The sequence below is a fragment of the Pelmatolapia mariae genome, linkage group LG15 (genome assembly GCF_036321145.2).
Source record: "Pelmatolapia mariae isolate MD_Pm_ZW linkage group LG15, Pm_UMD_F_2, whole genome shotgun sequence".
Classification (NCBI taxonomy): domain Eukaryota; kingdom Metazoa; phylum Chordata; class Actinopteri; order Cichliformes; family Cichlidae; genus Pelmatolapia; species Pelmatolapia mariae.
The window spans coordinates 1,178,226-1,320,000 of NC_086240.1; the positions used below are offsets into that span (position 1 = coordinate 1,178,226).

Consider the following 141,775-nt stretch of genomic DNA (forward strand, 5'->3'; position numbering starts at 1 on the left):
AAACCCAGACTCGGTGGAGCGTTACTGACTGATTGCAGTTCAGGAGGTGGAGTGGATTCTCAATCTTACTTTTTTCCTCTCGAGAGAAAAGTGATCAGACGACGCCCGAGGAAGAACAAACATCACACTTCACGATCAGAAGGAGTGTCATTATTTACACGGGCTAAATCACTGCCCTTCTCCTCCCACTCAGGTTTGTCCAGTTCACTGTGACTCATCAAAACATCAAACTGACGCAGATAGGAGAGAAATGTTTGACAGACTAAAATGCCACTTCCCTGGCGCTAAGCCACGACATTCATCATGCGTCATAGAGGGAAAAAGCTACAAATGGGATATTGGAAAGTGTATTTATTTCTTTTAAAAACAGCCAGTTTAGAAAAGCCAGCAGTAACACAGGATCTATGGTCTCGCACTGATGCCCATTTGTGTGGCTCTATGAAAAGGTCGGATTGTAGGAACTCAGACGGTACACAGACACATGGTACAGAGGAGTTTGTAAGTTTGCTCACTTCCATTTTCCCCAATGGTGGCGAAACCCTTTGTAAGCACAACTGTAAGACGTTTCCTGTAGTTGGTCACCAGCTTTGCACACATCTCAGGAGGGACTTTGGCCACGCCTCTTAGCAGAAACTCTCTAAACCCTTTAGGTTTCTTGGTTTCCCATTCAGCTTCAGCTCCCGCAATAGATTTTCCATAGGACTGAGTTGTGGAGACGTGTTCACAGTCACAAACCAGCTTCCACTGGTTGTTTCACTGGAAAACAGCTGCTGTGTCAAAATGTAATATACAGTCGGCTGTGAATAAATGTATAACTGAGAAAATACAAAAATGTCAATGCTTGAAAATCCCTGATTTTCCAAACATCATCATCCTGCACTGAGTGCTGTACTGCAGCTGCAGAGAAAGTCCATCATGTGATCAACAGTGTTGCGCTGAGACGGATCCACGACTTCTGTACATTTACATTGATCCTCTACTATAACCACGGAGCATGTGGTTCCTCAAAAAGCACAGATAAGTACAAAAGCCCACACAGATCATAAATATAGTCAAACTGCACATTTGTAAATGGTTTCTGCCTTCACTGTGCATCCTTAACAGCCTCAGGAATAAATTAACTGTCAGCCATCCAAGATGAATGGCTGCGTTGCCCAGATGGGCTGTGGGATCCATGGCAACCGCTCCACCGCTTTTTAAAACGTTGCTGTGTTTTGTTGCGGTATGATTTACTCATCTGGGCTCCGTCTTTCTGCTGTTATGTTCTAATCAAGCTTAAACAAAATGTATTGAAATGTATTCTGTCCAGCCACACGGCTGCCAAAGGGCCTGCCAGGTTCCCGACCTTGGATTCACACAGATTTAAATGGTTGAGTGTGAATATAACTCCAAACAATTATTCCAAAGAAAAGCGTTATTCCTTTTCCTGGAAAAATACAAAGATGGTTACAGTGTTACTGTCACCATCCTGGGTCGTTTGACTCAACGCCTTTCAGCATTTTTATATATTTTGATGTTTTTGTTTAAGTTCTTTGGGTTACCTAAGTTCATTTCTAGGTTGCTGTTCTAGTTCATTGTTTCTTAGATGCCCCTTGTATCTTCACCCCTGTGTTTATGTCTCCCTCACCCTTCATGTGTTGTCATGTTCGCGTCTCATTATGGTTCCTGTTTTATTTTGAAGAGGTCTGGTGTTCATTGTTCATCGTTACGTTCATTCTAATCAGCTGTTCCCCCCGATCACCTCCTGTGTGTATTTAGTCTGTGTTTTCATTCATTCCTCGTCCGGTCGTCTGCTACGTTCACGTCATGTTTCTAGGTTTGACATGTATCCATGTCAGGGCTACATGTTCACGTTCAGGGTTTTTTCATGTTTTAATCTTCACCCTGTGGAAGTTTTTGTTTAGTTTTGCCTTTACGCTCTTAATTTTCTCCTGTTTAACCAGCCTTAAATAAACAGCTCGTCCTTTTTTAAATCAAAGTTTTGTTTTGCGTGTTTCCTCACTCCACACAGTCAGCTTCAGCCACACTGTGACTGTTACAAAGGGACTACTTTTACCTCTTTATGTACTGCTATACTTCATGTTACCTCATATTCTAGAAAGTAAAGGCTGTTCCTGTCGTGGTTATCAGGACAGTATTTGCTCCAAAGACATGTAAAGACTAAAGTAGTCACTGCAGTCGAGCTGGATCTTTGCTCTGTATATGTGCAGTGTCAAGTCTTGGATTTGTCCAGTGTAAACAAAACTTCAGCTTTCATTTCTAAAAATGTCTCCATCCACATTATAACCATAAGCATATAGAGATGTCAGCCAATCAGAAGCCTGCAAACAACCACATGGTGCAGAGTCTGACTACAAAATGGGTGAAAGGGTCACTCTTCTCAGAGTTTTGTTTTTAGTGACTTAAAGTGCATTTCTGTGTGGACTGACAGAAAAATGACCAAAATACGTGTGCACACGTGCACACAGGCAACATTTCTGATTTGGTGAAATGTTCTCAGTGTTTCTGAACTTGGATTCAAATAACAGTCAAAAGGTCTGATTTTATTTTGTCTTTTAATGTAGTGGATACAGCAATGCATTATTTAGGCTTACTGTATGTGAAAGCCATAGGCATGTATTATCAATTAAATATACATATGAACTGATTTGATGCGCGTTCATATTTTCCACTGGCATCATATATACAGATTTAAAGTACGGGTCTCAGGATGGAAGGCACATCACAGGTGACCTCAATTTTAGATGACACCAACTCACCCAGGGACACCGCAGAGTTTCATCCTGTCAGAGATGATTTCAGTCCATTTAAAACTGAACCTGATAAGCTGCGAAGGGTCTGGAGCCAAATCAGAACGATACTGTGATTGAAAGAAGCACTTAAGTACAAAAAGACCAAATAAACTGTTTTCTTAATGCTAAGAATGCTTAAGCTTTCAAATGAATAGAACCAAAAACATTGCTATGTGATAAGGGTTTGATAGAAAGGAGCCACGAAACAAGTTACCTCTGACTCTTTCGCCTCGACTTCTGGCCGAAGATCAAACCCTAAAGATTCCAGGCGATTGTGTTTCTTTAGGATTGGCTCTGAGCTGACTGACAAGTCTTTTGAGGTCCAAAGGGGTTGATGGGAGAGAGTGAGGAGGAGAGAGGAAGCAGCAGAGGGACAGATCAATGGTTAGTCGACCCTGACAAAAAGATCAAGGGCTGACCTCTGAGTACAAGACGGCAGAACAAGAGTGAAGCAAGGGTGAGAGGGAAAAGGCTGACAAAGCCCTGTAGACACTGCAGTCTTCCCAGTGGTGCCTTGGGCTAAAGGTGAAACACTTCTATGTTCTAGATCCTTTTATAATGATTTCATTAAATGCCAGCAATATGATGAAAGAAGACCGTCACAGCGCAGTCAGTATGTCTCCTAAACGTTTCAAAAGATCACATTGCCTGGAAGTTTTCCAATTTTCCACCTGTTTGATTAACAAGTGATGGGGTTTAAATTTAAAGTACTTGATCAGGACCTGTTTATCAGACTCTTTGCTCTTTTTAGCAATTTAAATTAATATGTAAGTTCTCTGTGTAAAATCTGTGCTCTAACCTTTCATATCATAGAAACATGCAAAATAATCTAAGCAAAAACTGATAGGGATATGAAAGGTAGTGAAGCAATATATTTAATTTAAACCATTATAGAATATTTTCAACTTTTTTTTTTTTAGGTGGGTTAGCACTGTCACTCTCCTGGGTTTCAATCCCCAAACCAGCTATAATCCAAAGACCTACATCTCAGGTTAATTAGTATTTACAGTGGCTTGCAAAAGTATTGGTCCCCCTTGAACTTTTCCACATTTTGTCACATTACAGCCACAAACATGAATCAATTTTATTGGAATTCCACGTGAAAGACCAATACAAAGTGGTGTACACGTGAGAAGTGGAACGAAAATCAGACATTATTCCAAACATTTTTTACAAATAAATAACTGCAAAGTGGGGTGTGCGTAATTATTCAGCCCCCTGAGTCAATACTTTGTAGAACCACCTTTTGCTGCAACTACAGCTGCCAGTCTTTTAGGGTATGTCTCTACCAGCTTTGCACATCTACAGACTGAAATCTTTGCCCATTCTTCTTTGCAAAACAGCTCCAGCTCAGTCAGATTAGATGGACAGCGTTTGTGAACAGCAGTTTTCAGATCTTGCCACAGATTCTGGATTGGATTTAGATCTGGACTTTGACTGGGCCATTCTAACACATGGATATGTTTTGTTTTAAACCATTCCATTGTTGCCCTGGCTTTATGTTTAGGGTCGTTGTCCTGCTGGAAGGTGAACCTCCGCCCCAGTCTCAAGTCTTTTGCAGACTCCAAGAGGTTTTCTTCCAAGATTGCCCTGTATTTGGCTCCATCCATCTTCCCATCAACTCTGACCAGCTTCCCTGTCCCTGCTGAAGAGAAGCACCCCCAGAGCATGATGCTGCCACCACCATATTTGACAGTGGGGATGGTGTGTTCAGAGTGATGTGCAGTGTTAGTTTTCTGCCACACATAGCGTTTTGCATTTTGGCCAAAAAGTTCCATTTTGGTCTCATCTGACCAGAGCACCTTCTTCCACATGTTTGCTGTGTCCCCCACATGGCTTGTGGCAAACTGCAAACGGGACTTCTTATGGTTTTCTGTTAACAATGGCTTTCTTCTTGCCACTCTTCCATAAAGGCCAACTTTGTGCAGTGCACGACTAATAGTTGTCCTATGGACAGATTCCCCCACCTGAGCTGTAGATCTCTGCAGCTCGTCCAGAGTCACCATGGGCCTCTTGGCTGCATTTCTGATCAGCGCTCTCCTTGTTCGGCCTGTGAGTTTAGGTGGACGGCCTTGTCTTGGTAGGTTTACAGTTGTGCCATACTCCTTCCATTTCTGAATGATGGCTTGAACAGTGCTCCGTGGGATGTTCAAGGCTTGGGAAATCTTTTTGTAGCCTAAGCCTGCTTTAAATTTCTCAATAACTTTATCCCTGACCTGTCTGGTGTGTTCTTTGGACTTCATGGTGTTGTTGCTCCCAATATTCTCTTAGACAACCTCTGAGGCCGTCACAGAGCAGCTGTATTTGTACTGACATTAGATTACACACAGGTACACTCTATTTAGTCATTAGCACTCATCAGGCAATGTCTATGTGCAACTGACTGCACTCAGACCAAAGGGGGCTGAATATTTACGCACACCCCACTTTGCAGTTATTTATTTGTAACAAATGTTTGGAATCATGTATGATTTTCGTTCCACTTCTCACGTGTACACCACTTTGTATTGGTCTTTCACGTGGAATTCCAATAAAATTGATTCATGTTTGTGGCTGTAATGTGACAAAATGTGGGAAAGTTCAAGGGGGCCGAATACTTTTGCAAGCCACTGTATAAATTGGCTGTAGGTGCACATGATTGTGTGTCTCTTTGTGGTATCCCTACAACAGATTGGCAACCCGTCCAGTGTACCCTGCCTCTTACACTGATAGCTAGGATATGACCCTGCATTGGAAAAGTATAAAGAAAACGGATGGATGACAGCCTGCAGTGATAACGTCCACAACCTGTAGCTACAAGTGAGACAAGGGGGTGTTTTGTCTACTGGACATAATGGGCTGGTTCTTATGTAGCACTTTGCCACTTGAGCACTCGTTGTGCTTTATATAACACATATATGTTCATACTCTGTTTCTACCGAACATACTCTGACGAATGCATCAGGAGCAACTCAAAGTTGTTGCCCAAGGATGCTTTGGCATTGGAGACCGGGATCAAACCCCCAACCTTCCAACCTGCTTTACTCCCTGAGCCACAACCACAAGCAGTTTCTCCAAATGCTGCAGGTCAGCACTTTAATATGTTGATATTACTTCACAGAAGAGAAACGAAGACATCGCCTGGCTGTTTGAGCGTGTTTCATGTGCAGACACCTCCCGACGTTTGGATGGCACATTTCCCCTCTTGGTTGATGCAAACGAATAACTCTCTCTCTCCTTTTCTCTGTGACTCCTAAGCCCTCTCACTCATTTGTGACTCTGTTTAAAAGGTTCCTGCTCACCACTCAAGGAGCTTTTCAGAGGTTAACAGCACACTGCCCGTCCTCCCCCTCCATCACTAAATAATTTAACCAGCACTCGACAAGCTCATCGGTTAAATCTGGTCGGGGGACAAATCTAACACAACACACTCGCTCATCTTTGACCTCCACAGAAAGTGAAATCTAGACCCTCACGTGGACTACATGTTCTGCTGATAGGAATCACTTTTAATCCATATGACCAGGGATCACTTCTTTGCTGTTTCTCCACGTTTACCTGAGTGACAGTTGAAATACGCACCTCAGGGCATGCTCCAGCCAATCCTTATCTCCAAGGTCCCTGAGCCCGCACATCACTGTGCTGCAGCGGCATGACTTCATTAAAGTTTCATTGTGTCTTGGAGCAAGCTTGACGGGAGCTCTAAGCTGCCCGTCTGCGTGCCACCGCTGACTTCAAGAACAAGCGCTCCACTCTCTCTCTCTTCTCACCCTCAGATCCTTGCTTCTTCCCTCCTTCTTCACTAGTCAGACTGAGCGCTTGTTAAATAACATGAGGGCCCCTCGAGATTTGCTGATAAGCCTGTTGTTGAGCAGATGTGCCAGAAGAATCCCTTACTCACTTATAGCTGTCTCTTCTGGTTTTTCAGCTGCCACTGAGACTCAGGAGAGAACTGTAACGAGTGCATGAAGCAGGCCGTTGCATACTGAGAGAGCATATGTGCTGAGCCCTTTTTTGTCTTTAGAAACATTTCTGGCTTATTGCATTTATCTGATGCTTCTATTTACATCGACTTTCACTGCGTGCATTATTACCTGCAGCTTTTTTTGCTTCCCAGCTCTCGGTCAATCTGTCGATGGACTTGAAAGGATCCTTTGGTAAATGCAATCTGGAATCAATTGGACTTGCTTGTGGTTGGATTTGTATCACAGGATTTATAAAGCTGCTCACTCTCTCTGCGTGTTTGCCTTTGTTTCAGCTGCAGAATATCCCGAGTCAACAGCAGCTCGCGGCAGATTTTCGGCTCAAAGCAGAAGGGCATCCTAGCCCAGCCATATTTCAGCAAACAGTTTTATGAGATCACGTTTATTGTTTGCAAGAATTCTGAACCAGGTGTCAGTATTTTTCCCAGCTGAGTGTTTTTGTTTGACTTGCTTCGTGCTTTTTAAGCTGCAGTAAGTCGTGGATCAAGAGACCCACTGCTCTATTTTTGACTGTTCAGGAACGGCGCTCACTGCATATACTTTTACCTGCTGTCAGCAGAATATTATATGTATTTTATTAGTTTAACTGACATGTTTGCGTGGAATGAACTAGTTTTACTTTATTTATTGACAAAAAAAAACATTTTCATTTGTTTTGTTCAAATATGGTATTTAGAACACATACAAACTAAAATAAAGACATTTCTGAAAAACTGGCAAAACAATAAATTTTGCCATTTTTGAATGTTTAACCCTCTGAACTCTTGGTGATGACCTAACGCCAGACCTAAGCAATCAAAACACTTCTGTTGCACTGTCTTGTGTCGGTATCGTTCGCTTCTCTCTGGTGTTGTACTGTTTTTTTTGCAATTTTTACACACTTTGTACTTTATGCAGTCCTGTGTTGATTGTTACATGTAGCACCGTGGTCCTGGAGGACCGTCGTCTCGTTTCACTGTGTACTGTCCCACTGCACATGGTTCGAATGACAATAAAGCCACTTGACTTGAGACCACAGGGTTCTGGTAAAAGTTATCTTAAGGTTTCCACCTATGGTAACTCAGAACAGGTTAAAAATGTAGTAATGAAGTAAAAACAGACATACACATGTCAGTGTTGGCTCAATCCTTTCGTACTTTCCACTAAAGGGAATCTCATTCACGTCACATGGTTCATGTTTAGGCCACGTAAACCCCACTGGGACTTTTTAAAGCTCAGACACAAAAAAAACAATATTGTTCTCGGGGGTTTTCTCCCTCTCACATTTTGCTTTGTAACCAAATGGTGGGAGTAAAAAATGCTATAAATATCCACGAATATTTCTTTTTGGAAAAACGCAGTGAGTGTCCATGCAGAATACAGCTGGAGCATGCTTAACCCTCATGCAAACTCCTGTCCTGTTACGTCACAGATGAGATTAGCTTCATTATGTGTCAAAATTGTCTGCTAGCTCTGTCTACACGTTTGGAGATTAGCATTATTGATAGTATTGATTGCTGATTTAATTTGTCACAGACAAACAAAAAGCATGTTTCTCCTTTCAAGTCAAGACATCCGGGAATCTGCTGCATTATTTTTGACTATTTTAAAGGATGTTCTGACATTGTTAGGAAGCTGATTTGGTAATTCTAAGGATATCGCTTTAAATTAACCGCTCCATACAACAGCTCCAATATACGGCGGCCCTGAGGGGGCGAATGTACCACAGTTTAAGAAAACATGAATAGAAAGCGCAAAAAACACAACAGAAGTGTTATTGGGAGACGGAACAGCAGCAGAAGTGACCAACAGAAACCAAAGCATGGCAAGGACCGAGCCATGCTTAAAGAAGCTTCTGAGGGAGGAAACATGTTGTTTAATCACATGATTGAGATGGTAGTCGGAGCTGCACCTCTAAAGAAGACACTTCCAAGCAAAACACAACAATGCCAACGGGGCTTCCTGGAAGTCCCACAGTTCATTAGAAACTCAGTCCATAAACTGAGCTCACTGTGTTTCACGCCTGTTTACTCTGGTCACCAAAATATGAAAATGATTATAATTACAAGTGATTATCCTGAGCCCTCATTAGCTGGAGTGGTTTCTGTGAACCACATCCTATTAAATTCATTCAGCTGAAATTAAAGACAGTCCCACAGGAAGTTTCGACTTCAGAGACAAACAGGCCAAATAAGCAACAAACCTCACCGAGATCATTTGGATACGGCACGGTTATTAGGTGGGGAAATAAGCATCGAGCGCGGGGCTGCGCTAACTTCTCTGTTTGTTTTCACCGAAAGCAGGTGAGAAGGAGAGTAATACCGTGGGAGATGGACAGAAAGCGCTAAATAGAAGGCAGTTATTTAAAGGGTGTGATGTGGTGGTGGGTGGATCTTGTGGTTATTCAACATCCAAACGAGCTAATTCTCAGGCAGCAGCGGTGACACGCAGAAGGAGCCAGTGTCATCTTCCTGTGGGAGGCGAGGAAAAAAAGAGGGAGGAAGCCGAGATGGGAGGTGGCGAGGCACGTGGCCTGTTACCATAGCAATGAGTCTCATGTCAACCTGCAGAACATAAATGATTTTTTTTCTTTCTTTCGTTTCGACATGAAACCTCCTCTCTCCTCCTTTCACTTACCCAACTTTGCGATCCTCCACCTCTCACCCACTTTGGGAAGGTGGAATTATTCTGCCAAATAACACAACAGCGCTCTGAGATCTGCTGTTTACTGTATCCCGACAGTGAGATAACGCTTAGTCATAACGCTCATTTATATTCATGCTGCTGTAACTTATGCTCAGAGACACAAAGCAGGATCCTGCGCCGTTTGGAGAGGCTCGTTTTTGGTGCTGTGTGAAACGTGCTGACACGATGTCCGTTGCGTAACGCGCCTTGATGTGTCTGACACACGCGCACACACACGCTGAGGACGGCTGTGATTTATGGCGGTGAAAAATTGATGCTGATGTTTAGTAGATGAAAGAGTAGCGCAGGTGTGGAGGAACAGAGGAGAGAGAGGGACAGACACGCTGTGGAGAAACAAAAAGCAGAAACAGCCTCGTATTCTTCAGCTTCTGTTACTGTGCTGAATACTGTTTATCAGGAGATGCGCAGCACGCCGACTGAACACGTACAGAGCAAAATAATTCCTATTTATAAATGTTCAAATAAAACTAGCACGTGTTGCTTGTTAAAGACGCGACGCTGCTGTTTCTCCACATGGAAACAACAAGAACGAGGTGACAGGTTGGAAAAAGCGCAGGGATGCAGGCCGTGTTTAATTAAACAAGCGTCCGGTTTTATTTTTAGCACATATGAGTTCAGGATGTTTGTAATGCTTGGCCTCACATTCCAAGGGTCATGGGACAGTCATGGATTTGTTACATCACACTGACCCTCCTGGCAACCATTAGCTGGCTTTAACAGCGCTATTGATCAGCAGCATGAAATCTAATAATGTTCTCTGAGGCAATGACATCAGCTGGGTCTGTATAACAAAGTCTGGGGAGATTGCGTGTTCTCCGTGGGTCCGTGTGGTTTCTCTCCAGGTAGCCAGGCTTCCCCCCCAAATCCAAAGGCATGTGTGTCCAGTTAATTCCTAATCGGTTGTGGTTAATGATGAGAAAGTGCTAAAATGTGACTTGTAGTCTAAGACCTCAGTTACACCCATTGGTGCTCATCTGGCAACCACCTGTCACAAATAACAAGCGTGTATTTGTCATCCAGGAGGAATTAGGAAGAATTGGGAATTTTGGAAGTCGTCCTTTTTAGAAAGTGTGTGTCTTCATGCAAAAGGTTAAATAAGCAGTATGTTGAGTTTATACTTCCTTAGTCAAGGTAATAAGAGCATCCTGCCCACAGCAGAGCAGAAACATACTGCTGGGGGGGGCTGAAGGTGTTTAATGTGGAACAGCACAGCAGAGATGCTGAGATAATGGATGGTAATGAATTTTAATAGGCGGCTGTCGTGGAGAAGCCATGCAGGCGACTCAGATGCTGTGACAGAGGCAGGAGGCAGCCCAGTCCTCGCGGGAACACCGAGAGAAGTTGGGAAGCAGCTGGGAGTTGAGTGAGATCCAGCTGTTAGCTGTGGTGGCTCAGCATTCAGCATTTTGAGTTGGCAGCCAGCCCCACAGCAGTGTGGTCACTAAGGTAATCTGCTAGAGACCAGCAGCCTCCAACAACCACCTCCCAGCTGCTCAGGCAACACCTTTTTCCCTGGATACCAGAGGTTGCCATGGGGTCACCGACTGTGTGGCTGAGTGTGTGACTGAGTGGTCAGTAAGGCTATAAAAGCAAGTATATTACAGCATATATATTTGGGTTTTTGTGGATTAGTGCGGTTTTGAAGGATTCGGCAAAATATTCCCTGAAACAGTGAGTTACAGTCATTTTTACTCAGAACGCCCTCAGGGACGTATATACATGTTATTGTTTTTAATCATCCTCGACAAAATATCCTTTACAGACGATGACTGAAGTCTGGAAAACATAAACATCACAAATGAAATAGTTTCCATCTTTTAATGCTTTGCCATTCACTGGCCCTGCTCGAGACTCAGGGCAACGATGGAAACAATAATAATAAGTCTCTAAGTGGAGAAATAACAAACAGGACTGCAAAGTTAACATGAAACAAGCTTTTATTGTGCTGCTAAAAGTCCAAAAAGAACAGGAGAAACCAACAAACACAGAAAGGACAAAGGCTAAGGCAATGATTACAGATGAGAAACAGGAAGGAGAGGAACACAGGTAATAAAGACAATCGAGGATCAGGGGAAGACAAGTAGTAGAAGTAAAGCTGACGTGGACACGGCAGAAAACTAAGAGTAAAACGACCAGAGGAGAGCAACGCTAACCTGAATACTAACACTCACGAGGATGAACAGAACAAGAAAGTAAAAGCGACCTGAAAGCCAACATTTAATTCACGGGTCCTTTCACTGCCACTAAGCTCAGCTGACTGACTCAGCCTCGCAGACTCTTTCACTTCTCTGCCTCCAGAAGCTCGCAGATCAGATTCAGTGGTTTGTGTCCTGAGATGCTGAATGTCATCAACTTTCCTTCTAGTGGGCTGGTCAAAGTAACGCCTATGAGACGCCAGGATCCAAGGTCGCTCTTTACTGACACGATCAGTTTGTTTCCTTCGCCTGTCACTTGTTTTAATGTTGCTGCTGATCAGCGTAGAATCAATAACTGAATAAAGGGCCTTTATGTCAGTTTACATGTTAACTGCCACACCAGTACGCTTCTAAAATATATTATAAGAATTATATAGATATACAGTAGAAGGGGCTGGACATATTGGACTGTAAACGTTGCATTATAGAAACTAACCTTTGTTATTTAAATACATAGAATTTAAAAAAAGATCAAACTTCCCAGTAAAATTGGATTTTTCATAAATCTGTGCAATTTCCACAGGAGAATAGTGCCTGTACCCCAACTCTGAAAGTGAAAACTGCAGGACGGAGAAGGAAAGGTACTTTGTTCAATCAAGGATGGACCTGCTGCTCAATGCACACATCTAATCAGCCAATCACATGGCAGCAACTCAAAGCTTGCAGACATGATATAGACGACCTGCTGAAGTCACCATGCGCCATGTCAGAAAAGCTTCAATCATCTCAAACTGGATTCTTGAACATTACAGTGCTCACTCCACTCAAATGACCTCCACAGTCACCAGATCTCAGTCCAACAGAGCCGCTTTGGCATCTGGTGGAGTGGGAGATTTGGCTGATGCTATCATATCCATGAATCCGTGAATCCATGAGTCCATGAATCCATTAATATTCCATATTCCTTCTATAAATTCAAACAGCTGATTGAGTTTATTTCCAATAGTATCACCGTATTCGAGGCCCAGCAGCCTTCCAGGTCTAACTTGCGAGCTAGCTCCCCATCCCTCGCTCATCCTTCGAAAACCAAAAGATGAGATCACCGGCTAAGGCACCAAACGTGGAATGACTGTAACTCTGTGAGAACGTGCTCATATAGCTGTGAAAGTTGATGCAATATTATATAATCATCTATGTGTGTTCTTATCTGATGCAATCTGTATGAAATGTTGCAAATACGCTTTATTTGGATGACAGTTCCAGTTTTCAGGGTTGATGCACTTTCTTTGAACACCAGTTTATTTGTGTGTGTGTGTGTGTGTGTGTGTGTGTGTGCGTGCGTGCGTGCGGGCGTGTGTGTGTGTGTGAGGAGAAGGCTAGGTTTCACAGTAACAAACACTTCATAGATTCTTGCGATTTGCTTTGCTGCATTGCAGCAGTGGTTCCCTCATGGACCACTCTCCGAATAGGAGGGAGAGTTGAAAAAAGAAAACTCCACAGCAGTCTAAATCTCAGTTCAAGTCCTGGACTTAAAGCGTGACACACTGCTTTATAACCTGGCTTGATCTGTTGTTCTCATTGTGAAGAAATGTTGAGAAGATCCAGGACTTGTGTTGTTTGTGTTGTTTGTGTCTTGCTCCGACTCTCTATCTATTAACTCTGATGTCCTCGTATCTTTTTAAGATCCCTCTGTCGAATCCATAATACTTTGAAATTCCTCCAATCTCTCCATCATTTCATTCGGAACATTAATGGCATTATTTTCCCAGGCGTTCCATTTTCTCTGACCAGATCAAAGCTATTTATTAGCCTCTGTGCCAACACAGACATCAGTTCCAAAAACATCAATATCATACTGTGAGAGGTGTTGCCTGCCTCGTGATGCTTCGGACAGATTTGCCAATCTTCTGTTTTTCTCTGTGGTAAATCAGCTAATCTCTACAGAGATGTGCGAGACAGCTGAGTGAAGAGGTGCGATGCTGGCTCACAGTATTGACAAACAGTCCAGCAGAGGTAAAACCTTTTCGCACAGCAGTGCAGTCGTAATGATGGGGCACTTTGCAGGAGGCTGTGTTGATGGCAAAGAGAGAGAGGGGGGGTGAAAAATAAAGCAGAGCTCTTTATTCTATTTTTAAGGCCAGTGGACAAAATGATTCCCTGTTTTAATGAATAGCTGCGTACATGTGCAGACTGGGTTGGATTAACATGATTTTCTTTATATTTCTGCTTCCAAGGAGCCAGATTTTCTTGGAATTTTGTTAAAGTGGTCTTCAGGAATACATCTTGTGACTTGGCTGCTTCTTCAAGCATTTTCAGTCCGGTCCTTGTATCCAACCATTTCCAAAGGAATGTTTTTTATTTGTTAGGCGACTTATCGCTGAGTTATGAATCATTAAAGGAGAACGAATAACAGATAACTTGTCAAAGAAGCGATTGTATTGTTTTAAATTGTATATTTAACCACTTTGTTACCAGCAGCCTGTTGTTTCGTTTGTCAAAGCTACAAAAAGCCAAAGATGAGAGTATGACAGGCGTAGAACAGCATTGTTGTACCAACAAGCCGTTAGATGAAAATGTAAAAACTTGAAAACCGTGTCACATCTCAACACACCCAACAACAACCCCCTTCCCCCCCACCCCGACAGAGGACTTGAGGGATGCATTTGGCTTTTAGTTGATTCGTCTACACTTTGCTGAAGCCTCATCAGAAATGCTGTTAGTGGAAGGGTGTCTGTCAAGAAGCTGTTCTCAAGAAAGGAACACAGGGAGAAAAGGGTGACGAGTCGGAGCTTTTGGGGCCCAGCTAAATGTTGGAGATGTTAAAACTGATGGAAACATGAAAGCAGAAAAACACCATCAGAATTTGATTCGCTATGCGATGCCATCTTCATTTTTCAGCACGACACTGATCTCAAACACACGAGCAGGGCAGTAAAGACGTACCTCGATTGAAAAAGACTACATGAAGTAATTACAGGAAAGCTTGCTGAGAGCGTTTTGGGCTACACTGAAGAATAAATGGTAATATGTGGTTATTTAAACTGTTTTTTACCTCATATGTATTGTATTTCTGTGTTTGTTTGCACATGTTTCAATAAAACGCTGCACCTGTTTCCCATTTTTCTAGCACAATGTAAAGACATGAGGGGCTTTTGAGACTTTTCCACAGTATTGTTGTTAGCATGGTAGCATCACGGCTACTTAATTTCTCTTCAGCTCCATAATCACAGACGTCAGGATGGTATTTATCTCGTAAGATGCCAGACTGTCTCCTAGTTGATTATGACCCAAAAATAGTTAATTCACCTACAGTTCTGTACTTTACACTGTACCAACCCATTCAATTCAGTATGTCTTCATGCTGACCCACAGGAGGGATCAGTTTGTACTGTTGTACACATCAGAAGAGGATGATACAAACGCAGCAGCAGAAAAAAGCACAAAACCACTCAACACTTTCTGAAACAGTCGTCGTGATGCAGCAGAGCGCCCTTCATTAAGTAGGACACAAGAGGCTGCCAGTTAGAGCTTAGACCCTTTGGGGGTATCATGAAATAGCCTGGCTATATAGCAGGGGAGTATTTCCCAGTGGCCTTGCCCAAGAGAAGAAGAGTTTGTCCCCCAAATAAAAGGCTAAATCGGTTTCTGCAGAAGCCAGTGATAACACTTCAGATATAAATTGTGAAGTACAAATGTCAAATCATCCACCCTGCATAAATTTATCCTTGGAGGCCCATGAAAATATCTCACTGACATCATCAGAGCGCCTCGACTGACGCGGTGACACAGCAGCAATGTTCCTGTTCTTCCATCAGTCATTTCCACCTCTCCGTACCGCCTCATCTGTCTCTGCGCGCTGCCAACAATCACCTGACAGTTTACTCTGAAACATTGCAGCGTCCTGTACATTCATCGAGCAGCAAGCAGCAGAGTCCAGCGGTGTTTGGTCATGGCTGCTGTGCAACAGCGCCCTGGAGATCAATGATCGGTGTAGTGAAGCAGTGAATCAGGGGCTTTGTGTGGAATGAGAATTAGCCTGCAGGATCAATGCACTATAAACAGTTTCACTGCCAGCTGAAATAAATACACTTTATTAAGTATCGAAGAAGAACGCTGCATCCGAGACTGCACACAGCAAAACAGAGCAACAGATGCAGTATCAAAGATCAGATGTGTGCCGCTGCATTTCTTAATTGCATTCACCTCAGCACCTCTGCATAAGCGCTGGTGTTACTGAAAACAGGAGGCAACTATTCTTTAACGTGACTCAGACGGCGACACTGATGTCAGTGAGAAGTGTCGTCAACTTCTGCTGTTAACGAGCAGCGTGTCCGTCATCTTCTGGAGACATTATGAAACACTTCTGCAGTCAGTCGCCCCATTTAGACTGATGCGTGTCCCTTCAGGTTTAGAGTTTCTTACACTTGTGTTTTTTCGTACATACGCCATCATTTGGGGTTTTTTGCTCCGTTTACTGACAGAAACATTCTGCCTCTAACTGCATTTTCACAGCATTTTGTGTTGTCAATAGACGGAGAGGACAGCTGCTTTTAATGACATAACGATGGCTTCTTTGGTAGCAGTGAACAAGTATAAACTGCACCAGGAAGGAATTGGTGCTTTTCCCCACTGCTCTTCCAGGGTTTACAGGTTAACATGCTTATGTGGATTTTGGCTTTGCACTAAACCACCAAGCCACTAAACCATTTGATCATATCATTTAAGCTCTGATTAAACGCACTGCCTCATGTACCCAGTGCACAGTGTGCCTGCATAACCACAGTATCAAACATGGGTCACACAGAGTGGACTGTGTAGTCCACTCTGATCGTCATTTTCCCTAGTGACATTTTCCACTTCACCTCTTCAATGAGTTTTACAAAAGGATTCCTCCCAGCTGGATATATGCTAAAAAAAAAACTCCAATGTCTTGCTCTGCTTTCCCATCATTCTCCTTCAAACCACTGGGAGCGGTCCACCATATCCAGGAAACCATGGCCTCAGCCTTGGACGTGCTGATTCGCACCACAGCCACCTAACAGCCAGCTCAAGATATCAAGGCATATCCAGCTATGCCTTGATATCTTGTGCATGAATATCATAAAGAGAACTGGAGACGAGGGACGACCTTGGAAAAGTTGACTTTGTGCAAAGGATGTAGATACAGCTGATGAGCTGATGGCTCATTATGATCGCCCTGCGGTAGCCGGGTGTAAGACTTCTCCAACACCACAAAACACATGTAAGTGGGATGGTCAAACACGTATGACGTACTCCAGGAGTCCTGTAAGAGTAAAGCGGAGTAAAGATTCAGATCTGGTCCACTGGTTAGACTAGATTAAAAGATAAGATGTACCACGCCACAACCAGTAAAACTAGGTTAAAGTGCAACAACGATGGACTTTGTGAAATCCAAATTCCACATTTGTTTCGTGATCGGATTTTTAGCATTATCAAAAATTGTTGACATTTTTCTAATGTATGAAACTGAAACTTGAAAACTGATTTACAAACAGTCGGTCACAAAATACACACGGCTGCTTGTGTTTCTCAGACAAACCCAGCACACACGGGCCACACAAAGCACAAATGACGTAATCTGCTCAGCGTCATCAAAGATCATTTTTAAAATGAAAACAATAATGATGAAGGCTGCTTGATGTGTGACCTACTTCTATATAAACACACATGAATTAATGCTCATATATTTAGAATTTAGATGAATTACTATAATTTCCACACAGGCCTCTGTCATGGTCGCAGAGTGCCCACATCATTCACCCAAAATGAGGTGTGTGCCTGGCATATTTATGAGGCCGGTGCAAAGCCATTTCAAAGAGCATCCACTTGGAAAAATAATGCTTCACAGTGTCTGAAGAGAAAAATCATAAATCTGATTAAAAGCTGAGAAGAAAATGACATGTCTTCAGTCTTTGCTCGCACCCCTAAGCTCCCGCCTAGCAGCGTCCCCTCACTGCTGAACCGAGCAGCAGAACCACAATAAACAGATTAACTGTCATTTGACCGCTAAAGTGAAAAGGCAGCCGTGAAATAGTCGATAATAATGTTTTGGAAATGTTCATTGCGCGCAGTGTGTCAGATCCAAAAAGCTGGCACAACAGCTTTAAAAAACGTGTGCTGAACGTGGAAGCTTTATGTTGCAGTCTGCGCAGGAGATGCAAAGCTAAATTAGAAGAAATCCTATCACTTCTACGGCGGTCACTCTGCAGGAAACACGCCGACTCTGCAGGATGTGCCCTGACTTTTTACTTCTGGCTTCCCTTTTAATTTCATTTAACATTAGCAGCTTATTAAAGTAGTTGATGCTTTTAAACAGATTAACAGCACAAACTGCAGTCATCTAAGATGAGGGAACAAATTCTCCTGCTCGTCCCTGCAGATTAATGCCCTCTCCCATCATGCCTGTGGGGTTAGCTAAGAAGCTGACAGCGATTAGTCACTGGGTGCGGTGAATTTATGACAGCCCCTCGTTTTCATGTCAGCTCAGTGACTGTGCTTTAGCACCAACACACACTCTGAATATTTTCTTATTCAATCAGCCCAATGAGAACATGTTATGAAATCTGTGTTGATTTTGCAGCCCTTGTATGCCAGTCAGAGGCACGATTTCCTTCTTGTGCTCTCAGTTCTGGGTGTATAAGCATGTGAATACTTTCATTTTTGCATATCTGAATAGCAATGCATGAAATGTAGCTTGAAACCTAAACACTGGAGACAGCTGGGATACAAAAGGCCAGCGTTCACAGTGTGGGTGGACTAAAATGGTACTGCAGTATGTACGTAATGAAGTACCATAATGGAATTATGAGAGATTTTGGCACTTGTTAATTCAGGCCATTACTAAATGGCCCCACCTACGTTCTTTTAGCTGATAGGCCCTGGCCCTAATTCAACCACCACACACTCATCTGGACTTTGCCTCACTAAAATAACCATCCGCCTCATCACTCAGCAGCAGGTTTTACCAATGCCCACAGCAGCACTTGTAGTTATGGACCCTAATGATGATTTACTGTATGGCTGTCCAAAACTCTGTGAAATGACTCATAATTCTGTCTTTTTAAAAACACCTCTGAGGTGCAGTCTGTGACCTACCAGCAGTTACAGCTGAGCTGTAAGTAAATCTGAAGAAGAAGCTGGAAAAGTGAAGACTGAAATATCGGTTCCATTGGGTTTAAAAGCAGGTAAGTAAGTGAAATCTACGAATAATAAATAAAGAAATGCAGGATTGGAAGGTTTGCTGTAATAGATCTTCCTAAGCTGCCTCGGATGATGCTTGTGAGTGGTTTAATATGTATGTAACGATATCTGATAATTAAATCCTTCAAATGAGTATATGAAGCTGACAGCTAGGTATCCAGAACCCTCAGGGGGCTCATCCTCATCCTAGACCCTCGGCTCCACAAGCTCGGCCTGAGCGAGCGCATGGGTCCACCCTCATGTGGGTCCAAAACCTGCAGGAAGAGCTGTGGGAGTCCAGTGCTTTGACATTCGTGCAGCAGTCAAAAGCTGAAGGCTTTGGCAGTCTGATGCCCAGCTGACCCAACTGGCTTCATGGAACATCATTAGAAAATGAGGAATGAGGAACACCGGATGGGTTTTACCCTCTAAAGTGTCAGCAAGAAGTCAAAGAGCATTGAGAGTTATACCATCCAGTTTACATGTGTTGTGTGGACTTGGAGAAGGCAGTCAGCTGCATCCTTTGAGATGTCCTGTGGGGATATTTTAGGAGGACAGAATATTGGACCTGTGATCACAGATTCTGGTCATCATTTTTTAGAGACAGAATTATCATTTCTCTTAAGATACAATCTTCTTCCCTCAGTTACCCTCCAAGATCAGCGGCCGTCTTTTCTTGACAGGTGTCTCCTGTAACCTGGCCCTGGATTGGGATTGATGGATGGATCCACAATGTGATTATCACAGTGACTACAGCTCATAAAAGTGTGCCCCTAAAGGACTTTTGGAACAAGCTGACAGCACTGTCCCTGTGTTAGAGCAGAGTTTCACAAAATGCCTTCTTTGTAAATCTATGTCAAGTAGCAGCGACAGAGGTGGCAAGCTCCCAGCAAGCTTTGAGAAAACTTTTCTCTTTACCACAAAACAATGTAGACTTTCACAATTTCATTATGATTTAAAATGAAACTCTTTGTCAATTTACGGTTAACCTGAACAATCCCAAAACATTAAAGTTTCCACCGGATGAGCTTGGTTTAACTATCACAGCGTGGAAGATGGAACCAACACAACACAAACCTTACAATATGGATTTGGTCTCAGAAGCGCCACCGCTTTCTACCAAAAGTTTTCTTTACAAAAACATTCGTCTTAGACTTCACAGCTGTGAGCAGTCGGAGAAGAAACTAAAAGCAGAAAGTAAAAGCCAGAGGAAGTGCAGTGGCATTTTGAATGTATCCAAAGAGCCACATTGTTGACCACGCTGTTTGCAAACCTTGAATAAAATGTCAGGACAACTGCCCCATTTGGCAACTCATCCCTCCTCCACCACGGGTCGAGCTGATCTGCGCTCTGCAGTGAGTCAGCGACGAACCTGTTTATTCGACCAACGCTGCTGTTTGTCGCACTCAGACGAGTCTCCCGTCCGGTCAACGCCAATTTAATTAGAGGCAGCGAAACAATAACGCAGCGCCGTGTCATAACAGCAGACTGTGAAATCCTCTTATTGTCCTTTCTCTCGGCCTGCTACGCTTCATCCCGTTCCACACCAAAACACAGATTACAGTGCTGAGAGACCTGTGTGAAAACAGTTTTCACCAATATTGCACGTTCACTTTTGATTTAACAGCTTGGAGCTTATGAAACGTCCACTGAACACTGTTTGTGTCCCGGTCCACTCTGCTCCCAGGTGATATCCCATCAGGTTAAAAATGAAGAGCAGCACACACTTTTATTAAAAGTAACCATTACATGAAATTTCTAGAATCAAAATCACTTTCATGCTGCTACAGTCCAGCAGTGAATTGCAGTAGAGTGTATTACTGCTGGTGCAAGCCTGTGAATGAGTATGGATACAGATCACACATGTTAGAAACATACAGGCTGTGATTTACTCTGCTGGAAACAAGCTTTTAATGCAACCAGTGTTCTTCATATAAAGGTAAAAAGAATAAGATGCTACACTTTCCTTAATTGCATATTTAGTGGTCCTATTTTGCTTCTCATCTCTCTCACATTTTTTTTTTTTGTTTAATTTTGCCTGCAAGTGTCCCGGCCCAAAGAAAAAGTCAAAATTGAAAGCCGCCTAATAACTGCTCTTGCTAGCTGATGAAATATTGAACACCTATCAGCTGATTCCTCATTAATTATCGCCTAAATTTCCAGTAATAAGCTTTCTAAGTATAGGCCTTGGTAGTTCTTCCTACGCAGTGGAGTCACGTAGATGATTCAAAGGGCATAAAGCGACTACTCTGCATCTTCAAGGTCTCTCTATGTACATAATAACATTACTTGGAGCCTCATGCTGGGATGATGCCGTCCTCCATTCTCCCAATGAAAATAAACAAATGTGTGCATGTCTAATCCCTTTCATTTTAGTGGTGGGGACGAAATTAAAAAACACAGGAATGTAAATCCCTGCCAGGTTTCACTTCTTGTATTGTTTTACATCTCGGGTCCTCGCGTTGCTAGGCAATCATAATTTGTGCTAAGTGAAATATACAATGAAGCTTTTGTGATATGGGGGAGGAGTCGTTTTGTAAGAACCTAAAAAGAAAAAAAGTGATAAATTCTGGCTTCACTGGAGCCTTTGAAGTCTTTTTACTGTTTCTAAAGCTGGGATGTTTCTTTCATGCTACATGGAGAAGAAGCAGATACACATTTAAAGAAACCTTGTATCACATCCAACATAAAAGGGAAAGGAAAATGAACTCTGCTGTTTGAGTTATTTTATTCAGAAGAAGAAATCCAAGTTTGAAAAATGCTGATAATGTCTCATTTTGAAACTTCTTCCCTCTTGAGTTGTTTCTAAGTCTGTTCATTATTCCCAGTTAGTATTACTGGATAGCTAGAACACTGACAGAGGTGATAGTGTTACACATAATTACACATCTTTATCATTGTGCAAAGCATTGCACTAATCATGACAGTGTTTTTAATCTAAAACGTTAGTCATTTAGGTCATTTTAGTCAAATGAAACGACAGCTGTGGTTAGCAGATTTGTAGGGATGTAGTCAACCCAAGACCTCGAGGAAGCTTCGGATTCCTCCACATTTTGCCGTCCACGACTAAACCATTATTTACTCACAGGTGAGTTCACCAAATTCTATAGTAAAACACACACTTTAATAAATAAACATATACATTTTTACTTCTTGATGCATGCTCAATCATCCAGGTATGTAAATCCCAAAAAAGTTGATTCTGATCATCTGGACGTTTTCAGTGGGAGAAACGTTTCATCATCATCAGGTGACTCCTTCAGTCTCAGCTGACTGCAGGTTTACAACCTTATAAACAGGACATTTGCACGATGACTGAAACTAGCACCACTAACGAGCAATGGGCTGGGAGGTCAGTTTCATGCAAATCGTCATGACCATAGATCAGGGATGGGCAATCTCAGTCCACGAGGGCCGGTGTCCCTGCAGGTTTTAGATGTGTCCTCGAACCAACACAGCTGATTTAAATGGCTAAATTAGCTCCTCAACATGTCCTGAAGTTCTCCAGAGGCCTGGTAACGAACTAATCATGTGATTCAGGTGTGTGTAACAAGATGGTGGCGCGTGTAGACGCAGCGACCTCACGCTCTCCTGAAAATGCGGTGTTTTGTTCGTCAAGTAAGTGTCTTTCTGCAAGTGTTTTTCGTCAGTCCACGTCGGAATATGTGTACAGTCGTTGGGCTCTCTTACACATTCGGAGAAGCAAGATTTGCCAAGTTTTGAACACGAATGTTGAGATGCTAAGGGAGATAGGACTTCTGCGACAGCCTGCTAGCTGGCCTAGCAACTCACCGGACTCGCCTGCTACCCCTCCCTGGGCAAGGAGGCGTCGAAGGCGGTGCGCTAGGACAAGGAAGCGGGGCAAGCGCGGAGGTGTCCGAGTCAGGCTAGAGGCTAAGCCAACTCGCCCAGCCATACCATCGATCCTCTTGGCCTAACTCTGGACAATAAAATGGATAACATTCGACTTCTGAGATCAGCGAATCGCAGAGTAAGTGACTGTTGTGTGCTAGTTTTCACTGAGACATGGCTTAATGACAACATTCCGGACTCGGCCATACAACTGGAGCAGCTAGCATGCTACAGAGCCGACAGGGCTCTCGTAGATGGAGGCAAGACCCGAGGTGGCGGGGTCTGTGTTTACATCCGTGACGAATGGTGTCGTGATGCCACTGTAGTACACAAACACTGCTCATCATTGGCGGAGTTCATGATCGTGAAGTGTCGCCCTTTCTACTTGCCCAGGGAGATAAGTTCGATCCTGTTGGTCGCTACTTATATACCTCCATCTAGCAACAACAGCAATAGAAATGCGGCGCTGAACGAACTGTATCAGGCCATCAGTGAGCAACAAACAACACACCCAGACGGTTTCATCATCCTCGCAGGAGACTTTAATCATGCTGATCTTAAAACTGTTCTCCCAAAGTTTCATCAGCATGTACATTTTCCAACAAGGGGAGACAACACATTGGACCTGGTCTACACACAGGAAAAAGGAGCATACAAAGCCATCCCCCTCCCCCACATCGGCACCTCTGATCACCTCACTGTTATGCTAATGCCAGCATACAGACAGAGAGTGAAGGTCATCAAACCTGTTACGAAAGAGGTAAGAGTGTGGCCACAGGAGGCCACCTCTGCTCTTCAAGACTGCTTTGGGTCATCTGATTGGAACATATTCAAGGAAGCAGCCACCTACAATAACATCATAGACATTGAGGAGTACACAGACACGGTGAGCTCATACATCACCAAATGCATTGATGATGTTACACAAATGAAAAGTATCACAACCCGAGCCAACCGGAAGCCATGGCTAACAGGAGATGTCCACAGGCTGCTGAAGGCCAGAGACAAGGCCTTCAGAGCTGGGGATGAAATCGGCCTGAGAACAGCGAGAGCCAACCTGTCCTGTGGCATCAGGAAAGCGAAACAGGACTACACACACAAGATAACCTCCCACTTCAATGATAGCAAGGACGCACGAAGCCTATGGCAAGGCATCCAGGCTATTACAGACTACAAGCCTGCAGCGCGTAGCTGTCAGAGCGACACCACTCTGCTCAACAACCTGAACAGCTTCTTTGCACGATTTGAAGCACAGAACAACACACGCCCACAGAAAACACCACCACCTCCACACGACCAGCCTCTGTGCCTGTCTGCTGCCAGCGTGAAGAGGACACTCATCACCATCAACGCCCGGAAAGCAGCGGGTCCAGATAACATCCCTGGTAGTGTGCTGAAAGACTGCGCAGAGGAGCTGAAGGATGTCTTCACAGACATCTTTAACATCTCCCTGAGGCAAGCCACTGTCCCATCATGCTTCAAGACTGCCACCATCATACCTGTGCCAAAGAAACCATCCCCAGCCTGTTTCAACGACTACCGCCCCGTGGCACTGACACCCATTATTATGAAGTGCTTTGAACGACTAGTCATGTCACACATCAAATCCACCCTGCCTCCCACCCTGGACCCATACCAGTTCGCATACAGAGCGAAACGATCCACAGAAGATGCAATCTGCTCTGCCCTCCACCCAGCCCTAACTCACCTGGACAAGAAAGACTCATATGTGAGAATGCTATTCATAGACTTCAGCTCAGCATTCAACACCATAATACCACAACAACTCATCTGTAAACTGGACAGACTGGGCCTCAGCACCTCCCTCTGCAACTGGCTGCTGGATTTCCTCAGCTAGAGGCCTCAAGCGGTGCGTGTGGGCAACAAGGTCTCAAACAGCATCACCCTGAGCACGGGGGCTCCACAAGGCTGTGTGCTCAGTCCTCTGCTCTTCACCCTGCTGACACATGACTGCACAACAACCTACAGCTCCAACCACCTTGTGAAGTTTGCGGACGACACAACGCTGGTGGGGCTCATCACCAAGGGCGATGAGACCCACTACAGGAAAGAGGTTGAGCTCCTGACCACGTGGTGCAGAGACAACAACCTCCTGCTAAATGTTAGCAAGACCAAGGAGGTTATTGTCAACTTCCAGAGAGGCCACACCTGTCACCCCCCATTGACCATCGACGGCGCTGCGGTGGAGAGGGTGAGCAGCACCAAGTTCCTGGGGGTGCACATCAGTGAGGACCTCTCCTGGACCACCAACACAGCATCACTGGCCAAGAAAGCACAACAGCGCCTCTACTTCCTGCGCAAACTCAAGCGGGCAAGTGCTCCACCACCCATCCTGACCACATTCTACAGAGGAACCATTGAAAGCATCCTTTCCAGCTGCATCACTGTGTGGGGCGGTAGCTGCACTGACTATAACAGAAAAGCTCTACAGCGCATTGTGAGAACAGCTGAGAGGATAGTTGGTGTACCACTCCCCTCCCTGCAAGACATCTACACCACCCGCCTTACCCGCAAAGCCATCACAATTGTCAACGATGCAACCCACCCCGCGCACTGTCTGTTCAGCCTCTTGCCCTCCGGAAAAAGATACAGAAGTCTCCGCTCCCGCACTACCAGGCTCACCAACAGCTTCATCCACCAGGCTGTGAGACTGCTGAACTCTCTCCCCTCCCGGCTCCCAGCCAGCAGAACCACCAGACTGGCAGGAGTATAGGAAGACAGACTGGACCCTTTGACTTTGTGTTGACCCAAGGTGAGATCTAAAACCTGCAGGACACCGGCCCTCGTGGACTGAGATTGCCCACCCCTGCCATAGATCAAAGACCACTGATCAATGGTCATGAGTACCATTCACGGAGGCTACGTCCACACTAAAGTGTTTTCGTTTGAAAACGCATCGTTTTCCCGTTGCCTCCCGTCCACACTGAGACGGCGTTTTTGCTCATGGAAAACGCAGCGTTTTGAAAACGCTCTCGAAAACGCATACATTTGAAAACGGTGCTTTCGCGTCGCAGTGAGGACAGCGAAAACGCAGACTTTCTAAAACGATGACACATGTCAGTCATATGATGCAGTCATGTGACCAATTAAACCAAGATAGCGGAGTTGTTTTGTTTGACAGCCCTATTAAAGATTAACATCAGTCTGTACATGCTCCAGATAGCTTTTCTTCAAATTCTTTAATTCTCACTCGCTTTTGCAACTTTGTACTTTTGTGTTACTCGCAGCAACAACTCCACCTCATTGTTAGTCCATTTAAAAACTCGGTGCTTTTCCTCAACATTTTGCTGCGACGTTTCAAAGAGCCGGAAAGTAAATAAGCCGCAGACAGAAATGAGGCAGGTTAAATCTTCTTGTGTTTCACGCATGCACAGGACTGGAACGTAAGCGTTTTCGGCCGTTTCAATTTGGACGCACAACTCTGTGAAAACGACTGAAAACGCTAGTGTGGACGCGGAGCGTTTTCAGATGAAAACGCCTTTTTCAAATCTATCCGGGCTAGTGTGGACGTAGCCAGAGTTGGAGAATGGCTGCAATCACAGCATTGTAAGATGGTGACAGATGAACCCTTAGGCCCCCTCCTCCATTCAGAGATGGTCTTTCCCTTTTCACGTAAATGGCCTCCTTGACTTGGCGCTCAAACCAGCGTTCCTCCCTGTCCAGGATGTGTACATCCTCATCATTGAAAGAGTGTCCACTGGCCTGTAGGTGTGAATAGACTGCAGAGTCCTGGCCTGACGAGGTAGCTCTTCTGTGTTGTGCCATCCGCCTGTTTGGTTTCCCCGATGCATAAATGCTGGCAATCTTCCTGGCATTTACCAGCATAGACTGTGTTACTCCGTTTGTGCTGGGGGACCGGATTCTTGGGGTGAACCAATATTTTTTGCACAGCATGTTTTGGGGTTTGAAAGCCCGAACCACTGATCGTCAGTGGTGCTAGTTTCAGCAGAATGTTTTGTGATATACATTTCTAATAATTGTTAAATATTTTATATTTTAATCTTACATCTTAGCACCATCATGAACAAAAAAATCCATGTAGAGAAATTCCCCACACTCCCTTAACCCATGGCCTATTCTGGGACCTGGTCTCCCGACCCCCGGGGAAGCATTTCCCCAAACACCCTGAGAGGATGCCGCAAACATGGAAGTAATCACATTTCAACAAGCAACTTCTTTACACCAACACTTTTTTCTCAAGACGTTACACACAAACATTTGTCTTGTTTTTGCTAACCAGTAGACCTTATTTGCTCCCAGTAACAATTCTTTCCTCCACACTTCCTAATGAGGAGCAGCTGTGCAGGTCCTAGAACAAAAGGCCTACTTGCTCATTATTATTAATTAGATAATTCATAAATAAAATACCCAATAAATATTCAATAAATAATTAAACTTCTTGTATGCAAATGGTTATACATATGTATATATAATGTAAGTGCTGTACCAGTTACCACAATGAAAATACATATGTAAGGGAGACCTCTTCCTTACAGAGCTACTGACTGGGGATATTTACAGGTAGTGGGAAAAACTGAAGTATTCCATATAGTCCATGTATCCTGCTTAGAATAGGTAGACAAATGGATGGGTTAATTGATTAGCCAACTGTAATTGTACTTGGTTGTCAAACTAACAATTGAGTGTGGAGGCATTTTATATTATTTGGACAAAAGTACCAGGCTACATATAGATTACAACTACAGAACCTGGATGGCCATGTAAATCCCTGCTACTTAACTTGGTTAAGTTTTTATACTAATGTTAATGCCAGAGGAGCTCGGATAGCTAGGAGAGGGAACTTCACAAGCTGATTTATTGCAACAGCATCATCCTATTACAGTATCATGCACAGACTCTGTCAGCTCTTTGGAACAAGCTGTTCTTCTACAGCTGTAAAGGCAGACATAGGACTTTATGCACATGTGACAATGAGACTGAAAATACCTGCATTCAAAGTTTACATGTGGCTCGTTTACATCTCCATATGATCTGCTCTCTGCCTGCTAGGCTTTATTTGTTTAAATGAATTCTACATATACATAAAAAGCTAGTATTTGAAGCACATTAAGTCATTTTACCCTCATTATTTTCATTATAATCCATGTCCTCATTACCATGTGATTAGTGATTACTTTATTAAAAAAGCAGCAAATGCAGAATCTAATTTTCAAACTGCTTTCGCAGAAACTCTGCCACAGCCAGCGGATATAGCACCACTACTGCGTATTTCAGCAATTTAAAGGACATTTAAAATCAAGTCCTTGTGCAATTTTACAAAAACTTACAAAAAATATATAGCAGGCAAAAGTCGTTCTAGACTTTGTATCTCAATCTCTCCCCACAAGAACAGCACAGAAACATTTGTAAAGATCTGAGAACAGAGACACAGGTACTGGAACCATTGGTGACCACAGATAACAAGCTAAGGCTGACCAGTATTCTTACTGGATACCATTATGCATCACAAGTGCATCACTTTGCCAAATGTGTTTTACAAAGTGTGAATGTGTTTCATTTCTTAATAAATAATAAAATCATCTTAATAAAGTTAATAAAGCTGCTTTCAGCAGCTCCCTTATTCACAAGGAGTCATCGCAGCGGGTTGCTCAGACAACTTCCTGTCAAAGCGCCCAATCTGCAAAAAGAGTCCCTGAGATCTACATACTGAAAACTGTTAAAGAGTTTGTGCACATCCGTTTCTATGTATAATAAGTATAGTTCATCAACTGGAAAACTGTCTGGAATGAACTTCTCATCCTCATTATGTGCAAAAAGGGCTCATCATTCCTTTATTCAGGAATGTGACAATTATGTAACAGTTGCCTAGCTAACACACGCGACTGCACGTCTAGTTAAGTGTTACTAAAACATGACGATTACAGGCTGGTGTGTAATCAATAAGAAATGATTAAAGATGAAATAGCAGCAGTTGGAGATGGAAATATGGTATCATTAAACACATGATGGAACATTAAGCTATTAGAATAATAGCTATTGATAAATGAATAATGTATTAAGAAGTTAGCAGTTTGTAGGAGTCATCAAGAAAATCTGTCATTAAAAAGAAACTGAGCTGAAAATGTCTCCGAGAGGGAAAATATCCACACGAAGATAGGAGCGGCAACAAATCAGCAAACTGGGCAAACACCGCTCAGACACAACTAGCACTGACAAAATCATTACCAACAAACCAAAAAGGAGAGAAATCTAATTCTGCACCCACAGCTTCCACAGATTGGGCCTGATTAAAAAGGCAGATTGAATGTTTAGCGTCTGAATCCAATTATTTTTGGAAAGCCATACCGTGGCATTGTTTCTCTTTGATTTGTACTTGCCTGTCTGCCAGCTGAGGCACCTTGCTCATTGAGACAAAGAAAAGTTCCACCGTTTCGATTCTGAGATGTGATGAAAACATTAAATAAAAAATCTTGTTCCAAAATCTCAAAAAACAGGAGTGAATACAACACTGCTCAAATTGGGGGATACCAGTTAACACTAAAAGGACCAAATGGAGCCAATTTGAAGAGAAATGTCCTGATTACGAAACAAAATGTGTCATGTGACTTGTACTTTTTCATGTGTCTCCTCCAGTTTTTAGAAAAGAAAATGTGTGAATTGAGAATAAAAACAATCCCATTCACTTTACAAACGAGGAGCTGTGAATGTAGGTATGCAAACCTTAAAAGCACTTCTGATACTGTTGCTAGAACTTAAACTCAGGTGTCCCTTCCACTGCCTGCAGCCAGCGTAACCACTGCTGACTCAGAGTTCAGATCAATGCACTAGCTCAGTTCTGAAAGAGGAGCTTACATTGTTTTAACACTATAAGGGCTTAAATACACGAGTGGAGTAAATTTGTAGTCATTTCATTAATATTTGCTGGTATTTTGTGCTTCAGTAGTTTGTCTGAAAGCTGTTTGAGGACGCTACAGTCGCCCAGCTGCTGAGAAAAAGTAAACGTAAAGAATGTAAAAAGCAACAATCTGATCAAGTTTTTAATAACACTGCAGGAAACTGCCACTAATGATGGAATAACATTAAATCAAGGAAAACTGCACAAATCATGGATCAGAGTTTTCCAACAGATACAGCCATGCATAGTGTGGACATCAGAAACATATTTTAATAAATACAGCAGTTTCAGTACTGAACTCCAGCTAAGCAACAGGAGAACAGCTCAGGACAACAGTAACAACAGAATGCAAAAATAACACACCACACCCATACTGTCAGCTAGAAAGAAGCAGATAAATACAGTATATGAATAAGTAAATAAATACATAAAGATCTAAATGTTTTGCCATTAAAAACCTGAATATTTTTCCGGCTTGGACAATGTGGAGAAATACTGAGAACGGATCCTTGTCAGGATATTTTATGGACCCAAACATCTTTTGATAAAGGGGGAACTAAAATGTACGGAAACCTCAACAACTCGGGAAAAAATAACAGCGACTTGATGCAGAAGAAAAAAACAGGAACGCTGTAAATCCGATAATAACCCTCGAGTTCTTGAACACTGCATCACAAAGCTTCAAACGAGGTTGTTTACACTCACACACCTCACCCTTGATTGCATGTCCAACGTTCACTTATAGGGGCGGGGCCGGTGCAGGTGTTTGGTCTTGGCTCTCTTTGAAAGTCCAACCCGGATCGGCCGTGCACAGGTTTTCAGCGGCTCTAGTCTCCTGGGCTGCTCAGGTGCTCCTGCACACAACACACACCATAAACACATCTTTGAGTCACTCAGGTATATTTGGTGACTCATGTGACTTCTGTCTCAGAGAGTGACACTATATGCAGTCCATTTCCTACTAAACATTCTGCTCTCTATATTTTTAAAAGTTCAATCACTCCTAACCAGCTATTCCTGCACCTTCCTGTTTCTCTATGGCTCCAGAGAGGTGTGTTTGTGTGATGAGTCAACAAGACATTTAATGTTCTCTGCCTGTGTTAGCTGGCACCAGAAATACTAATCAGTAAAACAGATAGTATTTGATTAACATACAAAGACATTTACCTGTAGGTGTTACTACCTGGCTATCCTACATTAGCTGTGCCATTCTTGTCTTTGAATTAAACAAATTAGGTGAAATGTAAGACATGTGACAGCTGCATGTGTTAAAGTAAATTGGCATATAACTACACAACATAACCACATTCTGCAGATGCATGTGGACATTAAAATGCAAGAGAACAGGTGCTTCCCCAAGTGCTACTAATGTTGGCCACAATCATCAACCTGAGATGACACTGTGTGCGTGTTTGCAGTATTATACACAGCAAAAATAAGAGCCACACATTTCATATACTAACGCTGAAAAGATTAACATACTCTTTATCAATGTGCTGACAGAGTAGCGCTGCTATTAGACTTATTCTGTCCTGCATATAGAAAAGGAGAAAACATTGCATCTCCAGAAAGGCAGGTGGTAAGATTCCTCTCCTGTTAAACACTCAGAGGCAAGCCCACTTTACTCCCAGCAGAAACACTTGGGGTTATAAATGCAGTACAAACCCATTCTGTTCAAATGTCTATTTTTGACATATTAAAGCGATTAGTCTAAAATATTACTGAATGAGCTACACTATTCCCCTCTGGCTAAAATAAAAAATATCAGCATTGTTTCTTTAAATCCTGGAAAAAAATATGAATCCCATCCAAAGTGTTTTATCCATGAGATGTTTTTAAGTATAAGCTCAGCCTTTACATATAACTCACTGTGGCTCAGTTGTTCCATAAGAGTCAGACACATAAAGGATGGAGACCACACTTCCTGTTTGTGCTCCATCTCCCGGGGCTCTGAAAGCAGCATATTGACAGGGAGAGAAGAAGGACTCGCTAATTCTGTCCTACTGTATTTGCTGCTCTGTTTACCCTTCAGCCCATGTTTCTGCATTCGTAGAGCGCGTTATCGTTCCACCGCAGCATATTGTGGAAGGGGAGGGAATATTAATGAGAGTACGCTGTGTCAGGTTGAAACGACAAATCAATAAAAGTAATTATATTTCCACAGTGAATTAACCCAGCTGACCTTTTAATCACCCGCTGCTCTGTAAAAACAGTGTTAACTGAAAACAATGGAATAAAAGAGCACTTAACTCTAATTAAACAACTCTCATGAAATGTTTTTTTCAAGCCTGTCATTTTTCCTTCTGACGTTTTCAACCATGTTATTTATGCTAATCACAGAGACACTGTTGCTACAAGGCTCCTTTTCTTCATAAATATATTCATCTTTGTTGTTTATTTCTTTTTAACAGAGGCCAGAAATATTGAATTAAATCAACTGTGAACCTCTGTGTTTCTCTGCAACAGGTGCTTCCCGGCACAGGTGTCCACTAAGAGGCACTTCCTGCTCTCCGTCACTACTGACAGCAGTCCGAGAAACCACCGGATCACCTTCACACATGTCCAGACTGTGGTCCTCGGCAACATCATCTAAAAATTAGAAAACAATAAACAGAAAACAATATATTTTTCCACTGAGCAGTCAAAATCAGAACAAACTGGCAGAATTATCAGGATATCCAAGAAGAATCAGTTGAGCTCCTAATTGAACCAATATATAGTTATATACAGTGGATTATGAACAGTATATACATGATGAAAGGCATCCATTGGTTTATAAAGCACTGTTAGGAAGCCTCTTGACCACTGTCACCTTTATCTGTTGAAAGTAACTTTAGGAAGGATGACTGAGAACCCTTGCTTCATTTTTCAGACGCTGGACTGAAACAGCTGAAGTTCATCAAACTTTTTCTTCCATGTGAGTCAGTTCTACTTATTATTTTTGATAATGTTAACTATTTTGCATATCAAGTACCAGCTACTTTAAAAATATAATTTAATTTGCCTTATTTACTTAAATTATATGACAGACATCTTTGGAAGCTTTTGATTCCTGGGGTCAATCTGACCCAAACGTAAAAGATATTAGTTTTTAGTGTGATATAACAGCTGGGATGATTTACATTAAATGGAGTAAAAGTAAAATTTGCTTGTCTTTTATCAATTTTTCAGGTTCTTGCACTTATATCATGAACCAAGTTTAACAAATTGTTTTGGATTTTATTTTGCTTTGTGGTTTTTTTTTGGTTGCTTTTACATCTTTTTGTAACATTACATAAAAACTAAGGTACAATAATTAATGCTATCATGTGCATAGTCTGACCACAAAGTCTTATCATCTCTGTTAGTCTGTCAGGAAATCATGAGAAACAAATACGTGTATTTCTGCAAACTATTCATTGATGATTTATTCATCTAAGCATGCTAGCTTGGATTTGGACATCTAAATAAAGACAGTCTACATGAGGGCTGTCACAATACTAGAACTTCAAACGTAATACCGATACCCAGGAAACTACTCGTCACTTGAAAAACAATTAAGAGGCTCTTATTATTAACCACAGCTGTGAGGTGGTCCTTTAATAACATGAGATGACTAATGTGGTTATTTAACTGCTAACAGTTCAGTGGGTGACATTAAAGTATGCACTCGTAAGGTTAACGTTGTAGTAACAGGAACTTTACTGACCTCTTTAATACTTCACAAAGTGTTTTTCAGTGTTTTGAATGTCAGTAACAGGAAGTGCCGTGTGCCTGTCTGGGTGAAGTTAGGTCAACCGGAGGAGGTGAAGACAGCACTGCTGGTATTGATGCAGTTGCAAATTAATGCATACACTTAAATATAATTTTAAGTATTGATTAGAGCTTAAGTATTAGTATTTTTAACAACCCTAGTTTAAACTGTGCAGCTGAAGTATCTTATTTGAACGGTCAATGGAAACGCCTGGGGTGCTTACTGCTGTATCTCACTGCTGTCAGTATAACTATGTTTGCTCTATCCTACGTATAACTACCTGATGCAGCGCCTCTGTGGCGTCCCACGTCTGGACTGGTGAGACGCTCTGTCCGTTCTGAAGCGCTGCCTTCCAAGACTTTAGTTCTGTCAGTGCACTGCTCAGGTGAGATGAAGTTTGGTTTGCAGTCGCTTTCAAAGTCATTTCTACTGATCTCAAAAAACAAATTCAGCTCTTTCAAGACCGAGTCGAACTGGTTTTTCATTTCAAACTCAGCACAGCTGTTCACACCAGAGGCAGGGCTGTCACTCTCAGCGGAAACAGTAGGGGACATTAACTCTGGGTTTAATTCATCCTGTATGTGCTCAGAGGAATCACGGACCGATTCACAGTTAGGCTCTCGCTCGGGCCATTCGAGAGCAATGGCATCTGCTCCTAAGATGAAGTTTGGGAGTTCATTACAGGCAGAATCACTGCTAAGAAGCCCGTTTGTCATGTTCTCAGTGATACACTCCTCCTCCTCTTCTGGTATCCTCTCATGCATGTTGCTTTCTGCCACTGACATAAAGTGGTATAGCAGCTGCCCGGGCGAGCTGACGAGGACAGGGATGTTGCCCACTCCAGTGGCATCATCATCATCTAGTGAGAGTTGGATCTTTTCGAAAGTGTCAAACCCCTCCGGCACTAGGTTACAGAAAGCAGATGGCAATGGGGAAAATCTGTCAATGCAGTTTATGGAAGTGGGATTACTGTGAGCCTTCTGTGAATGGCTTAAATTGCCCTGACATGGTACGACTGCATCGCTTGTTGAAGAAAAACTGAAGGCTGAAAATTCAGCTTTATTTTCAGCTTTGTCTTGGCAATCAGAGACACAACTAAGCTTGTGTTCTTGTCCATCTTCGCTTCCCAAGGGCAATGTGCTCCACTCTGTCCATTCATCAGCGCCATCACCAGATGACAGTTGAGTCACGTCTGCTTTTTGGTCATTTTGCCGCTGAACATAATCCTCAGATTGCACCAGTGTTGCTGAGTTTTCAGGCCCATCAGTTTTCATTTCGTCTCCAACTTCTGTCATGGAAATATCAGCACTGAATGGTTGGTCAGACAAACGCTCGAGCTTGCTTCTTTGTTCAGTTTCAGTGAGCTTTAATTCACTGTCCCATTCATGTGCTTCACCCTCGCTGCATTCAGCCTTGCAATCACAAGTAAGTAGTTCAGTTGTGTTATCCTTGTGCTGTTCATTCTGCAGTAGCGGTTTTTCCTCCAACTCCACTGTCCTCTTTAGGTTCATATATTCATTCATTTCCAATTCTTTCACAAAACAGAAGATTTCTTTGCTTTCTTTTATCACAGCTGTCATGTCCACGCTGTCAATTTCTCTCCGTGAATGTTCGACTTCCGACGTCTCCAGGTGGTCAAGCCTGACAGAAAAACAGCTGGAGCGACTCTGCTCTTTGAACTCATGTCCCATGGAACCGTGGCTTCCTTGTATTGCGTGATCCCCAGGAGGGAGAGGCTTTGTAGGGCTCCTGCTGAACCTGGATTTCCATTGACAGTCACATTCAATGAAAGTCTTGTGTGTTTCATTGGTGGTGACGGAAGAAGACTGTAGTCCTGCCTGACAGAAGTCATCGTTTGCACCTTCCTGATGCCATGTCCTGCTTTCATTATTAAAGCACTCTGTCCGGTCGGGACATGAAACCTTTTCTGATGTCCTCATGTGGGAATGGAGTGGAAGAGGCATTTCCATCTTGTCGACTTCTACTGATGGAGATAATTTGGGACCTGCAGCGCTTGCTGAGTTACAGCAGTTTTCTTCAGCTTCCCTGTCAGTTTCACTACAGATCGCAGGGTCAATTACATGGAAAGGGCCTTCATCATTATCTCCTTCAGCTGGCTCTTGACTGAGTCTAGCCGGCAACGTAGTCACTGTTGTGTGATCAGCTGTTTCACTCTGAGCTTTGGCTATTATCTTGCAAGCACCATCCGCTCTTTTTTCGCCACAGAGGTCATCAACATCGAGATTCGCGCTCTCATTTGCAGGATTTCTTTCTAACATCACATCATGAGAAAGAATTGATCTTTCACCGCATACAGCAGCAAAAAGGATGAGGGCTTTCTTATTAACTTGGCCTTCTGTTTTCCCATCACAGACAGAAACGTTTTCCTTCTCACAGAACTGTAATCCTGAATCATTTGTTTCCTTTTTCCCAACTTCTACCAAGTTCCCAGAGGGCTCTTCTACAGGGTCTGAACAGAGTGGTTTAGAATCTGCATAATCACTGGAAGATCTCTTACTCTCACTCTCTTCCTTAGTGAAAACAATATACTCATTAAACTCAGGTTCAGTCCTCTTCTGAGTCGTCTCTACAACTTCAGCAAATTGGCTCCTTGTGCTACAGTAACCTACGTCACAGACTGATTCTTTATTAGTACAATTAGGCTGACATCTGACCTCTTCATTTCTCGTCTGCATTTCGTTGACATTTTTTTGTACCTGTCTCCCATATTTTTCATTTCCAGTGGAAGGACTGCAACCACCAGGGGTTTGATCTTTAAGGGATGTCCCTGGTAGCCTGCCATCAGAATGACTGGATGTGTTAGTACTGGCTATGGTGGCAGACTCTCCTAATGAACCATCTGTATCATCTGACTGGTAAAAGCTGAGTTTGTCTGTTTCAGTAACTGGAAGCTGCTCCTCTTTCCCCAGGAGTAGGTAGCTCTCAGTGGGAATAAAACACACTTTAGATGATTCCACGTGTGTACTCTTATTGTATGAAGTCACCTCAGTATTAGGACTGACGTCAGACTTAGTGTCTTGTGGTCGCTCCTGAGATTTCTCATCTTCCAAACATTCAAATGTGCTAATCAGGCCCTCGGTTTTATGCAGGGTACTTGCTGATGATGGGGAATGATTTGTTTTCCTAAATGTCAAAAGCTCTGGAAAGTCGAACCTGCTTAACCCACTGTGGTCATTCATCACTCTACACTCAGGTCTGGATCGTTTTGGGGAGGGTGGTGACGTGAGCTCCCTCTCTGTTTGTGAGATGTCATCATCTTGTGGGATTTTCATGTTCTCATCGAATTATAAAACCTAAAAAAAAAAGCCCACCACAGTGTGAGCTCTGCATCTGGAAGCTACACAGCTCAAATCCGAGTGTTACTCGTCAAATAAGCAATCATGTCCAGAATGTTGCTAATACAAAACTTACTGTTGGCAAATAACATTTTTAGGAAGAAAAAACACGGTCCAGAGGCTGGATTACAAAGGCATCATTATAACAATGCTGGTAAACAATGAGCTACTGCATCATGTACCACAGTGCACATTTCATTACACAGCAGCACATGCAGCATCTCACCTTATGACTCCAATCACATGGAAGTAATCCCTCAACAATCCTTTAAAGAAACAAAAGATAATATTGTGTTATTCTAGTATCAAGTACTGATGTGGTTTCTGACCATACCACTGACATTTACACACTATACACTTCAGTACCAGTACTTTGTATACAATGAGCATGATAAGCCTCTTTCTTATAAGATATTTAGACTGATCAAATAACATATTAACGAGTTTTACTAGCATCTTTTACATCAGCTCCCACAGCATTCAACTGAGCCATGACCCTATAACCTAAAACTGAAACAGCTGAGTGGAAGTCAGTCAGCATTCATTTTATGATTTGTGCTTCTAACATGTCAAACTGCTGCCATTACCCACACAAAAGACAGAAGGAAGAATTTCAGGACAACAGGGTGCCTGGCATATCCTGTCACACATAAATACTGTAACGGTCTACTACATGATATATACACTATATGGAGATTATTGGGTCACATCCCTTAACATTTGAATTCATGTGTTTTCAGTCCCATTGAAACAGGTGTATAAAACCAAGCACATAACCGTGCAATCTGCCTTTATAAACATTTTTTAAAGAATGGATCGTCCTAAAGAGCTCAATGATTTCAGGTATGCTACTGTAATAGAATATCATCATTGCAACAAGCCAGTTTGTGAAATTTCTGCCCACCTAGATATTCCAATCAACTGATCAACTGTGAGTAGAATTAATCCAAACTCAAAGCATTTAGACACCACAGCAGTTCAGCCACAAATGGCACACCAGGTAAACTTAGAGCAGGGCTGCTGAGGTGTATAGTGTGTCAAGGTCACTAAAGCTCTGCTGACACAATTTTCTGTAAAGCTCCATTAACATCAGCACAAAACTATGCACCGGGAGCTTCATGACGCTGCTGTAGGTGTAGCTTGTAGCTGGCTTAGTAAAACAACCACAAAAGAAATTCTCCAAAGACAGAAAACAGGTGTAGATGTTAATGACCACTGTGTGAACAACGATCAAAAAACTAAAAAATGCCATGAGACTGCTCACCACACCATGAAATATTTCATTATTGTACCCATGCTACTATAAGTAGCTAGCAAAGGTAAAAAGAGCTAGCTGTTAGCCTTCATTTAGCCTTTACTTTCTAGCCATTGCAACAGAACTAACAGTTCATACAAAGTGCCTGCCTCTTCAGAGATCCCTAAATTACTCTTTAAAGTCACTTGTAATAGTGTAACTTGGTTTTTGTATGTTAGGTATAACTGCTTTATAGAGGTAATATTTACAAGTGAAGCTAGCTGGCTTCTCACTAGCTTTGTTCGTTATATTGGTATAATAATGAAAGAAAACAGACTGCGACTTTGTTTTACACTGTAAGCTATAATGATCACTTACTCTCTAGATGCTGTAAGTTAAGTTTTTTGCCCCACGTTTGTTACCTTCTGAAGGAAAGCTTTTTCACCAGGCTGCTGTATTTACAATCGCTGGCTAACTGATGTCCCACATTTGGCGCGAAACTAACAGGGCTGATTAATATGACGTAACTAAGGGTTTAGCTAACATAAACTCAACACCATCAATATTAGCTTCTGCTCTTTAACACAGCCGCTCATTGAAATGTGTATTTCTGACACTGGAAGGCAAAGAAAGGTTTGTATTACTTTACAAAATAATATTGGGGACACAAACACTGGTGTTTGCTCCTCGCTGCCTTTATTGTCTGTATCGGTGATCCACAGCCACAGGCTGGCAGCGGGAGCGAGGCAGACGCACACTGCGCGCTCTCTCAGTATCTGTCTCCTCCTCTCAGCACATCAGCAGCAGTTTGTGTTGCGCAGCATCATCCTACGGACCTGCACAGCTTCCTCTCTGTAAAAGCCCGACTTCTCCCCAGCATTAAACTAAAATTAAATAAATCTAACAACCCAAAAGGCGCCGCTAATCTTCAGCTCGACAGAAGAGCATTTCTTGCTGTTTCCCGTACTCGCAGGTGTTTTCTTTCTTTTTTCTTTTGGACCACTCCAGACACCAGACCGGACTCCACACTCGTTGACTCCACACTCTCGCAAGGTAGGATGAAGGCTTTGCGTAAAATCTTGACAGATGCATGAAAATCTAATTATTATTGTACTGCTCGGCATCATCTCAATTTATATTTATTTATATTTATATCAGCATGATGCAACTCAGTGCGTCATCCTTTCGGTATTATAAGGCTAATGTATCGATGTATTGTGGTTGAAGTCCATTTTAATAAGGACACACAGACACAAATATATATATATATCAGTACAGCCTTCTGATCATATCGCATTAGATAAACATGGTTGTTTCTTACCTGGGTTTACTCTTGCTGCTTACGCACACACAGGTTACACACACACACACACACACACACACACACACACACACACACACACACACACACACAGACACACAAGGCTTGTGGATTTAACAACAAAAGTGAGGAGAGCGAGGAGGCTGTTCTGTGTAACAGTGGGGACTGTGTGAAATTTGACGATTTGTACTTGTGACTTGCGTGGGGTGGGCTGCTATGACATGGCACCGTGTGGTGTGATGTGCTGTAGTTTGTCACTGGTGCTGATGTTGCGCAAGGGTGTGTGTGTGTGTGTGTGTGTGTGCAAGAAGAAGACGGGGGTGTGGTGTGTGTCCTTAACCCCAATCACCCTCAGTGGGAAGCGCCTGGTTGTTGTTTTTTTCTTTTGCAAATCAATCTTGCATGACCACATCCACCAGCCCCATCCAATCATTGTTGCACCCCCCCCCCCCCACCTCTTCTACAGACACACATTAATCTCTCCTGTAATATTTGCCCAAATTAAAGCCTCAGATTGCTTTGTTCCTATCCTTGCTCGTCTTAGCCCGGACTCTGCCCGCCTCTCAAGGTCATCCCCTGTTGGCAAATGATGGTAAAGGGATAGTGTTATGTAACAACCCACAGCCTGGCTCTGGAGCAGGTCTGTTGTGTCAGACCATACCTGTGTGCTGATGTGTAATTACATGATGTGTAATTACTATCTGTTGAACCCTCAGTGGACTGTGAGACAAAGGGCTATGACTCAGGTTTGGAGTCAGCATGGCGCTCGGCTCTGCATCGCACTGCAGAGTGACCCCTCATCCCAGACTCAGCCCCACTCAACTCTCTTGCTAAAACAAACCACTGGCTGATGATGCACTAGCTGCCCCCCTTGTCCCTTTGTAGATGTGATTAACTGCCTCAATACATTACAATGCATATAATTAATTGCCATCAGGCGTATTTTTTTTGGTGGGGGGGGTTGTACACCTTAAGTCTCCAGTCACCTCCCTGATTGCTTTCCTTGCCTTTATCCCATTTCTTGCAGTGCGCCTTCTCTCTGGTGTTGGAGACAGTGTAACAAAGTAAGAATGGAAACGAGTTTAGTCATTATTGCATTTGTTAGCCGAGAGGCGACGTTCATGTAAAAAGATACTTTTGATTCCATTTCTCATTTTATTGCAATTCAGTAAACATCAACAACAGGGGGAAGGTGACAGGGAGTTACCGGGCTCGTAGGCAGCTCGCAAGAATGACAGTCAGTGGAACAGCAATATTTTCAGATACACAGACCATGTGGGTTGCTTTGATACAGCCGATAAATCCGTCACTCAAATCATTCGCTGCAGACATAAATGAAAGGTCTCAGAAAAAAACGCTTTTAAAAAATGTGTAGGTTGAATAGGTTTTGAAATTGTGCCACGTGCCATGTTGCCTCGCGCGTCACTTTAAAGGTTGTGCAGGTTTTATATGAAGCGAGATGGGGTGGGAGGTATCAAGATGATGACTTGTCATTTTTACTCCTCGAGAAAGGATATAATTGCATTCTCTTATATAAACACGATATTCATTTATAAGTCCAACTGAGGGTGTAACAGTGTGTGTGTGCGTGCTCGGTGTGTGACATGCAGTTTTATTCAGCACACCCGAGAAGGCATCGACATATTTGCCTTGCCAGAAGAAAATAATCTAAAAAGCTGCTGGCAATGAAAATATATCAATTATATTTATGAGATCTATGTGTTAACTCAAACTACACATGGAGTTAATGCTGTAAATGGTCTTACTGCACCAGCAGAATCCACGACTTCTTTACTCACAGCATATGCATCGGTCAGCCGGCCACCGTGTTAAACTGTGAGCACCAAGCTTGCCTGGTGACAGTTCCTATAAAGGATGTCTCCTGTCCCCAGTGTTGTTAAAGCTGAACATCGTCCTGCTGACTTTAAAGTCCGTCAGCCTTTTTTCTGATGTTACACAACATTTAAGTGTCTTAACTCTTTCAGTAAAAATTACAGTCATTTACTTCCAGAAACTCAAGAGCCGCACCACGAAGCTGAAACCATGAATTTTGCGTACCCTCCCCTCCTAAAGGCTCAGCTATAGCACCGTGTGGCAGAACAGCTCACATAGTGCTGTAAAGCTGGATCCTAGCAGCACGCTGGCACACACTGCAGATGCAGATTCAGCCCTTGCTCAATGACTGGTGAGAGCAACACTTGCATTGTGATGCGACGCTATTGTTAAACAGGTTTTGAATGTTTTAGAGGAGAATTACCATTAAGTAGCGCAGAAGATGTTTGTGTCTTTTATCAAAAGTGCATTCAGTCCCTGGAGGTTTTCACGGGTAGCGTGCGCTGCCGCAGCACTGCATATGCTGCTGCTTGCTCTTACTGTGCTCAGGGTGCCTTGAGATGTTCCTCAAATGTTTATGAGCTCCATTATCTTTGGGATGCAAAGTGCACTACAATTCATTCTCAATCAGCGAGCATCTGTGACAGACTTGCGCTCCTAAACACATAAGTAATGCCTCCGTACATGCACACGTGCTTTATAAATACAAATGCATCTACTTTGTCTCTCTGTCACACAGTCACTTACTCACATATGCAGTGACATAACAGTAAGTGAGACCGTCTTCTGCTCACATCTCTTCCAGGACACGGCGGCCTCCTGCTGCAGCTGCTGCCTTCTGCACACAGGCTCCTCAGTTTCACTGCAAGACTGAGCCCATTACAGGGAAACGCTCATTTACAGTCAATGTTTCACATCAAGCCTGTGGTACTTACCTTAAAGGGACGCTCGTTTCTACATATTTTTACTCTTGGACTAAAAATTGCTTTGTATAATTCACAGTTCCGAATATTTATTTATGCGCCTCATAAACAGAACGCTTGAACAGCAGGTGGGAGGGGCTTGTTTCCTTAGAATGGCCATATTAGCGATATCTGCTCTCAGTGACATCATACAGAGCCGAGCGTAGAAGGATATTATCTTCAATATGAGCCAAATGTCTGAGCACTTGTACATACGCCAACGTCGTTATTTTAAACTTTTTTAAACGTTCAGTATGAGCACTCATCATTGTAAAGTATATATACTGTATATATTACAGTAAACGTGGCAACAAAGGAGCAGCTAAGACTGAGTTACACACGTTAAACTTTTTTTGTTATTTTTATTTGTTAATCTTTAAAAGCTGGAGTGTCGTCATATTTTGGTCCATCGTGTCAGAAATCTTTATTTTAAGGAGCCGGGTCAGTCAGCCATGTGCTGATGTTTTCTTTTTCTATTTTTTCTCTTTTTTCTCATTTGTAATTAAAAACACATTTTCACAAAGGAGCCTTATTTCATAATATAGCAGCGCCTTAGCTGTATAGCTGATTCACTTCTGTTGAATAATTGCAATTGCTGCCAAAAATCTTAGAAAGCCAGTTCAGTAGATTCTCACAGTGGAAGGATCACAGGCTGAGTTATGAATGAGGAAACTGTACAGCTTCCTCTTCTTTACAGAACGAGCTAAAAGCATTTAGGATGCCCAGCAGGTCACAGTAACACAGGCGTGCTTTTCTGCGCTCTTCAAAAGCTACTGTTTGAAGGATGCAAGGTTTTTTTTTTTAACTGAACATTTTTGAGTGTTCAGGTTGTGTAATCTGTGTTATAACTACAAGCCAAGTACGTCTGCATTTACAGGTCATGGCTTTAAAGGGCCAGCTGGTGTAATCAATGAGATGTTATTCTGCTGTAGCTTTATGTCCCAAAGTGTCTAAGCTCAGGTAATGACTAGCTTCAGTAATATCCACTGTATCTGAGTGGTCTGGTTAATTTGTTGGTTTGAATGAATGAAGATGATTAAAACAAATTATGAACACACTGATGACACGCAGCAGTCCTGACACAGCTCCTCCCTCTGTGTTGTTTTTATTCAGTGAGTAGCACACACAATAGTGTTGGGATGCGTCCAGTGTACTGCATCTGTTGCATCTGTTGGGCTGCTGTGATATCAGGGTTTTTCCGGAGTTTTTGGCTCCCTGAAAAGCCAGATCCAAAGTAAAATTGAAAACATTCAACAAAATCTTTAGTACATTTTCTAAAAGCAGTTTTTCTGTTTGTTTGTTTTTCTTTGAACAGTTTGGCTCATTTGAGCTTCATTTCTTTTTCTTTTATGAGGCAGCGGACTTATTTGAGTGGATCTGTGTTCGTGTGTGTGTGGCTTAGAGTCTGACTGATATCAGGTGATTGATCTGTTTTTCTGTCAGACACACAGAACATAAACGTTTCCCTAACATTTATGATCTGTAGTTATTTTTTTCTTTATAGCCAAAGATGGGCAGTAACATGTTATAAGTAACACGTTGTGTATCATGTTTTTAAAAAGTAACTAAGGAATAAAGTAACTAATTAGTTTTGAAAATAAGTAATCATTAAAGTAATAGGATTATTTTCTTGGAGAAGTAATCACTAATTAGTAACTAACTACTATTTTCAGGTAAACTGACCAACTGTTTATAGCTAACTGTTATATTTGTGACGTTCAGAATGAGGAAGTTGCAGAGTGCCCCCTGCTGGACAAACTGTGCAACGTCAACACCTAATATGGTTGAAGGGTGTTTCTCCTTTCTCTTCTTTACTGTTTAATTTTCATTTATCGACCGTTATATATTCTGACACTGATGAGTGATCAGCAAACAGGTATTATCAGCAGCCTGTTGTTAATATTGGCCTGCTGATAAATCAGTCAGGCTCTAGTACAACTAAACTGAGTGCTGTAGGAGTACTGGACTCGCGAAAGTCGTTAAGTGTAAATTACTCTACACGATGAGCACTTGTTATCTTAGCACAAAGATCAGGCATTGCAGGCCAACCCACAGTGTTAATGTTAAATTGGTGTATTTACTGTAGAATAATTTCACTATGTGTGCACAGACACTCGGGTTCGTTCACAGCTTGCTGTTAAACATCATATATTACACAGTAAACATGCCGAATACATAGATAGTGTAACGCTGTGTCCACAGCAGCAGTTTACTTGTTGTGCGTCACATTGAAGCTAACGGTTGGTCATGAGCAGAGATTCCAAGCTCGAAAGCAGCATCCTGCAATTTCATCCCCGGTCCTTCCCTCAGAGTTGGGAAAAGTTTGCATTACATCCTCACCGTGACTGTCGTTGTCTTTCTACGGTCTCTTACTGAGCTTTAGGGAAAAGCTCAGACATTCTCCATCTGTATTCTCCTCTCTCTTCGTTCCTCTCTGCTTCCATCTTTGTCCCAGTTTTGGCTGGATTCCCACCCCCACCTCCCATCAGGTATAAAACCTAATGGCTCTGTGTCACACTGTTTCTCTGATTTAATTAGATTTTTGTTCACTGTTATCAAAATTTCATATTTTCAGTACAGTCTGTGTCATAGTGCACCTGCAGCACTTTAATTCATTATGAGTTAATGTATTTGTTGAAATTTCCATGTAGCTTGCAGACAATGTGGCATCACACTTAGTCATTGCATAACTCAAATTTCCGTTTGGTATGTTATTAATCCAAACCGTCGCTGTGAACTCGGGTCATGCTGAGCCGAGCTGGAAAAAACCTTTTGAAATTGGCTTTCAGGACAAAGTATATTTATCTCCCGTAGACAAACGATTCCCAGATTTTGGTGCAGGGAGTGTCTGAGCTGTTGAAAAGTCAGCTTCATAAGGTCTTCATGAACTTTTCATTTTTCCCCATTTGCTAAGAATAACTTTTCTGATCTGATGTGTCACTCTTTCCACTGTTCAAGTTCTCCATCAACAATCCTGCAGATGACTAGATTAGATCAAGCAACTGAGATGTCCACACGCACACACACACACACAAACACACACACACACAGACACACACCATCCGTATCATTTCACGATGTTCTAAAATAGCCTGACCTGTGGTTTAGGGCTCATAAAAAAGAAATGCACTGCTCTTCATCATAGTGAAAGAATACAAACCTATTTTAAACCTCTAGGAAGACGTTTGAGTGAAATGGAAGTCCTTTGGTGATAACTAGATGGGACTGAAACTCTTTCATGTTTGTGACCATATTAACCAAAATGTTATCACTTTAAAATGCCATAAAAATGCATTTTTGGTCTTTGCATTTTTCTCCTTATTATATTTTCCCATTACGATACAATGTCACGTATGGCTGCAGGTAACATTGCACGCTTCAGATCGCTGCTTATGTATTTGTTTTTTCATTTGGGGATTCAGATGTAAATACTCTTGGGGAGCTGACATCTCTCTGACTCACAGCTGTTATGCTTCATTTCACCTCCTCGCTGCCGACCTAGCACCTTTCGTAGCTCTTTATTGACTTTTCTTTTGTGAACAGTACTGCTTCATGAAATGAAGGTCTTGCTCTGCTGCTGCTGCCCTCTCTTCTGTTCAGCGAGTGAGCAGCAGGGCTTCAAAAACCTGCAGTGGCTGTCAAACATCGGGGCGGGCCCCACTGCTGTGGAAAAGATCCACCGTATAACCTGGCAGCTAGTTAGCGAGTGCTTGCGGATATGTCAGCGTCTTCCATATAAACTTGTCTTCTAGCAGCCAAAGAAGATTTTTGGATCTGCAACAAGCAAAAACAGGCAACCACTCTGGAAAAGTGTGGAAATACACATTTTTCCCCAGTGACCAGAGGTTGGCAGGGTGTTGCCAACCAGTCACTAGGCTTTTGTGACTGAGGCTTAAGTTGCATGGTTATGAATAAACAAAAGAGAGTTATCAGATGCCACTGAGTTTTAGTAGCATCTAATTAGATAAAAAATTGTGGGGTGTGCAGGAGTAAGTTTGGCTTGCAAGATAAAGCGTGAGACCTGCAACTTTCTCTCAGTGCTCATTGTACCTGTAAATGCAGCCAAAATCCCAGTACAGCCAGTGTCTCTGCTGTCTGTGGATGGTGATTGTTGTCAGATGATCTCGGCACACCTACCTCTTATTTGACATAGAAGAAGGGACTGATCGCTTTGGAAAGTTGCCCGGGTGCTGTCGCTCACATTTAAAGCAGAATGACCACCGGAGTATAACAGCGGGTGCACTGTGACAAAATCAGGTCCAATAGATGATCAATAAGCAAACTTGGCAACTGTAAAGGCGTTGTTAATTTAATAACTTCTCACAGTGCACGGCTGCTGTTTGGCAGACGTGAGAGGATCTTTAAGAGCCTCACAGGGACATTTTTATAAACCGGTCCCTGCGCTGCCTCTGCCACACAGTAACAATGTAACCCTGCCAATACAATCAGAGCAAAACAATCATCTTTCTAAAGTTTGAGCTCTTTTTATTTTCTCCACATATTGAAGCCTCGACACGCCAAGGAAGGTGCTCACGCAGAGACATCACATACTGTTGCTGCCTCACGTCCTCCCTGGTTTTTTTGAGCTGAAGAGATCTAATAAAACATCTCAGGAGAGAGCGAGAGCGGAAATGTTCCAAAACTCGAAACCATCTTTTTCACATTAGGATAATTATGAGTTGGTTAATGCGCTAATCAAGGCCATAAAGTGGCAGCATCAGCATCACGCAGATGCAGGCAGCTCGATGGAGGAGAGGCAGCTGGGTGGCAGACGGAGAAATTAAGGGACTTTAAATCAAAACATACTTGAGTGTTTCAGTGGGTCACAGTCACAGTGGGTTAACTACTTTAGGATCCTAACATGTCATTGGGACCCTTTCCAAAAGCCAGAGATTCATTTTTAGGATTTTAGGATGGGATTCTCTCTGTTTAGGAGGAACTAAAGGCCAGAACAGGAAATGTGGTTAAAGGTTTAATTGGAAGGAATAAGATTTTAATGTAACGTGGTCTTAAAAATAATTAAAAGAAGGACAGGCCAGGCACACCCTACGTAAAAAAGCTTTTATATGTTATTTCCCTAGACTGGTAGTCCGCACACATTGTAGTCGTCTAGGATAATTTTCTTATTTATGCCAAAGCTGGGCTAACCTTCTTTAATGAATTTAATTCAGAATCTCTGATGAATTTCAATGGTTGAGTTTTCCTTTAAAAGCAAAGTAAACAAAAGTGGGCCAAGCAGCTGCTCAAAGGCAGCGAGTCTGACAAACTGACCCTGTTATTATCCAAGAGGTACAAACAGCATTTCACTCCATTTGTTTTCAAGCTTATTTTTAGACGCAGCTCTGGTGTGCGTTTCCTTTGGACTTCTCAGCTTCCCGCTCCGATGAATCGCTCTCCAGACTTTTACTGCAGATTCACACAAGGAGACGTTCTTCTTTGTGCTCTGTATTAATTTAAAGATGCTGTGTGCCCCCTCCACCTTTTTTGTGCTTTGCTTGTCACAGGAAAAATGGGGAAACAGAACAGCAAGCTGACCCCTGAAGTGATGGAGGATCTGGTGAAGAACACGGAGTTTAACGAGCACGAGCTGAAGCAGTGGTACAAGGGATTCCTGAAGGACTGTCCCAGCGGCCGGCTCAACCTGGAGGAGTTCCAGCAGCTCTACGTCAAGGTGAGGCTCCACTGGCTCACTTTCATTTTGATGGACTGCACACGTGTTATGTGCTACTACAGGGCACACTGACTCTCCTGTAGCTCAGCGAGCATGCGTTCACAGAGCAGTAGCTGTTTGGTGTGGCTGCTAACAGTGAGGGTTAGGCAGATTACAGTAGAGGGACGTGACGCTGTGTGAACTGGATGAGAATAAACAGGCAGCAGCACAGTTTGCTTCAGAGAGTGACGCTCGACTCGCTGTGTGAAGTAAAGCCAACGATTTCAGCCAACAGGCTTAATCGTCTTAAAACATCTGAAATATTTAACACATATTTTCACCTATGAATGCTGCGATTACACTTCGGTTGCAGTACACTCGAGGGTTAATGACATAAACCAGTTATGAAACTGCTATTTCTAATCAAGCCAACGACACCACAAAGCTTTTGGTTAACATTTGCAGGTGAGAGGAAACAACAGAAACGGGAGGATCCGTGCGGATGCAGTAACTTCTAAATACCCTCAGCTGTTGTTTCCACAAGTCAGAGACAGCTAAAGCCAAACTGGATTTAAGAAATGGGAGAGTTGGGAAACGCTAGATGCTCTCCTGCTTGGGAGTAAACCATCCGCTGTCTCCTCTGAGACCAGTTCACTGAGCTCGGGAGTGGAGTTCCCCCACAAAGACCAGTAATAAACCAAAGACCAGTAAATACACTTTGTTTTTGTGTTTTTGTCAGTCGAGGCGAAACGGACCTGGATAAAAAAAACTCTACATCATGAAGTTACAGTTGTTTGAATATGTTGGACCATAAACAGCTGATGACAGAAGCAGCGCTCTCAAACGCTCCTCCTCTCAGCCGCCGTGGCCCCGCCCACTCTCACCGCCTCACCTCTGTGAACTCTGCGTCTTCATATTGATGCACATTTTGTTTCGCCATGTTTTCCTCCGCGGTCACGTTAAGTTCGGGTTCAAGTTGAAAATCAGAACACGGTCCAACCGTATGCTGTCGCGTCGTGGTACGGGAGGGTTGTATCATATTTATAACCGGTAAAAAACAAGCAAACAAACTATTTAAGTGTCATATACAAGCAAACAATAAGCTCGTGTGCTGTTTTTAGCATTTTCATACATCTCAGGGTAGTTTTGAAACTGAAGGAACAAGCTGTGATGAAAAATGCTCCATAAAGCTACATGAACCTGCAGAGTTTACTTAGTATGCTGAGCCCTTATGCCAACACATATTTATTACATACAGCTGGAGCTTACTGGGCACTTACTCAGACCATGCAGGTCTCATCCAGCCCAGTTTAACCAGTCCAGTTAATGAGTAATTCTATCTGATGGGAACCTTAAAACATAGAACTCCCCAAAAAGTTTATTTTTGTGTTCTTGAGCTGAAGACGCGCTTTGTAGTGAATGCAGCAGCAGGAACATCTGGAGACCAGAAGCAGTATGAAGCTATTATAAAGCTGGAGTTCACTGAGTGAATCTAATCAGCATCATCAGCTTCAATCTAAATAGATGTGTGCTACCCTTGATGTAACCTAACATGATGTCCACCACAGATGCTCTGCACCAGCACAGTACATTACTGTAAACTCCACCACAGTGCTGCAGGCTAATCTCTTTAGCTGCACACACTCCCCAGTTTTTTCCGGCAATCTTTGGATAACAAAACGTTAATATACTTCAGTTTACACAGCAGGATGTTTCCCGCTATGAGAAAGCATTACGTCAGCAGCACATCTTTTCAAAAGCCTCAAAAATGAGGGCTTTACACACAAGCTTTACGTTTCCAGTCTAACAAATGTCACCGAGCAGTCCTTACCTTTAAATATCACCTCCGTCTTTTTCTTTTATCTCGCACTCTTTTCTCTCCCCGGGAAATAGCAGCTGGACCTGCAGCTAGCAGACACACTGTGCCACAAACTATACACGTATGTATGTTTGCTGATATTTGTGGTACCGCAACCGAAACTTATAGACATCTGCATCAAGAACGCTGTTCTGGATCATCCCGGCTCACTTCGACCCCTCAGCGTGGCTCCATAGACGATGCATAGATTATGTGTTTTTTCTCTTTTTCATCTCTTTGCGTCCGATAAGCACCAGCGACGCGTGGATGGTCTTCTGTGTAACAAGCCTGTTTTTGAAAACTCAGGGGAGTGAACCGTAAAAAGCATAAATACTCAAGAATAGAACAGATACATGAAAATTCTACTGAAGTACAGAGTAATTGTACATCTTCACCTCAGCCAGAAGTCGCAGTCATTAGTTGGAGATAAAGTATCGGAATTTTATTAGCGGGACCACCCCTCCAAACGCTCCTTCCAGCTCTCATCTATACATGTTCCCCCCCAGTTCTACAAGCTGTTTGTTCTCGTTTTCGTGCCCCACCCTCCCTCCCACTTCTATTTAGCACATGGGGCTCTGCTGGGCCAGGAGCCGCCGCAGTCCCCTTTGAGGCGTTCCCCAAACCGCAGCTCAGTTCATACCTTTAGCTACTAAAACGCTGTCAAACCTAAAATGAGGACGTGAGCCCAGCGAGTGAATTTCGATTTAAGCTGATGATGCTCTTTAGTATCACTTGCCAAATTCCACCTTTATACGAGCTCTACGCTTGTAGCCATCATAGCTCGTGTAACAGTAGCTAATATGTTTTGGCTTAATCCACAAAGATCAGGCGTGCTGATCACCGCCTTTCCACAGAGAAAACAAATCTACGGGAGCAGACATCCGTCTGGGAGGAGCTTCTCTGAGGTGAAATATTTTTCCTTGCTGCTATGGTAGCGGTGTGGATTTTCAGGTTTCCCCAAAGACTAAATCGGACTTTGAGCCCTGTGCTCACCTCTGAAATGACCAAAGTTTCCTGTCACAGGCTGGATTTTCTAAAGATTGAAAGCTGAGTCTAATGCCTTCCCAGATCAGCCTTATCATCCACCAATCCCAGCTTTGAATACAGTAAAGATGACCGGGTCCCTTTGTTTCAGTTTAGCAGAGATTTTGCATGCGAGCAGGTTTGCAGTATAATGACAGTAAAACTACCAGCAGTCAGTGAAGTAAGTAGGGTAGGGTGATATTGTGGCATCAGTGTTAGTCATTAAAGATGTGTTAATTTTAAAACCACTATAATGTGTACTTAGTGAGTTTTCCCACAGTTGGTGTGAGCAGGGCTGATTGGAGGCTCACTTGAGTGTACTCTGAATCGCCACAAGAACCACTGAGGCAAATTACGCTGCCATTAAAAACCCTTCTGGGTTTGAGCCGGCATGCTGCCACGTTCCATTCGCCTCTTTTGTATCTGGGCAGAAAACCATCGGAGAGGCTGATATCACAGATGATTATCTTCTAATGCTAATATGTATCCCACCGTATCGCATTACCTCTGACCGAGCAGTGCGAATTTATCCCATGGTTTCTTCATTTAGTCTTACAAAACAAGGATGTACACATTCAATGATGATCCAAGAGTTAAAAAACAAACTGCAATAAAATAGCAAAAAGTGGCTAAAAATATCGACTTTAACAATTATTCTCTATTAGCAGGAGTGCTGCTACTGACACCGCTAAGAGAAAAAGGAACTGATCCAGCAGATCTAAACTAGTCCACTTTTATTTATTCACACGTGTGGCAGATCATAAGCAGTCCCATCAGCTCCCAGCACCCTGTGAGAGGAGCAACCGCTTCTGAAACGCACAGCCCTAAAACACTGAGTACATGAAAGTGCAGCAGAGTGCTTCCGTACTATCTTGCTGTTACATCAGGCTTATCTCAGCATCTCGCGTCCTCGTTCGCTGCGTGTTTTAACTTTAGGAGTTCTCATGGAAGAAAGCACTCTGAGCCAGAGTAAGAAGAGGCATTAATCTTTCATCAGGAGTGCCAGGAAATGCTTCTTAACCTGAGGGAGTTACCGTTATGTAAGACACGCCTTGCCAGTGAGGTCATCGGCGCACTTCCTCTAAATGCCGTCGGAAGTCATGCATCAGCTGAGACCAGCTGTTATAAAGAAAAGAAAAACTGAGAAAGAAAACATTGGAAATGAGTGAAGGTATTCTTGGAGAAAAGAACCCGAACAAAGAACGTCTGTCAGGGCCAGAAATGACATTTTCCTTTTGGATCAGTTGTTCCATTAAAGTCTCCTGAAAGGCACCGAAAATCTTTTAAAAATGACGGCGCAGAAATAACCCGGGCTCCTGATGGACGGAAACAGGCACAAAAGAAACCCACGGAAAAAGAAAAAAGCCTCTTTACCTCTCAGTGCGACGCACACAGGAACAGTTTGCAGTCGTGCAAAAGGGGCAACGTGGGCCCATTTAAAGGGTCCTGCAGGCTTTGGGGGTAAAATGCTATTATTATTATTACTGCATCCTATTGTGTTTCCAGGCAACAGAGTATCAGCGGTACGGCTTTATTTAAATCCAGAGGGCTGATAAGTGTGGAAAAACAGGGCCGCACATTAACAGGACAGATTGTTCCTGGGTGGCTCGTGGTGGGTGGGAGTGCTGGGGTGGGGGGTCATATGTTTAGCAGGAGGGAGGCGGGACAGCATGTTTGCGTTGGCTGAAAGCGAGAAGCAGAGAGGGGCAGAGATGAGAAAAGTATAAGCAAGCGAAAGGAAGCTCGCGTGCATTATTTATTAGTCATTAGGCCTCGTTGGAGTCGAGCAGCGATAGGAAACGTTCGAGTCGTGCTTCCTACGTTTACAAGCAGGAGACATCCTGCCCGTCCCCACACGGGCCTGCGACAGCCGTCCACAAGCCCTCCCTGTCAGGGTGCTAAACACGGTGTTACCTCCACAGCCTGGAGTTAATGCACTGTTTTGGTTGGACACACACACACACACACACACACACACACACACACACACGTGCTTTGTCTCTCACTCTTGTAGGAGGATGCAGGCACTGCGATAGAGCGCAGGTGCAGAGTGTCAGCTGGAAATAACAGTGTCTGTATCTGAGGGCACACGTGTGACGAGTCAGTATTTCTCTGTACATGTTAACGGTGTGATTGCTCCCTCTGCTTATTAGATTTGATTGGAGCTGGAGGGTTATGAACGAGCTGCGTTATCATTAGAGAACATCTCATTAAATGTGCTGAATTATGCTTCTTTGAAGCCATCGCTTTTATAAGTTTTAAAGATAGGAAATCACATTGAGTCACGTTTAGATTTTACATTGTAAAATTGGATGAAATGTCCAAATGATAATGGCACAATGCAAATGTGCATTAGTATGGTAAATGGGATGGAATTTATCCATTTAAATGCAGTTTATATGAAGAGTGAATGAAGTGAAGTCAGAGTTATTCAGAAAACACCCACTATGTTAATCCACAAATCAACTGCTTGTGGGTTAAATAATAGGGAACCTTCTTCTGATTGGCTGACAGAAAGTTTGAACCACAGGTGGTGACTAAGCTTCTATTTGGCTGAAATGACCGTATTAGGGTTATCCTCTCTGTGTGATGTCATACAGAGCCAACAGTATGGAGGACTGTCTAACACAAAGCATTTAGATTGTGGCTCACAGGGATTACGCTGCATTCAGTATAAGCATCCAGCACTGTAACAATATACATGACAGAAAACAGGGAAGACCATCATATGTTCTCTTATATCCACATATTTGATCTTTCTTATAAATGGTACTCGCTCGGATGCTGTGAAACTGAAGCGGAACAGAGGCTGGTTGTCTAATGTATGTAAAAGTTAGTTTTAGCTGTAAGGAAACTAGGGCTGGGCGATATATCGAGTTTTTAAATATATCGATATATTTTTATACGAGATATGAGATGTGACAATATCGTTTATATCGATATAGTCTATGTTACGTTCAGTGTTGGGTGTAATGCGTTACTAAGTAACGCGTTACTGTAATTAAATTACTTTTCCACTAAAAAAGTAGAGTAACTAATTACTGTTCATTTTTAGGTATTTTAATTACAGTTACTTACAATGTACTTGCGTTACATTGTAAAATAATTAAACTCGCTGAATATCATTATTTAATTTCATTCATTTATCTTCTAAAGGTAAAAATAAACTCTGCCGCTTTAACATCGCTGTAGTGCAGCTGCACGTCATTTCGCGCCAGTTTGCTGCATAGTCGTATTCTAAAGCGGAAGATGTCGGACTCGGCTGAAGCGTGTGGCTGTTTTATGACATGGACATATTCCCGTCTCTTCACTTTACTGAAACAAGCAGACAAGAATATTACAGTAATATGTAAGCTATGTGCTGGGGAGAAAAAGCTATCGGCTGCTGTTAATAGCGCGAGTAATCTACTGAAGCGCCTGACACAGAGCATAGACGAACACTTCTGAGTGATTCTTGTTCATCATCCATGGATAACACCGCGGCAACTCCTGCTAAGCAGGCAAACGTGATTTTACTTCAGCAGCACAGAAAGCGTCTGAAGGTGAGCTTAAAATATGACTGCAGGCTACATTGTGGAAGAGATGCTACCGCTGCGTACTGTAGAGTCTCCGTCTTTAAAAACAATTATTTATTATTTAAAGAGTTTAATTTCTATTGTTTGTCCACTCAAGATTTAAAGGGATTTTAAGAAGTATTTAGTTTAATTACTTATTTAGTAATTAAGTTACTTTTCTGACACAGTAATTAGATAAGTATTTTAAATACAATATTGACTAGGTAATTACTAATTAGTAATTAGTAATTAATTACTTTTTTAAAGTAACTTACCCAACACTGGTTACGTTATAACTATACGTGGAGCCGCTAGTTTGCCTCTCTTTTGTCCACTTTTGTCTCTACGCTGCGTTACTCCGCCTCGCCTCTCCTTCACTGAACACAGCTCCCCCTCCCCCATCGCTTCACCTGCAGCTATCAAAGAGGAGCTGCTCGGTAAAAAGAAAACATTTGGAGATTACTATTTTAGGGCTGTCAGCGTGACATTAACGCCATAACTGCATTAACGGGGAAAATCTCTGTTAACGAGTTACCGCAGATCGCCCCGTGCGTGGGGCTGGACAGCGTTAACGAGCTAACCGGGCTAACGCGTCGACGCCTAAAATCCTTTCATTTTCTCAAAAATCAACAGTGTGCCTTATGTATGAATTCTGGTTGTGCTTACTGACCGCGAACCGCTTTTATGTGGTACACAGCGCTCAGCAATCTGTCAAAAATGCCTTAGTACGACTTTGGTAAGCTACGACGCTGCACCGCTTGATGGATTGTTGGAGCATTACGGCTACCGAGGAGCCTCGCGGAGTGATACGTACTCTGCTTCAATGTAATATTACTGTATTGTGTGCGTATAAGGACCATAAATGGCACCTGTAAGAGACACGGTTACGAAGCGGACTTCAAACTCCAGGCTGTCAGTCACACAGTAGAACTTTTGGGAACAGAGCTGCTGTGAAATCTGTCTGTTATTATGCTCAGCGTCTGTTAGTTTACATTTTGACTGCACAATTGTGAGTGTTTTGTTATGCACAAAACAACATTGTTTTCTTTTATTTATGGAGAATTATTATTTAACAAATGCTGATAATTTATTTCTGAGTAATTTTTTCTTGTACATCTGCGCTGTATGTTAATAAAAGTGCCTGTGTGAGATTTGCACTGTTAAAAAAAAATCCTAGAAAAACAGTAATATTCCGTCAGCTGGGGCGCCAAAATAACACCATCAAATAACAGAAAATAACTTTCTCATAAAAATACAGTTATTTTCAGTAATGACAATACAGTCTGTTGCCCTAATTTTACATGGGATTTTGCCTTTTTCAAGTGCTTTTAAACATTAAATTAGGAACATTTTAATGTGATTAAACAATGAAATTACCTATAAACAAGGTCAATGAATGTGGCAATATGACTAATAATACTGAAATATACAGTTAACAGTTGGTTTAAATAATAATGGATTGCATGCTCTGGGGCAGACTGACAGAGGCGAGGCTGCCATATTGCACCATCGGCCCCTCTGGTCATCACCAGCAGGTGAAGAGTCTTGACCACGGACACAACGACCGAGAGTGTCCGAGCCGGGGCTCGAACCGGCAACCTTCTGATCACAAGGTGAACTGCCAACTCTTGAGCCACGATCGCCCTAAATAGCAATAATAGTAATAATTATTTGATGTTCAAAAAGTTTATAAGAATCATTTCATATATTTTTCCATAGCATTACATTTGAATTTAACAGTTCAATCTTTCAAATAACGGACACATATTTGTGAAATCATGATACATTTGTGAATGTATTTTAACAATCTAAATATGCATATGTACAGACAGATACATTTAAAAAACAAGAAGATTATGTTTTATTACATTAGTGATTTTACGTTAATTTACATTTGAAATGTGAAATCAGTCTGTTTATGTAAATTTAATGATATTCTAGAAGAACAGAACAAAACTGTAAAATACACAGTAAAATACTTTTATATTAGGACTTTTTCTTACAGTGTGGGACACAGCTTTGACTAAGAACTCTTTTTTTGTTCTTACTTAATGGCTTTAAAAAATATCAATATATTTATCGTATATCGCCATCCAGCTAAAGAATAGGGAGATATGAATTTTGGGTCATATCGCCCAGTCCTAAAGGAAAAGTTTACCCAACAACGTCCAGCCATTGGAGGCCAGTGTAAAGGGAACTATAGGAAAGAGCATTTTTATAATGTGAGTCATTGCCTTAGTAAACACATTCTGTCAGCTGTTCATTTCAATCAACATGATGTTTAGTTTGTCCCAGTTGCAGCCAAGCAGGACATAAAGCAGAGTGTGTGTCTGAGTAACAAAGAGCCGGAGATCATTCCTTTTTTTTTTTTTTTTTTTTTTTTTTTTTTTTTTTTTAAACCTGTCCCGTTTGGTTCTTTTGCCATCAGAATTATTGTCTAAAGGCGAAGAAAGATGCCCAACGGATTTACTTTACCAAATGGACCATCCCAGCCTTGCCGTAATGGTCCATTTGATTCAACTTTTTATTGTTTATTTTATTTTCACTTGCTGAATACGGGACAGACTTGACTGGAGGAGAGAATGTGGAGAAAGAAAGAGGGAAAGAAAAAAACCTGAGAAGAGGGACGGGGAAAAAGGGCAAAAAACAAAAACCAACAGAATAAGCAGACAAAAAATACATATATCGATCACCTGGATCACCTGTTGAGAAAGAAAAAAGAAAGCAAGCAGAAGAAAACGAGAGTAATAAACAAGATCACAATGATATATGAGAATATGACAGTAAATACTAAATATTAAACATTATTGTGCAGCACGTGAGATCGACAGCGCACAGTGTGCTTTGAGGTAGGAGCCAAAAAGGGTGTAATTTGTGTGTGTGATCACCCGTGTGTACACCTGTGAGCATGAACGCGCTTGTTTTTAAAAGGTTCCTTCATGTAATGATCTGCTAGAGGGTGTGGGGGGCCACTGCCCCGACCTCCAGGGCATGAAGCAGGTATGGAGGAGATCAAGACTCCAGACATCCAGAGGCCCCCAGAACACAAGAGACCAAGGAAGACCAACAGAGGGGCAGCCGCGCCACTATCCCAGAAAGAGCTAAGGAGAGTCCCAGATGAGGGGTCACTCAGCAGCCGCGGAGCAGAAGCCAGGGGGGGTTGCAGTGACGTGCCCGTGAGCTCCGCCGGCAGCCAGCTGTGCCTGAGTGGCCGAGCCCCGGGCCGTGAGGCCGAGGGCACCCCATCCCCAAGGTGGCCCGAGCGAGCCCCAGGCTCCAGGCCCCAATAAGCAGCCGCCAAGGAGTGAGCCGGTGGGTACCCGGGCGCCCACCCCCGGAGACAGAGAACCACCAACGCACCGATGTCTGAGGGCGTCCGCCACCGGCAGGGGAAGTGGTGGGGGGAGATGGGCCTCCAAACCTTGGAGGGCCTGAGATGTCCTCAGAGAGGTGGCGTCTGATACCCAACCTGACATATAGACACAGACAAACAGGCACACACAGATACAAACATCTATTCCCACCCTCATGCTCTCATATACAATTGCTCAACACTCACCCAACGTGGAGACAGACATAGAGAGACGCTGTACACACAATCACACTCCCCAAGCGTACTCTAAGCCCCGAGTCTAGGTACCCTTGCCCCTGGAGGGGGAAACTGCACCCAGACTCAGGTGGTGTAACCCTTTTCCCTGCGGTGGGGAGAAGCAGACCGCCCCGACTCCGCAGCAGCAGGGAGGCCCCATACACCAGACCCCAGTCGGACGGCCAACTCCTCCTCCTAGCCCCCCTGCTCCAGCAGGCCGCAGAGAACGGGGGTGTAGGAAGACTCCAAACCTCCCTCCACCCGCTCATATGTACTGTTGATGTATGTGTGTTCTAAGGTGCATTTAAAACCCAGGAGGGCATGGAGCCACCTGCCAGAGCAGCAGGTAAGCATATAGCCCCTCCTGCTAGCCCTCAATGTCTACATGTATTTAAAATTGAGAGGTGGGCAACGACGCCAGGGGTGAGGTGTACACCCTGATGGTAGTTTGGAATCCGTGTAGCGTGCCCACCTCCAAGATCCTATATGTATGTGTAATGAGAGTGTGAGTAATGTGAATGTCTAAGTTGTGGGATAAAATTGAGGCAGAGGCAGCCAGAAGGGGACAGAGGGGGGGGATGTCTCCTCTGCACCCTGGTGACACACCCCTACCCCAAGGCCCTGCATGTGTGGGTGATTGTGGTGGAGCAGGAAGAGGGAGGCCGCTGGAGATGGGGAGGGAAGGAAGGGAGGGGCAAGTGACCCCTCCCTTGGGCCAGCTCCCCCGCTGACCCCAGTAGGCACCCCCATGCTGTGCAACCCGCCAGGGAAAGGGGGCCCAGGCCCATCCGGACCGGGGCCCAGTGCAGCAGCGCCCCACAGAGCCCGGGACAATTCACCTGACCCCACCACAGAGAAAACTGCACCCACCCCATCATCCACTCATCTTCCAGACTACACAAGACAATAGACGCCCAGGCTGAGATCTTCCTCCACCACTCCTGTATCTCCCCCTCCTGCAGAGAGAGTTCCTGAAGAGAGGAAAGCTCCTGCAAGATGTGACAACCTCCCCCACCAGTTGAAGAGCCCCCCAGGTGGCTCGATGCACCGGCGGCACCCCGCGCCAGGGCCGGGCCCCCATACACCCACCCGCCCACAACCTCGGCAACACACCAACCAGGACCCAGCCCCTGAGGCCCGGCCAGGGCCCCAGCCCAGAGACGGAGCGCCCCCAGAACCCCACGCCCATCCCGGACCCACCCAGGGGCAGCCAGGCTACCAGGTCAGTAACCCACGTCCGTCAGCACAGACCCTCCCCTAGCCCCGCTGCACGCAGCCACGAGGAAACCGTCACCTAAGAGCCAACAGAGCCCCTAATTGGCCATGACCGCTACCCCGGGTTGAGCCCCCCAAGGAAGATGCTCCTGGGGAACCCCCCGACGCCCTAAGCCTGTCCCTACCCCCACACCAATCACAACAGTGAAGGTGGGACCAAGCTATGGCCCCCCACCCCCACTAGGTGATGGAGCTGATCAAAGGAGCCCAGAGCAATTGATCTGATGTGGTGGCAGAGGCTGTATCAAGACTAATGTAATCTAATAGATAATTTCTATATTGGTTAGAATTAAGATTATTTTTATTTTTCCAGTTCATGAGGACTGTTTTCTTGGCTATGCATAGGGCAGTGAAAACCATATGGGCTATATTCTTTTCCGTAGTGACATTATCTAAGCTGCCCAACAAACATACTAAAGGAGAAGTTGGAATGTTACATTTCAGACACTTTGATAAGTCTTCACATATCTCACGCCAAAACTTCTGAACTGGTGGACAGAACCAAAGAGCGTGGATATAATTGTCCGGTGAATTGGTTTGGCAGTGTGAGCAGTTGTTGGTAGACGTAAAGCCCATCTTGAACATCCGATGACCTGTATAGTGCACTCTATGTAGTATTTTGTATTGAATTAATTGAAGACTGGGATTTCTAATTAAATGAAAGGTTTTTAAGCAAATCTGAGACCAGAAGTTTTGGTCTAAGTTAACTGATAAATCCGCTTCCCATTTTGCAATAGGAAGTGATATTGATTCATCTGTTTTAGAAAGCATTCTGTATATTTTGGATAGTAATTTGGGGGTTTTAAGAGTAAGAAATTGAACCACACTTGGTGGTGTTTGTAGTTCAACTTGACCCGGTTTAAATCTCTTTTTTACTATGGATTTAATTTGTTGATATTCTAAAAATCTTTTCTTGTTGATCCCATATTGTGTAACTAGTCTGTCAAATGAAATAAATTCTGTTCCTTCTAGTATATGTTCTAAATATTTGATTCCTTTACTACTCCAATCTGAAAAGTTTATCATATTATTGTTTTGTAATATGTCAGGGTTGTTCCAGATAGGTGTACGTTTGCATGGGATTAATGGAGACTCTGTCAACTTCAGAAACTCCCACCACGCTGTCAGAGAGGAGCTGATGTTGACGCTTTTGAAGCATTCATGTCGTTGGATGTTTGAGCTGATAAACGGTAGATCTGAAATCTCTAGATTATTGCAAAGTGCTTGTTCTACATCTAGCCAAGGTTCATCTAAGAGGGTATGTTTTTGCCATCCTGAGATAAACTGAAGCCTGTTGGCCAAGAAGTAGTGCTGAAAGTTAGGTAGTTCTAATCCTCCTTTATCCTTGGTCTTTTGTAGTGTTTTTAAGCTTATACGTGGGGGCTTATTTTTCCAAAGGAATTTGGACATATATGAATCTAGAGATCTGAACCAATCTTGCGGCGGTTTAGTTGGGATCATTGAGAATAAATAATTTATTTTTGGTAATACCATCATTTTTATAGCGGCAACCCTTCCCATGAGTGATATGGGTAGACATTTCCACCTAGCCAGATCACCTTCTACTTTCTTTAAAAGTGGGATATGGTTTAATTTAGTTAGATCTGCAAGCTTGGGAGAAACATTAATACCTAAATATTTTATATTTCCCGATTGTAGTGGAGTAGAAGAGGAATTATGGAAGGAGCAATTAATCGGAAGGACTGTAGATTTTGACCAGTTAATTGAGTAATCTGATATTCTTGCAAAAGAGTTTATCAGTTCAATCACCCCAGAGATATTGGTTTGTGAATTTTGGAGAAAGAGTAACACATCATCCGCATAAAGGCTGATTTTATGTTCCACGTTCTTGCATTTTATGCCCTTAATTACTGAATTCTGTCTAATTGCTGCTGCTAGTGGTTCGATAAAAATTGCAAACAGTGAAGGGGAGAGTGGGCATCCCTGCCTGGTGCCCCTCAGGAGACAGAAGCTGGAGGATGTCTGGTCATTTGTTCTGACACAAGCTGTTGGGGAATTATATAATATTTTTAACCAGTTGATGAAAGAAGATCCAAAACCAAATTTGTGTAAAGTTGCAAATAGAAATTTCCAGTTAACTCTGTCAAACGCTTTTTCTGCATCTAGAGAAAATATTGTAGTTTCAAGGTTTTTACTGTATGAGTAGTCTATCAAATTAAGTAATCTACGTGTATTTGTTGATGAGTGCCTACCTTTTATGAAACCAGTTTGGTCAGGATGAATTAAGAGGGGGGTTATTTTCTCTAGTCTCTTTGAGAGAGCTTTGCAAATTATTTTAAGGTCTACATTTATAAGGGATATTGGACGATAGCTTGAGGGATATACAGGGTCTTTGCCTGGTTTTAGCAGGAGATTAATGTTTGCAGAATTCATATTTGGTGGAAGTCTGCCATTTTCTTTGATTTCCAACAACGTTCTGTAAAAAACTGGTGCTAGAATCGTCCAGAATTCTTTGTAGAATTCTGCAGGAAAGCCGTCTGGACCTGGAGCCTTATTATTGGGCATATTTATCAGGGCTTCCTGGAGTTCACCTGGCGTCAGTGGCGAATCCAGTGCCATTGCTTGAGTGTCTAATAATTTTGGGAGAGTTATGTTGTCTAAAAACTGATCAATTTCCTTTTTAGATGGGTTTATTTGTGGTGAATACAACGTTTTATAGAAATCCCTGAAAATGTTGTTTATTTGTTTCGGTTCATATATTGTGTTCCCAGATGAATCTTGAACAGCACATATAGTTGTTTTTTCTTTATTTATTTTTAGCTGGTTTGCTAGAAATTGACCGGATTTATTACTATGTTCATAATTTTGTAAGCGTAGTCTTTGTACTAAGAATTTTGTTTTTTTATCAATTATCTCATTTAATTCTAGTTTTGTTTTGCGTATTTTGTTCAATGTTTCCTGATCTTGGTGGGACGCGTAGGCTTCTTCTAGTGATTTGATGGTTTTTTCTAATTCCTGAATATTTTTGTTTTCTTTTTTCTTTTTATGTGATGAGAAAGAAATTATTTTACCTCTCATCACGGCTTTCCCTGCTTCCCATAAAACAGAAGCTGATGTTCCGGGAGTGTCATTAAAGTCTAAATATGAAGTCCACTCTTTTTTAAAATATTTAATAAAGTCTTCATCTTTAAGCAGTGATGTATTAAATCTCCAGTTTTTACTTGGCGTAGTATTATTCTTGTGCATTAGTGTTAAAGATACAGGAGCATGATCGCTGACAGCTATAGGGTGAATCTCAGTGTCTGAAATGTCACTCAGCAGTGAGCTGCTGACCAAAAAATAATCCAGACGAGAGTAGGAGTGATGAACATGTGAGAAAAAAGTATATTCCTTACTGGTGGGGTGAAGGGAGCGCCATGCATCGCAAAGACCAAAGTCGCTCATATACTGTTTGATTATATTTGTGGACTGCCAATTACGCTGAGTTCCTGCTGTATTGAGCCTATCCATTTCTTCATTTAGTCCAAGGTTGAGGTCGCCTCCAAGAACAAGTGTGCCATCTAAGTGTTCAGAGAGTGCACTGAAAAAACTGTGAAAGAATGAGGGATCATCAACATTTGGACCATATACACTTACAATACATAGCTTTTTATCAAGTATAGATAGTTTAATGATTAAGAATCTGCCCTCTGGATCTATAACTGTATCGAGTACTGTGAAATTAATATTTTTATGTATTAAAATTGCTACTCCCCTTTGTCTAGAATTATAACAAGCTGAGAACACATTAGGAAACTCAGGTGTTTTAAGTTCATTCGAACCTCTAAGAGGTCTGTGGGTCTCTTGTAAAAGGACAACATCTGCCTGTAGTTTTTTGAGTTGGTTAAATATTTTTAACCTCTTTTCTCTGGAGCCAGCTCCATTTACATTCCATGTAACGAATCTCAGTGCACCCATAGATGTCTGTGTATAACTAGGGGTGTATGCTGTGTGTGTCGCTTAGACAGGTGGAGAGAATACATCACTTGTTCATAAATAAAGAGAGGGAGAGAGAGAAAAAGTGTGTGGCGAGATGCTCCCTGAGTCTGACTATGTGTTTGCATATTTACTAAGATGAGTACGCTTGGGTTAAATGTGTGTATCCTATACAACTGTGTGCGCTGTCTGAGTGATGTAAATGTGCTGCCGTTGAGCGCATGACTGTGCGTGATCGTGCTGTGCGTATGTGTCGAAATAAAGGATGTTGTTTGTGGATGAGTGTGGAAGCAGGTGATCGAAGCAGTGAAAGAAAGAAAAAAGAAAGAAACCAAGGACAAGGGTGAGCAGCATAAAAACAAGAGGGGAAAAGGAGAGAAGAAAAAACAAGGAGAGAAAAAAAAAAAAAAAAAAAAAAAAAAAAAACCGGAAACATTCTAATCAAACCATTGACGGAGAGTGATGGTGTTAATACTGCTATGATATCACACCTAAGATGCGATTTGATACTGGTAAGTTAAACAGATGTTAATGCAAGTTAGTGTGAGTGGATGGGGAAAGGGTGTAGCGGATTCTTATCTGGTGTGAAGTTAATACAGCCACGGAGTGATGTCGGGGTCGCGGTGGAGCTGTCCGTCCACGTACAGCCGGTCCACAGCGATGACAGCGCGGGAGCCCTTCTGGATGAAGCCGCGTCGGATTGGGAAGAGGACCCTGCGTCGTTCCAGGATCTCTTTGGGTAACTGGTCGTTCACGCTGAAGTCCGTTCCTTTTAATTCCCTGCCGCGGCTTTTCACATGTTCCTTTTGTTTGAAGTGGCCGAATTTGGCCACGATAGGACGTGGTCTCCCGGCCGTAGCCCGAATGGGGCCGAGGCGATGCACCCTATCGAAGACGATGTTCTTCACCGTGTCCTCCGGCAGCTTCAGGTGGTTTTTGATGAAGCTTTTTACCGTGGCCTCCGCGTCCTCTCCAGCGGCTTCTGGAATACCAGAAAATACCAGGTTATCACGCATGCTACGAGCTTGTAGATCAATAACTGTTTCTTTTATTTTTTTATTTTCTCTATTGAGCTGGGTAACATTTTCTGTGAGACATTTCACCGACTCCCTTAGCGTGGCATTTTCAGCAGCGAGCGTTTCCACCTGCTGCTGGCTGAACTCCAGGGATTCTCGCAAGCATTTAAATTCCCGGTGAAGAATCTCCACCAAGGACAGCCTTGCGTCGAAGCTGGACAATCGCTTGTCGATTGACTCCAGTATGTCGGCAATATCTTTGCCGGCTGGCGATGTTGTGCCGGGGGAATCTGCCGGGCGAAGTCTTTTCGACGATGGCGTCTCAGATTTGGCCGGGGAAGATGCACTCTGGGCCTTCTTCATCACGAGATCCTGAAAGCACTGATCAATGTAATCTTGGAGAGCCTCTAAACTCTCCCCGTTGTTCTCCAGGGTGTTGGAGATTATTAAGACAAATATTGTTAGTTATAAGACAAATGATAAGTGTATTTGGTAATACTGAAGCTTAAAGGAATTTGTACAAATCTAAACTACCATTTGCTTAATTTTCCGCCAAAATCTAGCCGGAGATCATTCCTGTGGAATCCACAGATCCTGGTCAAACTGTCCCAGGTCGTTAAAATGACTCGTTGCAGCCATCGCGTCCCAGCGGATCTTCAGCAGCACTGCCGACACCAGACAGCGACATAAAAATGGATCGCAGGCTTCTGTGCCAACTCGCACTTGAGTGCGTGCATGCCACAGTGTGTGAAATTTGTCATCCATGACATGCCAGCTGCTCCGTGAGCCATTTGTAACAGGATAATGACACTCGCAGAAGCATAGAGGTGATAGATTTTTGTCACTGCAAATTTTATTGAGTTTTTTTGTTTTTCGTGCTTGAAGCATGCGCACACACATGCGCACACACATGCACATGCACAGAAATGCACACGTTTAACAGTGATCCATACACTTGCAAAACAGGATTCATACCTTCTTGGTGTTGTGTGTCTGTGTGTTATTGTGTTATTTGCCAAGTAACATACAGTGAGCATCAGTAGCGCTGGACTTATTGTGATAAGGTGGCATCAATATAATGGGCTTCATTATGGTTTCTGCTGCAAACAGAAACTGTCTGTCTTTTCCCTTCCAGTCGTCTGTGGCTGACTCCTGCATTAAAACAGCAAAAAGGCAGAAAGCGAAACCAGTTTGAGTGTTCGGTAAATGCATTTAACGAGGCCTTCATAATCCGTAAAACCAGGGAAATATACACGGAGACATCATACGTGTGCTTTGTGGCTGCGCGGGAGGCGATTGACGCATTGTTGTAACACTGGCCCACGCTCAGGCAGATGCTGACCTGAATATGCAGCAGATGTGTGGATGGATTCTGCTCAGTCGCATCACACTTTCATAGCCTCAAGGCTTTTCCTGTCGACGGGTGTGGCGCGCGCGCATGTGTGTTTATGTGTGTGTGTTTACATCTGTGTTTGTGTGCACCATTCAGCAGCGTAGACTGTGAGGCTCCCTGTGTTCCCCACAAACAGACAGAAAGACGGATCGTTGGGCTGAATGTGAGGAAGGTAAATGGAGTGACAGAAGGACACTGACATCATCTGGCCAACAGCCCGTCTCTGCGAGGAAACATATGTCCCCTAATCACAGGAGACAAAGACTGAAACGACAGCGCTGCAGCGTCAGATTGACATGGAAAATTAGCTATAGGAGATCGTTTGGCATAGATGTGACAGCGCACACTTGTACAAAAACAAATAAAAGTCTTGGGCGTATACATATTTAATAATTCTGTGACAGCCAAGCAGCTTGGAGCTGAGAGATCTCTGTACTGCAGAACAAAATATGAATATTTTAAGAGGCTGCTACATCACTAATTGTTGGGATGTGTCAGCATGGGCCAGTATCAACCTTAGTTACTGATCATCAAAACAGGTTCTTACAGTGAAGATTTCTTGTTTTTCTAGGTACAAAAATGGAAAACAAATGACACCAAAAACAAATCACCACATTTTGGACGAAGGGTGCAAAATCAGGAACAACCAAAATGGATAGTGATCCAGCTACTGAGAGGCAGTAACTCATTAGAGTGGGTGATGGTGGATATTAACGCACTGGATTTTAATTAGACAATTTGGAATTTCATTAAATAATTAAAATAATAATAATGGTAATTAGACTTGACTGTGACGATGCTTACCAGTGTCTCTCTATCTGGCTCCAAACAGCTCGGGGAAGCACTATCTACTCGCTGTGCCACAAACTGGAGGCAAAGGCACACAGCTGTGTAGCGTAGGTTCAGCTCCTGCTTCAGACTTCATGAATGCACTGCTGCTGGTGCAAGGAGAAAGCAGTGAATGATTTAGCCTGCTGTGATTACCCAACATAACTCACTAAGTAACTCTTTAAGACACCCCATGAGGAGACGGTGCAGCCCACACCCATCGCAGTGCTGCAAACAAACTATTTAAGATTTACATCTATACAGGACGGCCCAGTGAAGGCCACACCAGATGCAAAAGGCAAAGCCGTCTGCCAGACGCAATCCTGGCCTCAAGTCCTGCAACGGAGCAAGCCGCTATGATCTGTCCGCAAAACACTAGGCTGACCATTTAGATGAAGGCTGTCGCTGAGGGGCACCCAGCACCTGCTACCCGAAAGAGGGTCTGGCTGCTGCACCAGGCGATCACTGCCGCTGCACAAATGAGAGGAAGGCTCCCCTCAACAAGCCCCACGATGTGGCCACCCTTCGAGTCGAGTGCACCCACGCTCCAGAAGGGAAAGAAACTCCTGAAGACGCTTACGCCTGCCGAATGGCCTCCACGACCCAGCGGGACAACAGGAACTTAGACAGGGCTCTGCCCAGGATCCAGGAATGGAATGTGACAAACAAACGCCACCAAAGCACACACAGGGCAGCCCGGCACCGAGCCGCCTCCTGGTCCAAGCCCTGAGTGCGAGCTGTCCGAGGCTCAGGTGGGATTGGGACAGGGCCTTCGGCAGGAACACAGGATTGGGCCGGAGGACCACCGCTTTCCCATCCAGCAACTACCTGCAGCAATCCCGACAGAGCATGGAGTTCACAAAAAGGCTGTTTTCTTATCCAGTTACTTAACTAATCGATGAAATAATCAATAGAATACTCGATTACTAAAATAATCAAAAGCTGCAGCCCTACACACTTGTACAGGCTTTTGTGTAACGGTTCATAATGTCGTCTTTGTGTTTTGTCTTTTATTTGCACGTGTTACATTTCACTCATTTTATGGATCGTTCTCACGCTATTTTCTGTAAATTCTTTGACGTTCTGGTTTAGAAAGATGCAATCGAAAAAAATGTGTTACTATAATTTTACTGTAAAATAATAAATGTAACAAAACTTTATACCGAGCAGGACAACACCAAAGCTCTTACAGCCCCTTGAATATGCACAAAGAATATCAAATTATTATAATATAATTTGTAATATTTCCTATTTGATTCCCATGTCGATTCCTTCCATTCTCCCTCCTTCCTTTCTGCATATTCCCCTTTGTTATTTCCTCCATCTTTGCCCACTTCCTCTCTCACCTCCCTTCCTCTCTGTCCAAGGAGGCTTGTGGCTGCCGAGCACTAAAAATAGCTTTTGTCATCTCAGAAGCGCTCATGCCATTCTCCATCGTTGTCACAACAAAGCGCGCACACACACACTGCTACACACTGCGGCTCCTGAAAGGCAGAGATTCCATCGACAGCATGAAATACTTGTGTTGACTTCAGTTCACGAGTTGCACAAATATAGAAACAATCCCGACGCTCTCGAAGCTGCTCAGGAAACGCGAAGCAGACAAATGACGATGATAAACTGGAGACTAAATGACTCACTCATTATGAACACGAGTAGTTTACAATGTTTGGAAAGCACACAGGGAGGAGAATCTGACACTGAGTAAGCAGACTGTAATTTTCACAAAGACAAACAGTGGTTTCTACACCGCGAGTCCTTCAGAACAGAAAATTGGTGTTAATTGCTCAGAGTGTCTGTGTTGCAGATCAGATGCACTAGAAGCTGTAGAGCTGTAACGGACACGTGAATGCGCTTACAGAGGCACGTCGAAACAGAGAGAGCGAAAAGGCCGACGCACAGATGGTTAGACTCGGAATAATGAATTGCTTTTAAGCCTTCCGGCTGCTCTCTGGCCTCTTTGCGGCGCCTCAGTCCGGACTGTAAAAATGTAATTGAATTATTCAGTAACTTTGAGGGCGCCTCACTGCTGCTGCTGAGGTGTGAGAGCAAGAGAAGAGGAAGTTAGTGAGAGCCTTTAGATGCACGGAGAGCGATAATGGGGTCTGTTCAGCAGGGGAAATTATATTCAGACTGAGCCGCACACTGGCACATCCTCTATCACAGATGAGTGGTGAACAAGGCTATTAGTCTCACGGTGCAGGCTAAATCCCACCGTGGCAGCCAGAATGACCTTCAGCTGGTTAACAAGAGTTCAAACCACCATGTCAGCAAGCCTCCACCCAAGAGAGAGACGCCGCAGCCCCATCATCCTGACATGCTGACCCCTGAATCATGTGGAAGAAGTCAAGATTTTATACACGCATATTATATTTACCAGTTTTCTGTTCCAAAAGGCTTGCATATTCTCAAACACATGGACCTTTAAAAATAGGATAAGATGTGCATCGTGACCTTTTCAGGCTTTAAAACTGTTCAATAAAAAAATATAATTATTGTTAGAGAGGATCTATTACACTCACGTCTACCTCTATGCTTGGACTTGATTTACAGTTCAGTGAAATCCAGGTTTATCCTGATGTAGCCGCTCACTGGAAACACGCTGACCCCCTCACGAACACAAATCCCCCCGTCAAGAAGAGCCAAAAGGGTTTTTTCGAAACAGAGGGTTTAGACGTCGTTATTTGAAGCTTTGTATTTAATATGAGCCTCCATCATTGTAACACTACATGTATGACAGAAAATAACAGCCCATAATAGGTCTGCTCTGTCAGAAATTCGGTTCTGATCGAATGTGTAGTCGAAAGTAAAGAAAGATAAAGGGAAATACAGTTTTAGGAATTATGGCTTTGCGACAGTCACAAATACTCGTGACCATGATGATCTTGTTGCCTTTCAAATAACCGCTTTGATCCAGTTCTGTGACTGTTGGCGGTCAGACAACTTTGGTGCATCAAGATAGCAAAACGACAGTTACTCAGCAACCTCGCTTTTATAAATGACCATAGTGCAACCAGCTGAGTCAAGTCTTTATTGCAACAAGAGTCATCACAGACGAAACGTGGTAACGAGCCTCTTCAACAACACGGATATTTCAGCCCGTTCTCACTCCCGAGGCGTAACATGCCGACGTTTTGTCACGTCCTGCAGTGTTCCTGAGGAACGCGAAAGGTGACCGTCCGCGTTCTTATGGTGCGCCCCGGGTTATGGATGAAATCCAGTGGAATGACGGTCCCGCGGTAATAGACATTCCAGGCCTGTATTCCAGCCCTAAACCTAACCTTATCCCTAACCATAACCATATTCCTAAGGTTAAGCAGCACTTTAATGACATGAAATAGTGTTTTCCCAAGCGATTTTAAGAGAAAGAGCAAACATGTGTAGATTGAGTCCAAACAGTTCTCATATTTCCTCATTTTTCCGATGTCGTCATTTAGGAACGTGTTGGGTGCCCGAAAACGTAATATGTTGACGATTTGTCACCTAGCGTAAAATGTTACGCTTTGTGAGTGAGAACGTGTTGGATATTTTGCCACATGTGGAGCCAGTTGTACCAGTTCGGATTAGTTTAGACCCTTAAAATGAGCTAATAATCCTACACTCACTGTGGTACTGAGTCCACTGTTTCAGATTTTACTCACTGCCATCTTTTTATCTGTCCTCGCTGACCCAGCTGTCCAGTCTGGTTTACTTGTCATGACTGCAAGTCTAGAGAGAAACTATCGTCAGACCGTTACAAAAGTGAAGCCATTACAGCGAGGAGACCCGGCGGCTTTGTTCTGTCACAAAATGATCCCAACCACACAACAGCTCGTGTCATGCTTCAGTTTGTGCCATAATTGCATCTATATGATTTGAGCAGTAAGATAAACACATTAGTAAATTTGTTGTTATGCAGTGAGGGTCTCTTAATCAGCAGCATCTGAATTTCCTTCCCCGTGGGTATGCTGTGTCAGATAACAAAGCCAACAGATTCCCAGAATGAAGTTTGTTTTTCCAAATGCAGCTGATCAAAAGCATTTAATTATGGAGGCAAATCTGGACCGATTCAAACTGCTGTGACTGCAGTGATAAGTGCTGCAGAATATCACGTATAAGCACCCATAAAGCCTACGTCTCAGTACTTACATAGAACGTGGTAAACATATAGCGTAGCCTACATGTGTCCACTATGCATCAGTAAGTGTGTTAGCTTGGAGAAAGTTTAGATTTTTATGTCCCTGAGCTGTGTGAAGTAAGACTTCATAATGACGATGATAATAATCAGCAGACATGCATATAAAACATGAATACAACTGTAGAATTATAAGGGGATCTGCTATGCTTTTCCAGATTCTCTGTACTGTTCCGATGGTAGGTGCAAACTGATCAACATGTCAGATACTGAGGTCGATGTAAGTACGCGTATGATGTCAGGTAGAGCAGATATCCCTGACACGATCGTCTCAGGCATACACCTGCTCCACAGTATGAGGTGAATAAGGATTCATTTGAACCACTGTCATGCAAAGCTACTCTAGTAGAGTATATGGCACTTTTTATTTTATATGGCACAGATTTAACAAGGTGCTGGAAACATTCCTTCGAGATCTTGGTCCATATTGAAATGACAGGATCACACTGTTGCTGCAGATTTGTTCGGTGCACGTGATGCAAATCCTCTGTTCCATCACATCCAACAACGGTGCTCTGCTGGATTGAGATCTGGTGACTGTGGAGGCCATTTGAACACAGCGAACTACAGTGAAGTACAGCGTCATGTTCAAGAAAGTGACATGATGCGCTTTCTCCTGGAAGCAGCCATCGGAAGATGGATACGCTGTGGTCGTAAAGGGATGAACACGATCAGCAGCAATACTCAGGTAGGCTGTGGTGTTGAAATGATCCTCAGTTGGTACTGTGGGCCCAAAGTGTGCAAGGAAAATAGCTCAACACTGTTACGCTACCTGCAGCAGCCTGCACCATTAATACAAGGCGGGATGGACCCATGAAACGACTTCATGTTGTTAAAATTCTGGCCTATCGGCAAGAGGTGTTTGCAAAGGTGCTACCTTGTACCTCCATCTCAATACTCACCATGAGGATGGTGTGATGCATCACAGAGGACGCCTCGCCGCTCTTCCGTGACTCCCAAAGTTGAGTCACGAGAGGTGGGAAGTTGTCGTGCTGTGGGATTTTAGACCTGTGGTTTCTTACGAGGGCCGTGAGATTGTTACTGACCTGCAATCATACTGTTGTAATGTTTACATCCACGGCAAGTGAAAAATACCAAGCGACACTACAGAGAGTCAGTTCGTTAGAACTATAAGGTTTGACATGTTGTGCAATCAGAGATGCTCTTCTGCATACCTCGGTTTGAGTTACTGTTGCCTGTTTCCCTCTGACCACTGACATCAACAAGGCATTTTTGCTGACTGGACATGTTGTCTTTGTTAGGCTGGTCTCTGTACTTTGTTGTGTTTCTGAAACATTCACTGCACCAACAACCATGCCACATTCAAAGACACTGAAATCACATTTCTTCTGTATTCTGATGCTCGGTTGTAACGTCAGCAGGTCATTTCGATCGTGTCTACATGCCTGAGAGAAACAGAGGGAGGCTTTTTGTGCCGGACAGACTAGTTACCCTCCGAGCAAACTCAGTGAGCAGAGAGCAGGCAGGACGCCCGTACCTGTGAGAAGTGGATCGAGAGAGGAGAAGGTTGCTGCTGCGACACCACAGCACGCAACACATCAAATCAGAGCACTGCTGATTACTTAAAATTAGAGCAGTCAGCTGGCAACACTTCAGTGCGCGTAAGGCAGGTGCTCCTAAAGTAGGTTACAGACGTGTCTGTTACTCCCGGGTCCCGAGCCTCCAGAGCGCAGCTAGCTGTACATGCACCTCAGGGTGAGAACGAGCACACGTTAAAATTACATCCCTGACTTTTTGAAATAGGCTCATACGGGGGAGATGATAGAAGCCATTAAGACATGGTGTGGGTGTGTTAGCACTGTCTAAGTCAGATGGAAATAACACCGTGGCAGCAGAGGCGACAGAGCCGTGAACGTGCAGAGTCAGGACCGGGCTTTTCCATGTGTGCACGCATGCACAGACTCAGACATGACTGAGCAGTCATGAATAATGAATTCATGCTCGAGGAGGAAGAAGCCAAGGATGTTTGATGAGTCATGTAAAATGGAAGCACAATGCAAGTAATGAAGCGTGCTGCAGACATCCAGAGAGAACTCAGAGGAGGTTGTGTGTTGTTGTTGTGTTGTTGTGGGTTTTTTCCCGTTGTGTGGTATTTCCTCACCGCCTCTCCCCCTCCCTCCCTCTCAAACCGCTACATCTCTTTCTTCCCTCGCCTCCTTTCTTCTCCTGGCCCCGGCTAAGCAGGAGAAGCTCGATCGTGAGCTTTTGTTTAAAAGACGCCTTCAAAAATGCACAAGCTGCTGTGGATTTATCTGCCAAGCTCTTAAAAGACCATTTTAGACTCACCACTGGCAAGGGGAAGATAAAACCGTCGTCCTTTTATTTCTCCCCTGTTGTTCTGCTTCGCTTTGAACTACGTCACAAGGAGCAGAGGGTAGCCCTCAGCTCCACCTGCCAAAGCCGGCAGTGACTCACTCTGCTTCCTGCACCCCTTACTAGCTTTTCTGTGTCTGATGAGACAAGGAGGAATAATGGTGGAATAAGACAGACTAATACACACATATATATATATATGATATTTATATATCAGAATGAAGAGTTTTAATCTGGATTATTGTTTGGGAATTTTGCTATGGAAGCAACATGATGTGTTTATTCATTCTTAACTCGCTGCCAATAGCTGTTCTCCTCACTCGCTCCCTCAGGCATTAAATATGCTTCCACACTCAACAGTGCCATCTGCTGTTGTGCTGTCATTTATACTCCTAATGCAGAGTTACTGCTGCCAGATGGGTGTTTTGTAACCACTGATAACCAGGGTTGGAGACAGGTTAGTGCCAAATTCCTCTCAAAGCACAAGCAGCCCAGGAACGGGCTTTTCAGGCCGATTTCTGGACTGCAGCAGGACATCTCGCCAGCTTCTCAAAGCAGGCTTTCATATCGTTTGTATGTGGTGTCATAACAGACACTGGTGGGACTGGTTTATGGCTCTGTGAAGTGGCTTCTCTTGCTCAAGGCCCAATATTTAGTCCTTATTTTAAAATCCTCCCCCTCCAATCAAAGCAAACTTGTTTACTTAAAATCGTAATCTTAAAAAAACTGCACTCCTGGCTACTATGGAAACAGCACGTGTGGTTTAATACTACAGCAAACTGCAATTCAGTGGCTTTGTGGGGCATTTAGTCAAAAAGCAGCTGGTTTGCAGAGAGGACAGACACATGTTGTTTTACAGGTCAGCATAAAGTGACAGCAGGTGGTGGGCGCAGAGCAGAGCGTTCCCCACTCAGCAGCGCAGAAACGCTGACGTGTTTTCAGTCAGCTTTAGTATATTTCTCCCCGATGGTACCGTAGAGAAAAATCTAGTACTGTCTGAAGGCTGTGGGAGTTTTTCCTTCCCACTGTCGCCGAGAGCTTTCCCACAGGGAGTCTTTAGCTTCCAGGATAAAGTGCCCTCAGGAGACTGTTGCTGTGATTTGGCGCTGTGTAAACTGGAATTTAAACAGGACAAAAAAGCAAGTGGGGAAGAAGAACATCTGCACTATCTAAGATTACAGTTGCAAATTTACATTTATGAGAAAAGAAAAAATATGGATGTTCTCTGAGATACATTTGCAAGACTCTTGAGAAGATTTTGTATGTTTGATGTTGAAGTCTAGCCTAACCTCAGGTTATTATTCCCAAAAGTTTCTCAAGCATCTCTCAAGTTTTTTCAGAGCATTTTTCCAGTTTGTTTCATAAGACGTTATAATATCAGAGAAAATCTGATTGTGTTCTTATTCTTGTAATAAATAAGTGACTTTGACCTCAGAAATTCATCGTTTTTTTAATCTTACCATTTACCTGCGCTGCCTAAGATGCTAGTGTAGAAGAAACAGATGTGTGACTGTGTGCACTGTGTGAGGATGGAAGTTTAATCAATCATCAACAAAATGAAAAGCAGCTTTGATTTCACAAAAATCTCTGCTAATTCTACTTACTATGAAAACGACACTCACGTCTTAGGTGTGCTCTTTTTGTTGACTGACTGTTCTTCAAACACTGCTCCCTTGCTACAAAGCTAATATCGCAGCAGGCACTCACCTGAGCGGATGACTAAAAATGCATTTTCCAGAGCAAAGTGTGTGTTTGTATTTGTGTTGTCTGTTTGAACCCCGGGGCCTTGGAAGCAGGAGCAGCCACAGATTTGCGCCGGCTCAGTGTCTGTATCTTCCTGGCATGTCACTGAGGGTTTTATGTAAGAGCGCACGCACACACAAGCAGACACACTGTAACCTCCCCATCCCCCCGATTGATTATGCATGTATTCTTCTCTCCTGCTCTCGAGCTCGTGCGTCCTGCTGGATGAAGCAGTACCTCCGGTGGCGTAGCGATGTAAACAGCCGTAGAGCAAAGCGAGGCTAGGGTATCTTTGCTTACATCTCACGCTGTTAGCAAAGGAATGCATGAAAGGTGAGGCTTTATTTACCCCCCCACCCCTGGTGCCACAGCAGAGTGATGGAAACCGTATGAAACACGTCAAAGCTAAAGCCTTGTTGTTACAGACCTCGAGCGCTTTGAAGGGCAGATCACAGGCTCAGACTGACCTCTGCACCCTGTGCTCGTGTACTGGAGAGATGGACGGCCAATAGCAAATGTGCCTTTGATAACAACAGAGAGGCAGAACAGAGTGTCCTGCAGGGCTCTTATGCAAGGAGACCTTGACCTCGGGGGGGCTGTGTGGATGCATCACCAAGAGATCATAAATTATTACTGTATTTATCAGTCTGATTTATTGTTATTGTCTCCCTGTTGGGTTTAATTCCCTGACAAAAGAATATTGAACCATCCATATTAAGGGAAGCGATGACCAGCAAACTGTGTGTCGAGTATGTTCACTGTGTGCAGCTCTATCGAAGCAGCAAGCTCCCCGATGGTACCGAAGCAGCAGAATCATTTGGAAAGGGATCGATTTGAAATGATTCCCAATCCATGAAAAACAGTTACAGTGACGGAGCACGGCATCGGCAGAGAAGCGGTTCAGAGCGGGCGCTGTGGGACTCTGAGTGCACGAATGGTAATAGGTCATGTGGTTTGGCATTTGCAGAGGTCTGCAGCATATAAAGCAGCTCATCTACTGGCTTTGTTTGGTAAGATTATAAGCAAAATGCATGGTAAGGCTGGTTTTCATCTGTTATTATTTTTAAAGCAAAGCAGTGATACATTCAGTACTACATCAGCACTAAGTTTACTGATGGATTCAGGAATAGCCATCGAATGTATTTACACTTCAGATGACATCACTGTACAGGAGATTACATCATGACTGTCAGAGTCTCCTGTCTCTGTTTAAAAGCAGTTTTCCATGTATGACCAGTTTTATCCAAGTGACCTCCAACAACCAGTTGTTTAATACTTACTTTTCCATAGTAACTTGGAGTTGCTGGAGGGGGTGGGGGGTGGGCACTGACCCATGTATGAGTAGGGCTGTAGCAGCCAGTTTTACACCAATCACTCACTCGCTGGTCAGGGAATTCTCATTTTTCCCTAGCAACCAGTGCCAGCCCAACGATCACAGATGGTCTCTAGGTCTGGGTTGGTTGGAGCCTTAGCCATACGTTGTGATGTCATGATGATGTCACGATAACATCATAATAGGGTCATTGTGTGATATTTCATACGTTGTAATACAATCATCTGTTATTCTTCGTATCTAAGTAACTGAAGTAAGAAAAACTAGAAAGCCCGGTGGCTCAGAAACGCGTGAAAGTTAGCATGTTAGGATAATCCTGTCACATCACCTGCATGTATTTATATTTTTAATTTGCATTTGGCGCCGTATCGCCTTCAGAAACTGTACGATATCTTTTGTCTCACCTACACTGTGGACATTTGAGTGGATAAAACTTTAACCTGACATGATCTTTCTCTCGCGTTCCACAGCTTTCACTCATATCTGGCAGTGCTGCCCACTTTCATTAGCAAGATGAGCTTGAAAGCTCAGCGAGAGGTAACAGAAACTTGACAGCGCTGGTCAAAATGAAAATATTTCTTGGCTAAAGGTCCGGGGATTTGGATTGACTGCAGAGTTCGTCATGGGTGGCGAGTTTAGCTCAAACTACAGTTCGTCCTTATCTGCTGCTTCTCATCAGTCTCACACACACAGATTACAGTACAGCAGTTTTAGTATTAGCAGCTTCCAAACTGCATCAGAAACTTGATAGTAAATATAATATCTTCAGCTCATTTAAATGCTGACCCTTGTGATGTCATCACTCAAAGCTTGTAAGCTGCAGGATCTCCGTCCAGCCGAACGCTTATCTGAAGAGCCGGCAGCGCACCGAGTTCAGCTAAAGAGAAATACGGATCAAACACTTCCTGGAAGTTATTTTGGAATCAGAGTCATTTTGCTGGTTGTTACTGATGAGCTCGTTTGAGGGTTGAGTCACTTGCGTGCGCAGTTTCACAGCACTTTGGAGCTGCAATATTCATCTGCTCCATGATCCTGCAGTCGTTCGCTGTTCTGTCAGTGTGAAATGGCCTTCAGTTAAGTGTGACGATTGAGTGTCTTTCTCTCCCACACTCGTTTCCTGTCCTCTCTCTCGCCCAGTCTCCCTGCCTCCCAGCGTTTGGATCAGCACCAGTGCCAGCTTGCAGGCTGATTATAAAGGCTTTAATGTTCCATTTACCAGCAGCATGTTTCAGGTGGTGTGTGCTTGTTTGACAGAATCAGCCTTGACACACACACACACACACACATGCAAACCTTGCGACATTAGCCTTTATTAGAGCAGCTGCGCCTGTGCGCCTGGCCCTTGGCTGAGCGGTCTGGCACTGAGCCCATCCTTTGATGGCCGACTGCAAACAGCCATAACAGCAAACGGCTGCCAGATCAGCAGGAGAGTACGACTTAATGGAGACGTTACCGGCTTAATATCTGTAAGTGTAAAGTCGAGGATGCAGTCCCTTCAAGTGGTGACGGGCTCATTTTTGGTCGTTAAACTGTAATTGCGTGCCATCTAGTGAACGTTTTGTTGCTGCCTGTGTGGTTTGCTCTTTCTTCATTTTTACGTAACTGTTTCATAACTTAGCAGATTGTTGGGGAACTGCAGTGGCGTTCTCTCGCTCCCCTCCCACCCCTTAAACATCCTTCCCGCATCTCTTCCTTGGCACCTTTCCTCTCCCCTCTCACTTAGCCTCCTCCTCCCTCTCCTCAACTCTTCCCACGTCGTCCCGTAGGTCCACGTGCCTCCTCCCGTTCCTCCGGGGTTGGGGGATGATCTGAGGCAGAACCGTACGGGGGAAGGAGGCAGCGCTTGTGGGAAGGAAGCCACTTTGCATTTATGCACAAAGCGTCCCGTGCATGCAAGCTGGCTCGCACTGGCTGTCCCTGTCCTAAAGGGACTTCCATCCTCGCATTAGTGTGGCTTCTCTGAAAGGGCAGATAAGGACCTGGATCATGGGTGTAAGCTCTGTCTCTGTCGCTCTCACACTTTGTCTGCCTTGCTCCTTTTTTCCTTTCGTTCTTTTGAAATTCTTCTGTCTCTCCTCATCTCTGTGCCCGCTGACACCCTCCTCCCCCGCATATCTTTTCTCTTCTGAACTTCTCTAAACTTCCCACTGCAGTCTGATCGGCTCGCACTGCAGCAAAATTTACATGGGTGGGACCTCATTGCTGCTGGGCAATTTTATAACCCGAGCTAAAACGGTCTAACCCTTACTCTCTATCGTTTCATCCCTCATCCTTCTCTCTCTTTTTTGGAAATCTCCAAGTCACTGCAATCTATTTCCCATTAGGATTCATGGCCTTGTCTCCTCCCCCAGTCTTGATTCCAGACAGTTTGTGCGTGCTGGGTTGTTCGTCTTAGTGGAGGATAGGGCAGCATCCTTGTTTCTGAGTGTGACGAGACTGTCTGCTGCACACATGGGCTTTGGCTTGCTGTAGTTGATCAGTATACAGACATATGCATACATGCATGTATAGGTCCTGTAGCAGAGGCCTAGGAGTTTGAGGTTTCTGTGCATCTTAGCTGTTCCTCAAACCTGGAATGTGCCTTGTGCCTGGAATCTGCTGGAGTCACTGTTCCAGGTTCGGGGTTACAGGGCCTAATGCTCCTAATAGCACCGAGTATGTCTTTATTTTCTTGTCTGTCTGCTGGGATTCTCTCATCTATCGTTGTCAGTCACCACTGTGGTTGGTTGGTTGGCCAGCAGCTGCTTGTCTGTCTGGAACACTGGAAGCTCCTGTGGGAGCTTGGGGACTTCATACGTGGTGCAGATGTTCCTGTACACTAGCACAGCTACTTGGTTGTGCCTCCCAATGTACACCATCCCAGCTTGCTTCTAACATCTTGCTGCTCTGTGCTGAGTCTCTGGGGCACTTTTGGACAGTCTGCATGGGTGATATAGTCAGTGGACTCCTGCCTCTGTGGATGTGGTGCTTAGAAGATGCTCTTGTGCTGCCGTGATCAGAGCTTCTGTGCTGTCCTGTAACCTAACCCGGCACAAACACCTAACGAATGTTTCTGGATGTGTAAACAAGCAACTAAATACTGCACAAGTCATATCACTTTAGCATGTGAGAGTCATTGAGAGTCATTACACTTCCAGTTCATCTTCTGTGTATTCCAGTATCGTTACATTGGCTTTTAAACAACAGAACATTACATTTCTCAGTCCTCATTGGCCCAAAGCTGAGATCTAGCCGAATTTATATAACCAAGGGATAGCCAACGGCTCTGGAAACTAGCTGAAAACAGATTCAACAACGGTGCGAACACTGAAAAACCCCTTTGACTGCACTTCGTTTGAGAATAAAACTGAAAATTTGTCATGCAGGGTTTGGTTTAAGTAGAGAGGCTATGTGAGGTTTTCATCAAAACATGTGCTGCTGGTGTCTGATGTAACAGGAGGGACAGAAACTGTGGTTGCCCCTCAAGAGTCCAGTGCTGGGAAGCGTCCTTAAATGCCCCTGTGTGCATGTGCTAATAACGAACAATGATTGACGGGTGCTCTCCTCTGCCTGCAGCCTTTGAAACTGATGGGTTTGTTATCAGATGCTGCTCTCATTTTTAAAATATCACCGTTTAAACCAAAGGTGTGAAGATTGTTGTGGTAAGCTTGTAGAGAGTTATCCTCTGACTCTGGAGTTATAGTCAGCTTTGCAGAGCTCTGTTGTGTGACTAAGTTCATTGTTATGTTGTCTGGGACACAATTTCACTCTTTCGCTTCAGGTAAATGCCCTGGTTCTTATATAGCGCTTTTCTACTCTTCTGAGCACTCAAAGCGCTTTATATAACTGTGCATTCACACAAGCACATTTTTCTAAGTGCTTTCTAACTAACATTGCTCTCCGATGGATGCATCGGAGAGCAATTTGGGGTTAGTATCTTGCCCAAGGATATTCGGCTTGTAGACTAGGGGAAGCCAGGAATCGAACCACCAACCTTCTGATCAGTAGATGACCTGCTCTACCACCTGAGCTACAGCCACCCCAGGTGCACTGTATGGACACGAGTACTGGGCTACCTGCACACAACAGCTACAGGATCTGCTCAGCCTTGCAGATCCATGCTATGAAGCTTGAGGCGTACAGTTTTTGTGCTGATGTTAGCGCCGGAGGAATAACAGCTGAATAACTCTGTAGTTACTCAGTCAGCAGAGAGTCTCAAAGTATGTCTGGGTGTTTGATTTTATCGACCTGTGGAAACACAGGAATTCACAGAATAGGTGGTGTGACCCCACACTTCTGACCATATACATTTTTCATCTAAATAAAGGCTCTGCTGTAAACTACGTGTCCAACACTGAACAGCAAACCTGCTGGTGAACATGGGGGAGCATGAGGCTTCTACACCAACCCGAGTCTAACACTGATGTTGGCCAGAACAGAGCTGGGTGACTTTAGCAATTCAAATAAAGGCTAATGTTGCTTTAACTCCACTGGTTGTGAAAACAAGCCACATTTAACTGCTGCCAGTTAAACATCTGCAGGCTTTTTTCAACACTTTGAAGTTACAGCTTCAACTTTTCACGCTAATACTTTTCACGGCTTAATCGATGCCATATCTTTGTCATTGATTCCCGCTCTGTGCTGTGCCGGGGTCTTGCTTGTGCTTTTTATGTGTGCAAGGCTGGTAAGGTCCAAGAACAAATCCATGCTGTCAAAGATTACTGCACAAGGAAATATCAGTCTTCTTTTGACGACAGCGTTTCTTTCTGAGTGAAATCTGATAGTGGAAATGTGACGTTCACTGAAAAAAAAAGAAAAAATTGTGTTTCAACTCAGCTGCTCATTGTGTAGCTCTGCAAATGTCAGTACAAGCAGGATGTCTTGACATTTCCAGATATATTAAATGGGGAAGGTACCCGCCTTTACATGCATGCCTGCTGTGGTTCCTGAATGTGAGCCTGTGAACACGGCAGAGATTACACAAAGTTTAAGAGGGCCTGACTTTCTTCTTTTGCACAGATTCCTTTGCTCATATTTTACACGTTCAGTCTGTGGCATGGCTGCGCCTGACCTTGAATGAGTTACGGTGAAATCAGGTGCAAAAGTAATAAAACAACATGGAATATCTTTTTTTTTTTTGTTCCATTTGCTCGATGAAGATTGAAGCAGCCCGCCCAAGTCCTCAGGGAGCAGCCTCGCTCAAGCTAAGATTAACCATCGACCCAGACTTTTTACCAGGGAGGTCAAACGGAAGGTTATGTCTAATGAATGGCTCAGCTTCTCGCAGCCACCCACAGGGTTCGTGCTGTACGGTAGATGACGAAGAGCTGAGCGGGGGCTTGGTGGCCTTCCACGCAGTTACAGCATTAATCTCTGCCCTTGTGTTCATATGCTGCTGGCGTGCAGTAATGATATGGATTGCTTCAACTGTCAACACACTTTTTGTGCTTCAAGTACTTTACTGGAGGTAAAACCCAGTGGATCCTGTGCCTTTACTGAACTGTACAGAGCAGAGACGGGCTGTGTAATTAGGCATCAGTGGACAAAAACAGAGAAAAGCTGAGTGAAATAAAAACATCTGCAACATTCAACAAATGAAATTATGTTGCACATAGTTACACCTTCAACTGGTTTGTTTTTAGTTACATAATTCAGGTATTATCTACAGAACTGCCTTAAAGGTAGCATCTATGCTACAAATACAGCTAATTAGAATGCTAATGTGGTCCTACTGAAAAGGCTGATGATGATAATTATCAGCATTTTTCACTAGCAATCGGGCTAAAGTGCTAAAGTAAGTTAATCACTAAAGTAATTACAAAACATTGATTTAATTAGGTTTGATGAAATGATAAAAGTATGGGCTCTACCACGCTTGCAGGTGAATATCATCACCCTCACGTTAACAGCCGCATAGCCAACAGATGCACATGTATCAGACATCAGATCAGCATCAGCAGGGAAGTCCGGCAAAACAAAGCTGTGAGGCAAAAGGTCATGTAACTTGGAACCGCATTAAAGTCACATGTGTCAGGATAAAACAGCCGTGTGAATTTCTCTTGGAGCTAAAGTGTACAGTAGTTCTAGCTGCGACTTGTGTCAAAGCCTGGGGTCAGGCTTTGACACAAGGGACCCATGAACACGGTGAACCGGAGTCGCCTGTTTTGGAACTAGAATTTAAGAAAAGACTGCAGGCTCTGGGCGTTTTGAAGCGACAGCTATCCAGGACATCTTTACAGTATGGATAGTTGTATAAACCTGCACATGAATACACAGCAACAGCCACGTGAGACTGAAAACCTCGACCAAGGCTGGATCCACAAGGATATCGAGTCTTTTGTTAGTTCAGTTCATCCATCTCAGATTAGCTTCAGACGTTCAGCCAACACTTCTGCTAAATCTTTGTGCACATTTGTCCACAACTTTGAGTAATCCTACTGCCAAACAGACAATCTGGAACAATTACTGTCATTGGTGAATCTAATGAGAACACTTGGAAAGGTACAGCCTACAAAACACTGAGTTGCAATAGGAAATCGAAGTTCATTTAGCCACCCAAGATAAATGCAAGCAATTCTTTGCGACTGTTCTCAGGAGACGTCATGTTTGTACATTATTTGGCCACTCATGTGAAAAACACTAGAGGTTGTATTTCTGAAACATTATCTAAAGGCTCTTGTGCCCAATGACTTCAAATGACTGAATCATAGAAACATACCCGAGTACATACCCACCCTTTTCTCTTTCTTTGTAGTTCTTCCCTTATGGCGATGCGTCCAAGTTTGCCCAGCATGCCTTCAGGACCTTCGACAAGAATGGCGATGGCACAATCGACTTCAGAGAGTTCATCTGCGCGCTGTCCATCACATCACGGGGCAGTTTCGAGCAGAAGCTTAACTGGGCTTTCAACATGTACGACCTGGATGGAGACGGCAAAATCACACGGGTGGAGATGCTGGAGATCATCGAGGTATAATGTGGTTAGAAACTTTCTGAAGCGGTTAAAGGGATTTGATTATTTTTACTTGGACAGCCTTATACTTTGTTAGCTTTGTAACTTGCTGAGTCACCAGGACAACTAGTTTTGTACTTTGGTTACTGAGCGCTGAGCTGAGGCTGTCGAATCTGAGACACAGGTTATTCAAACAATTTGCAGCTAAAGACAAACGTCCATGTTTGGAGCAGACTCATCTGTAATTCAGGCCACTCCTGCCCCTCGACCCGTTTGCATTGAGGCATCCATTATTTTATCATTCTTTCGTGATCCTTGTGTAAGGATCAATAATATCCCATTTGGAGAAACATGCAATTGATGCCTCTTCATATTCAGCATTCAGTTCATTTTCATGCTTCCCAAAGGCATTTCCCACTGTTTCATGCAGGCAAACATTAGTAACAAAATCCACAGTGAAGTTGTTCACCGTTGTTATGTTCTGAACGGTAACGTCACATCCGAAGACACCCGAAAACATTCGAATGTCACAGTTGAAGGAAAATATGCAGTGACTCTGACTAGAAAAGACATATAATTAAAAAGCTTTGAAAAAGCGATAAATGTGTCAGCAGCAATAGAAGAGAGACGGTGTTCGTGCTTTTTCAGAGGAAACTTGCACAGATTTGTATTTCACCCTGTCGGTCGTGCGGGTGAACAACACTAACAACATCTATAGTCAGCGCAGGTTGCAGATATTGTGTTGTCCTTGTTTTATTTGATCAGCATATCCAATTATACCGACAAATAGAACCTCCTAATAGACATTACAGCAAACTTTACTATCAAAGCCAGCACTTTTAAGCAGCTTCATACTTCAGCATCCTTGACAGGTTTAGCTAAACCACACGTGAAAGCTCTGCAGCAGACTGGCTATAACTAATTTACCTGTTGTCTTCGTGTTTGCAGTGGAGTTTCTCTCTTTGAAGAAGTTACTGGAAATGCTTAGTAGGAAACAACAGTAAAGAGCATGTTTGTCATAGTTGCTGTTGTCAGACTACACAATAAGTTACTGTGTAGAGTTTGTGATTACAGTATTTTTATCACGTAGATTGAACTCAGAAGCTTAAATTCCACATAAAGGTACAGTAAGTAATTTATTGAGGGTATTTATAGAAAAATAAGAATATTGTAAATATACATCGATTAGTGATTAATTCTGTGTTTTCATAAACTCATAATTAATCCATAGAGAATACTTAGGAGCAGACACAGTTTGTGGAAGTTGCCATGTTGTCCCACCATCTTAAATAGAGGTGTTGTGATGGACTGTGGCTAGAGAGCCGCCACATGTGTGGTACACTTATGATAGAAGTTGCTTTAAATTTTAAGATCACAAATAGCTCTTTCAAACTATAAATGTGCAACAGTTGAACATGTACATCTTTCACAGTCTCCCTCCTTCCTCATTTCCACGTCATCCTCTTCCTCCTCACCTCAAGCCTCGCCTCTAACACACAAAACTGTTCATTTATTCCCAATATTGTCGCAATTACTTATTGTCAGTAGTTCAGACATGCAGCCCTCACATCTCCAGACAGCTGACAACAAGCCAGCTAATATAAGCTAATATTATGCCAGCCAGCGCTAGGCTCAACTATCCCAGAAATCTCACTTTCATATTGTGTGAGAATGATTATGTAAGTGTCCGAGCTCAACAATGTAAAGCATCTTTAACGTCTGCTAGCGTCTGCTAACAGCAGCTAATAGTATCTAACAGGCTAACAGCAGCTAACAGCAGCTAACAGCTAACACAACCTCAGTATTGCTGTCATCGACTTATCGACTCGTATCGTGCTAGTTTCACAAAGTTTTACAGCCTCCTCAGGAGCAAATAGACAGGAACATATATTTAGAGTACAGATTTAGAGACTGGCAGCTGAAGGAAACTTTGAAGCGTGCTCTAAAAGTCTTCTGCCCTCTTCCTCCCCCTGCAGGCCATCTACAAGATGGTGGGCACGGTGATCATGATGAAGATGAACGAGGACGGCCTGACGCCCGAGCAGAGGGTGGACAAGATCTTCTCCAAGATGGATAAGAACAACGACGATCAGATCTCGCTGGAGGAGTTCAAAGAGGCGGCCAAGAGCGACCCGTCCATCGTATTACTGCTGCAGTGTGACCTCCAGAAATAGGCCGGAGGGCGAGCGGAGCGCTCCACCAGCCGCCACGGACTGCACAGAAAGAATTTCATGTTCCATTCAGTTTGCAGCTATTTCCACTGAAAAAAAATCTCTATATATGCTTGGACTACCTTTCAATGGATCTGCTTCTTGTGTTTGAAACACTCGTGTGCATGAGAATGTTATTTGCTATAAAAGATCTACACACAACATACAACTAGTGTGCAGGTGCCAACGGTACGGGTGCGCACTCACAGTACAAACACACACACACACACACAACTCTCACTACATATAAACACCTCGCACAATTAATATATATATATATATATACATAGATCTATAAATATGAATATATATTTAAATTATTTAAAGATCAACTGCCAAAATGTGAAGTGTGCAAAGTATTTTCCATACAGGTTCATTCTACTGGAGCTTGCGCATCAGTGATGTGCTACGTTGAATTTGCCGCTACTCTATTTATTGTTCCGAGTTTACTGGCGCTAGCTGTGTGTGTTTCATTATACCGAGTAACGTCAACCGAACCAAATTCCTATGATAATGTATCTGCCTCCAATACGACACTCTATCCATCGTCTCAAGTACCAATAGCTCTAGAAGAGATGGATTTTATCCAACTTTTCCTTCCGAAAACATGCTCGTGCTGTCGGTAAATACTGTAAATGTAGTTAATTTGCATGCCTTTAGGTTCTGCCTTAAAAAAAAAAGCTCCTCATTTTGCATCCTATGATCGAAGACAGGAAGCCTTATCGGAGCAGCGCAATGACACTTTGGTCGTGGGAGAACCAGGAGAGACGATTTTTACTGGCTAGGGAGGAAAAAGTTGACCGCAGTCAGTCGGTCGTATGGGATGTAGGTTTTTTGTGATTTGTCGAGACGTTTTCTTTTGACTGCTTTAACTGTGGGAGCATGTTTCCTTGTAGATTAGGTGTGGTATATGTTGCTAAGAACTAAACCCCTGCTCCACGCGCACTGAAACACAATCCAGTCATCATACGAATTAACAGATGTTGAACATGGAGGATTTTTGAAATGAAGTGGAAGCACTGGAGCTAAAACACTTCAGCTGGAGTTAGATTGTTCTACGTTACCATCGCATCCACTTCTTTCGAGTTCGCCCACGGGTTGCATATCATCACAATGGATTCAGAGGAGTTTTTTTTCTTGTTTGTTTGTTAGGCTGTTGGAGTGTCTTGTTTGTCTTTTTCAGTGGAAGTAAATGAGTGCTAAAGCAGCAAAAGGAGCAGTGAATGGCGTTTCATTACTACCAGAGGACGGCCCTTTCCGTAAAGCCATGTGTTTAGTAGATCGGACGATTTTTGCCCCCCTCCTCAACCCCTCAAAGTCTTTCTCTCTAACCAGTCAGTCAGACTTTTTGTACTTTTTTACTCCTTTTCTCTCACAAATTGTACACGTACTGATGCATACCAAGTGTAGAGAAGTTCAGTGAAGCGCAGTGCCCCGCCCAAGAATGCTTTGGAAATCACCCGTTTGCCCTGCCCTGACATTTTCCAGCCTGCGTAAAATTACCGGTATTTTACGAGCTAGCGGAGGATAGAGGAGACGTGACGTGTCATAATATACACAGTACTGCAATAAAGATATATCATAGCAGTCCATCGTCATCTTACAACAGTGTGACTTGTCCCCCTGTCGAGTTTCTAATCTGAACTTCTTTACATGAACATCTTTGGCCAGATAATGTTTCTAATTACAACTCTGTTATTATTCTTACTGCTATCAAGATACCAAATGTAAGCAATGGCAACCGTGTACGAGGATTCTTTTGTAGCATGTATTGTGTCCCTGACGACATGGCTGCACTACTCCCTGTGTTGTGGTTTAATCTAATAAAAGGAATTCAATGGGCTGTTGTCTGCTCTGTTACTTAAAGGTCAATCATGGAGGCACACTCGTGGTCCCCAACTTTCGGTCTGATGTGGCCCCTCATAGTTACCCTGGTAGGAGTTGCTGATGTCGTTGTTTAAGCTTAGAGCTGGCGAGACAAAAAGATGTCACTGATACGACTGGACACATATTAGCTTTAGCTGTTCTTCTGGCTAATACATTTATTTCTCAGTTACCTTAAAGTAATAATTATTACAAACCCAATTTCAAAAACACAATGCTAAGATTTTCTATTCTCAATGGAACATAGAAAACATACCAAAGGTTTAAACTGAGACATTTTACTATTTCATTCAAAATATTAGCTCTTGAGTGCTGAAGTGGTACTGAAAAAGATAACATTTTGCAAATAATGTGGTGAACTTAGTCACATGACTGACGCAGGCAGCGTTTCTCAGAAGTGTCGGCAGAGGTTCACCAATCTGCAAAAAACATTCAAATTCAAAATGAGCTAATGTTTCTCTTAAAGCTGTCGATTTTCTCAGTGATTGTTATTAAACTTTTTACGTTTTCACCTGTCTAAGCTTTATTTTCATCAATCACTTTTAATAGTTTAACTAATACTTCTACTATCTCCTCTTCGGTTACTTGTTCTCTTTTTCCATTATTCTACTTATTTCAGCTGTTCTCTGTGTATTCAGTGTCAAGGACCACAGATGAATTACACGTCGTGCAGCCGTGATGACAGAGAACATTTTCACAGGACTCTATACAGTCCTATAAAACATATCATACTTTCTTACTGTTTCTATGGGAAGTAAGACGGTAAGGAGCAATGAACACCGAGCAGGTGTTTATTCACCGACACTGACAAAACAAAACAATGTCGTTAGTAGGCAGCCTTTATATCGTGCTGCTGATTGACCCCTCAAGTCACACCATCATTAAGGGTTTACATATTAAGCCAAACTAAACACACATCTTATCTGATGAAATCTTTATTGATACTAAATCAATAAAGCCTGTTGAAGCCACTAACTGGCTTCAACAGGCTTTGAGGAGTCTAAGGCATCTAATCAATGACCTTGTGCATAATTGTGCAAAAAGATGGCGGATGTAGCAGGTGGTGGTGCAGACGTAGCTCCGACTTTCAAACGGTCACGATTAAAACCAGAGATATATAAAACAACTGATGGAAGGGTAATTGTAGAGGATGAACTACTTAATTTCCTTGCTGTAAAAATCAAAACTTTAAGTCAGGATGAAATTGTGTTGTTGGCCACGAACACATTTGAATCCGAGGGGATTGAAGCCTCCAAGAAAGTTTTGTTTGAGCTCTGCCCCACTACCTCACAGCGGTGCGTTGGATATAAAGGACAGCATAAAGACGCCAACAATATTAAACTCTGTCTCAAAGTGCTGAATGAGTGTGGGGAGAATATCCCAAGATTTGTATCTCATCACCTGGATGATTTGCCGCCTGTTACATACTCCAGCATGGATGTGTGTTGTCTACTACGGCGAATGGACCAGCTGTGTGCTGAGGTAGCTGCTTTAAAACATGTAGTTAAACTACAGGCGGATGTCTGCGAGCAAGTTATGACCAATGCTGTGGAGGTCGACCAACGTGTGACTGTTCTTGAGTGTCGGTCTGAGGTGACGGCTGAGCCTGTTACTCTGAATGCTCAGGGGTCGGGGACCGATTCCCACTTTCCCCTGGGGAAACACGCAGAGGAGCAGTGGGGGAGTCGAAGTAAAGGCGGCCCGCGCGGAAGGCAGGGAGCCGGAGCTTTGGCTGCTTCAAGGACTGGGACAAGCACAGTGTCAGCGTTTTGTCCGGAGATGTTGCTATGTGGTCAAGATCGGGCTCCGACGACAGCCTCAGGTCGTAATATGGAAACTACAGCAACAACGGAGGATCCCGTTGAGACAGTGATTTCTACATGCTCCCCGCAATGGAGTAAAGTTGTGAAAAATGGCAAGCCTCGTCACAAGCTGGAGAAGGTTAATTCGGGTTCAGGAATGCATGCTGCTACCACTGGACGCAATAAGAGGCCTGGACCTGTATCGATTATCGGCACTGGAGCTGTGAGTACAATCAGAACTGTGAAAACTAAATTGGTGAGCGTGTTTGCCACTAAATTTGCCCTGGATGTAGATGCAGAAACTCTTGCTCTGTATTTGAGAGAGAAACTCAGAAGAGATGTGACCTGTCAAAAAATTGCTAGTAAACGTAGCAGGTTCGGCTCTTTCAAGGTTACTGCTGAATGTAATGATGTGGGTGAAATGTACAATCCTGAACTCTGGCCTGAAGGGGCTCTGGTCCGGCGTTTTTATGAACCTCGTAAGCCAAACTCAGTGGATCCAGCAGGGGAGATAACTGCGCCTTCTGGTACCAACGTATCTACATGAAGATGTCTATTAGGGTATTATCTTACAACTGTCGTGGTCTACGTTTGGGACAGAGTGCAGGGGACAAAGCTCGACGGATTGTTGTGGACAGTCTGCTTGCAGAATGTGACATTTTATGCTTCCAGGAGACATGGTTGTCCAAACAGGACCTGGGAAAACTTAACTGTCTAAATGCAAGTTTTTTGGGAGTGGGGGAATCAACAACTGATCTCAGCACAGCTATAGTCAGAGGTAGAATACCTGGAGGGGTTGCTGTGCTTTGGGACAAACAAATAGACCCTGTGATAAAGCCCATTAGACTGAATGTAGACTGGTGTATTGGTATACAATATACACAGAATAATAGTAGTTTTATCATTCTTAATATTTATACTCCCTATGAATCTTGTCAAAATGAGCAAGAATACCTCAGTAGGCTGGCTTTTATTAATGCATTTATTCAAGACAATGATACCTACAGCATATATGTTTTGGGTGATTTTAATGCTGATCTCACAGACAGCAGTTCTCGGTTTGCTAACCACTTAACTCACTTTTGTGAAGTTAACAATCTTATCCTGTCTACCAAAGTGTTACTGCCTGCAGATAGCTATACATACATAAGTGAAGCCTGGCATAGTACATCATGGCTGGACCATTGTATCTGTACAGCTGATGGACATGCAGCTTTAGCAAACATGACTATTAGGTATGAGGTAACTGTGTCAGATCATATACCTTTTGGTTTTACTGTGAATGTGGAACAAATGCCAGCAACAACTGGAAATAATATTGCTAATATTGCTACCAGTATAAAATTAGACTGGTCAGCATGTAGTGAAGATGATTTCTTAGCTTATCATAGTAATACCGATATACATCTGAACAACATTTCTTTGCCCAAAGAAGCTATTTTGTGCAAGGATGTCAACTGTAAGAATGCTGTGCATAAACATTTACTCTGCTCCATGTATGATGATATAGTGACTGCTCTGTATGAAAGTGGTACACTGCTTGATAAACAATATAAGCATAAGAAACCTAAGATCAGACCTGGCTGGAAAGAACATGTATCCATGTACCATGATGAAGCTCGTATAGCTTATAAATGTTGGGCCATGGCTGGAAGACCTAAACAAGGCCCAGAATTTGAACAGAAAAAATGTGCGAATGCCAGATATAAGTACGCTGTTCGCTTTATAACTAAAAATGAGCAAATGCTGAGAGCAGATTCTTTGGCCAGGAAAATGCTGTGTAATAATATGACAGATTTTTGGAAAGAGGTGAAAGCTCTTAATAACTGTAAACCATCTCTACCATCAACTGTTGAAGGTGTTTCTGGGGCAGATAACATTGCTGCATTATGGAGACAGCATTACAGTGCGTTGTTTAACTGTATAAAAAGTGATCCATATGAGGACAATTTTGACATGAGTAATGACACAATAAGTGTAAGGACACATGAAGTATATGAAGCCATTCATAGGTTATCTGATAATAAATCCTCTGGTTTGAATCACATCACTGCAGAACATTTAAAACATGCTAGTTTAAGGCTAGCTCCTCTTCTAGCACTGTGTTTCACTGGGTTTATGATTCATGGCATTTTACCAGACTAAATGCTGTGTATTTTATTGGTACCAGTTATAAAGGACAAAGCTGCAAAAGTGAGCTGTTTGGATAATTATAGGCCGATTGCACTAGCCAGTATTTTATCTAAGGTGTTAGAGAGAATCTTGTTTGACAGACTTAGTGTGTTCATCTCTTCTCTGGATAATCAGTTTGGCTTCAAACCAAAGCACAGCACTGACATGTGCATATATGCACTCAAGGAAACAGTCAGTTTGTATAAGGCTAAAAATTCATCTGTCCTCATGTGTTTCATTGATGCCTCTAAGGCTTTTGATCGAGTGAACCATAGAAAACTTTTTGATAAATTGAAGAGACGGGGAGTTCCTCAATACATCGTGAGGATTCTCTCTTACTGGTACGCTCATCAGAGCATGCAGGTTAAATGGGGAAGTAGTATTTCTGCCCCCTTTGGTGTCAGCAATGGTGTCAGACAGGGTGGGATTTTGTCTCCAATTTTATTTAATCTATATGTTGATGATTTGTCCATACAGCTGAGAGCCTGTAACACTGGGTGTATATTAGGTGAAACATTGATAAATCATCTTATGTATGCAGATGACCTGGTTGTTTTTAGTCCAAGCAGTGCTGGGTTACAGGATCTTCTTAATGTCTGTACTGAATATGGTGTGCAATATGACATAGAGTACAATGCTGCTAAAAGTGCTGTTTTGATATGTAGAACCAAGCAGGATAAACAGCTAAATTTCCCTTTGTTTAAACTGGCCCAGAAAACTCTTGAAGTTCATAAAAAGGTGAAATACCTCGGTCACTTTATTACTGAGCAAATGAATGATGATGATGACATATACAGACAACGATGTAAGCTCTATGTGCAGGCAAATACTATTGCACGCAAATTCAGCTTTTGTTCACTTCCAGTTAAAGTGGCTTTGTTTAAAGCATATTGCACACCGCTATATACTGCCCCCTTGTGGTCATCCTACAAACAATGTAGCAGAAGCTGCATGTTGCATATAATGATGCGATGAGAATCCTTTGCAGGATACCTAGAAGTGGTAGTGCCAGTCAGATGTTTGTAGCTGTGGGTGTTTGGACTTTTAAAGCACTTTTAAGAAAGTTAATGTTCACTTTTAGAGAACGACTGGATGGTTCGAGTAACAGTATAATTTTAGCACTTACAGATCCGACAGTGAGTGGTTCCTGTTACTCATCCAGTCTGAGAAAGCACTGGTTAAAGTGTTTGTGTATTTATTGATTTATTTTAAGTAATTGGGTTTTATGTATATTATGGTTTTATATTTTTACAAATGTTTTATATACTTATTTATATACATGTATATGTATGTGTGTATGTATGTATATATGTATATGTGTGTGTGTGTGTGTATATATATGTGTATGTATGTGTATATATATATATATATATATATATATATGTATATATATTTAATGGTTTATACCCTGTGTTGGGGGGGGGGGGGGTGTTGTGTGTGTTTCTGTCTTGTTTTTATGGACATGAAGTCTGCCAATAAAGATTGAATTGAATACTGTAGAAATAACAACTAATAAATAAGATATTTCAGCACTTTTCATACAACCAATAATTTAAAAAGAAAACTGATGTGGTTATTCAGTCTCTGCAATCGCTTGGTGCTACCTGAGAGTTTTAAACAGCACTCAGGACTCTTGGCCCAAGAAACACGACCGTGTACTCAAAATGTTCATTTATCACAGTGTATATGTGGGTTCTCCTACACACTGGGATACACATCTGTTGGCTTAACCAAACTGGCCACACTGATCAAGTTTTCTGTTCCTAGGCAGATGTTCAGCAGTAACAGCTGGAAGGTCGTCAACAAGAAAAAAAACCCTACAAACACATAATAAAACACGTCAAACGTCTTTGTGTGAGCGTATTCGCTAAGTGATGCGTTTAGTCTTGTTAACTGTACTTAACAGTCCAGTTAAGTATAATTAAGGAAAAGCGATTAATCCTGTTCCTGTAAGCGTTGAGCTGGTAGTTATTATTAGATAATTACAGTACGTCCTACTGTCAATCATTAAAAAAAAACTGTTGGAATTGTTTTGGATGTGCACTCCTTGCTGTGATCTTCAGCCACACATCTACTGTCAGCTCTAACAGGTACTTGATGTAAAATTCAAATGTTCGTCCTTATTTCAGATTTACTGGTATAAATAAAAATAATGCCCTAATTTACTAAAAGAGCGCATACAAAAGCTTGTAATGACGCAGCTAATAAAATCATCTGAAATGTCCTTGTACAACCACTAGGTGTCACTATTAAGGAATGATTTAATGTTAATATTAAAATTGTGATCGTCTTTTCTTCCTGTGGAAATCCTGCGTTTTCCTGGTAATACTTTGGAATGCAAACACTGTTCAGAGGAAGTGACTGAGAAAGCCTGTGGTGTTTACCCATGACTCTGCACACTGACTGCACAGAGTTCACTTAGCGGCTCTCATCTCCACACTCATCATCCCCAAACCCCAGGGACTGCATCACAAGCCATTTAAAACCTGAGGCAAACTAAGAATCGGGCGACCCCCTAACCCTTGTGCAAATGTGGAAAATGCACAGTCTATTGATCTAAATGGGTTCACGCAGAGGACAGCATTTCCACTAAATTACATCTACAGTATGTTAAAAACACAAGGAGATGGCAGCTTTTAGAAAAAAAGATTTATTTTATAGAAATGAAAATCCCATGGTCAGCTTTAAATTAAAAGTATGGAGAGAAAAGCAATGTGCTCTAGCAGACTTTAACATGTTGCCCTGGGTGAAAACTAGGACGTGTCTCCTGCTAAAGAGGTTGTCTCGCTTGTCAATCACTTTGACAGGAACACAACAAAAATTTTAAATTAAACTGACAAGCAGATTTTGCCCTGGTGTGAACTCAAATACTGACGGTGTAACCAGGTTCATACAGATTTGATCATGAAAATCAGAAAACCAAAATAAGGATGTATAATCAACAAGTGTACTAGAACAAACCAGTCCAAACAGAGCAACACGTCACATCTAGAACTGAAAATAAATGCTTTATGAAGACTACTTTGGAGGGTCTGTGTTGATGCCGTATTTCTCTTTTAGCAACTTCAGCTGTTCTTCTTTCTTTTTTGTGTCCATTTTCTGGAAAGCCTGCGAAAAGAGTTGATTAAAAAAAAAAGTACATCAATATTCTATTCATATTTTACAGAAATGTAAAACTATATATTATTTAATATTAAAATACAGACTAAGCCCTGTTCTGTGAGAGCACTTTGTCCTCATTTGTGTGTCTGCACTGCAGGGATAGTTTGGGGAACTTTAAGTCTTTATACATGTTTAGAAGTAACTGAGGAAATACAACAAAATGCTGATTCATTAAAGCACAACTACACTTGATTTTCTGCCTTTGGCATTTAAACACTGAAAAAGTGAAGACTGAAAACAAAGGATTACAACAAAGTTAAAAAAAAAAAAAAGCCATACCGGCTGTATTTACAGCCTCAACAACACGTCTGTTTCATCTCAATGTAGCATAAAAGCATTTAAGTGACGGAGGGGGGTAGTGCTACAGCTACCCTGTTCCTCTCATGCTGGCCAAAGACTCTAGCTCTGCTATCATCAGGAAAGCAATGACACAGCTCTCATCACCATCATATTGCATGTTTTGCTGTGTCATTCACCAGCTGGCTGTTAGGTCATGTTAGCAGTTATACTGTCAGCTCAAACGCAAACATTGAGAAGCCTTGAAGCTATCTATGTAGCTTGAAGGAACAGAGTTACTTTCAGGGACCTCCAAGAACCATCTGGTCCAAAAGACCTTTGTGCCTGCAGTGATGTAATGCTCATACGTACTCTGTTTGCATTGTAGTAGAGGACCACGAGGTAACGATTGCAGACATTAAAGCCTGACAGGTGGTCACAGGCATTCTTGGCATCAAAAATGTCTTCATATACGACATAAGCTGTTCCTCTTGTTTCAGGCGTGTTCCCTCTACAAAAAACATTAGACACAGGAAATCATTACCAGATCAACACCTGATGGTGGGTGACAGTGGGGCATTTTCCTGTTTTCTTAGCACTCTCTTATTTCCTGTGTTATTATTGTATACACATGACAACAGGGTGTTTTTTTATTAAATGTTAGACCTCCTCTAAGCTGAATTGACTATGTGCACATTAGCATATGCTACTTCCGGTGCGGAAACTCCTGTGGGGAGCTTTGTTTCCGGTGTCCTATTCGCGCCTTGTTTACGGTCCAAAACAAGTTAAGCAAATGAATAAATCAAGCGGCGATTTACATTTCTATAGATGTCTTGGGCATTTACCCAATATATCTGTAAATGATGTTCATCGACTTGTCGATATTTTTTCCCCAGCGCCTCTCTTTTTCTCAAAAGAGAAAAGGGATTCAAATGTTATATTTCTCAGTATCTGTAAACAGCTGTCCCTCGTTTATCGTGGGTGTTATGTTCTAAAAATAACCAGCGATAGGTGAAATCAAGTAGCCAGTTTTATTTTTTGACGCATGGACATCATGGACATACAGTACTGCACTTCAGAGTCACACTGCTAGCGATCGATGTGGCGATTGTGTACTGAACAGGAGAGACGTCACGGAGGAGATCGTCTGCAGCGATCAGGACGCAGGACACATGTGATGTATATAAAAAAAAAGCATGCAAACTCGCACTAAAAAAATCTGCGAAACAGCGAGGTGAAAGGTGAACTGCGTTATAGCGAGGGACCACTGTAATTCTGAAGGTAAGTCACAACATACCCTTCGTAAATACTAATGTATAGAAACCCTTACCTGCAATCATTCATTTTGTGTGTGGCTTTTTTTCACGGTTTGTTAACATGCTGTGTAGGTGTGTACTTGACTAGCTGATATCGACATAACGGGGAAACATCTGGTTTGACTATTCTTCACCTGTAGTTTGAATGCTGAACATTTGCCTGTTTAAATCATAAGACCAGTCACTATACAGAGATGTGCTTCTGAATGTGGACGATGTGTCTTCTGATTCTGTAATGCAGTTCTGCTTGTGTTGAGTGATGTAAACAACTGATCGATCTAAACTCTTTAAACGTCAAAATTGATCATTAGATTTTTTATGACACAACAGTGGTGAGTGTTCCCACCTTCTGCTCTTTGTAACTTAACGCGATCTTTCCGTTTTCGAGTTTTGGACATGATTTTGGAGTATATCTTCGCAGTAGCGATTGACCGCAAAGTAAAGCTACCGGAAATGTATAACCCCACATCCGGTCTCAAACCAGGAAGTTAGCATTTTCTCGTGCACATAGTCAATAAAGTGGACTTTTTAAAAAAATTATTACTTTACTGGCCAGGACATCCAGGAGCTCTCTCGCTGCAATGCAGGGATTACACGACCTTTGGGACATGCCAGTATAGTAACCTTATAGTTCTGGGACTGTGCATGTGCAGCTGGTGCCATTGCACTGAACAATCACATGGACTAGTCTGCATAAAGGCAAATAAGAGTGTGCACACAGGTCTCCGACCGTTACATTTTGGCTTTGCTTTTTCTCACTTCAACTTTGAAGTGATGCACTCAATGAGATAATGTGAAAGAAGTATTTCTTTGTCTTTTTTTGCAAGATTTTCAAGTTGAAGAAGAACAACAAGAGAGGCAAAAAGTCAATGCTTGGCTCTGATAAACATAAGTTTATATATTCTAACAACCTTTGTATATGATTCTATGCAGAGTGGTTTTGGTTTTGTTCCAACATTTGTAAAGTTTCCTAATAAACATATTTGAGAATCTAATGGAGAGGGTAACTAAAGGTTTTGACATAATGTTGGAAAAGTTATGCCAGAATGCACCTTTGTGCAAAACCACGTACTGTGCAGGAATGAACCCTCCTCAAGGCTACATCTAAAGCACAGCCTACATAACTCTGGTTTATATTTATGTAATTTTTTTGCCGAATTGTACGTTTGATGGAGAAAGTCGTAATGGGTCAGTCTGTAGCTGCAATTAATGGTTGCACTTAAACATTTCTGACATAATTGCGACCATCGTTCTGCATCACTTGTTACATGCAAATCAGAGCCCCACATCTCCCTTGACATGTGACCCCGGTTCTGGAGCAGCACACATTAAGACAGAATACACTTTTGAAATAAGACCAGGCGAGTTTCCTTCATGGAGCAGTTTTTAACCAAGTGGCTTTAAGAAAAGATCTTAACTGGAGATATAAATCAAAGTTTCTTCAGGACAGATTCGTCTTCCTCAGGTCATCAAAGGACATCAGGGATCCATTCTCATAGCAGTCCTCCACATAATGTCATTATGTCATTTGCTAGAAGATTGATTTTTATGTACCATCTACCCCACTTTGTACCGTTTATCTCTGAATCCAGTCTTATTATCTTGGCTAGAAGCTCCGGGCTAATACAAAGTTTAGAGGAAATGCTTCAGAAATTCAGTCGTGATGGTCATAGCTTGCGGTTTCTTGCAGTCAGTGCTCTAACTCAATAAAATTACCACCAAATTCAAATTTAGATAAGACTTTGAACAAATAATGTGCCATAATACAAAACTATTAGATGAGGAAGGACAATTTGTTTAGCAAAATAGCGTAATTTGCTTGTGAATTAATAAAAAAAAAATCCCATTTAATTTATAAAAAGTATTTTACAGCAAAAAAAGGAATTAGGGTTTCCAAAAAAATATGCCACCTCTTCCTCTGAGGCTGCCATTTTTTGTTTTTGGTCTGTCTATTCTCACTGTGAACACACTAATGGAGGCTAAGATTCCTGATCATGCATCAGTAAGGAACTTAGCTATGTTTCAGATCTGATACACATGTCGTAACTCATTATGGTGTAACCTGGTTGGAAATTCTTGGGAAAAGAAAGACTATTTTATTGCATACAACAGTGCGTCCCACAGCCTGTGGGGCATCTGCTCTGCCAGCCCTTCTGTCTGTTCACCCAAGGTACCCTGGAGCTAGCTAACAATGCTTAGTCCTACATTGGTGGACACTATGTCCTTGGTTTTTTAACATGGAGAAAAGTGACCTCCTTAGACTGCTTTTAAGTTTAAATGTACTTGTTTTTTACGGAGTTATCAGTTCTGTGACTAGTTAGCTAAGGTATAGTAAAGTAGCAGAAAGATGTAGTGCTTTTATGTCCACTTTAAATAATTGAGAGATTTGAATAACATTTGAACATATTGGTCAAAGATAGACAAAGACAGATAAACGTGGAGTCCAACTCCAAAATATGACTTTTTTAAAGCATCACTCACACACTTCTTCATGCACTTCAACTGCTATTTCTGAAAATCTACAGTGAAACACTTACGTTCTGATTTGTCGTATTGGTCCATATTTCCCAAAGATATCATACATTTCCTCTGCTGTGATCTTATAAGGAAGATTCCTGACATACAGGATTCTGTTCACCTCAGGAGGTAATCGGATCTGCAGCACAAAAAAACAATAAAACAGTTCGGATAAATAAACACTGTTGAGGTTACAACTACTGACGAGCATTCAAAGAGTATTCAACACAAAGCTACCGCGGAAACGTAGCTTGTAGACATTTAACTCAAACTTTGCCGGAGGTAGGTTAAATCAGTGGTAAACCGATTTATTTTACCCACCAGCCCCTTCAACCCCCTCCTGCCCTTACGTATATAACTCAGATATTTAAACTAACGACCAAAGCCCGAACAGCATCAATCATCTCAAACAGAAGACGACTTTAACTGTGTGCTGAAGACAGACATCATAAAAAGCACCAACGAGAAATGTTACGATACAATGTTGTTGTTTTCATTTTGCTAACGTGCTAAGCGGCTAACCGTACGCTAACACAAGCTAAGGCTAGCTTCGAAGCTAACTGAGCTAATGTTTCTGGAGCTCTATTTATCACAAAATTCACAGTCCCACTTTCTCACACTTACATTAGCGCGTTTTGCTGCTTGCATAGCCATTGTGACGGGTTGTTTCGTTCAAATTAAACCTACGAACGATAAACACGCAGTCCAACCAGGCGCTCGGCTCTTCTCGTCAAAATGGCAACGGAAGCTGACTGGTGACGTACTTCCGATTTCCGATTGAACGCAAACACAGAGCTTTCCACCAAACCACTCTATCTCATTTTCCTAACCTTTAAAGGTGGATAGGTGTTTCTCTCTCACGCTTCCCCAATCTGTCTACTGGTTTTTGAGACTTTTATACTAAAAAGTACTGGTTTTAGTATAGTCACTGGGACTTCTTGTTTTAGGTTTTTAGGTGCTTCCCTGCTCCACAACACTTGATTCAAATCACTATCTTGTTACCAGGCAGTTGTTGCATTTAATACCAAGCTGACCATTGGAACACAAAGTTGTACTAACTTACAGGTAATGGGAACAATAATGTTTTATAGAGGGAAAGATTGTAATTGAACAGTTCAGCTCATTCCCTCAGGAAGGATCATGAAATTGACTGACAGTAAGAGAGTAGACCCCAGACTTTGATGTGAGAAACAGTTAAGAGGTCATGGGTATCAGTTAAGAGTCATGCATATGGGGCGAGTAATATTGGGTTTGCAAATGATATGTGTATGTATATCAGGAACTTGTAGAAAACTTTGTAAAGGGAGATGTCTCAGTTTCGTTAGGTTCTACACCAGGGGTGGGCAACTCCAGGCCCCGAGGGCCGGTGTCCCTGCAGGTTTTAGATGTGTCCTTGAACCAACACAGCTGATTTAAATGGTTAAATTAGCTCCTCAACATGTCCTGAAGTTCTCCAGAGGCCTGGTAACGAACTAATCATGTGATTCAGGTGTGCTGACCCAAGGTGAGATTTAAAACCTGCAGGACACCGGCCCTCGGGGCCTGGAATTGCCCACCCCTGTTCTACACCAATTGTGAAGTCAAGAATAGTCAACAGATAGAACCACATGGGCCTATAACTGTGCTTACAGACTAACTCATTCATGCATGAGCACAGCCGCACACACTTATTTGGTTGTTGGATGAAATGTTCAAATGAAAATTACTTTCGTGTTTGCTAAAAAAAAAAGAGAGCTTTGGGACGAAGCCAGAGTTTTGACACTGTGCTCACAGCTTTGAGCATCCATGCATCCATGTGGCCATTACGCACTGGTTCTTATAACATCTCGCCCTTCTAAAGACAACACTCCTTGTAGCAGCTATCACAGCCACAACAGGTGCAAGATATGATTTTTTTAGATATTAGATTTCGTGCCACAGACTTTGTTGGTCACATTTGCGTGACTTATTTAAATATTCTGCCCCTTGCAGGATGACTACTCAAATCACAAGAAAATGTACCTTTTGAATACAGCACTAAAAAAACAAATACTTTGGCTGTGAGCAATAAAGCATAATTATCATATATCCTTATCTTTTATATAATTATAATAAAAACGTTGGTTAGGGAGGGGGTGTTCACTCTGATTTTCCACATATCATAAGCACTTTTACTCCTTTGAGATGACAGTCTCTGCTACATGAAAAATGCAACATTAGCATCCTTGCTCTTCTTATTACACGAGACAACTGTGTGGCAGGTTGCAAACACATTATTAAAGCTCTGTGGTACCTTTATTACTGTTCTTACACTGGTTTTGTAAGATAAGAGAGCAGCTGTGTGATGTTAAATAAAAACATGTGCTCACAATGATGCTGAAGTTCTGTAATCATACCGGTGCTTAGCTCTGCAAATGTCTATGTCCGAATATGAGTACTCATACTGCTAGTAGCTTTGAACTTTATCTGCATACAGTGGCACGTTTCCTTTTGTCCTGTTTGTGTAGAGGAAGGATTCTGGTGAAATAACTTCTGAGGCAACCTTTCCTCTTACCTCCACCCACCTCTGCAAAAACATGAGCTCTTAAACCAGAACACAATTAAGCTTTCTTTCTTTTGGCATTTATTTACTTCAAGACAAATATGAGTCAAATTAATTTCTCACCACTCTATTTTTGTCTCATTTTCTCATTGTGAGTTCTTGAAAATATTTTTTTCTTATGGCAAGTTCCAGCTCATATCCATTCTGAGGAAATAGCAGGATTTTGTTTTTACACATTATAGTTTCCTGAGCATGTGCAGTTTTCAAAAAGTACAAGGTATTTTGCTGTCTGCGCATTTCTTACTGTAAGGTCAGGTCAGCTGGCAAGATGATTCAAATGGTCTTTTTAATTAATAAACAGACAATAACTGCATATGTTAATAGTTTTATATATAAAAGTTGCTAAAACAAATATTTTACTTTCAAAATAAATATTTATTGCCATTAAAATTAAACTAAAACTAAGTGGGTGTATTTCTGCTCTGTGTGTTTTGGCCAGTCTTACCCCTAACAAATACCTCATGTCTGTTCCTCATATATATCTAACCCCACCCAAACTATTTATACTGTCAGAGTGCTTGGTTACAGCATTGGTACAATCTGTTTTATTTTTGCACCTGTTAACAACAACAATTGGCAATTGGCAAGTGAACAATATTAAGTAAGTAAAATATTATTTGTATAGCACCTTCACAGAAAAGCTAAAACATAAAAACAGAAATCAACCAAAGGCAAGTTTAAAAAGATGAGTTTTTAGCTGTTTTATAAATATTTTATGGCAAAACCCTACAATAGCCTACAAAGAGAACCCTGTGATAAGTTGATGCACTATGAACAAAAACTTGGTGACAGTACCAAGGAAGAACAGCCTTTACAGGAAAGGAACCAAAACCAGTTCTATGGACGTAAACCAGCAGCATAACTAATATATAGTTTAGGCTCTTTCTCCAATTCTACTTTTGGTAACTTAAAAAACAAAACAAAACAAAACAAAACAAAACAAAAAACAGGTAAACAGTAATCTGAGAGTAAAGTGCTCTTCTAAGAGAATATAATAGTTTGAGTTCTTTAAGACATGTTCAAGACAAATTGTGAGTCACAACTAATTAATAGAAAATTAATTTCTTGGTACGTTTTATAGTTTAGAAAGTATACATTAAAGTTGTATTTTAAATATTGTTATTTTTATTTATGGGAAAAATGTGACCTCTCCAGTAGGTGTTCCTACTTTAACTGAATGCTTTTCAGATAACTTTTAGAAAAACGTGACAGAAGGGTCATTAACAAATTAATTTTAAAAAATCTAATAAATCTAATTGTGGAATTTTATTTCATTTTATATTGCACCATATACTAATATGAGCACGGGACAAAAAAGGAAAAAGAAAAAAAAAGCGCGAATAACAGTTCCGGGTGGGAGGTAGAGGAGGGAAACGACTTTGGGCACGCGCGTGGTTGGGAGTTGGACTTGTTAACGGTAATCAGCCGTCGAGTTGCTGTGGAGTTCGATGATTGTGTTATCACGAAAATCAGTCTTTAAAAGTGGTAGACAAATTACACGAAACGATAAAAACACCGAGCCTGGACTAACATTTAGCTCACTGGGTTAAATCTGCGAAGTTTAGGTGAGGAGAAGTTTAGCGCCGCTGGAGCTACGGGCGTTTTTTTTTCTTTTTGGCTAGGCTAACGGTGGCAGGTCTTCTGGGAGCTAACGTCGACGGTACTTCCAGAACACTCGGCGGGATTTTCAGGTGTAAAAACGGTAAGTTATGTACTAAATCCTGCATGGTTCGCTACTGTAATTCTGTGTGCTTTTAAACTGAGGGACAATCATCATAATGAGCCCTCGCGTATTAACTTAGTACCTGACATGATGCTAGCTTTTGCGTTATTGAAGTAACGTGTGATAATAGGTAATTAAAGTTAGCATTAAAATAAGTTCTTAACATGAAAGGTTTGAAATAATGTTGTTTTCTGACACTAGACTGGACTGTCAGAAAAGACAATAACTAAGCGATAGGGTTGTGCTAATAGTGCTAATTTCAAGATGCTGTCAAACATTTCTGTGATAAGCTGTGCTGTTTTTCGCCTCGTTTAAAATATTTAAAATAATTGAAAAATATATTTAAAATTTGGAAGTTAAATCTTGTCGTGAAAAAGAAGAAAAAGTTCCTGCTATTTAGACTGTTGAGGCTTTACTTGACCCCACTGTTAGACACATTTACTTATCATCACTGCAACCCAGTAATTTAATGTATGCCCGTGAAGTTTGCGGGTCACACAAACGAATGTAATTACAGTAGCTACCAAGATAAATGTGCTTGAGTCAAGGATGAAAGCCACAATACGACCGCAGTTTTTTTTCTACTGCATCATTGAGAGTTTTTACAGGTATTACTAACGGTTTTCTTTGACATTGGAGCTCATACATTCCTTGGTGGTTGGTAAGGAGCAGTCATTGGTCGTGTCCAAATTCATGGGCTGCATCCTCCTGAGGACGTATTTGTAGACCGATTACGTCACAGCGCCGCGCCTAAGGCTGTCCAAATTCGTAGACTCCTCCGAATGCAGCCGACAAATGCGTCCTCCTTTTCCCCGAATTTGAAGGATGGGTCGGGTGTGTCCTTCGTGGCCCACCTTATCCCAGAATTCATAGCGCGGCCTAGCCAAACTCCAGTTTCCGGTGTTCTGGGAATCCATCCTACCTGGCAAACCATTCTACCCGTTGTTTCTGCGCATACGCACAACACGAAATTCAGTGGCAAATCGTCCTACCTTTGTGAATATTAGCTAGAAAAATACTCTGACGGGTAAAATTAACTGCCAAACCATCCTACCTTTGTGAATGTCACCTACAAGCATACTTAATCAGCTAAAATTTAGTGGCAAATCGTCCTACTTTTGTTAATCTGAGCTAGAAGCATACTTTAATAGCTAAAATTCAGTGGCAAATCATCCTACCTTTGTTAATAACAGCTAGACACATACTCTGACGGGTAAAATTAAGTGCCAAACCATGCTACCTACAAGCATACTTTAACAGGTAAAATGAAGTGGCAAACCATCCTGGCTGTATGAATATGAGCTACAAGCATACTCTGATGGGCAAAGTTAAGTGGCAAACCGTCATACCTGCTTAAATTGGTGCTGGAATTACTCTGTGACAGCAGAAATTTGCATAAACTACTTACGGTAGGACGTTTTGCCAAAGTAGGATGGTTTGTCAGAACACCGGCAATGGCGGCCGCTACTAAGTTTTAAAATTACTCTTATTAATCTTTCTGGGTCACAAAATAAACTCTTAACATATTTTCAGGCAAGAATGTGGGTGTGTAAACTTCAAATATCTGCTCGGTTTATCAAGATATCGCATATTTGCAAAAGAGCTTCGACGTTTTCGGAGACGTCTATTACCCACCAGTTCGATAGCTAGCCAAGAGCTTGAGGGTCACTAGAGCCGCTGAGAACGGCACAACTCCCGGCACATCATTTTCAGATCACCACGGACTTTCGCTACTCAGGTTAAAGGTAATATATAAGTCACTTAGACAACCTAAAAATGTTATTGTTTGGCTTTTTTCAGTGTTTTACTTGTTCGCGAGTAAATCGGTTTGGCTGAGGTTAAAGTTATTAGATTAGATAAGATAAAATAAAACTTTATTAATCCCCCTGGTGTGTTCCTCCTTGGTTCCTCCTTGGTTTTCACACAGCTGAATAAACGTCAAACAGAAAACTGATTAAACAGAAGTGTGAGATGGTCGAGAATTTACGCCAGTGTCCTGTTATATTTTAGATAGCAAGGAGCAGACGGCCGAGTTTATTAAACTACACCGAGACAGCGGTGATGCTAATCAGAAGGCTAGACCGTCCAATTTCACAGCCATTTACTTCCGGCCTACCCGACCTTCTGAGGACCCGGCCCACGTAGACCTAAAGCCTAATTTACATCATTAAGCCTTGCTATCAAAAACTGACATAGATGTGAGTGTCAAGTGCTTAAAGTCTTATGTTTTGTGCCATCTTCCGTCAGTATGGAATGTGACCTCATGTGGTTGGTTGAGGCTAATAGAATTACATTAGTTTATGTTAGCTAACTAGTGACCGAATCTCGAAGGAAAATAACGACACTAAGACTAAAAGTCAGTTTAAGTGTTCACTTTTGTGCTGTCACTGACTGCAAAATGGTGTTAAGAAACTGAGAATATACTTTGGCTGTTTGACTAGCTGCACTCAAATGGGAAAATCCATCTGTTACCTAATGTTAGAGTTTGTAAGCACTTTATAAATAATTATAATAGGGCTGTGCGATATGACCAAAATCTCATATCCCGATATAAGACATCTATCGTCCCGATAACGATATAAATCACAAAAATGTAACATTTTCTGTAAATTCTGTGAATCTCGGGCAGCTCGACTTGCGTGAAGTGTTTCCAACTGGGCGTCCTTTACCTGGAGTCGAGTGTTTTAACGATGTATGAAACTATACGTTTTTAGACATAAGTTTTAACGGCCCCCGTTTTCTTTGTATTTATTACACAGCGTGCTGCGGGGAAAAGCCTGTTCTAACGTTTGAGTCTAAGGTTTATTTTTTAGCACCTGACGGTTCTTTTTTGCTTCTCATCCATAAATACTCTGCATACTCTTTCACGTGATTCAGTTTATTTTGAAAAGTCTCAACAGGATCTTGAGCTTTATTGTGAAAGGTTTATGTGGAAAATAAACAAGCGGACACGCAATTGTTTTACCGTCATTGTTGCTAACAACAACGCATAAAAACAGTTGCTTGTCCGTCCGTAGTGTGGTTATAGTAAATATAAGAGAAAGAGAGAACTTTAAGAAATTAATATAGCCACTACAGTGACCATCAAAACAATGAAAAAATATTACCGTAAACAGTTTATTTTGCGACACCACGGAACAAACGTTACTATATATATATGTGTGTGTGTGTGTATGTATGTATGTATGTATGTATATATATATATATATATATATATATATATATATATATATATGGGGTGCAACGATACACAAAATTCACGGTTCGGTTCGATACTTTGGTGTCACGGTTCGATATTTTTTCGATACAAAAAAATGTTCATGCCTTTTTAATTTGTCATTTATTAAAATTATAAATATATATTTTAACTCAAAAGTACAGTTTTTAAATTTAATGTTGCTGAAACAAAGTAATAAATCTGTCTGATCGAGAAATCACTCATCTTTGGAAAAAGAGAGTTTATTACAGAGAAATGGCTCTTTCCAAAATAAAAGCTATACTATAGCTTCTTCTGGGGTATATTCTCAGCAGCATATTAAACATATCAGGTCCCCATAAAGAGAATCATGTGCTAACGGCTGTCTAAATGACTCGGGTAAAGTTTGTAGCATGCGTGCTTGTTGTTTTTGTCTGCTTCCACTTGTCTTCGCACTAGGATGATGTCGGCGTAAATGTGCAGTCATATTCGTTGTGTTCCCACTAGTGCTGTCAGCGTTAATCTCGTTGAAATGACGTTAACGCCACAAAACGGCAAATCTCCGTTAACGAGCTACCGCGGATCGCCCCGTGCGTGGGGCTGGACGGCGTCAACATGTTAACAAGCTAACTGCGCTAACGTACTAGTTCCCACCAATGTAATTGAGCATTGCGTGGCACATCCGACATACTGTTTTACTTTTGTCCATGACGCGCTTACCTTCAGGGTCATACTTCACATGAAGACCAAAATAGTTCCAAACGCCAGCTCTGAATGAGGGTGGGGGAGGTTCAATTTGCCATGCTGCAACGAGCTTAGCTTCTGTCCCGCTAGCTTGCGCTGCGCTCAGTGGATCTGCGCTCGACAGTGCAGCCTAGGCGGATAAGTCGAACGCAGATCCACTGAGCTCTCAACACAGACAGCATCGTCAGAAGAAAAGTTGATAAAATAAATAAAAAATTTAGTATTGTTCGATACATATGCGTACCGAACCGAAAGCACTGTATCGAACGATTCAATATCGATACGAGTATTGTTGCACCCCTAATTAATAAATGAATATATATATATATATATATATATATATATATATATATATATATATATATATATATATTCATTCATTTATTTATTAATTAGGGGTGCAACAATACTCGTATATGAGAATATATATATATATATATATATATATATATATATATATTCATTCATTTATTTATTAATTAGGGGTGCAACAATACTCGTATATGAGAATATATATATATATATATATATATATATATATATATATATTCATTTATTAATTAGGGGTGCAACAATACTCGTATCGATATTGAATCGTTCGATACAGTGCTTTCGGTTCGGTACGCATATGTATCGAACAATACTAAATTTTTTATTTATTTTATCAACTTTTCTTCTGACGTTGCTGTCTGTGTTGAGAGCTCAGTGAATCTGCGTTTGACTACTCAGACTACTGCTGCACTGTCGAGCGCAGATCCACTGAGCACAGCGCAAGCCAACGAGACAGAAGCTAAGCTCGTTGCAACATGGCAACTGCCTCAACGCTACCCGAAATTGAACCTCCCCCACCCTCATTCAGATCTGGCCTTTGGAACTATTTTGGTTTTCATGTGAAGTATGACCCTGATGGACAAAAGTAAAACAGTATGTCGGATGTGCCACGCAATGCTCGGTTACATTGGTGGGAACTAGTGCGTTAGCGCAGTTAGCTCGTTAACATGTTGACGCTGTCCAGCCCCACGCATGGGGCGATCCGCGGTAACTCGTTAACGGAGATTTGGCGCGTTATGGCATTAACGTCATTTTTAACGAGATTAACGCTGACAGCACTAGTGGGAACACAACGAATATGACTGCTTGTATCCGGAATCTCGTTCTTTCGGTCACTACCCACAGCTCGTGACCATAGGGTTGGGGAGAGACGTAGATCGACCGGTAAATGAGAGCTTCGCTGTTACACTCAGCTCTCTCTTCACCACAACAGACTGGTACAGCATCCGCATCACTGCGGCCGCAGCACCAAACCGTCTGTCGATCTCCCACTCCCTTCTTTCGACACTTGCTAACAAGACCCTGAGGTACTTAAACTCCTCCACTTGGGGCAGGAACTTGTCCCTGACCCGGAGTGGGCACTCCACCCTTTTCCGGCTGAGGACCATGGCTTCTGATTAGGAGGTGCTGATTCTCATTCCCACTGCTTCTCACTCTGCTGCAAACCGTTCCAAGGCGAGCTGGAGGCCATCACCCGATGAGGCCAACAGAATGACATCATCTGCAAAAAGCAGAGATGATATTTGACTGACTTATTTTATTTTTGTAGTTGCCAGTAGTTTTCTTGCTTATTTTTAAATATGGTCCAGTTTATTTCTAGAGTCTGTACACTCCAATTTAAAAAAAAAAAAAAAAAAAAAAAAAAAAAAAAGTTATTAATAGTGGTTATTTAATGTGCATGCGTGCCATTCTTTCTGTCTGTAAAGACAACAGCGTGAAAAGATGAGAATCAAATCTGGTGTCAATCAGGTGCCAAGTGGTGTCTTGTTAAAAATCAGTTAAAATTTTTTATTAAGTCCAAGATGATTGACATAAAGCCTCATAAGCTGTAGGAAATCATATTTAGGAAATAACACTGCTGTATAGGGATTGTGAATATCACATTATTGTTTGGATCCAGTTCCTATTTTTCCATTATGTACTCTTACAAAATTTTTGCATAGTCAAACATCTGTCATGCTATCCATATCTTATTATTATTACTATTATTAATTTACTTTTTAACTGCGCTATATACTTTAAAAATAAAGAAAACCAAATGATATATATCTGTTCATTTTTTAGATTGGGTGTTATTGTCATTACGTACATTACTGTCTGTGTTTTTTTTCTGGTTGACATTTTTTTCACAACTTGTTTGTTTTCAGTTTAGTTCAAGTTAACTTGAATGACATTGCTGCCAACGGATTATTGCGGACATTAATTATATAATTTGATTATCATGATGGGTGATGTATGCAACTGGTTGATTACATATTTAAACACTGCTGCTCTTGCTAGTTGCTAACAGTAATACTAGCCAGTTAAACTTTCTTTTAATTAATGTACAAATGCAGTTACTGATGACTTATAAATAAGATGTTACTTTTTCTTGTGCTGAACTAGCTGAGCCTGAATACCCTTCTTTCTTTTTGTGATAGAACAAACAAGGTGAAAAGTAAGCAGCGTGTCTGTGTTAACCAGTAAGAACAGGCAGCTGTGTCTGTGACCATTGAGGACTTTGCTGTTGACAAAGTGATATACTTAAGGACACTGAAAAAGTGGGAACTGGGAATGGCATCTTGATTGCGGTGGAATAATACAGAACTTTCTAGACATTGTGGCGTGACTGTCTGACCCCTGCATACTGAGATTCTGCTCTACTACAGCGGTCCCTAACCCCCGGGCCGCGAGAGTTGAGGGTCGGGTGTGAAACGTATGGTTTTCAGGGTTTTTATCATTAACTCTGTCTTTTCCCATGTTGTAGTTGTGTCTTATTTTGAAAGAAATATTTAAGTGTTACTATAGTGACCAGAGAGCATTAAGGGGCAGAGAGGAGGATGTTACTTTTAATGTTGTTGGTGCCTTTCAGGAGGACGCTGCTAATAAAGTTACACAATTATACAGTGAATTCGCGTTTATTATTATATTTTTCAAAATACCACAGTTTTTGTCTTGGTCGTATAATTTTATTTTGTTTTATTTATCCGCTACACCTTAAAGGCCGGTCCGTGAAAATATTATCGGACATTAAACCGTCCGTGGGGCAAAAAAGGTTGGGGACTGCTGCTCTACTACATAAATTAGGGGTAGGTGATATAACCACGTCGTGGACACAGGTTTGTGAATGCAATAACTAAAGAATGGGGCAATGTAGGATTCTGAAACTCATACCATGTATGCATCTCCTAAAAATATTGGAGAAGTTCAAATCTCAGTGACTTTAATCTCAAGGTCAGAGGTCAAGTTTTCTAAGGATCTTGTGAATGTGATAACTCAAATGAGGCAACGTCAAATTTATACCACTGGTTGTTACATTTAGTGTGTGTGTGCGTGTTCTTGTGTTTTCCAGATAAGATCCAGATCCTCATGCAGTGGTGTTGAGAGGTGACAAATCATGGGTAGCTAGATTTGATGAAACTGCCAAAATGTCGTCAATCTTAGGACTCCCTACACGAGGATCAGATGTAACTGTTCTCATATCCAGGGTCCATGTGCATCCCTATTGTGTACTTGTGGAATTCTGGGGAAAATTTAGCCTGGAGAGGACTGCAGAGTATGAACGTCTAGCCAAAGACATCCAGTCCCCTGGGGACTCTTTGCAAGAACTGGAAGGAAAACCTGGTGACCAGTGCTTGGTTCAGATTGAGAGTATTTGGTATAGGGCTCGCATAGTCTCAAGTAATGGCTCGAAATACACAGTGTTCCTCATTGACAAAGGAACAACATGCCGTGCCATCACAAGTAGGCTTGCATGGGGTAAAAAGGAGCATTTCCAACTGCCTCCTGAAGTGGAGTTTTGTGTGCTAGCTAATGTGCTACCACTGTCACTTGAGAACAAATGGTCCCCAATGGCGCTTGAATTTCTGAAATCTCTTCCTGGGAAGTGTGTGTCAGCACATGTGCAGCAAGTACTAGTCCTGAACAGAACATTCCTCCTGCACATACCTTGCATATCCAAACAAATGTATGAGATGGGATTTGCCAAGAAACTATCCCCAAACATCTTCCAGGACTTTGTCCTAAAGTCAGTGCAGCCCCATAGTGGAGCTGAGGTTTTTCCAGAGATCAAACGGCTGTCCGTGGGACCTGTTGAACAACTGCGCAAGCAAGAGGTGTTCATGTACCCAGAGCTACAGGGAGGAACTGTAGAGACAGTCGTTGTAACAGAAGTGACAAATCCACAGAGGATTTTTTGCCAGTTGAAGGTCTTCTCTCAAGAACTGAAGAAACTGTCAGATCAACTTACACAGAGCTGCGAAGGGAGAATGCCCAATTGCATTATAGGCCCAGATATGATTGGGTTTCCATGTTCTGCAAGAGGAAGTGATGGCAAATGGTACCGCTCTGTTCTACAGCAGGTATTTCCAACCAGTAACATGGTGGAAGTATTGAATGTTGACAGTGGAACCAAAGAGTTTGTTAAAGTGGAGAATGTAAGGTCACTGGCTGCAGAGTTCTTTAGGATGCCAGTTATCACTTACATCTGCTCTCTCCATGGAGTTATTGACAAAGGGGTAGGATGGACAACCCCGCAAATTGACTACCTCAAGTCTCTCCTGCTGTACAAGACGATGATTGCCAAATTTGAGTACCAAAGCATCTCAGAGGGTGTTCACTATGTCACTCTTTATGGGGATGACAATACAAACATGAACATCTTGTTTGGTTCCAAAGAGGGCTGTTTGCTGGACTGTGAAAAAACACTGGAAGATTATGCTATCCGCAACACAGCACACAGGCAACCGCATCCAGCCCACCAAGAAAGAAAGATGCTAACTCCTGGAGAAGTTGTGGAAGAAAAAGGGAAAGCAGTTGCAGAGAGGGTGCCTGCTGAAGTTCTCCTGCTAAACTCCTCACATGTGGCAGTTGTCCAGCATGTAACAAACCCATCAGAGTTTTACATCCAAACGCAAAACTATACAAAGCAGTTGAATGAATTAATGGATACTATCTGCCATCTGTACAAAGATTCTGTGAATAAAGGATCTGTTAGAATTCCAACTGTTGGACTCTACTGTGCAGTCAAAGCAGCAGATGGTGATTTCTACAGAGCAACTGTGACTGAAGTTGGTGAGACACAAGTCGAGGTATTCTTTGTTGATTATGGAAATACAGAAGTGGTCGATAGGAGAAACCTCAGGATACTTCCTGCTGAGTTCAAAAAGCTGCCACGATTGGCACTAAAATGTACTCTGGCTGGTGTCAGACCTAAAGATGGGAGATGGAGTCAGAGTGCCTCTGCCTTTTTCAGAAAAGCAGTAACCGATAAAGAACTAAAAGTACATGTACTGGCCAAATATGATAGTGGCTATGTTGTCCATCTGACAGATCCCAAAGCAGAGGGAGAACAACAAGTCAGTACACTGTTGTGTAGTTCTGGTCTTGCTGAAAAGGCTGACAAACCAGGGCAGTGCAAAGACACAATGAATCCTGCTATTACGCCTCCCACACAATATCCAGTTGCCAGCGCACCATGTGGGAATAGGGACACTGGATTGGCTCTCCAGGTCCAAAACATAATTGGCCTTAGCCAGAAAGAAGGAAGAATGGCTACCTTTAAGGAACACATGTTTCCTATCGGAAGTGTCCTTGATGTCAATGTGTCCTTCATTGAGAGCCCAAGCGACTTTTGGTGCCAGCTAGTTTATAATGCAGGACTCTTGAAATTGCTCATGGATGACATACAGGCACACTATGCAGGCAGTGAGTTTCAGCCAAATGTCGAAACGGCTTGTGTTGCTCGTCACCCTGGTAACGGATTGTGGTACAGGGCCCTTGTGATTCATAAACATGAAACCGCTCATGCGGATGTGTTGTTTGTTGACTATGGCCAGACAGAGACAGTCTCCTTCCAAGACCTGAGACGAATCGGCCCAGAATTTCTTACTCTGCATGGTCAGGCTTTTCGATGCAGTCTGTTGAATCCCATTGACCCTACATCTGCTGTAACTGAGTGGAGCGAAGAGGCAGTCGAAAGGTTTAAAAACTTTGTGGACTCGGCTGCTTCCAACTTTGTGATTCTGAAATGCACCATATATGCTGTCATGTGCAGTGAGCAGAAGATTGTTTTCAACATTGTGGATCTAGAAACTCCATTTGAGAGTATTTGCACTAGTATGGTAAATGTCATGAAAAGTACACCTCCCAAAAAAGCTACGGGACCATCTTTTCGTCTGGATACATACTACTACTCAACACACAATGTCAAAACTGGGATGGAGGAAGAGGTCACAGTGACATGTGTGAACAATGTCAATCAGTTCTACTGCCAGCTTGAAAAGAATGCTGATGTGATAAATGACCTCAAGATGAAAGTGAGCAGTTTTTGTCGTCTGCTTGAGAAAGTGAAGCTTCCAGCAGTCTATGGAACTCTGTGCTTTGCAAGGTATACTGATGGGCAGTGGTACAGAGGGCAGATCAAGGCCACAAAGCCAGCACTCCTGGTTCACTTTGTGGATTATGGGGACACTATTGAAGTAGATAAATCTGACTTGCTCCCAGTTCCCAGAGAGGCAAACGACATCATGTCTGTGCCTGTGCAAGCAGTGGTGTGTGGTCTTTCTGATGTCCCTGCTAATGTTTCCAGTGAGGTGAACAGCTGGTTTGAGACAACTGCAACAGAATGCAAATTCCGAGCACTAGTAGTGGCCAGAGAACCTGATGGGAAAGTGCTAGTTGAGCTCTATCTTGGAAACACTCAGATCAATTCAAAGCTCAAGAAAAAGTTTCAGATTGAGATGCACACAGAAAGCCAGGTTGTTTGCCATGGTCGGAGAGCTTTTGAGGCTTCACCGAGTTATTCACAAAAGACGACAAAACGGACCACAAAAATGGAAGATGACACACAATTCCTGAAGAAAAACAGTTTCTCTGCTTCAAAACCTCCTTTTACTTTAAGGGATGACAGGAAATCTAATGAAATGAACCTTTGGAACAAAACAACAAAGTCAGTTCATGAAAATGGTCAAAGGATCAAGAGTCCACGACTAGAGTTGTACACACCTCCACAGCAAAGGCAGTCATCTGCTGGTGGCAATGTCAGATCTTCAGCTCTTCCGACAGATGCCAAGAAACTCAAGTCAACAGTAAATGGCACAGAATCCCAAAAGGAAAGTAATGCTGAAAAGCTTCCTAAACTTTCAGACTTGCCCTCAAATTCTATCACACCTGGTGTGGTAGCAGATGTCTACGTGTCACATTGCAACAGCCCATTAAGTTTCTATGTGCAGTGTGTAAGGGATGAGGATCATATATGTTCCCTGGTAGAAAAGCTCAATGACCCCAATTCAACTCCAGAAACCAACAGGCTCAAACATGTGCTACCAGATGACCTTGTTCAAGCACAGTTCGCAGATGATTCCTCATGGTACCGAGCAGTTGTAAGAGAACTCCATGGTGATGCAATGGCTCTTATTGAGTTTGTTGATTTTGGCAATACAGCCATGACTCCACTTTCCAAGATGGGCAGACTCCATGAGAATTTCTTGCAGCTGCCAATGTACAGCACACACTGTATGCTGAGTGATGCTGCTGGTCTTGGGGAAGAGATTGTAGTTGATCCAGATGTGGTGTCGGCTTTCAAAGAAAGGATTTCTAGCAGTGGAGAAAAAGTGTTCAAGTGCCAGTTTGTCAGGAAGATTGGGTCTGTGTGGGAAGTTAACCTTGAAGACAATGGTGTGAAGGTTACGTATAAAGTGCCTACTATAGATCCTGAAATCACCTCAGAGAAACTTGAGCAAGTAGAGGAAAGGAAGGAGCCATCCCAGGTATCTGATATCAGAGAAGTGCCAGAGAGATCAGTGCTGAGCCACTGCTCCCCACATAACTTTCTGGAAGACCTGTTTGAGGGGCAGAAATTGGAAGCCTATGTCACAGTCATAAATGATGATCAGACTTTCTGGTGTCAGTCTGCTAGTTCAGAAGAACATGATGAGATCTTATTAGGTCTCTCAGAAGTTGAGAATTCAGCAGGTCAGAACCATATTGATCCAGATGCTCTCGTTCCTGGAAGTCTATGTATTGCTCGCTTTTTAGACGATGAGTTTTGGTATCGTGCAGAGGTCATTGACAAAAATGAGGGTGAGCTCTCTGTTTTCTTTATGGACTATGGAAACAAGACTAGAGTCAGCATAACAGATGTGAGAGAAATGCCACCTTGCTTGTTGAAGATTCCACCACAGGCATTTTTGTGCGAGCTTGAAGGCTTTGATGCTTTGTGTGGATATTGGGAAAGCGGAGCAAAGGTTGAATTGTCTGCACTTATAGATGTCAAACTGTTGCAGTTGACTGTCACAAAACTAGCAAGAGCTACAGGAACAATCTCTGTGCAGGTGGAATGCGAAGGTCAGGTGATAAACGAGTTGATGAAAACCTGGTGGAAGAGCTTCATAACCGAAAGTAAAGCCAAAGTAGATGAACTGCCTGATTCAGATGAAGCATCAGTGCAGAATGACTCATCTGTAAATGAGTCTGTGGTACCTGAAGATCAAGTAGAGAATCCCAAAACCCAAGAAGCAGACAAATCTCATATCCACTTTGAGAAAGACAACAGTGACGAGCTCAGCACTGATCAGTTTGAGCCTTGCACAGAAGATGAGGTACAAAAATTAAGTACTCCAAAGTCCTCTAAAGATTCAGTTCATCTTGAGTTTTTTGGGATCCAAGAAGAAAGTGTTTCCACAGAGGAGATAGAAGTCCAAGCCTCTGCAATATTGATCAAGGACAGTTTTCCTGGTGATAGTGGTATAGATGAAAGTATATTGTCGCCACTTGATAACCAAGATGACAAAGACCAAAATGTTTTGACTATGAACTTCAACATGGAGGACACTAACAAAGAACCTGAAGAGGAGCAAGCCTTGGTAATGGACCCTCTTGGGCCCAACGTCTCAAGTTCTCCAGTGGATGAGAACCTTTTAGAGACAACAGATGACCTAGAGAGAACTGCAAAAACTGACAAGGAATCTCTACTTGACGAGATGAACGCAGTTTCCTACAACTCTGACATCATGAATGTTTCTGGTAAGAAAAAGCTTAATTTCTCTTTTTAAAAATGTTTTTCTCCTTGTTAGTACACAATGTGGTTGAGTTCATACTTGGCAAATCTGCTCAAATCATAATGAATGCCATGTCATTCTGGAAAAATACCTGTGTAATAACATTACATTTGCTTGCTGGAATCTGATGGACTCAGAGTTGAGTCTCACATGTTGTCAGTTATTATGCAAGTTAATGATTTCATATGTATTGCATTTTCCTTTGTCTATTTCCAGATCCAGCCAAAAACCAAGATGGAATAACAGCTTCTGTAGGAAGTGGCACTTCCCTGAACCGTAGGACAACTGTGAAATTGGTAGATTTAAACTTCATTATGTCGAAATAAACTGATGATCTTTTTAAAAGCCTTAAAAGTAGGACTGTGCGATATGATGAAATATATCGGATGATAAAATTAAAACATCTATCGTTTCATATTATACACTATCGTTTGTTTCATGGTGTCGCAAAATAAACCGTTTACGGCAATATTTTTTCATCGTTTGGATGGCCACCATGCAGGTACAGAGAATACCAGCATGGCCGTTGATGATGAGGCAGAACCAGTTAGCTCCAAACAGAAGGACCAGTCAAAACAAATCGAGGACCTTATTTCTAAACGAGGGTCTACCTCTGTAGCATGGACATGGTTTGGTTAGGAAAAGTCTGACACAGACCAGAAAACTGTACGATGCAAATTATGCTGCAAACCGGTCCCCACTTCAGACTCAAACACGACAAACCTCTTCTACCACCTATGCACGAATCACGTGAAAGAGTACGGAGAGAGTTTATGGACGAGAAGCAAAAAAGAGCCACCAGGTGCTCAAAATACACCTCAAACGTTAGAACAGGCTTTTCCCCGCACCACGCCATGTAATAAATACTCACAAAGAAAATGGCATCCGTTACAACTTGTAACTAAAAATTTATAGTTTCATGCATGAAAACACTTCACACAAGTCGAGTTGCCCAAGATTCCCGGAATTTACAGAAAATGCACTATATTGTGATATATATCATTATCGGGATGAGAAATGTCATATCAGGATATGAGATTTTGGTCATATCGCACAGCCCTACTTTAAAGCGTCATTCTCTAATTAAAAATTGTTGATCACATACGTACATATTGGTATCTTCCATTTTCTCAAGGTTCCGCGGAGCACTGTTAGTCTCATGGAAAGTACTGATCTAGGAATTGAAGTCTCAAAACAGGTACAAGAAATGACAGCACAAGAGATTTGCTTGGATTAAACTATTAGAACATTGACAAGGACATCATTTTGTTTACTTTGTTCTTTACTTCAGATTCCAACTGAATTAGTGCTGCCCTCCCTTGTGCCTCCTGAGGAGCAGTTGTGCAGTGAGTGCTTCCTATTTTGTCATCCAACTCTCGATATGGTGGTTTTGGTTTTCATTTTGAAAGGCTTAAAGTGAAAGGGAATGAAAAAACAACGGGGTTACTTTCTGTAGTTTGGCCAGCTGACTGCCACAGTTACAGCGTTGATTTAGTTTAAGTCATAGTCTTTTGAAACATTAAGTTTTAGACATAATTTAAGGATCTAAATGCTTTTAGTTTTAGTCTAGTTTTATTTGACTACTTTTCATAAGACTATAGAAGACTAAATCTGAAATTGATTCAGTTTATTATAAGGTGTGAAAGTTTGTCATGGTTTTACTGATGAGGGAAAACACAACTGATGATGTTTCAAAAGATCACAAGTACTCATATTGAGAAATGTCTCAGGCTGATGATATGGGGTATAAATGGGTGCAATTGTCCACAAAGGTGCTTCCAAAGAACCGGAAAGTGAGGCCGGAGATGGGATGAGTCAGCAAGAGGTTCCATGTGCTGCCACACAACCTGAGGTATGCTGGGGACGAGGATATACCGTAATATTGGTATAGATGTTAAGCAGTTCTGCTTTTGTCATGATTAATAAATGTCAGATTGATTATTTACTGTTTAGGTGACTATGGGTAAAATGCTCTTACTACACTGATATAGTCCCATCTGGAACTCTCAGGTGAGTAAAGATTAATCTGCTCTATTTCAGAGTGACTCGGTGAGCGATGAGGAGTCCTTGGTTCATCTCAACATTACAAATTCAGGTTTGATGAGATTTTGCCAGATTTGATATTTACATGTTTAGTTCAAATGCAAGGCTGCAAGCATGAACCTCACATGAAAATAACAGTACACCATATTGCCAAAAGTATTCACTCACCCATCCAAATCAGTGAATTTCAGTGTTCCAATCACTTCTATGGTTACTGCTACTGCAAATATTTGTAAAGGAATGGGTCACTCTCAGGAGCTCGGTGAATTCCAGTGTGTTACTGTGTTAGGATGCCACCTGTGGAACAAGTTCAGTTGTGAAATTTCCTCGCTACTAAGTATTAATACGAAGCAGAAGTGATTGGAAATGACAGCAGCTCAGTGGAAGGTCACATAAAATCCCATAGCAGGGCCAGCAGATGCTGAGGTGCAGAGGTCCTTGGATGCAGTGGTGTAAAGCATGCTGCCACTAGACTCTAGAACATAAACACACTTCTAGACCTTGTGGTAGAAGAGATGGAAGAGCTGTTTTAGCTGCAAGCAAAGGGTAGCCGGACATTATATTAAATCCTTTGGATTAAGATTGGAATGCATCTTAAGTTCATATGTTGGTGAAGGGACATGAGTGAATACTTTTTGGCAATATAATATAGATATGGCAATGATGTGGTTATTTTTTTTTTAAGCAAGTAAGCTATCATTCCCCATTTAAAACTTTTTCCGGCTTGTCTGTGTTTGGATCTAGCAGACACTGACGAAGCTGCCAGTGAGCCCCTCACGTACACTGTGTCCTTGCTGGAGAAGGTAACTAGATAGTGGAGTGTGTCTGTATGTGCGCTGTCTTCTGACTGCCAATAACTGCCTTTTAAGTGGTGATGCATTGTCCCACCAGGGACATGTAACTGCTCATGTATTTAAAAAATAAAATAAAAAATGATATTGTGGTTACAGTGCACAGAATACATTGACCAACTATTGGGATATATTGCTCAGTAAATATTGAAAAACACATTGAAGTGATGTCTTCAGATCGGCTTTTTAAATTGTATTTATTTTTTTGCCATGTGCAGTTTTTATATTCATTGTGTAGTCTCTAATTTGAAAAATCCCAAGTGTAAAACATAATTTCAACATTGTTCTGAATTTCTATTTTAAAAATATGTTAAAAAGCGCAGATTTTGATTTGGGATTTGCTACAGAAAACAAGCAGAGGTTACAAAATATACTCACATGCAGAAATGGATTTGAAGCTACAGAATTGTAAAATTAGACTACAACTATTTTAATCACCAAGATTACTTTTTGTTATTTTGTTTTTTAGGGTGATGAGATTGAAGAAGTGGCCTGTTGTACTGAAGAGGCTTGCGTAACAGATGTCTGCACAGGTATCAGACTTCAGATCAGGGAGTGTACAGTTCACTGCTTCTGAGTAATATTCAGTTTCTCTGTGAAGTCCTCTTTTTAGATATGCATGCAGTTTTGTTTTTTTGTTTTGTTTTGTTTTTTACTGCAGAGCCAAAAAAGCCGAGTGGTGATGGTGAAGATTGTCTGAGCTGTGTGACAGCAGAGGAAACGGTAATTTGTTTCTGTTGGTTTTCAGAGTAACTAAACAATGTCTTGCAGCTGTATAGCTCATACGTGATTAGGCTTTTCACAGGTAAATTTATCTGACACGTACTGACACATACCCTGTAGAACACTTTATTTCTCATCTCTGTATTTCCTGACAGTAAAGTAGTACAACTTCTTCTTTTCTAGGTCCAGAATGGATCACTTGGTGAGTCATTTTTAATACTGAGTTACACAACACGTGACACTGCAAACTTCTTATTACAATATTAATATAAACAAATATGAGGATACATTTTAACCAGCAGCCTATAATAACAGTGCATGCAACAAGTGCATGATTGCAGTCTCTGACAGCTGGACAGATGCATGGGTCTACTGGCAGCAGAGGTCATATTTTACAAACAAAGAACAAACTATAATATTGGAACACTATAAGGACCACATAATGGAGGTTGCTATTAAAAACAGGTGTACCATAAAGAGAGATATTAGATAACAATTTTAAGGAGTTGTACCAATATAATTATTTGTTCTTGGAGCAGACAGCCAAAATTTCTTTCAGCCAGCATGAAGAAAAATACAATAAAATGATGAGTTAAAGAGAGAGACTGGAACACATCGGCTGTGGTAGGAGGTGTTTTTGTCCTTGTTGAGCTCTCATTTAAATGTAATCTGCTGTGCAGCGGGTTATGTCTGCACGAGTTATTGATTAGTGGCTTGATGAGAGAATGCCCACACTTTGTTCTCTTTGTTGCCAAAACTCTGTTTATTATAGAATGAAATTAAACATGAGGTGAAGATGTGGCGTTGATATGAAGTGTTATTACTTTAACAGACACTCCTTCAGGGAACACAGTGGAAGGTGGTGATGTTGCCCTAGAGGATCGAGGACCGTGGACTGCTACTCCTAGCGGGGTATGAACGTCAGAGGGGTATAGTACAAACCAAGTTTAACACAGCCAGGCTTTGGTCGCATTAGCTGGTTCGACAAAACCAAAAACCCAGGTTGGTGATAACGGGTGTGGTTATCAGCTTTCTTTGTTAAGCCAGGCAGAGCCAGAGTGCTGCCTCCTCCAATAAGAGACGTTCTCAGATGATGATGAGGAAATGGTGATCAAGGTTTTTTAAGTTCAACACTGTTTCAAATAAGAGAAAAGATTAAATGTTGCAGAAAATCATGAATCTGGTGATTTGGTGCACAGAGCGGTAACAAACATTTTAATTCCAGTTCATTATTTTATGTCCAGGTGCGAGCTCAGTGCTGTGTTTATATGGAAGGTGACGACTGCTCCGAAACGTTAAACTGGATTTATTTACACTATAAATAATACCGTCTCGGCCTAAGAAAGGACACATGGAAGTATTAAGTTTGTTAGCAGATTAATTTTTTTAACCTTCATTTTGGGGGGGGGGGACCCCTTAATGAGATTATCCTGGTGAGCAAAGAGCAGGACGATCACAATTTGCATAAATTTAGTTGCGCACACACATCAAAATTGCAGACCAGTTTAGTAGAGGCAATAATAAATGAAAATAAAACAGAAACCAATACAATTTGTAAACTTTGGTGTCAATTAAAAAAAATAAAGAAAGAAAAACAGTAAAAGTGCTTGTCTGCTATCAGGAATAAGGTAATAATATTCAGGCACAACGTGCAGCTTGAAACAACTGCATCCAGATCATTTAAAATTGCCCTAAATTCATTAAATGAGACCAGGTCCTTAAGGCTTAACGACTTGCACATATAAAATGTACTTGGCCAGGAAAGAAACTTCTTATCACTTGAAACGAAACTAAAAGAATCAGTGAAAATGTAGCAGATGTTAAACTGAACACGAGCTGCTTATGTTTGTTGGAGCGGGCTTTAAAGTGATGAGTGTGATCTTTTTGTTTCAGGACGACTCGATAACCGAAGATGAGACGTTGTGTCTTCGTGAGGATACACTTTCTGGTGTGTCATCTTGGCTTTTTAAATATCAGATCTGATTACATAACACGCATAGGGCTACATTTCCTGTATATTTTCTGTTGCAGCTTTACAATCTGATGCTGAGCCACAGACCTCCACAGCTATTAAATCTTCAGATTTGGTAATGCATATTTTTCCAATTTGAGGTTTAAATGTAACATTGTATCTCTGAAGAGACTATACACACTGTTTGTATTCCTGTGCAGAATAGCCTTGTTGAAGAGGTGACCTGTCTTGTTGGAGAGATCTGTTTGACAGACGTCTGTAGAGGTACTGTTTAAATTAAAGAACTCATTTACAGCTTTGTTTTTTAATTCTGGGCTACTACAGTAGCTTGGTGTGATTCACAGTTCAGCTAAAGGTTGTGTGTCCTGCACTGAGCCAAGCCACTGTAGCTACTACAGCTGCTCATTTCAAACAGAAGGTTTCATCAGCAGGTGGGTGGACCCTCTGTACCCACAGCAAGGGCTGTGTGTCTGAGGTGACCACAGCATGGATACCCCCTCTCAATAACATTGTATGGAGCCAAGAAGAGAAAATACAGTCTGACACAGAGCATTGAGAGGAGTCTGACGCTTTAGCTGTACATACACTGACCTCATTCATTTAAACTAGGACCATGCTTGTTGTAAGCCTTCATTTGCAGTGTGTATGCATTTTAGTCATTTAGAAATGAAAAGTATTTTTATTATTTAATTTCACAAACATAAATGTGCATCAAGAAACACTCTTCATTATATACTCATGTATTCTTGTTTTTCAGATCTAAAAGAGGAAGCTGAAATGTTGACGGAGGAGTGTGAGCTGCAGGAGTGTCCACCTTCCCAACAAAATGAGGTAAGAAAGGTAAAAATGAATGAATTCAGTTTAAAGTCTAAATCTAAATATGGAGGCTTGATATTTTATGTTTTAGGACTGCCCCTAAAAGACATCTGTCATAAATATCACATGGTTGATGATTCACTGACCTTAGGCCATGGATGTTCCTGGAAAGTTGTTTTTTTGGTTTGTGTTTGTTTTGTTTTTTTGCAGTTTATGATGCTTTTAATATAGCAGTGTAATATCTTAAACACAAAATGTATTTAATGGCACTGACAAGTACTAATATGGCCAGCTAACAGGGGGAGCAACATTCAAGCATCTAACTTGTCGTGTATTTCTACACTTCTGCAGTCATGTGGAAGAGTTTTCACAGGACTCTAAACATTTCTAAGAACACTATTACTGCTTCCTTATTAATTAAGTATCAGCCAGGTGCTAATGTTCAAATGCATTTTATTAACTGATTATCTTCAGGTGTGAGCACCTCTGTAAAAGCAGGAGTTTTGGCACTTCTCTGTATATAAAAATATTCTAAAGCCAAATGTGAGGCCGTCTGTCCACCAGCTGAAGCTTGGTTTAATCAGATCATGCAACAGGACAATGATCCCTACGCACAGCAGCAGATCTGCAAAAGAAATGGAACAGCCAGAGTCCAGACTCAGCCCAGTTACAATGCTGTGCTGAGACTTAGGAGAGCGGCCAACAAACCTCAGTGAACTGAAGCAAAGACGAGTGGATCCTTCTCTGATACTGAGACTGACACTCATACAGAAAATTATTTGCTGCTCATGATAACTGTTGTTCTTCAAGATGTCCAATCATGAGGTGTGCTTCATTTTTCTGCACGAGTGCTGTGAATTTTTTTTTTTCCACATGACTGCAAGTGCTTACATTTTCTGTTGGATATTTGACAGTATGTTCAGTGCACACTGCTTATGCACGTGCTCTTCATTGTACCACCGACGTATCTAGATGTTAGCCTAAAGAATACCAAACACACATTACTGTTTCTTCATTCAACCTTTTAACATTTCCAGAGTCTTGATGACAGTGTACCGACAGATGAACTGCCTTCTCCTTAGGACAGTTTTGGTAAGTTTTGTTCTCCAGAATAATCAGGTCAGGTGAAAGAACAGCATTCATACAATGTAACCATTGGAGTAGGAAGTAGTAATAGAAATGAAGAGCCTGTCATTGGGTGCTTCTTATTCTGCAAACATGTCTAATCACTTTCTTGTGCCTCAACTTCTTTGATGCTCATATTAAAATATAATAACCACGAGTGTGGAGCTGAGTGATGTTTCAGAAAGCAGGCGTAACAAACTCTGAGTCTAACTGAACTCTGATGGTGCAGTCAACTCAGTGGAGCTCGATACCAGAATTTCCAATTGCAACAGACAAAAAAACCAGGAGAGCTAAAATATCAATATATGATCGATGAATAGAAAAGAGATTTTATTTAGCCTGTTCAGTCAACTTTTACACTTGGCTTTTGTGTGTGTTGGTAGATGAGGCTTTAGGCCTAGATTCTTTTCAAATGAGGTGTTCAGCAGTAACCCGACGGGAGTGTACATGACAGCAACCTGATGTGGCCCAAACTGAAGGGTGTTTTGTTTTTTTTTTCTTTAAAGAATGATTGTTCTGTGATATCAGACATTAATCTCGGTGATCTGCAGCAACAAAGTTGAGATTCAAACTTTCAAATAAGGCAGCATTTAAAACTGCAGCAGAACTCAGCCAGAGCAGGTTGTTGAACCAGTTTTCAGCAGCAGTTACTTGAAGCAATCATTTTGTCTGTGACACACTCACACACTGTGGCAGAAATGTTGGATCACTTTTCTTCACAACAAAGCTTCAGTTCATTGGGGTTTGCAGCTGTGTTGAGGTCTGGCCATTGCAACACTGTGATTCTTTTCTTTTTCTGCCGTTCTGTTGGAGGTTTGCTGCTGTGTTTGAATTCTAGTCGAGCTTAAGTTTGGTTGACTCAGTGAGTACAAAGTGTCCAGGTCACGTGGCTGCAAAACAAACCCAAGTCCTCACCCTTCCACCACTGTGACCGTTTGTATGGGGTGTTTGTGATGTAACAGCCCAAAGTCAGATGTAACTTTGCAAACCTAAGTTGTGCTGCCAGAGGCTTTCCCCCGGCAGCCGTTCCAAATAATTCCTACTTTTTCAGTGTAGTTTTACTGTCATGAACTCTAACTTTACTGAGGCTGAGATGTAGCTCAAACCTTTGCTCTTATAGAGATGTGACGGTGGATTTAGGGTTTCTCAGGTTTGTAAGAGTGACGACCTTGTTTTTCACACAGCTGTAGATTCTAGATTTTTATTCTGTGATAGTGAATCTGCAGTGTTGAGTGATTGCTCTCAGTCCCTGCATTGATGACAGATTGATTATGAAAGCAGCCATGTTAAAAGAAACTTTGAGTCTTTTAAAAGATATCAAATCGTTATCAACTGTATGAATGAAGAATTAAAACTGTCAGCTGCTTCAGGCACAGAAACTCGGGGCGTGTTGAAGAAAACCTGTCACGGTGCAGGTTAGCTTCACACGCTGCTGCTCTTGTAACTGACTCAGAGCTGAAGTTGGCGTTCTTTCAGAGTTTCTTCATCTCAGAGTTTCCACTAAACCTGCTTTCTGGAACATGGGCAGATACAGATACCCGTCTGTTTGTTCTGAATGAGATATGATGTTGATGTATGACGTTACCATTGAAAGTAGGAGGAGACAAAAAGCCGTATTTGCTGACTATTGCTTTGTTGCTGCTAACTTCCTTTTAGGAATCCAGCTGTCAAAGCTGTTCTGCTGATAATCCTGCCTGCTGAGCAGCAGCCGGAAGAGTGACTGCCTCTTCTTTTCTTTTTGGACGTTAAATAGAAGATTACTGTAACTGCATATTGTTTTGTGTTGTTTCAGATAGGTTCAGTTCATTTTCTCTGTGTTCATTTTAAGTGCCCAATGCCAGTGTTGTCATTGTTTTGGCTGCTTTGTGTGTTATCGTCCTATCGCTCATACCCTTGATCTGCTTATTTCATTGTTCCTCTAAAAACAAACAGCCATGAAGCTAAAAGTCTTTATATGGTAATAGTTAATAAAACATGAGGAGTTTGTTTTGATAAACTGCCAAACAATTCTTTAGATGTTTGAGTCTTTAGTTTATTTGCTCTGGTTTCAGTGGCTGTTGTGAAATGCATGGAAAAAAAAATCTGTATTTGGTGTTAATCCACGAGTTGAAGCAAATTTGTGTTGGCACAATAAATATTAACATTCAGTGCACATGAGTCATGGTTTTGCTTGCCCATTTAATTAGTTCCATTTTGGTGTTTCTGTAACATTTTATTAAAAAGGAACACGTCTTGGAAATGTTTCATGTTTGTCCCTGTAAAACATTTAGATCATCGTCCTCATGGTGTTGGAAACTGTTGCTTTAACATTATGAACATACCCAGTGTTTAAAAACCACTTTTACAAGCTACAGATGGATATCCTTACTTTATAAAAGTTTATTTATTTATTTTTATATAGATATCTAGATATAGAATTGGACACTGATTAATATCAATAAGGCGATGTGCAACGAGATGACTGTGGCTTCATATAAACAAACATAACACAGTTCTGTTGTCACACATTAACTAGTGGACACCCAGCTGTGCAGGGATATCTAATTTTACATCGTAGCCACATACAGCGGGTGGGACGGGTGAAACTACATGATACACCTGTAAAGTTACAGAAGAGGTTTTGGTACTTCATTGCTCACACTGTCCTGTAAAGTTTCCATGAATTCACAGAAAATGTTCTTATGCTTCGGTGTGGTACGGATGGCAGTAGGGCCTTTTATCAACAGGAGAAGCTGTAAGACACATGAAAAGACACAAGTTCACTCTATGCAGTCCTTCATATTTCTAAAGCTCTCCAGTGGGTTGAATTGGAGTCTTTGCTGGGGCAGTTTTGGCCCTCGGGCCTTATGTTTGACACCTTGTTGCTTGTCAGTTTTCTCCTTTCTTCCATTCACAGAACGCCCGGAGCAAGCTTCATAACTGAGACAGGTTTAATTCACTGCTGGTTACTTATGGTTTGTTTCTGTCGTCGCTATAGGTCGTGATGTCGTCTTAGTATTTTAATTTGTGGACTCCCTTTAAAGATTGAATTTTACAGCCTTACTGCCACAACCTGATCAATGAAGTGTTTTTTAAAAAAAATGAGTGCTAAACATTTGTAAAGAAACCAGATTTATTGGATTTCTGTTGTGTATAAATGAAGTGTATAAAAGTTACATAGCACTGACCAAGGAAAGAACTGTACGGTGGCTTATGGCCAATGGGATATTTAAAGCAGCTTTTTAGTGTTTACAATATTCATTGAAAGATGTGCTTGAAGTTACTGGATGCCTTTTACATGCTAGCTTGTCTAATAATCTTTATCACATAAGTAATTCTATAATCATCTTTTTCTATTCTATAACTTAAGATTGTCATCATAGGCTGCATTACATAATCACACAGCAATCATAGAGTACCTTGTCTTTGCTCAAAGGTCCAAAGAAGTACAGAAACATTTGGATTTATTTACACTAAAAGATAAAAACTGATTACAAAGATTTGTTCAAGAAATTGCAGCTAATAGTAAAGATGTCACCAAGAGTGAGAAGAAAGTTTCAAGCTGCTCGTATGCAACATTCAGGCCTCCTGAAACAAACACTACGCTGAGTGCTTGATCCATCCAGAAAAAATAAATCCATCCTTTGATGAGGTAGAGATTAGATTTCCATCTGATTACTGCTTTAAAAATTATTTCCAGTTTGTAAAATGTGCTTAAAAAAAATGCCAAGTAGGCCTGACTTGACATTTTAAACCCGTTGCACTGACTCCTGCGCACAAGGCGAATGCGAGAGGCCACAGTATAAGAGGCACAGAGCCGGTTCAGATGGCGGACTGAAGCAAGTTGACATTAGTTCCTGGGATGAGGTTTTCATCTTCTCCGTCGATCAGAGGGTCCCACTGGTTAAAGTTCTTCTCCAGACCTGCAAGATTTTTGCACAGAGGAAAGGGGAAAAGCAGAGCATTACTTCATGCAGAGAGTTCAGTCGATCTCTGCTGCAGACCAACAGCCAACTCCTCACAGCTCAGCTGATACCGCTGTACACATCTTACTATTAATCCTATAAAACGGCTTTAATGTGCCCACAGCTGAAGTGTGTTCCTGCATTACATGATTAAATCTGACGAACGACTAGCAGGAGCTCTTACCGAGATGGCGTTGCAGAAACGCTAGTGTTGCTTTATTGCACAGGTCTATGGCGAGCTCTGGGTCGATCTCTCCTTTGAGTTTCATCAGCTTCCCGATCCAGTTGCCCGTGAGAAAGGTGAAGTCTGGGAAACTCTGGTGGACTGTACCTCTGAAAGAATGCAGGTGAAGAAGAGACGTCATCACAAAATCAGCCCAAACTACCCCCAAAGTCTCTAAATGAAAGTGCAGCAGACCAGTAGTGGTACCTGATGGTGATCATTTTCCTCTGTATGACGGCCGAGTCGAGCTTCTTCATGCGGCTGATGTTTCCCGCCCACTGGAACTTCTCTGAGTTGATGAAAAAGATTGGCTGCTTCACCCGAGGAAAGATCTCATCGTCTAAAGGAGTCATCCAGGCGTCTAGCGCTACTCCACACCTGTTTGTACGATAGCAGGCCAGGTCATTACTTTCAATAATCTGGGTCTGTTACTGCTGCCTGTAGCACACGTTTCTAATTTATACTAAGCAAAGTGAAATGCCCTCATGCACACAGCTCTAGCCCTGCAGACATTATGGACAATAAGAGTGCAGTTACAAGAAGTGATAAAAGACTGGAAACCAAAAAAAAAAAAAAACCCCATAAAAACATACTTGAATTTAACCTCTTTACACAGAGCCTCTATGACTGTTGCTCCTCCAAAAGAATGGCCCATCACTGCTATCCTGCACAGGTCCATGGAGTTCTGTTACCAAGAACATGAGAGAGAATTAAGAAATCAGCACAAATGAAATTGTACTCCACTGCGTTTCACATTTTTCCTGATCACAGATTAAAGTCTGCTGATGTTCTTTATGCAAAACAGCATTTCATGAACTTTGGACTCTGCAGCTGATAGATAAGCTGAGGCTAACACAGGTTTCTCCTCAGTGCACTTTCAAAAGTCATCTGAAACTAGTTGATGTCATTTTATTGTTTATACACACGGCAAAAACAAAAGTAAGAATTTTGTGTTTGATACTTCTTTGTTGTACCAGTGCTTCTTGGCAATAATCTTCTACAGCTGCAAAGTATATTTGGTGCCACGTTTGTAAGGAAAACACATTTGTGCGTTGAGCAGCAGAGTTGAGTATGCGGGCCAATGCCAAACAGCTTATTCTGTGTCGACGCTTGTGTGGTGTTGGATGGGATGAGCGAAGTATGAAGAAACAAGACATACTGGCAGTTTAACAGTGTTTTTCACAAGTCAGCCAACAAAACCAAAAGTAGTGGTTGAAGAATGGGAAGCTAACCACAGCACTGCGTGACCAGCACGAGGAGCAGGTGCCATGCTGTTGTGCCCGTGTATGGTTCTTCCACATGCTGTTGTTATGACTCTTATGTCTTCAGAGTTCAATAAATGACACCAAATAGAAGTCTAAGAAGATTTGGCAACTTTTTCAAACTTGTGGCAAAATGTGGCACCATTAAAGGGGAAATAAATCAGCCTGGTCTAAGACTTATTGCCAAGAAGCATTGTTACAATCAAGTCAACAGTCAACTAAATAGAACTTTTGGTGCCAAGCTTATATATAAAAAAATGTGCTGGTAAATGAACTTTGGAAGCTCGAGACTTTGGGGAAAGTTGCAATAACCACAAAGATAGAACGCTGCTAGAAACACTCGTTGGTCTTCCAAGCATCACACAGCGGGATCAACAAACCCTGAAACAGAGATGTTCCAAATGTACAAGTTGACTTTTTGTGAACTAAGAAATGATTAAGAAATAGAACAAGTGCTGGAATTGTGAAGTGGGCGTGCCCTACGTTAAGGATGTGCACACAGGAAGCAGTTCACTCATCAACCATTCATTCCTTTGGAGCTGATGTTTGTTGCAGACACTCCGTGCTGTACATGTTTGGCACCTGCCCACATGCCAATCAGCATCATGTTTGCAGTACTTCACCTCAAAGCTTAGAAAAGTTGAGTGCTGGGGTTAGCCTACATCGCTTTGTCAGTGGTTTCTTCACCCAGCTTGAAGTTGCACCACTCTGTGGTCTCTGGTCAAAACCTTGCCGTTGCTTCCTGATCAACTCTTTAAACTTTTCTCAGTTTCAAGTTGAGCAATCGAAGCAGTAAAGAATACCCCTGACTGACACACGACAGGAGTATAAATAGATTGGAAGTTGCCTAGGTAACCAGAGGCTGGAATGTCTGCTTGCTACGACGGGGGTCCACACAGGATCGCTCAGAGCACCGCTTTGTTGCCGACGGCTGGTTGCTAGGTTAACCCTTTAATGTATGTACCACTCTGTCATGTGTCAGTAACCAGCACACTTTGCTCTCCCAGGTAACAGCATCAGCTGTTCACCTCGAAGGTGAGAAGAGTTCAACTTTAGCTTTAAACACTGTAAAGCTAAAAGGCTACAACTGTTGCCTTTTAGCTTTGATCAAACTTCAAAGAGACTTCTAACACACACCCACAAACTGCGTTTCCTGGAGCCTTGTGACACTTGCCAACTTGCCCCATGCTCGTGTTACAACTACTTTCTGCATCTTGTGACACATTTCCATTATTGTGTTTGCTACCACACACTGCATGACATGCATACAGGACAGACAGCTGTCCTGTATGCATGTCACAGCCAGAGGTAACCAAAAGCTTACCTTCAGCGTTGACCAGTCAAACTGTGTCTCCAGAACATTTTGCACTGAGATTCCTGAGTTGATTTCAGTGAGTTTATCCAGAGCCAGAATGCATTCATCTGCTCTTTGTTTCACCTGAAAGATGAAACAAATGAATTCATTCTGTTTCTTTAAGGTGCCATTAATATTTACCTTTACATTCACGACATCTGTACAGATACGACAAACAAAACCATCTTTTTCCCCTACTATGGGATTTATATACTCCCGATCTCCCTAAACTTTTGTTTATGGTGGGCAGCCAATCAGAGGGAGCTTCTCTTAAAGGGAGGGGACAGGAAGCTTTAGTGGAGCTGAGCTGCTGCACTTGGACCCAGTACAAGATAAACCAGTATTGTGTTGAACTGTGAGTATTGTGTAGAACTCTGATGAATAAAAAAAAAAAAGAAATATCCCTCGCCTTAATCGTAGATTTAAAAAGCCAACTGCTATCTGCAGTCCCTGATTCCTTTCAGCTTTAAGATAAACGGGATGTGACCACATGCTTGCCGTTTAACGTAACGTGCCCAGATGAAAACAGAAGAATGTCAGCTAGAACAAACAAGGATGTGGTTTGATTTTAACATCAGTGCCAAGCTGCCTGTGAGCAAGCGGGTATGAAGTTATGCAATCAAGAGACTGTGAATTTTAAACCCACAGAGGGAGTCTGTGGGTAATCTCTGCGACAACATACTTGTTTGTTTCTGAGGGGGAATTCGCTCTCTCCGTGCTGCAGAGCTCTGTAGTACATCCACTCCTTTACCAAGTTCTGTTGGGTGGCACCGGATGATTTTGTCAAACTTGCATTTGACCTTTCTGACTCTGGCTTCTCACAAAAATAATACGTAGCTGACGCTGACTGGTCTCTGTGAGAGAAAAATAAAAAAATAACACCATGACCTGTAGTTCCAGCCCCAGGAACAGATATTACTTCCTTCATGTTACTTGGAACAATTAGGGTTTAGACACATGCAGAGAACATATCCTGTTTGAGGCAGCGTATGGCCCTCTCTCTGTAAGAAGCAAAGTCACTCTCATGTTGTTGCTCTCACACTGCAGCCATGTGCTCTGTCTGCGGCTTTGTCAGCATGTCGCCAGCTGCTAAAATTCAGCAAAATAACACTTCCATCGCCGTAAGCGACAGGCCAGCTGTGGCCATTATGTTCATCTCCATATGGTCCCCCTTGTCTGCATACTGAAAAGAATTGTGATGAGCTGGTTCGTACCATTGTCTGCACACCCTTTCCACTCCTACTCCACACATAAACAGACAGCCAAGCAAACAAAAGCAGAGGACAAACGTTCAGCTACAATTTCCTCCAAATGAAGATGACAAAGAACACAGATTTCAAACTCATTTTACATCGTGGGCCACATACGACCCACTCTGACCTTAAGTGTGTGGACCACTTAAGGTCAGAAACTCCAATTTCTGTCAGTGTAAAGATGTTGAAACACACAATTAATCCCTGAGATATCTTCATATGAGGAAAAGAAGTGCAATTGCAACAATTTGTCTCAGTTTTATGATAAATGTGTAAAATAAGGGAAACACTGTTGCTAGCTCATTGTGCACACTGCCATGCATTTAGAATAATATATATATATAAAAAATTTTAAATAGTAAAAACATCTATAGTAGATGCTCAAAAAATGGGAACTTTTCTGTCATTTAATTTTTTGTATGTATTAGTAACTATCTGGTGTAGCATGGACGCAATGGTCTGTAAAACTTTGAATACAGTTAAAAGTTCCAAATCCATAGAGATGAGAGGAGAGATAGCATTTATTTGTCAGTTGCAGTTGCCCACAACCGAGATGACAGACCGTACATACACAACATCACACTGGGGAGACAGCCTTCCAGTGGGGCCGATTGGAGTCTCTGCCTGGCCGATTCTAGCCCCTGGGCCCTATGTTTGACAACCCTGCTATAGAACAGTTGGTGTTTAATGGAATGAAAATTACATATGAACTAAATTGGAAAATTACCTGTGTTCCACTGATGCCACGATGAAGCCCTGAGAGGCCATTTCTGCACATATCGCTGAATACAAGGTCCTGAGAAACAATCACAGGAGCCACAGTGTGAGCAGAACTTGTAACGGGTTATTACTGCAGGAGTGATGAAATAAAAAAAACAAATGCATTGTGTGTGTACCTAAAGGCTCCCAAGCCGTGGGAGAAGATGATCACGGGACATTTTTCATTCGATTTAAATGGCGCATCCAAATAGGCTGGGATCTTGAAGGACCCTGAAATAGATAAAAACCAGCTTTCTATTTTTTTTTAGTGACTAAAGTCATATAATATTGCTGTCCTGACCAAATAAATTTGACTTTTACACCACAGAGAAATAGACTGTCAGTCAATAAGTGTGCAAGCATACAAGACTTGAGAAAAAAATAGTCAATTTTATGCCATGAAATCATTAGAAATACTGGATTTTCCTAATTTATTCACCAAAGAGGTAGTTGAAGATCCTTTCACTGAGGGCCCTGTTCATTTTCATGAAGTCAGCCAAACCATTAAAGTACTCCTTGCATGGGACCCAGTCAGGCTTCTCGGCACTTTCCATCTCCTGACAGGGATAGTACAGCCGGAAGAAGGTGCCCTGTTGGAGAGACAGATAGCTAGTCCAAGCAACTCAGCAGAAGGCCATTTGCTCCCGTGATGTCAGCAGCCCGTTTGGCCCAAATACCTGCTTTCCATAATACCTGTGGGTACCCAGCCCAGCATCTGCAGCACACTCAAGAATGTCAAATACAAATATGTGACCTCAGCTGTTACATGTCAGCATGAACAAAGGTTTTCTTTTGCTTGTACCTCTGCAGTGTGGTCCATCATGAAGTCAGTGCAGCCCACAGCGTTTGGGCCGTTGCCTGGAGGGATCCCAAGGTGATTACTGCAGCTGCTCCCCATGGTGAAGACACTGAGCGCGGACCTCCTGTGGTCTGGCAAATAGAAACACACCTGTACATCAAAACTGCTGCTCTATAAAAGGGAAAGATAACAGGACTAAAAATCGGATTATTTCTGCACGGATGCTACTGACTGCAATGAATAAATGTGTATATGCAGACTGTATCATTATATATGATTGACATTCATTTACATCATTAGTAGTATTGTAGCTTTTTATTTAGTAGTTTATTAGTATCAAATGAAAGGCAAAAACTTCTTCACCGTAGTAACTGTAACCAGCCGTATGTGAGACCGAGTCGCGAAGTTTACGCCTTGATCTAACCACAGAGCCCCACACAATCGCACACTTGATTCATTTAACTAAACGGGTCAAAGTGTTTGTGCTGTCAGTTAAAACAAAACCCCAAAACGTGGCGTGTTAACTCCTACCTGTCCTCGCCCACGCGTTAAATCTCTTGACTCCTAACTGAAGAAACCCTCCATAAGAAAACATCGACTAGCGCACTTTCGACAGCGACCTAACCAAACGTTCTCTATCTCCACTTTAGCTGCCGGTAACACTCGTTAAATAAAACAAAAGGCCTACCGGAGATACAGAAGTGCGAGCGCTGTCCGGTGTTTCTACATCAGTTTCGCAATATTACTGCGGACTGACAGAGCAATCACAGGATAAATGTACTACTTTGGGAGTGGTTAATGTTTTTGTCAGCTAGCCGCTGCTAGCATAGGAGGGGGCTAAACCAGAGTAGTGGATGAACGGTGTTGACTCACTGTGGCAGTCCTGCCTTTGCCAGCCTAATGGCGTCCCCCAACTGAAGCCTTAATGACCTCCATGTCATATTATTTAACAGTTGGCAATCATGCTTCTATCATTACTCTAATTACAACATTGGTGGCTCTAAATATAAACTCAACCAAGGCGTTTGAAATTGTGTTAACTGCTCTGTATACGGCTCTGGTTGATCGCAGCGACTCGCTGACAGCTCTGGGATCAGCGCGCACGTGCACTTGTTTACAACAATCATCGACGCTTTAATTAATATTTTCATTAATATCGTGTGAGCCGAGGTGCTGTTGCCAAAGCAGCTGCATATAAGCGCTGGCTTCTCAGTAAAAATTGCACCTTTAAAGTGTCTGTACTTTTGATGTGACTCCACGTCTGTTGGGGGCAGTAGAGAGCAGCCGAGCGGGAAACAAAGCGAGAGGGGAGCAGAGAAGCAGTGGAGAACGATGCTGCGTTAGCAAAGCTAACTGTTTTCAACTCATTTATCAGCAACTCCTTGTGTTAAAGATGAAATTGGTGAGTAAAAAGCAGATCAGTGAAGAGAACAATGAATGTAGAAATCGTCGAAAATGATTAACTTGATTAATGATTAACACCCAAAAGTGACTGTTAGCTGGAAGCTAATAGCGTTTTTTTTTTTGGTACAGTTTAATAAAGTGGAAAAGGTGAGCAGCGAACAGCAAGTCAGTACAGCGTGAAGTGTTTAACTATGCATACGAAAACACGGAAACACAACCCCCTTTGACATTTTGGCGTCGTGTTTATCCTGTTTTACTGTATCTGTATCTTTGTACTCCTACACACACCTACACACACCTGTGGTTTTAAGGGTGCATTTCCTCCTTGCAGTACTGTCTGTCGGGTCATCCTACATTGCCCTGCAGTGTCCTCAAGTTCAAGTCCACCACTATCATGTTGGACTGTGGACTGGACACCACCTCTGTCCTCAACTTCCTGCCCCTGCCTTTGGTGCACAGGTGAGTCACTGACAGTAATTCATTCATTCGTGGATAACAGATATGTTTTGCTTGATGATGATGATGATGATCCTTTTTTTTCAGTCCAAGACTTTCCAAGCTACCTGGTTGGGTCTCTAAGGATGGAACAATAAATTTGGAAAAGGCACGAGAAGCTGTTTGTAATGTGCTTAGGTTACTTGGCGTGTATTTCAACTTACTGCAGTTTTTTATGAAGATGTGCCGATTTATCTGTGGGGGAAAAACTGTTTCGCCTTATGCTTGCAGGAGCTGAAGGAGTGCGCAGGGAGGGTGTTTGTTGACGCACAGCCAGAGTTCTGTCTCCCTGAGGTAGACATCCCTGATACTTCATCTCTGCATCAGTGTTATAGCTTGTGCCACTCATTCAGAATGTCTCTCTGCAAACAGGTTCCACTGTAAAGCATCAGAGTTGCAGCAAATCGACCTATTTTAAACAAATAATAAGAAGGAAAAAGAAACCTGATAGGCCTGCCACAACTGACAAGAATAGGGGAATCCACTCAGAGAAATCAGTTACTATGATCAGCACAGTGTGATTACCGCGTCTTTTACTTTCACAGTAGGCCCTAAAACATAAATCTTAATAAATACCTGAAGTACAACAATGATATTTATTTAATCTGAATAACCCACAGAGAGAACTGTTGGACCTGTCCACCATCGATGTCATCCTAATCTCAAACTACCACTGCATGATGGCCCTGCCTTACATCACAGAGCACACCGGCTTCACCGGGACAGTGTACGCCACGGAGCCCACGCTGCAGATTGGCAGGTGACAGATGCAGGGGATGAATACCACATCTTACTATTTTTATATTATTTTTGTGATATCATTATTATTTTACTTGGTAAAATGAGATACAGGTCACACGTCTTCGGTTGCGTTTACGCTCGTTCTTCCTCTTCCCTTCCTTAGGCTGCTGATGGAGGAGCTCGTGAACTTCATGGAGAGAGTTCCTAAAGCCCAGTCTGCCACGTCCTGGAAGAACAAGGAGATACAAAGGTAGTCTAGTTTGGTAAAAATATTCTGTGTGTGCGCGTTTTGTCTGAGTTGACACATGAAATACAGTTACTGACTTTGTTTTAGTCATTTTTGAAGTTTCTTTTTACCTTCACCTAATTTTTCTGTTTTGTTACACCTCCACTAACAGGGTGGTGTAACTCCACCGTTCAAATGAATACTTATGTTATTGCATTAGGATGCTCCCGGGGCCGCTGAAGGATGCAGTTGATGTGTGGATGTGGAAGCGATGCTACAGCATGCAGGAGGTTAACTCTGCACTCAGCAAAGTGCAGCTTGTGGGTTATTCACAGAAAGTGGTGAGAATTGCTTCTGTCCAGGAGATATTTAAGATTTCACATTTTTGCTTTCATGCAGTGGTGACTTCTCGTCTTTTTTCTCGTTTGTTTTTCTTGCAGGAGTTGTTTGGAGCTGTACAAGTCTCCCCATTAAGCTCCGGCTACTCGCTGGGGAGCTCCAACTGGATCATCCAGTCTCACCATGAGAAGGTGTCCTATGTGTCTGGCTCATCTCTACTCACCACACATCCTCAGGTAGGCCAGCAGGCTTAATGCTTCACCATTTCAAAGTCTACTGGACGCAACCCTTGAAGCTTTTTTCCTGAGCTGAGTGATTTCTGTCATATTTCGGGGCTGTTTACAGAACAAACTGACAAAATGCGTGTGCAGCAGTCAGGGAGGGTGGTCTCTGCACGTGCAGCTAAACCACGTCGTTATTGATTTTTACTAAGGTGTCAAAACTTGTCATTGAGGGTCCAGAGGAGGTCATCAAATGTCGTCTTTATGGGGGAGAAAGTTAAAGTTTGAAGGGATTGAGGACAAAAGTGTCATGATCTAGAGTGTAAAGAGTGCAGTCTGTTATTTGTTTAGTCACAGATTTCCTTTTTCCTGTGCTCAGAGTTTCTTTTGGAAGCTAAATCTTTAGACGAGTGTTTGTCAGTGCACGCTGTAATTGTTTGAGAATCCAGTCTGTTCTGTCACAACTACTCTGCACAGTTTCTCTTCTTCTCTGCTCCCAGCCCATGGACCAGAGTTCCCTAAAGAATAGTGACGTCCTCATTCTGACAGGCCTCACTCAGATGCCTACTGCCAACCCAGATGGCATGCTGGGAGAATTCTGCAGTAACTTGGGTGGGTTTTAATGTAGCGCTTAGATTTCTGTGGCGTGTGAAAAGAACCAAACGTTGAAGTCATTCTTGTATCATTTAACTGGAACTTGAATGATGTTGTCTGTGCTTGTTCTTCTGCGGTCTGCAGCCATGACCATCCGGGCAGGAGGAAATGTGCTGGTGCCGTGCTACTCCTCGGGAGTGATCTACGACCTGCTCGAGTGTTTGTACCAGTTCATAGAGAGCGCCAACCTGGGGACCACGCCCTTCTACTTCATCTCACCCATAGCCAACAGCTCGCTGGAGTTCTCTCAGATCTTCGCCGAGTGGTGAGCGGCCGTTTGTCGAAAGCTTCTTGATTCTGTCGTGAAAGTTTGTGATTTTAGGTTTTACTGTTTTTCTTCAGCATGTGCTCGGTTAGCTTGTCTTCATTTTTCCACGTCTTCCACAACAAGTCATGATGTAGTCACTCTGATAATTAGGAACACAGTATCGATGTTTTGTTACTTGATAGAAGTGCAACAAACAGCAGAGAGACGATAACGTGTGTGACTGTGGGATATTCCACATGATTTTTCTTTTTCTCAAATATTTCAGGCTTTGTCACAACAAGCAAACAAAAGTTTATCTCCCAGAGCCGCCTTTCCCACACGCAGAGGTGAGTCAAGAACACTGGCAATTAGGGCGGGGCCATATCATACCGTTCACGGTAATACCGCTACAGTGTTAGGCAACGATAAGAAAATGAAATATGGTGATAGAATATGGGTAAAACGCGCATGCGCAGTGCCTTTGTTTTCATACGCACATGGCGGAGAATGAGAAGGGCGAAAGCGGATCGTTGAATGAAACAGATGAACCTGAACTGGTTTGTAAAAATGCTGCAACTTCAGTGGTGTGGAACTGGTTTAGCTTTCGTCCGTCAGATACACAACAAAGCACTATTTTTGGTAGAGCATGCTAGCGGGCCGTCGTTATTACCGTGTTTTTTGGAAACTACGGCACACTTAAAATCAATGCTTTGATTTTTCTGAAAATCGACAGTGCTCCTTATAATCCCGTGTGCCTTATGTATGAATTCTGTTTGTGTTTACTGACCTCGAAACGATTTTATGTACACGGCGCTCGAACATCTGTCAAATGTTTCAGTACGACTTTGCTGAGCTACGAAGCCGCACCGCTTGATGGATTGTCGGAGCATTACAGCTATCGTAGGCAGGAGCCTCGCGGAGTGATACGTACTGTGCTTCAACATAATATTACCGTATTGTGTGTGTATAACCTCTTTTTAAGTTTAGTGGATATTATACATGGTTATGCTGAGGATATGTCGGCCAGTTTCCACTGGAAATGCCTTTTGGTTAAACTGTCAGCGAGGAATTTGCACTGTTACATTTTTATATAACTTTAATGCACATAAAAAACAGCTGCTTGTTTAAGTGAAAATACACTGATGTTTTGGGTTTTTTTTGCACTAATAAAGTTGCAGAGTTGTAAAGTATTTTGTCTCGTGTCAATTATATCGTTATTGCAAATTTTCAAATATATCGTGATAAATATTTTTGCCCTGCCCTACTGGCACTTCTCCTTTATACTGAAAATAATCATTATATTATAGGGAACCTACTTTTTTTTAGGTTTTTAAATTGAGGGTCCAGCGGAGGTCATCAAATGTTGTCTTTATGGGGGAGAAAGTTAAAGTTAGGGATGGACCGATCCGATATTACGTATCGGTCCGATACTGACCTAAATTACTGGATCGGATATCGGAGAGAAATAAAAAATGTAATCCGATCCATTAAATATCACAAAAGCACCTCACAAAACTTGCGACATGGCGTAGCTCAGCTCATAACCGTAGCACGTCGGAGCAGTGTGCGTCACGTGAGACCTGTCGGCGGTCTGGTTGAGCATTTGGAGCCTCGCTACCAAACCGGCATTTCATCTCTGAGAAAGTTATCCCAGAGAGAAGTAAAGCAAGTGTGTAAGTTCATCTCTGAATGTTTGTAAAGCATTCCCACGTTAAGCTTAACAAGCGATATATGGAGCGACTGCCTCCCTCTCCTGCTGCTACTTCAATCATGAAACTGATTAATGATCAGCTTTTCTGTTGAGACTCCCGTCTCTCTTGTTTGTTTTTGGCCCACTTTGCACCAGAGTAGCTTTGCAGAATAATGCTTATTTACCTTACGCTGGGCCTTAGGGACAGCCCCACAGGCTGGCTGTTTTCGCTCCCTTCCTCCTCCCTTGTTAGCCATCTTTCTTCTGAAGGCTCCAATTTTGGCAAACAGTGATTACATGTACAGACAGTGACTATTTTTTTTTTTTTTTTTGTGTGTGTGTGGTTGTGTGTGGGTTTTTTGGGGCACTTTGGATGAGTTTAATAGAAACCGTGTCCGTGATGGACACAGTATATTTATTACAGGAAGTATGAAAAAACATAATGTCCACTTTAAAATGAATTTTCTAGCATTCTCAGATCCATTTCCTGCTTGATGCTGAGAAAGTATTTATATTTTATGCAAATTCATGTTTGGTTGGAGAAAACGGTGCTTTGAATTGGAAAGCATTAGGCAAATAGTATGTGTTCGAACAGGCCAGTGCTATCACAAGTCATTAATAACAGATGAGATATGCAGCCATGAGTTGCATCAAATGTGAGTGAGATATGCTTTTGCCTGGAGCGCATCATATCTCTAACACACGTTTTAAAAAGCAGAGTCGACTGATACAAAGATACCAGGATGAAAACAAGTACACCTCTGGGGCTGGTGACGAGGTCACGTTGATAAACTGGTGCTTAAATGTGCTGCTGCTGTTTCAGCTCATCCAAACCAACAAGCTGAAGCACTACCCCAGCATCCACGGAGACTTCAGCAGCGAGTTCCGTCAGCCCTGCGTGGTTTTCACCGGTCACCCCTCTCTGCGCTTCGGGGACGTCGTTCACTTCATGGAGCTCTGGGGCAAATCCAGCCTTAACACTATCATCTTTACTGGTAATTACAGCTATTGTTACATCTCTTAGACGTGACTAAAACAAGGAAAGCCTGAGCTTGTAATGTCCTGTGTGCCTGATCTTTCTCACTCCCAGAGCCGGACTTCTCCTACCTGGATGCCCTGGCTCCGTACCAGCCGTTAGCCATGAAGTGCGTTTACTGTCCCATTGACACACGGCTCAACTTCCACCAAGTATCAAAGCTGCTCAAGGAAGTCCAGGTATGCTGTTAGCACCTGATCTGATTATGAGAGAAATACACAGAAATAGAGTAGAAACTAAGGAACAGCACCTAAATGATTCTACGATGAGGAGGGAGCCAGCGACCGCAAAATATTCCAGATTGCTCCAGAAAGGCTACGTCATGGGATGCTAGAACTGTGCTGTGCCATAATGACTGAGTCTGTGAGAGCGCTGTGGGTGAAACGGGAGAATGGAAAGCAGATTTCCAAGTTAACAGGCGATATACAAATAAAATGGCAGAACAATGTGAGCGTTCAGGGCAGAGCACAGGGAAGCAGTGGGTCTTGCGTAAGATTTGAGGGATTTGATTGAAGCATCCCTGTAGTTCCAGGATGGCCCATTCGCAGCACTAGTTCTCATTTAGCTGTAGCCTTAATTTAAATGTTAACAAAGCCAGCTTCAGCCTCTCACGTTTGTACTCTGTGTGTAAACGCTACAGCCGTGTTTTCTTCCTGCAGCCTCTCCACGTGGTGTGTCCCGAGCAGTACACCCAGCCTCCTCTGACCCAGTCCCACCGCTCCGACCTGATGTTGGAACTGCAGCCTCCTCCTATGCCCTACAGACGCTGCTCTGTTCTCAACCTGCCCTTCAGACGCCGCTACGAACGCATCTACATCCTGCCTGAGGTGAGGCCCCAAAGAGAAGGAAGTCAAAAAAACTTCTCAGAGATGGATCTGAGTTTCCGGCCACAGAGTATCTGTTGTTTCAGAAACAGATGGTGAATTCTCTGATCACTATGACAACGTGGCGTTTGAACAGCTGTTTTTATTGAGAAATCTTCTCGCTGTCAGAAAGCAGGCGGACGGTTTTAATTGCTAAGAGTCGTATTTTTCTCTTCCTAGCTGGCCAACTCTCTGGTGCCCTCTGAGATCAAACCCGGCGTCTCTGTGGCGACCGTGTCTGCGTTGCTGCACTCAAAGGACAATAAGCACACGTTACAGGTGAGTCCAGAATACTTGCACTTCCATTAGAGAATCAGCTGATCAGAGCTCAGCTGCATTTTTTCTTTCATTTGTTCCCAGTCGGTGCCCAAACCTCCTCCCATGCCCCCCAGCAAGAAGAGGAAGCGTGTGATTGAGGAGCCCCCTGTAGCGTTGGCCCCTAAACCCATGCTGAGTGGAGCTGTGGCCCTGGAGGCTTTTCTGGCCACTTTGCAGAAGGTGGGAAATCTGAGTGAGAGGGCTATCAGTGTGCTGTGATATTAGCACTTAATGTTAACTTGTTATGTGCTCATTTGCAGCACGGGATCACAGAAGTTAAAGTGGAGGAAACTGCAGACGGGCACATCCTGCACCTGCAGGCGGAGGACACGCTCATTCAGCTGGAGGAGGACGGGACGCATATCGTCTGTGACAGTGAGCCACTGAGGACCACGCTCAGGGACCTGGTGCTGCGCTTCCTGCAGAAACTCTGAGCTGAATCCTGGCTGTTAGTTTTTAACCGTGTTTCTGCGTCACTGGATTACGGACAGAAGCGGAAGGGAAGGATGTGGATGCTCAACGGCCATATTTACAGTCGTTTCACTGTACAGCATTGTTTGGTTTTATTTTATAAAACTCACAGATGTATTATTTTGTATTAAAAAAAGGTTTTCCAGAATCGTACAGTGACTGTCGTTCATCACTTAGTCTTAGGAAAGCTTTAAAAGTGAAAACTGAGACTTTGCTCACGAGCCCGGGCTTTGTGTAGCCGGTGTGTTCCTGCGTTGTCTGACAATGAAGGGTAGAAGAAACAAAGACCAAGTCATTAAATGCCCGCTCCAGCTCCTACAAACAAATGCAAACAGTAGGGAAGAGGGTTAGCTCAACCCACCACAAGCTAGCAAGAATGATCAATTCATGCTAGCATTAACTGCCTATAACACATATGTGACACACACATTTACAGCATCTAGCAAAGACAGACACAATGATTGAACTAAAGACACAATCAGAAATATCAAGGTGGCTAAATATACATTATATGTGTTGTACAGTGTTGGGAAAGATACAGACCTCTCCCACAGTGGAATTGTAGAAAAGGGGAGAGGCCAAAGGGGTGCACTGTATTTATAGGGTTGCACCAAAGAAGAAGAACAATGAGGAGGGGCTCCAACTGATAATGAACATAACTACAGGCTTGAAGGTCCTAAAGGTCAGGTATAACA

General features: G+C 42.3%; 5 protein-coding genes across 7 annotated transcripts; 3 read left to right on the plus strand and 2 right to left on the minus strand.

The window, feature by feature from the left end:
- Positions 1 to 38,588: 38,588 nt before the first annotated feature.
- On the plus strand, positions 38,589 to 86,632 carry LOC134643879 (visinin-like protein 1). The gene is made up of 4 exons (XM_063496533.2): positions 38,589 to 38,879; positions 47,447 to 47,613; positions 82,382 to 82,597; positions 84,556 to 86,632. Exons 2-4 carry the CDS (start codon positions 47,452 to 47,454, stop codon positions 84,751 to 84,753), a joined length of 576 nt encoding a protein of 191 aa, XP_063352603.1. The 5' UTR covers positions 38,589 to 38,879; positions 47,447 to 47,451; the 3' UTR covers positions 84,754 to 86,632.
- Positions 86,633 to 93,279: 6,647 nt separating this feature from the next.
- On the minus strand, positions 93,280 to 98,665 carry sf3b6 (splicing factor 3b, subunit 6). Its single transcript, XM_063495256.1, has 4 exons — positions 98,543 to 98,665; positions 97,939 to 98,057; positions 94,458 to 94,596; positions 93,280 to 93,755 (listed from the first exon to the last, which is right to left on the minus strand). The coding sequence occupies exons 1-4, from the start codon at positions 98,570 to 98,572 to the stop codon at positions 93,666 to 93,668; spliced, it is 378 nt and encodes a 125-aa protein (XP_063351326.1). The 5' UTR covers positions 98,573 to 98,665; the 3' UTR covers positions 93,280 to 93,665.
- A 10,955-nt stretch (positions 98,666 to 109,620) lies between these two features.
- On the plus strand, positions 109,621 to 118,845 carry tdrd6 (tudor domain containing 6). Its single transcript, XM_063495935.1, has 7 exons — positions 109,621 to 115,216; positions 115,468 to 115,547; positions 116,543 to 116,597; positions 117,024 to 117,103; positions 117,292 to 117,346; positions 118,039 to 118,097; positions 118,807 to 118,845. Exons 1-7 carry the CDS (start codon positions 109,621 to 109,623, stop codon positions 118,843 to 118,845), a joined length of 5,964 nt encoding a protein of 1,987 aa, XP_063352005.1.
- A 6,888-nt stretch (positions 118,846 to 125,733) lies between these two features.
- pla2g7 (phospholipase A2, group VII (platelet-activating factor acetylhydrolase, plasma)) lies at positions 125,734 to 134,098 on the minus strand. 3 transcript variants are annotated; one of them, XM_063495419.1, is made up of 11 exons: positions 132,907 to 133,046; positions 132,379 to 132,506; positions 132,016 to 132,166; positions 131,714 to 131,807; positions 131,545 to 131,613; positions 130,247 to 130,418; positions 129,535 to 129,648; positions 127,542 to 127,633; positions 127,156 to 127,326; positions 126,910 to 127,058; positions 125,734 to 126,683 (listed from the first exon to the last, which is right to left on the minus strand). In XM_063495419.1, exons 1-11 carry the CDS (start codon positions 132,968 to 132,970, stop codon positions 126,583 to 126,585), a joined length of 1,305 nt encoding a protein of 434 aa, XP_063351489.1. In that variant the 5' UTR covers positions 132,971 to 133,046; the 3' UTR covers positions 125,734 to 126,582. The 3 variants fall into 3 exon arrangements, with proteins under 3 accessions (XP_063351489.1, XP_063351491.1, XP_063351490.1); XM_063495421.1 differs by lacking the exon at positions 132,907 to 133,046 and adding an exon at positions 134,078 to 134,098 and having other exon boundaries at positions 125,736 to 126,683; XM_063495420.1 differs by lacking the exon at positions 132,907 to 133,046 and adding an exon at positions 133,064 to 133,242 and having other exon boundaries at positions 125,736 to 126,683.
- Positions 133,674 to 141,225, plus strand: LOC134643164 (integrator complex subunit 9-like). The gene is made up of 17 exons (XM_063495418.1): positions 133,674 to 133,777; positions 134,111 to 134,238; positions 134,323 to 134,383; positions 134,506 to 134,568; positions 134,895 to 135,034; positions 135,179 to 135,265; positions 135,462 to 135,582; positions 135,682 to 135,816; positions 136,302 to 136,413; positions 136,540 to 136,720; positions 136,989 to 137,049; positions 139,216 to 139,387; positions 139,483 to 139,607; positions 140,088 to 140,255; positions 140,472 to 140,570; positions 140,652 to 140,789; positions 140,870 to 141,225. Exons 1-17 carry the CDS (start codon positions 133,769 to 133,771, stop codon positions 141,041 to 141,043), a joined length of 1,974 nt encoding a protein of 657 aa, XP_063351488.1. The 5' UTR covers positions 133,674 to 133,768; the 3' UTR covers positions 141,044 to 141,225.
- Positions 141,226 to 141,775: the final 550 nt, after the last annotated feature.

What these genes read in the sequence shown, in the direction of transcription:
- pla2g7 (XM_063495419.1), bottom strand. Translation starts at nt 132,970, where the DNA reads ATGTTTTCTTATGGAGGGTTTCTTCAGTTAGGAGTCAAGAGATTTAAC. An exon ending in GTGGCATCAGTGGAACACAG is followed by an intron (nt 130,419 to 131,544) that starts GTAATTTTCCAA and finishes TTTCTCTCACAG; the next exon opens with AGACCAGTCAGCGTCAGCTA. An exon ending in TTGACTGGTCAACGCTGAAG is followed by an intron (nt 127,634 to 129,534) that starts GTAAGCTTTTGG and finishes TCTTGGTAACAG; the next exon opens with AACTCCATGGACCTGTGCAG.
- sf3b6 (XM_063495256.1), bottom strand. Translation starts at nt 98,572, where the DNA reads ATGGCTATGCAAGCAGCAAAACGCGCTAAT. An exon ending in CCAATACGACAAATCAGAAC is followed by an intron (nt 94,597 to 97,938) that starts GTAAGTGTTTCA and finishes TGTTTTTTGTAG; the next exon opens with AGGGAACACGCCTGAAACAA. An exon ending in TCTACTACAATGCAAACAGA is followed by an intron (nt 93,756 to 94,457) that starts GTACGTATGAGC and finishes CTCTTTTCGCAG; the next exon opens with GCTTTCCAGAAAATGGACAC.
- LOC134643879 (XM_063496533.2), top strand. Translation starts at nt 47,452, where the DNA reads ATGGGGAAACAGAACAGCAAGCTGACCCCTGAAGTGATGGAGGATCTG. An exon ending in TCCAGCAGCTCTACGTCAAG is followed by an intron (nt 47,614 to 82,381) that starts GTGAGGCTCCAC and finishes CTTTCTTTGTAG; the next exon opens with TTCTTCCCTTATGGCGATGC. An exon ending in AGATGCTGGAGATCATCGAG is followed by an intron (nt 82,598 to 84,555) that starts GTATAATGTGGT and finishes CTCCCCCTGCAG; the next exon opens with GCCATCTACAAGATGGTGGG.
- tdrd6 (XM_063495935.1), top strand. Translation starts at nt 109,621, where the DNA reads ATGTCGTCAATCTTAGGACTCCCTACACGAGGATCAGATGTAACTGTT. An exon ending in TGACATCATGAATGTTTCTG is followed by an intron (nt 115,217 to 115,467) that starts GTAAGAAAAAGC and finishes GTCTATTTCCAG; the next exon opens with ATCCAGCCAAAAACCAAGAT. An exon ending in TCCTGAGGAGCAGTTGTGCA is followed by an intron (nt 116,598 to 117,023) that starts GTGAGTGCTTCC and finishes TTGTCCACAAAG; the next exon opens with GTGCTTCCAAAGAACCGGAA.
- LOC134643164 (XM_063495418.1), top strand. An exon ending in GAACAATAAATTTGGAAAAG is followed by an intron (nt 134,384 to 134,505) that starts GCACGAGAAGCT and finishes TTATGCTTGCAG; the next exon opens with GAGCTGAAGGAGTGCGCAGG. An exon ending in TAACACTATCATCTTTACTG is followed by an intron (nt 139,388 to 139,482) that starts GTAATTACAGCT and finishes TCTCACTCCCAG; the next exon opens with AGCCGGACTTCTCCTACCTG.